General features: G+C 45.0%; 5 protein-coding genes across 6 annotated transcripts; all 5 read left to right on the forward strand.

Moving 5' to 3' along the window:
- Positions 1-26,890: 26,890 nt before the first annotated feature.
- SLC30A5 (solute carrier family 30 member 5) lies at positions 26,891-50,807 on the forward strand. Its single transcript, XM_053298129.1, has 16 exons — positions 26,891-27,161; positions 29,958-30,080; positions 32,638-32,704; positions 33,496-33,581; positions 35,330-35,417; positions 35,838-35,925; positions 36,888-36,964; positions 38,038-38,208; positions 38,764-39,052; positions 39,895-40,103; positions 41,793-41,950; positions 43,367-43,496; positions 46,731-46,962; positions 47,246-47,472; positions 48,795-48,923; positions 49,911-50,807. Exons 1-16 carry the CDS (start codon positions 27,082-27,084, stop codon positions 50,079-50,081), a joined length of 2,325 nt encoding a protein of 774 aa, XP_053154104.1. The 5' UTR covers positions 26,891-27,081; the 3' UTR covers positions 50,082-50,807.
- A 5,645-nt stretch (positions 50,808-56,452) lies between these two features.
- CCNB1 (cyclin B1) lies at positions 56,453-61,961 on the forward strand. The gene is made up of 9 exons (XM_053288226.1): positions 56,453-56,613; positions 57,050-57,205; positions 57,287-57,403; positions 58,324-58,506; positions 58,973-59,131; positions 59,879-60,115; positions 60,510-60,650; positions 61,252-61,362; positions 61,741-61,961. Exons 1-9 carry the CDS (start codon positions 56,593-56,595, stop codon positions 61,849-61,851), a joined length of 1,236 nt encoding a protein of 411 aa, XP_053144201.1. The 5' UTR covers positions 56,453-56,592; the 3' UTR covers positions 61,852-61,961.
- Positions 61,962-72,831: 10,870 nt separating this feature from the next.
- Positions 72,832-89,040, forward strand: CENPH (centromere protein H). 2 transcript variants are annotated; one of them, XM_053303999.1, is made up of 9 exons: positions 72,832-72,852; positions 74,239-74,294; positions 74,616-74,664; positions 77,686-77,760; positions 79,047-79,103; positions 82,006-82,069; positions 82,285-82,336; positions 87,392-87,555; positions 88,444-89,040. In XM_053303999.1, the coding sequence occupies exons 2-9, from the start codon at positions 74,267-74,269 to the stop codon at positions 88,534-88,536; spliced, it is 582 nt and encodes a 193-aa protein (XP_053159974.1). In that variant the 5' UTR covers positions 72,832-72,852; positions 74,239-74,266; the 3' UTR covers positions 88,537-89,040. The 2 variants fall into 2 exon arrangements, with proteins under 2 accessions (XP_053159974.1, XP_053159973.1); XM_053303998.1 differs by lacking the exon at positions 72,832-72,852 and adding an exon at positions 72,859-73,182.
- Positions 89,041-94,625: 5,585 nt separating this feature from the next.
- Positions 94,626-113,199, forward strand: LOC128341520 (uncharacterized). Its single transcript, XM_053287745.1, has 2 exons — positions 94,626-95,114; positions 112,091-113,199. Exons 1-2 carry the CDS (start codon positions 94,631-94,633, stop codon positions 112,399-112,401), a joined length of 795 nt encoding a protein of 264 aa, XP_053143720.1. The 5' UTR covers positions 94,626-94,630; the 3' UTR covers positions 112,402-113,199.
- A 215-nt stretch (positions 113,200-113,414) lies between these two features.
- On the forward strand, positions 113,415-121,530 carry MRPS36 (mitochondrial ribosomal protein S36). Its single transcript, XM_053302850.1, has 4 exons — positions 113,415-113,622; positions 115,991-116,054; positions 116,823-117,025; positions 121,269-121,530. Exons 1-4 carry the CDS (start codon positions 113,584-113,586, stop codon positions 121,284-121,286), a joined length of 324 nt encoding a protein of 107 aa, XP_053158825.1. The 5' UTR covers positions 113,415-113,583; the 3' UTR covers positions 121,287-121,530.
- The last annotated feature ends 366 nt before the right edge of the window (positions 121,531-121,896 follow it).

Genomic DNA, 121,896 nt, shown 5'->3' on the forward strand with positions numbered 1-121,896 from the left:
AATATATGGCAGCTTCCTATGTTCCTATGAATATGGCAGCATTCATTTGAAGGGGGTAAGGGGTGGGGCCATAGCGCAGAAGTGGAGCATCTGCTTTGCATGCAGAAGGTCCCAGTTTCAATCCCTGACATTTCCAGGCAGGGCTGGGAAAGACTCCTGCCTAGAACCATGGAGAGCCGCTGCCAGTCAGTGTCGACCACACTGAGCTAGATGGACCAAATGGGCTGACTCGGTATAAGGAATCTTCTTGGGTATCCAAATCAGTCCAGCCCTGTGGCCTACCATATCCTTGTGGCTCGATCCTGTGCTGCTGGTACCTTCTTGACTGCATGTACAGTAGGACTGGCATGTCTGTGTGGTGTTTTTGGTTAATCCATTCCCTGATCCAGGCCAGGTTTTGAATGGTGCTTTAGTTACTTGTATTCCAGTCCCGGAGTAGAGGCAGGGCTAACAAACAGCCAGCAGCAAGAGCACTGAGGAGAGACTGCACTTGCCTCTCTGTAAACAATATCTATTCCAATTAACCATTAACATTCCTGATTATTCTACTCCACTGCCTTGTGTTGCATACCACAACTCTTTCCTCTGAATTCTACACTCTGTTCCTGCCAGAGGCTCTGTGCTTTTCTTGAACAGTTGCAAGATTAGCAACATTAACAGGTACAGCTCTCTCTCTGTTGTCCTGTCCTTGCACCTTTATGACAGAGGGGGCATGACATCTGTTATAGTCTGGCATGTGTGTCTGTTGAAAGACCCAGAGCTTCTGATCACGGGGAGAAGATGGCAACCCTGCAGGCCACATCAGCTGTGGAGCCAAACAGAGCCATCTAACCTACATAGCAGAAGCCCACAAGAGAGGGCTTGCTTTTTCAAGTTCCCAGTTTGCCTGCTTTCTGCATATCTGGTCTAGCCAGCTGTGGTTGAGGATCTCTGTGTGTCTGAGGCAAAGCACCAAATACTACCCACCATGTGCATACCTTCCTCCCCATCTTTCCCCTTGTAAAAAAGGGGGGGGAAGGAGGTTATCTTACCTCACTCGTGCACCAATACTCTGCTGCCTCAGGTGACCATCTCACCTTGCCTCATAGAAGGGCTGCTGCTGGGTCTAGCACATCCACCCTGAACAAAGGGCCAGAAGCTGTCATTAGGATGTTCCCTTACAAAAGCCCTCTTCAGACATTATAAAAACTCCCTGCTGCAGAAGTGTACAGCAGCGGGAGGGGGAGGAAGTCTCGCCCCCACCATGTCAAGTCACCCACATGCCCCACTGCTCATGCTTACAGTGGGGCTCGACAGTGATGGCGGGTGCTCCCAGGATTGCAAGATTGGATCGATCCACGTCACATTCACAAGAGGGCCCGCCATCATGGGAAGAGCTCTGCCCTCTTCAGACGAGCCCTGTTGTAAACGTGAGCAGTGGAGTGTGCGGGTGAGTGACATGGCAGGGGCAGGCCTTCCTCTCCCTTCGCCACACTCTACACACCTACCGTGTGGCATTTGTATCATGTCAGAAGCTGCCTAATGTGTCCCAAGATTCCCAGATGTCTGAAGAAGTCACAACATTCTGGCTACACGAACCACCCCATTCCATGCATGTTTCCTTCCTTGGAAGGAAATTCCACTGACTTCAGTGAGACTTACTCCACAGCAAACATTCTGTGGACTTAGCACCTGAAAGTTGAATCAAGATATACAGTTAAATCCCCAGGTTACACAAATCCTGAACTTCCTAATTATACCAGTCCATTCCCTCTCCCCTCTATATATTACCTCATATCAATGGAACCTTCATTACAAATTCCTGTTTATTCAAATTTCCCATTATCCAAATGTTTCAAAAGTCCCTCGAGCATTTCAATAAATTAGATTGTACAGTATTTGAATTTGCACTGGAAATCTACCTTATCTCTGTAGCACAGCCACTTTACATTTTAACCGTATCTCTCTGATCATTACTCCTATTTCCCTTTATGCCCACGATGTGACAAAATCCCCATAATAAGTAAGGTTATTTTGATGTCGTATCAGCCAGCATTATTACAGACTTTTAAGTGATGTGGTTATGATTCACACATCTGTTTTTGAGATAGTGGTCCCCATGCAATGATTTCTACCATCTAATTTTCACGTACAGAGCAAAAGCAAATACCATTTTCTCTGAGGTGATATCTTTCGAAAAGTTCACATGGGCACTATTTCACACAAACAGCTCCCCCACCCCCACCCCCGCCAGTGCATGAAAATGAGCTGCTAAAGGAAGAGCTTACTGCTCCAGTAATAAACTTACAATTTTATTTTTAAAGTTACAAACAGAGGCATACAAATGGGATGATACATTGGACTATAATAATGGCACAGACCTGGTTCACTGAACTTTGGACTGAAGCACACAAACAAGTAACTACATGCTGAGGCGGCCCTTTCAGACGGCAAGGTGAAGCGGTCGCCTCAGGTGGCAGATTATTGGGGTGCCAGAAGGGTAGCAAGATGCCATTGAAGCGGTTCTTCAGGATCTGACCTGACTCTTGCCAACTTTGCAAAGAGTGCAGGATGCACTCCTCTCCTCACACTCCTTGCATGCAAGCACAAGGAGAGACGAGGGGACCGCTGGCAACCTTTCCTCCTCCTTGGCCTCTACACCACTTCTGAAGTTTGCAAGGCTTGGTTCTGAATGGGGGCTGCCCCCACTACACCAGGAGTTTGGGAAAGGCAGCATTTGATGCCTCAAGCACAGCATTACCTTGGGCTGCCCCAACCACGTGCTGGGTATTGGGAAACTGTTTCCATACAGCAGGTGATTTGGCTGGATCATTATGCCACCACATTTCAATGAGGCCCCAGCCGCGGCATGAGGAGACATGAGATGGCCACCTTGAGGAAGCTAAGCAGGTGTGGTTCTGGTCAGTGCCTGGATGGGTGACTGCCTGGGGACCCAGGTAAGCTGCCTTGAATTGTGTAAAATAAAAAAGTTTGTGGTTGCACAATGACAGGAAACTTCTCCATGTGGCAAATTGCTGCACCCCACCAGCTTGCCATATGGAGGAAGTTGCAGTTGGGTGGGAGCCCTTCATGGCAGCCATTTGTGTGTATTGGTTCTGAAGAGTTAGTTGATGCTATTTGCTGACTTCACAAACACAAGCCTTTATTCTGATGGTTATGATTATGACTAGCAGCAGCAACATTAGCATTATTAGCTTATTATTATCATTGGTGGATAATCAGCACATGCTACATAATATTCAGTGTGCTAAATGGGGAAGAGACAATTTTGCCAATCTTCCCACACCTACAGATGGGCTCAGTGGCAGAGCATCTGTTTTGCATGCAGAAGGTCCCAGGTTCGATCCCTGGCATCTCCAGATAGGAATGAGAAAAATTCCTGCCTGAAGCCCTGGAGAACTGCTGCCAGAGTAGACACTACTGAGCTAGATGGGCCAATAGTCTGACTAAGTAGATGGCAGTTCCCTATGTTTCTCAATGCACAGGGCTCTAATCATTACTCCCCACTTCTGTGCAGCTGAATTCTGCTTGGAGAGGGTACAGGGGGGATCTGACCTTCCTCCTCACCACCCTCCAGCATTCCTTTTATGGGTGGGGCTGTAGCTCAGTAGAAGGTCCCAGGTTCAATCCCTGGCATCTCTAGGTAGGGCTGGGAAGGACTCCTGCCTGAAACCTTGGGAGAGCCACTGCCGGTCAGTCAATCAATCCATCTTTATTACGGACATAGACCAGCATAAAGTATAAGGGGTGATTACAGATTACATATGAAAAGTAAAAGTAGATATTAAAAGCCATGGGGTGCACAATATACCAAAAGACTATTATAAAAGACTTTAAAAATCAGAGATGGAAGTAAAATTTAAAATTTAAAATAAAACGATAGCTGTCCAAAACAAAGCAAGACTGCAAACTGAAGGTCTTCTCAAAGACCTGAAAATTGCAGTTGACCATAGGTAAGAATGGTAAAAAATGGGTACAAATGTTTATCAAAAACATTATTTTTTTAAAAAAAAGGCATAAAAAAAGAAAAGCAAGAGTGCATTTAAAAGTTATAAAAGAACATATAAAATCATACCAGGGCAATTATAGACATAATAAGAGTTATATAAATTTAGGGCAAGACAAAAAGCCAAGATGTTGTGGGCCTGTAGAGCTGTAGGAATGCTATGCTGCCATGAAGCGCTCTGAGACAGCAGGCAAAGGTGTGCTTGACCATAAAGTTGAGCACTGGGCACGAGTGAAAGGTCATCATCCGCCGGATTTTAATCACTGCCACACCGAACTTGGCAACATTGTAAGTGGTGGCGGGGTTGGTATCAGATCGCAGTAAAGAGGTGTAAAATTGGTCCATATGATCAGATACTTCTGTATTAACAGTAGAATGAGGGTGGCACGGATGTCCCTGTAGTACAAACACTGAAGGAGGACGTGCCCTATTGTTTCTACTTGCCCTGAGTTGCAGGGGCATTGATGTTCTGAGAGTGGGATCTTCCTATATCGTCCCTCAAGCACAGCTAAGGGAAGAACATGGCAATGGACCAGCATGAAAGCCCTCCTGTGCTTTGGGACTTCCAGTTGTGTTAGGTATGCCACAGGAGAGGTAGTATACCTGAGTCCTTCACTGATGAGGAAGTTCAGGACCTTGCCTATATCAGATTATCACTCTATGTCCATAATATGCTGTTTGATAAGAGCCTTGGCCAAATCGTAGCACACGTTAATTAAGTGGGGTGAGGATAGGCCCAGGAACAATATTTTAGTCATAATTGTTGCCAGCTGGATAGTATAGTAATCCAGACCCTTGCCTCCACTTTCATCAAGCCTGTCTGTCTCCAGTCGCAAGGTGGCATTAGAGACACATCTTGGAACTTAAAGGGCTGCTCTTAGGAACTTTGATTGCACACACTCCAATGGAGCAAAGTTGGGAAAGGGGCCCAGCTGGCCACCATAGAGATGCTGTGCGAGTGGTTGAGCTTCATACAATTTAAGTTTTGCGAGTATATAGTAGCCGCCTCTTGTCCGGAGAAACTTAAGGATAGCAGAGGTACTCCTATGCACTTTTAGTGAAGTATAGTCCCCATGTGTCTTCCTAGTGCGAGTGGAGTGAAGAACTACACCCAGTTATTTAAAACAAGGAAACTGTTCAATCTTGTGCCCTTCTATAGACCAGGTGTGGATCTTAGGCCTTTTAGCAAAGGCCATAATTTTGGTTTTATGATAATTAAGTTCCAGCAGATCTTTCTTGCAATACTGTGCCAATGCACATTTAAGGCCAATGGGCGTCCTTGAGAGTATTGCTGCATCATCTGTGTATAGTAGGGTGGAAATATTGGCTCCTACATGTTTAGCGGGGTGGAAATCTAGGTTCTTGAGTTGGCCCACCATGGTGTTAATGTAAAAGTTCAATAATAGTGGGGCCAGTATGCAGCCTTGCTTTACACCCTTCCGTGTTTCAGTGGCACTTGTGAGATGTCCCTGGGGGTTGCATCTTACTTTGTATGATGTGTGAAGCATACGTATTAGGTATAACAGTCGCCAGTCAATCGAAGAGGCTTCCAGCTTCTCCCATAATTTGACTCACAAAATAGAGTCAAAAGCCGCTTTAAGGTCAATGAAAAAGGAGGTTGTGTTGCAGGAAGAGTATTTTTCATTACAGTGCTGAAGTGCTAGGCACTGGTCAATTGTGGATCAGCCTTCCCTGAAGCCAGCCTGTTCCTCTGCCAGCAGATTTTCCTGGTCCAGCCAGTCCCGTAATTTCCAATGCAGATGTCTCGCATAAAGCTTGCTAATTGTGTTGAGCAGGCTAATGGGTCTGTAATTGGCAGAGTTGTTCTTCTTGCCCTTTTTGAAAATTAGAACTATAATTGCTATTCCCCAGTCCTTGGGGATATGGCCATGTGTATCAATAAAGGTAAATAGTGAGGCCAGAATGGGGGCCCACCAATCCAGGCTGTTTTTAATGGCCTCAGGTGGAATCAGGTCCTCTCCTGGGGCCTTCCTGGTTCTCAGTTGGGCAACAAGGCACTTGATCTCAGATGTTGTCACTGGTGTCCATGCAGTCATGTCTTCTATAGCTTGCCCAGGGCATCCGCCTTCCAGGGACGCATCTTCAAAGAGTTCACAGAGGTATTTTTCCCAAATCCCAAGGGGGATATGGCAATCTAAATTAGTCAAACCATTGCTATGGCTGCACTTGGTGATGCACCAGAACTCAGCTGAATCATTGGTTTGGACTGCCTGGATGAGTCGTGCCCAGTTGTAAGTCCTGCCCAGTTGTCCTTATGTGCCACCAGCTGTTTGTACCTCCTCTTCTGCTGAAAGAGGTCCTTCACAGCCATTAAACCGAGGTATTGAGATCTTTTTTTAGTGTTGAGATCTTTAGTTTTAGTGTTTCCTTATAAAACCAAGGTTTGGAGTGCTGATGACGCTGTTTCACGGGTGCACTATTTTTGAGTTTTAGGTGCTGTTGAAGGCAACACCAAGGCAAGCAGCTCAGTTATCTCTTGATCAAGTTGGGCAGTCCATTTGGCATGGCAAAGGGCTCCCCCTGCTGAGGATACTGGGGTCTGATAGTGGTCCTCAATGCGAGTTGAGTGGGTGAAGTACTTTAATTGAAGGAAGATCGGAAGGTGATCACTGTCAAATTTAGGAACAATCTCTAGGCTCTCAACAAAAGGAAGCAGATCCCTGAAGACAATTGTGTAATCGATAGTGCTCATTCTTGAGCCTGAGAGATAGAAACATTCTCCTGGCTAGTCGCCATTGACAGCACCATTTAGGATGAAGAGGTTAAGTCTGGTAGCTGTTTGTGCCAAGGAGAGTCCTGCAAAATTTGACCTCCGGTCCTTTGAAATTCGATTGGGAAGAAGTCCATCAGTCTCGAAGTTGGGAGGGGGGTATTGATGTTTTGTGCACAGGATGTGATCATCAGGTCCCAACCTAGCATTGAAGTCTCCACCCAGGACCACCATTGTGTTGGGTGAGAAAGACTAAAGTTGGCAGCATAGGTTTCCAGTTCGGCCCAGATGGTTCTAAGCTGGGGTTTCTGCTGTTGTGAAGTGAGACAAGTATTAATTATCAGCAAGGAGCAGCAACTGAGTTGGATTAACACTGCCATAGCATAGTGCTTGAGTGGTGGGAGAGCTCTTGTTGTTGCACGAAGAGTGGTGGAAACTAGCACCCCCAAGCCACCTTTGGATCTTCCACAGCCCTTCCCTGGCTTGGCCTTAACTGAGAATGAGAGAAATCCATTAAGTAAAATTTCCTCCATTGTCCATGATTCCTGTATCAGGATGATGTCATGGCAGGCCAGGTAATCGGTGAACTGGGCATCCCTTTCAGTTGCGGCCCACGCAGCCACATACCAGGAGAGGAGGGCCACCTTATGCTGGTCTTCTGGATGTCATGGGGTTGGACTGTGAATAAATGTCAGAGCAGAGAGACTCCGTGAGGGAGTGGGAGCACTGCCAGTCAGTGTAGACAAATACTGTGCTAGATGGACCAATGGTCTGACTCAGTATGCTTCCTATGTTTCCCTTCCATCTGCAGCCCTCTGTATAAGAACATAAGAACATAAGAACAGCCCTGCTGGATCAGGCCCAAGGCCCATCTAGTCCAGCATCCTGTTTCACACAGTGGCCCACCAGATGCCGCTGGAAGCCACAGGCAGGAGTTGAGGGCGTGCCCTTTCTCCTGCCATTATTCCCCAGCAACTGGGACTCAGAGGCATCCTGCCTTTGAGGCTGGAGGTGGCCCACAGCCCTCTGACTGGTAGCCATTGATAGACCTCTCCTCCATGAAGTCATCCAAACCACTCTTAAAGCCATCCAGGTTGTTGGCTGTCACCACATCCTGTGGCAGAGAGTTCCACAAGTGGATCACGCATTGTGTGAAAAAGTACTTCCGTTTGTTGGTCCTAGACCTCCTGGCAATCAATTTCATGGAGTGACCCCTGGTTCCAGTGTTGTGTGAGAGAGAAAAGAATTTCTCTGTCTCCGCTTTCTCCACCCCATGCATGATTTTATAGACCTCTATCATGTCACCCCGCAGTCATCTTTTTTCTAAACTAAAAAGCCCCAGATGTTGTAGTCTTGCCTCATAAGAAAGGTGCTCTAGGCCCCTGATCATCTTGGTTGCCCTCTTCTGCACCTTTTCCAGTTCTACAATGTCCTTTTTAAGATGTGGTGACCAGAATTGTACGCAGTACTCCAAGTGTGGTCGCACCATAGTTTTGTATAAGGGCATTATAATGTTAGCCATTTTATTTTCAATCCCCTTCCTAATGATCTCTAGCATGGAATTGGCCTTTTTCACAGCTGCTGCACATTGAGTCGACACTTTCAAAAACATGTCCCAGAAGGTCCCAAAGCTCTCACTGACATATTTTCAGGAGGCACAGAGGTCTGTAGAGGGAAAGTGATATCAATGAAAACTGGCCCTCCTCTGCTGCGCATGCAGTATGTTATTCAAAACATGCAATGCAAGTCTGGATGCCAGCCAATATTAAGAATATTTTTATATACCATTTTCCAACAAAAAGTTCACAATGTTGTTTACATAACAAATTACAGGTGAAGGGCTTGGGGGTGGATTAAAAACTGAAAGTAAATCCAGCAAGCCAGAGGCTCGCCTGGTGGGGAGAACGGCAGTAGTTTTTTAGCCTGTTCTTGATAAGGTTGTTATCCCCTTGAATAAGCAGGTTTGCAGCTTGGGAGTGCTCTTGGCCCTGGAATTCCACCTTGGTATCCAGTGGCAGCCATGACCTGGGAGGCTTTTGCCCAGCTTGGGCTGGTATGCCGGCTGTGACCATTCCAGGCCCAGTCAAACCAAGCCATGGCTAAGCAGTTCTGAAGAACTGGAAAACCCTAAAGGCCAGTGGTTAAGTTTGCATTAGGGATGTGCACTGAACCTACTTGTCGTGTGTTGATGCAAATGGCCTCTGCATACGCTTGGAGGTCACAGTAATGGTGGCTGTGCATGCACAGAGGCCCGAAACCAGCCACAATGTTACCAGCCTGTCATTTGGGAGTCTGAGGAGTGTGGAAGGAGCCCCCACCGGTAGCTTGTTTCTAAAGGTAGCTTGTTTCTAACCCCATTTAGCCCTTTACTTAGAAAGGGGATTCTTTTACAAGGGGGATCCTTCCCTTTACAAATATACCTGTTGAGCCCCTCGAGCCAGCTCACTAGGTGGGTTTTTGAGCCAGCCTTGGCTCGACTCAAACTAGGACTGCCTCCTCTCTCTACAGGGCCAGTTCAGTTTGAGCACGAGCCTTTAAGCTGAGCCAGTCCAGCTCGAGCTGACTCGATTCAGAGCTGGCCCACACATCTCTAGTTTGCGTGTCTCTAATGCTTAACAAAAGGTCTGGCCCATCTGCTAAGCAGACCTAGGCAGTTGCCTAGGGCATCAATTTTTGGAGGGCACTGAGCTGATCCCTCAAATAACTGGGCAGTGGTGCAGGATGGAAGCAGTGGTCCTACATCTTTTGAAAGATATGATCTCCTTCCTCCCCACCTCAGCCAGTGCCAGCTGCCAAATATGGCTTTGGTGCCCCCCCCCCAACATTTAGTTAAAATTATATTCTCTATGTTAACAAAATATAATTTTACTGAATGTGGTGGGGGGCACCAAAGTGCCAAAAACCCTAGGGCCTGCCCTGCATGTACTGAAAATATCTCGCTAATCATAAGTTTGCAAAAAAAATAACCCTTCACACAGTGCATGTCTGGTGAACATGAAATCAGTATTATTGGGCTGTTTCAATAACTTTGAGAACGTTCTTTCTTTCTTTCTTTCTTTCTTTCTTTCTTTCTTTCTTTCTTTCTTTCTTTCTTTCTTTCTTTCTTTGCAAAAAATGTATGGCTTGGCTGCAGTAAACAAAACAGTCCCCTTCAAAGTGAGAGGTTTCCTAAGTCTGGTGCCATGGCACAGAGAGATAATTTGGTGTTGTTATGATAAATGTCCTGAGCACTCATATAAAACAGCAAGCGACAGTTTCAAAGGAATGTAAGATTTAGGCAATCATCTGAGGGTCTGTGTTGCAGACCATGTACTGTCTTGTTTTTACCATATTAAGCACACAGAAATGCTTCTGATGTTTATGCATTGTGGAACAGTGGTATTTCTGAGAATTTAAATAGAGAGAGAGAGAAAGACAGAGTGCATGTGCGAGGTTTTCTTCCGAAGACTATTTTTATTCAGGTTGGGGCGGGGAGTGAAATATCTAGCCACTACTGTGGTGGATCCTTTAGTATGCATATGAGTTGGCAAGAATGCATTGCTTTCACAGATCTGGTGCCTGTCTTTCACAGAATTCCACGTAAAGGTGGTTTAACCGTGGGTGGGGTTGTTTGTCTAATACAAGAGCATTCTAGCCTGTCACGACAAAAGGAAGTGAAAACCCTTGTCCCAGCCGCAGTCTATACTGCATATTTTATAAATAAGGCACTCTAACAAGCCCCTAACACACACAGACACACACACACACACAACAATTATGCCTATACGAGAGTGGGGGCGGGGGTAATGGTTAGAGTGTTGATTGAGGACTCAGGAGACCTGAGTTCAACTCCCTGTTGAGCCAGGAAACTCACTGGGAGACTCTTATCTCTTAGCCTAACCTACTTAGCCTAACCTACTACTAGTTAAAGGAGGGTGAGTAATAGGGCTGGGGAAGGTCTGTGCCTGAAATCCTGGAAAGCCACTGCGAGTCAGAGTTAACAACCATGGATGAGATGGACTAATGATATGATTCCACTGGCAGCCTCATATTGTCTTGAATTTAGATAGTTAGCCATTTGGCCATTCTTTTGTGAGTCAATCCCTGGGAAATGGATGAAGAGGCCCAGAGGATGTTTTGCTAATGTCTCTGACTAATCTGAAAAAGTGACACCATGATGGTTCTGGCAAAAAGCATGCAGAACCCACCTGGAAGCCAGGGTTGAAGTCCTATCACTCTGTTCCCCTTCTCCCTTCCCTGGCAGTGTGTGTGTGTGTGTGTGTGTGTGTGTTAAGCTAGTGTAAAAAGGTTCAGCTGAGCTGCTAGTGAAAACTGAAGGAAGAATCTGAGAGAGAGCCTGGAACGGGGCAGCCAAGGTAGGGAGCTACAGCATCTCAAGATTCAGGATTTGGCCTCTCTAATATAAACGCCTGCTAATTTCAAAGAACAATCTATTTTCTTCCCAGCTTCATCAAATGCTCAGAGTGGCCCTTCGGGCGAGGTGTAGTATTGTGTACAGTTCTGGTCACCGTATCTCAAAAAAAGATATTATTAAACTGGAAAAGGTGCAGAAGAGAAAAATCAAAATGATCCGGGGCCTAAATCCTGTTGGAGTTTGTGGTTATCTATCTATCTATCTAAACCACACATTCGTTAGTGCGCGGCCGTGTTCTATCGGGAAATTTCTATTCACTGTTGCCTTTGTAAACCATAAACATTCTATAATAAAAGTCTATCTATCTATCTATCTATCTATCTATCTATCTATCTATCTATCTATCATATTTTTATACCGCCTGATACGTAAATCTCTAGGTGGTGTACAAATCCCAACATTAAAAATCACAGGTTAAAATACACACAACTCGATAAATACAATATAAAACAAATTATTAAAATTATTAAAATTCTAATTAAAAGCTTGCGAGAACAGGAATGTCTTGAGGGTCTTCCTGAAAACAAACAGAGAAGGAGATGCTCTTATTTCAGCAGGGAGCATATTCCAAAGCCCTGGGGCAGCCACAGAGAAAGCTCGGTCCTGGGTCACCACAAAACGGGCTGGTGGCAACTGTAACTGGACCTCTCCAGAAGATCGAAACAGGTGACAGGGTATATTACAAAGAAGGTGCTCTCTTAAATAGCCTGGACTAAAGATGTTAAGGGCTTTATAGGTAATAACCAGCATTTAGTATTTCATGCAGGAAAACATATTGGCAGCCAGTGCAGCTCTTTAAAACCGGTGTTATGTGGTCCCTTCGTGTTCCTGACCAGAACAGGCAGATCTAAACCATTATTTAGAAGAGTGACAAGGAAGCGGCCATTCCAGTTACAGAGTGTGGAGTATAGCTGATGCAGCTATTTAAAGAACACGCATAGAGATCACTGTAGAGTCTAAACTAACTTATTGGTGCAGTACATTGAGATAGGAAGCCACCTAATGGTGCAGCGGGGAAATGACTTGATGTACAAACCAGAGGCTGCTGGTTTGAATCCCCACTGGTATGTTTCTTAGACTATGGGGAACACCTATATCGGGCAGCAGTGATATAGGAAGATGCTGAAAGGCATCGTCTCATACTGTGCGGGAGATGGCAATGGTAAACCCCTCCTGTATTCTACCAAGACAACCACGGGGTTCTGTGGTCACCAGGAGTCGACACTGACTCGACGGCACACTTTACTTTACATTGAGCTAGGAAAGACCTAAAGGCTACATAATGAATAGGTAGGTAGGGGGAGAGAGAGAGGTGTTTCCATCTTCTCTCTCAGAGGAGAGGAAGAGGACTGATTCACTACAGGAAGCACCTGAGGAGTCAAAGCAGGGATCATAAAGTAGAGGAAATCAGGGACAGGTAAGGAGATCCTCACTAACTACCTCTACTCCCAATGCCTCTAGTGGCCATTGGGATAGTCATTGCAAAAGGCAAATGTACTGGAACTTCATCTCCAACAGATTGCCATCCTTATGAGCTAAGGCTGCAACATTTAAGGCTTCTTAGTTTAGAAAAAATGTGACTAAGAGAAGACAAGATAGAGGTTTATAAAATTATGCATGGTGTAGAAAAAGTGGATAGAAAGTAAGACTATCATGTGATAGTCTTACAACACTAGAAGCAGGGATCATCCCATGGAACTGATTCTCAAGAAATGTAGGACTGACAAAAGGAAGGACTTCTTCACACAGAATATAATTAGTTTATGAAATGTGTTGATAGCCATCGGCTTAGATGGCTTTAAAAGGGGCTTAGACAAATTCATGGAGGACACGTCTATCAACGGCTGGTCTATCTCCAGGCTCAGAGGCAGAATTCCTCTGAATACTGGTTGCAGGGGAGTAACAGCAGGGGAGAGGGTATGCCTTCATTTTTGGCTTTGGGACTTCCTAGTAAGGATGTGCACAGACCAAAGTTTGTCGTCCAGTCTGAATTCGGACCAGACCACAAACCTCAGTCCATGCACACCCCTACTTCCTAGGTACAGCTGGTGAGCCATCTTCTGCATCTGCATCCACTGGCAATGGCCATTTGTGACATACCCACACCAGCCCACTCTCCAGCAGATATACCATGAAACGCATGCCCCCACCCCCCACATTTCTCCAGGGACTTCTATTTTTTCCCCATCCCTATCCTATGCATGAGAGTGAGATTACTTAGGATTTGCTCCTGCGATTATTGGTAGTATTGCTCTATTTTTTTTTTTTTTAGTAAGTTGGTAGGGGAAGGGAGGGCCCAGACCCTTCCCCTGGGTGCAAGCATGCTTGGTCTTGGCCAAACTTCATGAGAAGAACCATCCATATAGAGCAGGATTAAATCTCATAAGAGATTCCTCTTATGTGATGAAGACAGATCCTGCTCCAGAGCAGATTTATGAGAGTGCCTGGCCATATAGACATACTTGTAGGGATGTACACTGGACCAATTCCAGAGGTTCGGTTCAAATTCGAGTTGAATTCAAACCAGACCACTGGACCACAAGCCAGTTTCTGTTGAACTGGCCCCCAGTTTGATCTGGGGATGAACCAGGCCGAATCAGTTCAATTCGGCCTGAGGGGTATGCTTGTAAAGAGGACTCCAGTGTGGATTCCCCTTTACAAACAAAGAGGGAGCCCTGCCTGCCTTAAAACAACTCCTAATAAGGGCGGCGAGAGGGCACCTCATAGTCAAAGGCAGCAGTGGTGTGGCAGCAGCAATGCAGCTTCTCCGAAATCTCCAGACATGCAAATAGGGCAAATAAGCAGGGTCCACCCTGGTTGCAAATGAATGGGAGACTACATGTGTGAGCACTGTAAGATGTTCCCCTCAGGTGATGGGGCCACTCTGGGAAAAGCACCTGCTTGCTTGCACGCAGAACGTTCCAAGTTCCCTCTCTGGCATCTCCAAGATAAGGCTGAGATAGACCCCTGCCTGCAACCTTGGAGAAGCCGCTGACAGTCTGTGTAGGCAATACTGAGCTAGATGGACCAATGGTCTGACTCAGTATATGGCAGCTTCCTGTGAGCTGGCAGGATGAGAGAAAAGGACGGGTAGACCACCAGGCCACAGCATCCCGAAGAAGTAGTACAGCCAGATGTTATTACTATGGCTTGCTCTACTTACTGGAGCCTTAGCCTTAACCTTCCTCTCTCCTTTCCCCCCAGCCCATCCCCTGCACTACAATCTCCTTCCCAGTAAGGTGGGGGTTGCTGAGTTGTTGCCATGTAAGTTCCACACAAGCCATGTAGCTGTTAAAAAGGATTCAGGGTTTACTTTTAGACTTCTGTGTGAGTTAATTCCAAATTTGAATGGGTCTATTACATCCCATCCTCTTTCCAAGCCTGCTGAGAGGTGGTTTGTGTTTTTTTTTAAAGGGGGGAGAATTATTTTATTTTTGTTTGAGTGGAGAGGGGGGTTCCTAATAGCATGTGCCAGTCCTCGAATTCTCTGCTGCAGCTGGAGATCCTGTTACCCAATGGAGGTATTAAGAACTGAACCCAGGGCCATGGAATGCAGCCGTCTGCATGCTTCCCTGCCATCCTTTACTCCACTCTGGCGTATTTTTGTACTTTAAAAAAACCACACGTGCAAATTGGCAGTAGCAGCAGAATGAGGAGACCAAAAATACAAAGCAAGGCCTTCGCATATTTCTAGCCTCTTGAGCGAAAACGTGGGGGGAAGAGAGAGAAAAAGAGGCAGACAAACACCCACCCGCTGCATGCCCAGTAATTTTGTTCATCAGCTGTCCTTTCCTTGCTTGGCCTTCCGGTTGCTTGCTGTTGCTCAGTGAACGCGAGGCCATGAAGGTAGGAGAGACAGGCAAACCTAAGCAAAACACTAAACGAATACACTTATTTATTATTCATTACTTATTTATTTAGCACATTTCTATACCGCCCTATAGAAAATCTCAGGGCGGTTTACAATCGCTCAGTTGTAAACAATCGTTTACAACTTGTTGGGCCATTTACCATTTAACAAATTGGTACATATTAAAGCTTTTAAGGAATATTAGGAATAAAACCCAACGCCATTCCTTTCCTTTTAGAAATATTCTATCCAAATGTATCCCCCCGCCCTGTGTTCACATATATGATTTGTTTGTGATGATTAGGTTTATAGCTCTTTTGAAATACTTATGGCATATATCTACTTGGTATCTGTTTTGCTTTCTTCTTTTTCACTCATAATCTCTCTCTCTCTCTCTCTCTCTCTCTCTCTCTCTCTCTGGAAGGGGAACCACCAGAAACACAAACACACACACACTGTGGTAGTAACCCCCCAGAAGCAGTGAGCGTTTTTGTTTTTTGCTTTTTAAATAAACATTAGAACCCCCAGGGTTCAGCTTGACCTCTAGGCGAACCGGGCCCAGTCCAGCAAGCCCTCAAGCCGGACCCGTTCAGTGGTGAGCTGGCTCGAGGTCGAGTTGGTTCACACATCCCTACTGAGGGGAGGGGAGAAGAAAGAATCAACAAAGCCTAAAGGGCTCAGCATGTGAAGATCTAAACATGTGGCTTGATGTATGGTTTTTTTACTGAAGCTTTTATGTAAACCGCTTTTGGAGGTCTGCCTGAAAAGTGGTATATAAATGCCATAAACAAACAAACAATTTCTCCCCTTGCACTAGTGCAACACTTGTCTAGATGCCTGCCACTGAACACACTGCAACTTATTTCTGAGTAAACATGCTTAGAATGGCACTGCAGATCTCTTAAGAATCACACCCACTTATAGTCCCCCATTGTGCAGACAGAACAGGGATATACACCTGTAACAACCAATCCTCATGTCAATTACTGCCAAAGCCCTCCACCCATTGATACATATTGCTGAAGACTGGATTCCACCGGCCATAGTGCCCATTTACAGGCACGTGCACTAGAAACACGAGGCATCCACCCACCTACTTGGAGATTTAATTTCTAGAGCCTCTGAGGAGCGAGATGGATTCTGGAGAACGACCACCCTAGCAACTCACATGGAGTTAAAAATCTGAACATTGCATCCCCAAGAGCAGTGGTGGCCAGTGTGGGAGCCGCCAGAGGGGGTGGCAAGAGGCATCTTGAAGCATAAATTGGTAGGTGCTTACCTCCACTACCGCCACACCAGGAAGCAGCAGCGCAGCGCCCAGCACCCGCTGCAGTGGGGGACTGGCTCTGCCACTCAACTGGCCTCTGCACATGTGTGAAGGCTGCACACACATGGAAGACATTTGCTGACCACGCAAATGGCCTCTGCCAGCTGAGCAGTACTGGGTGGGTGCTGGGCAGCATGCCGCTGGGTGGTGTGCCGCTGCTTGGAGAAGCTTTCAAGTGCAGTGGTAGTGGAAGTAGGCACCTACTAATTTACGCTTAAAGGTGCCTCTCGCCGCCCACCTGGCGGTGCCCGCACTGACCGCCACTGCCCCAAAGGCAAAATTAAGGACAAAGTAGGGGCAATGGCTGACATCCTGACTGAATCTACTCCAGGAAATCCCATTGAAATTAAAAGGATTGATTAGACATACCCAGCGTGTCCTTTTCATTTCAGTAGGACCTCTTCAAGTGCAGGGGTTCCCAACTGGTGGTACTCCAAATGTTGCTGAACAACAACTCCTGGCATCCCCAGTCACAATAAATTGTAGCTGGGGGTGATGGGAGTTGTAGTTTAGCAACATCTGGAGTACCACCAGTTGGGAATCCCTGCTCAAGTAAATGTAGTCAGCATGTCAGCTACTGATTTACCAGGAGCAGAAAATAGGGGCGGTTGGAGCCCATGGGATCCACACGTGCAACCTGGTGCTACATGCCTGGATTCCCTGGCAAGATGCCCACATCCAGCAATTGGGATTGTGCAGATGGTTCCGCATCATGAATTGGGAACCACTTGTGTAGTGCCCAATACATAGTCAGCAGAGACTAGATGTGGACACACAACTGTAGTACAATGCGCAACTGAATACTGATTCCCGTTAGTACTGCACCATCGTCTGAACAGGAATGAGCCTTTCCATCTGCCTTGTGAAGCAAATGGAAATGTGCATCCCAGTCTTCTATCTCACACGTATTTCCAGGTATTAGTAGAGTGAAACAAGATATGAATGCCACTATCTCTGGATCAGGACCATAAGGACCGATCCTGAGAAAATTATCCTGTAATTTTAGTATATCTGTGGAAATACTAATAAAAGAGATGCCTGCCTATCTTCTGAGTTAAAACATAGAAGTACTATGCAAAACAGTCATTATTGTCTCTCAGTACTTCAAGGAAGTGTCTTCTTTAGGTCAAGTCTTCAGAGCAATATCTGCTGCTTGGCAACATCTCCCCCTTCTGGATCTAAAATTTGTGCTATCCACCAGTGGTTAAATACATAATTAGGAGTCGGACGGGTGAAATAGCATCCACAATCTCCCCAAGAAAATTGGGTTCTGATGCTGTTTCTACAAAATGAAATTCTAAAGTTTCATTTTTTAAAATCTAAATTTTGTGGGTTTTTAAAGTTTTTTAAACTGACTTTGAAAAAAAAATTGTTTTGCATTGTATTTTGTAATTTCTTTTACTTTCTTTCTTTTCCACCCCCCCCCCTTTTTTTCTGTGTTGTGATTTCACGTGTTATGTGTTTTTACTCAATGTTTTAATGCTGTGTTGTGAGCCCTCCAGAGCAATTTGTTATGGGGCATCTAACAAATAAAGTTGTTTATTATCATTATTTATTATTATTAATTTGATTTAGTATTATTAAATTATTATTATTGGTGTTGTTGTTATTGATTTGAAGGTGACCAGCTACTGCAGTTTTCTGGCCCATTCATTTCTCAAAAGTAAAGGCCTCTAAATAACAGGACAATGCAACACTGTAAAAAAATGGCTCACCATCTGGCCTTTGCATGGAGGAATTTAAAAATGGACAAGGTCAGCAAATATAGACAACAACTATGCTCTCTTTCTGACCTTTCCTTTGAAACCCTTAGTGATATATTATCAATTGTACAGCCCAAAGGAGCTTAAATCCATGCTGTGAGTCACTGGAAAAATCAATGCCCTAGCCACTACCTCATACTCTTAGTATGATATCAGTCACTTGAAGGAGGTGCATTTGGCAGCTTGCTTGGGGTGGCACAAGCTCCTCCTTAATCCCAAAGAGCAAAGTCTCCGCATGTGCATAATGAGGCAGCATGTCAAGCCATTCTTCTCCCCATCAGGGCAACCTGGGTGAGTGTAAACTTAGGATCTGGGTGGATTACACAGCACTGAAGGCCCCTGTGGAGCAGCTTTTCCTGATCAGCGTTCATGCATAGAACTTCCTTAGATATGTGCACCCAGGCCTGTCACTGGAGCCCAAAATATCATTCAAAAACCTCTTCCTTAGCTGATCTTGTCCATTAAATTAAACTTTAGTTACACATGGATAAGATCTGGGATGACTCCCAAGGGTGGCAAGGGATAACAGGTGCTCTCCAAAATATATTTCCCACTCCCCCATCCACCAGACGGAAACTTTACAGCAAAGTGTCAGACACACTGGTGTAGTCATACTGAGACGGGGTGGGTCACCGACCCGGCAGTTCTCCCACTCCCGGGACGCTGCTGGGTCACACCCCTGCCACCCACACTCTAATGCAAGAGCAACTCACAATTTTGTTAAGGTGCACTGGTGTAGTCGAGCTGGGATGGTGCAATCGCTGACCAGGCTCTTCTCCTGCTCCCAGGAGGCTGCTGGGTCACCCACCCACCCGTGTTCTAATTTTTGTTAAGAATGCGACCGGCTTCCCCAATGGCTGCTGCCTACTACTGCCGCTGCTGCACAGCATGGCACACACCTCAGTTGATCTAGCACGTACGTGCGCCTCAGCCCGGCCTTGGAAAGCCAACATTCCCTGCCGGCTGCCCCGCCCTGAGGGCTCCGATGGCCTCCGCGCATGTGTGGAGTCCACATATGCATGGAGGTCATCTGAGCCCTGGGGGCGCGGGGCAGCCGGCAAGGAACGTGGGCTTTCTGGGGCTGGAGGCTAGGCCGAGGCGTACACCAAGCCGGGTGAGGCATGGGCTGCGCCAGGCAGCAGCAGCGGCCAACGGGGAAGCCAACTACATTCTTAACAAAATTGTGCGCCACTAGTATTGAGGTGGAGAGTTTCAGGAATTGTCATGAAACAAAGGAGGCGCTCTCTTTGCAAAGGAGAAGGCTTGGCTTCCTCCAAGCACAAGGAATGGAGCCAGTTGCCACTGGCCAAGACAGGACCCTCTCTACTTAAATTCCAGATTTGCTCAGACATTGAGTGGGCATTGGAGGTCCTCAGAGACACGTTGAGTACAATCACAGCATTAACAACTATGACAATGGTGACCACAGGAGGAAAGTTAAGTATCTTTGGGGAGAAGAATGGCACACTGGTTAGCAGCCCCCTTATGTCTGTCCCTCCTTTGACCCTCGTCAGTTCCAGCAGGGCCACAAGCTCCTTTCAGCATCTGAATTGTAATCATATCAGGAAAATCTGACAATAGCCGACATGTTTTGGTGATTTTTTTGGCTAGATCTTCCACTGAAGGCATGACTTCAGAAACTCTTCTTCTGGTCTCCAAGCTTCTTGCCTCCATCAGATTTTGTTTACCAGTCATGTTTCTGTCCTAGCCACAACCCTGCTTCCTGCTTTCTCTAGGCACCTGTTCTTCGGGGCAGAGCATTTGGTAATGTGCAGTGAAGCATCCTTTAACCCAGGCCTGCTCAACTTTGGTCCCCCAGCTGTTTTTGGACTCCAGCTCCCATAATCCCCTAGCAATAGTGACCAATAGCCAGGGATTATGGGAGTTGTAGACCAACATATGCAGGAGGTCAGAAGTTGAGCAGGCCTGCTTTAACCCCTGTGGCTCTGCAAGTTCACCCTTTTATGCCCCCAGCTAGCCAGCTTCATTCTACTTGACTTTTTACTTTAGAAGAAAGGTAACTGTGGGGCAGGGAGTGTCAGGAATGACTGAGCTGATGAAATTCTGCATGGTGTGGATAAAATTGACAGAGAGAAGTTTTTCTCCATCTCTCAACACTAAAACAAGGGTCCTCCAGTGAAACTGATTGGTAGGAGATTTGGGACGGAAAAATGGAAGGACATCTTCACATAGTTCTTAATTAAGCTACAGAATTCAGTGTCCCAAGATGTGGTGATAGTGATTAACTTAGAGGGATTTAAAAGGGGATTAGACAAATTTATGGAGGACGGGTCTATGGGGCTGTGAAGGGTGATTGCTGCTTTAGGAATAGCTGGTTTGCAAGGTTACTTGCTGCTTTCGGGTTGGCTGGGCTGGGCACTCTAAATGCTTTGAGAACTGTTGTTGATAAGCAGTATAAATATTTGTAGTGGTAATAATTATTCTGTATTTGGTTTCTGTAATCCATTATGAGCTGGATGGGGTGGTGACCTCTCAGGAGGAGAGCTGGTCTTGTGGAAGTGAGCATGAAATCTCCCTTTGCTAAGTATGTTCCACCTTGGCTTGCATTTGAATGGGAGACTATATGTGAGCTATTCCCCTTAAGGAATGGGGCCATAGCTCGGTGTAAGAGCATCTGCATCCTTGCATGCAGAAGGTCCCAGATTCAATTCCTGGCATCTCCAGGTCGGGCTGGGAAAGACTCCGACCTGAAAACTTGGAGTGCTGCTGCCAGTCAGTGTAGACCAGGGCTACACAACTTTGCCCCTCCTGCTGATGTTGGACTACAGCTCCCATTTTTTCCTGATTGGCTACTGTCGCTGGGGATTATGGCAGCTGTGTGTAGTCTGAAAACAGCAGGGAGGCCAAAGTTGTGCAGCCTTGGACCTGGTGTAAACAATAGTCTTGAGCTAGATAGACCAGTGGTCTGACTCAGTACAAGGCAGAGTGTGAGACTGTTCATACTTGGATCTCGCCTGGCACCTGCTGGAAATTAAATCACTCCCTAATTTCAAGTTACTTGAAAGCGCTGCCTAGGGTGCGGCTGTTGCTGCCAACTGAGTCTGATGCTGCTGCTAGTGTGCCTTGCCTTCACCTGCCAGCCAGGATGCTAGCACACTGCTGCTGGTGTGCCTTCATCCTGCTAGCCAAGAAATTGAAATTAATTCTGTTGGGAATTCTCTCTGGTAAGAGATACCCTTCTATTACAGCAGAGTGCACAGAGGCACAGCACAGCACAGTCTGCCTAGCATACATGCGTGTATGCTGAGAGTAAAAGAAACTTGGAGCCAGTTCATAGTTTCAAATCAAGCCTTTATTGGAGAACTCCATTCTAGATAGGAAAGTGGAGAGATAAGATCTTTAATCTAGCTAGCTAGCTGGAAGCAGAGGGATGGTTTCTGCATCTCTGCACACATGGTGCAGGGAGAAAGGAGCGTGTGTGTTGCAAGGGAGAAGAAAGGGAAGAGGAAGCGGTAGGAAGGAAGGACCTGAGAGTAGCAATCTACATATCAAAGGGATAGTGTCAGAGCAGTAGGGAAGGGATGACCAATGTCTTGACCCCTCTAGCCCTCTGACTCACTAATCTGTCCCCCTCTGTCACTAAGACATGAGACAGCACAGAGTCCTTAACTTCCAACAAATTAAACTTCAGAGGCCCTAGAGTAAAAGAATGTTTTACTAGGGTTGTAGTCCAACATTCCCTGGAGGTCCAAGATCAGGAACTCTTGGCCTAGGAGAAACCCTGCTGTAGGCCTATATAAAGAATCCTTCCAGGGAACTATTCCTCACCCTGTTTCCTAAGTCTGTTTAGTTACCCAACACCTATGGAGCTGTATTATTATCTCTTGTTTACACAGTCAGACAGGTGTTATTGACTGGTTTGTTTTATCCAGACATCGAGTCCTTCCCAAGGACCTGGGATGGCTGAATTTTATTATCAATGTTGTTGCTGTTATAGATATCGTCGCAGAATATAGGTTGTTCCCAGTAAAGCTGCTTTTTGTAATTGGCTGATGGTGATTTCTGTGGTCCCTATGGTGTTGAGGTGCTCTTCAAGGTCTTTTGGAACTGCACCCAGGGCGCCAATTACCACTGGGATTATTTTGGTCTTCTTCTGCCACAGCCTTTCAATTTCAATTTGTAGATCTTTGTATTTGGTGATTATTATTGTATTTGGTTGTTGTTGTTGTTGTTGTTGTTATTATTATTATTATTATTATTATTATTATTATTATTATTATCTCTTGTTTTCAAGGTGCAATCAAGGTTGAGTTGAGTAATCAAGGTGCAACAGATAACACAACTATCAGAGTGTGAGCCTGCCAATATACTTGGGTAGGCAACATCCTATCTCCCTTACTGCACCCCCTGGGACCAGCAACCCAGCCTATGGCTCTCCCCAAACCCTGTCATTTATCTCCTCCTCCTTCAAAAGGAAGATGGAAGAAGCCACTGCTTCTCTTGTCACAAAACTGTAAGCAGAACTGGGCAGGCACTGGCAGAAAGTTTCCCCATCTCCTCTCCCTTTATACTGGTCAATTGTTCAGCAAGAAAAGAAAGAGTCCAGGTAGGAATACCAGCTACTGCTGGCAGGCAGACATTCAACAGGTGCAGCTTTTCCTGCTGAAATGGTAGTGCTCCACTTTCTGCTTGTCAGGCAGCTGTCAAAGCATAGAGTCCAACAGGGAAGAGGGAAGGGGGGTGGAGCTGACAACCCTTCCCTCAGAGATCCCTCTGGACCCCCTGAAGAGATGGCTCTAGGCTTCCTTCCCTGCCCTCTGAAGAAATGTGGCTTAAAGTACACTGAGCGGTAATTAATCTGCATTAAATGATATAAGGTCAGCATATTCTGACACTTCTCTCTAGCCCACATGCTCAAATTAGCTGCCGTGTGGTTTAATCACGTGGCGGAAGCCAGCATTGACACGAGGTGTTGAATGACCACCCTTTGCCCCAGAGGACCAGTGGAATGTATGTCTGCACAAATGGGGTCAGATGTGGCCAGCACCAGTCTTGCCTTTCAGGGCTGCTAGGGTTGCCCAAGAAATTTTCTCTTGCCGAGATGAGTCAGGACTCCCAGCAAAAGGTCCAGCCTGTGTGCACAGGATGGGCAGGAAGACAAGCCAATCCCTGCATGGCCACAACGACCCGGGTCAGGTCAGATCAGATCAGGGGGTGAAGCTGAATGTAATTTCACACGCGAAGGCTCCCAGGCCTGGATTGCGAGGTGTGAAATTACACTCGTTCTTCAGTCTGGAGGGCCTGGAAAGAGGCTGGAGAGCTGAGTTGGAAACTCTTGGCCTGAAGTCCTATATGCATTGATTTGAGAATATAAATGCCACTGAATGTGGAGATCTCACACCAGAGTAAAAATGCATCATTGTGAGCTATTAGGCTGCAATCCTATATGGAGTAATTTTTATTTTCGATAGCTATGTCAGTCTATTGTAGTAAAAACAAGAAGGAAAACTGGTAGCACTATACAGACTGTCAAGACAGTGAAAGGCGATTGAAAGTAAAAATGCTAATACTGTATTATAATGCCCTTAGACAAATCTGTGGTGTGGCCACATTTGGATTACTGCATACAGTTCTAGTCACCATATCTTATTGTAGACAATAGCAGCTAGTGGCACTGGCATGGGGGGTGGGGGGAGGGAGAACCCAACAACTGAGGCAGAAGCCTCCGAGCCTCGTTCCTTTCTCCATGCCAGCTGGCTTGGATATTTACCCATGCCTGCCAGCCTAGAGGAAAACAGAAGGGGGGCAGAAAAGCAGGGGCAAAAGGCAGAAAACAGAAAGGTTTAATGCGGGGGAGTGGAGAAGGCAGAAAGCAGAAAAGCCAGAGCAAAGAAGTGGAGAAAGGAGGAAAGGGGGACAGAAGAGAGAAAGTAGGGAGTTGTATTCCCCCTCTCGCCAAACAAACAAGCCTGTAAAAGATCCCCATTCAGCCATGATACTAGCTGGGTGACTCTGGGCCAGTCACTTCTCTCTCAGCCTAACCTACTTCACAGGGTTGTTGTGAGGAGAAACCTAAGTATGTAGTACACTGCTCCGGGCTCTTTGGAGGAAGAGCAGGATATAAAATGTTAAAAAAAGAAAAAGACCAGACTTACCAGCAGCCAGAGAATCCTCCAGATAGGGATGTGCATGACACTAGAACCAGGGGTCATCCCATGAAACTGAAGGTCGGGAAATTTAGGACTGACAAAAGAAAGTGCTTTTTCACACAACATATAATCAACTTATGGAATAATCTGCCACGGGATGTGGTAGATCTACTGTAACCTGGATGGCTTTAAAAGGGGCTTGGACAAATTTATGAAGGACAGGTCTATCAATGGCTACTAGTCTGGCGACTATAGGCCACCTCCGGCCTCAGAGGCAAGATGCCTCTGAATACCAGTTGCAGGGGAGAAACACCAGGAGAGAGGGTATGGCCTCACCTCTTGCCCCTGGGGTTTCTCAGAGGCATCTGGTGGGCCACTGTGCAAAACAAGATGCTGGACTGTCTCGGGCCTGATCCAGCAGGGCTGTTCTTATGTTCTCATGTTATGTTATATTTTAATAATATATTTGAGCGTGAGCTTTGTGGGTGACAGTCTACTTCAACAGATGCAAAGCAAGGCAGGAGTGCAAACAGAGTGAAAGCTTGAGTATCAACTCCTCACTCAGTTAAATGGGGGGCAGGAAAGACACTTTTGCGGGGAGACCAGTGGCACCCTTTGGACTGGACTTCCAATCCAAAGTTTGGGTCTTCAGCACCTGCAGAGACCCCAAATGTCCCACCAGTGACCTAGGTGATGGCTGTGCTGCCAGCCTGCGTTGCACTGCTGCTACCACCAGCAGGCGCCCCGCAGCAGCCCACCCAACTGCCAATTATGCATGCATGCAGCTAGCTCACCCACCTGATCTCCTGTGGCACGGGGTGGGGTGGGGGCCACTGATGGCCGAGTGCAGCTCTGAGTGAGCAACACTCGCAGCAGCACTTTGTTTGCCACCATGCACACACACACACACACACACACACACACAGAGACCAACAGAGAACCACCACAGTCCATCCAGTCCAAACAACAGCAACAAGTAACAGTGAGTAATTGGGGGAAGGTAGTGCACTCACCTAATTGAAGTGGCAGGATTGTCTATGCAAAATGTGGTTTCTGGAGGTCAGTGGGAAGTATTTTATTCAGAATTTCTTCAAACAGTGCCCCCCCCCCGCAAAAAGTTCCCAGCTTTCTTTGATCATGTTCTGGTGTAAAAAAAATAGTGCATTACAGCTTATCAGGAGGGGGAGGCCTTTAGGTCCAGGGGGAGATATGGGTTATTTGGCTTGATGGGTAATTGTAGGGACTCCTCAAATGCTTGGGGGGATCTGTACCCCTGAGGACCCAGCTTCACAGACCTGAGAGTAACTGTTCTTAAAAAGAGAAGTCCTTGCGGATGCATGGAATGGGACAGAGATGAATTTCATAGAAGTGTTTGACCCTGTCAACGAAGGACTTAATAGGGATTAAGGTTTCCTTTTAGACTTTAAAGATGCCACTTAGTGTATACTAGCTGCGCCAGGCACAGAACATCTACGCCTCCACCAGCCCGCTTCTTCCCCCACAACCCCCTTCTTCCCCCCACCCCCACCCACCCGTGGTTTCTGGCTGGCGGGCCAGCCAGCCCACTTCTTCTCGGGGGCCCTCCCCACTACCCAGCGCTTTCTGGCTGGTGGGCCGGCCAGAAAGCCAGCCCACCACCTCCTCCCGCCCACCCAGCCTGTCGCCACCGCCAGCTCCCACCGGCCGGCCTGCCACTGGCAGGCCCCCTATTTTCTCCCCCCCCCCCCATCGCTAATCAGCAGCTGCTCGTGAACTCTCGTGAGAGCTGCCACACTTAGGAGAAATAGACAGATAGAAGATTATTATTATTACATTTATATCCCGCTCTTCCTCCAAGGAGCCCAGAGCGGTGTACTACATGCTTAAGTTTCTCTTTCACAACAACCCTGTGAAGTAGGCTAGGCTGAGAGAGAGGTGACTGGCCCAGAGTCACCCAGCTAGTTTCATGGCTGAATGGGGATTTGAACTCGGGTCTCCCCGGTCCTAGTCCAGCACTCTAACCACTACACCACGCTGGCTCTCCTTTTACTGCCCTCCTTTTAAGAAGTTTGAAATGCTTTTCACCCGCCTTCAGGGGTGTAGCTATACTAGAGCAGACGGCTTCAAAGAACCCGCTCCCCGCCCACCGCCAGCTCCTGAGGGGCCCCCAGCTCCACTCTTCCCTCTTTTCTTCAATCTCTCTCTCACTCTGAGGGGCCGCCACAGAGAAGGGTGGTCGTGGGCCCCCTCTCCCCTAGCTATGTCCCTGCCCGCTTTTCTACTGTGCCTCAACCAGTTCTTACCCTGCATATAAAGAAGTGGGCTCTTCTCAAATATATAGATCATTAAAATATCTTGACAATTTATTACTCTACCTAATACTACCAGTTTCCCTTTAAAAAAAACCACAACACCTCCTATTTAGGAGTAACACCCACTGGCTCAGTTTATTTACCAGTAAACGCGCCCAGAATCAGGCAGTTAAGCTGCAATCGTATTCCGTTTTTTGAGAGTAACTTAGCTCCCATTGAGAATTGGGCAGGTGACATTTCTGCGCTTCCAGATTTGGGCCGAAGGAGGGCGCCGCCGCGCGCGCGCGCGCGCACACACACACACGGCCCACCCCGGTCCTGTCTGGGCGAATCTATTTACCGAGAAAGGCGGGGGTGGGGGGAAATAGGTCACTTCTCCTTCGGTTCTAGTCCGCGTCTCCCCTCCTGCAATGAGCGGATCCGGCGGCCACAGAGGACGTGGCTCTTGCGGCGCCGCTGCTGGCCCGCCTCTTCCTGTTCCGCTGCGGGCCGGGGCCTGCCCGCCGGCCCGACTCGGTCCTCAACCCGCGGAGGATGAGGAGACCCGGCGGAGGCGGTGGCTGAGGAAAGCCTGGCCGGAGAGCCGGCCATGGAGGAGAAATTCGGCGGGAACGGCGAGGCCCTGGCCGGAGGCGGGCGGCTGGGGCCGGTGGACGTGCCCAGCGCCAGGTAACTTTCCGTGCCTGGGACGCTTTGCGGAGGGAGGCGCGCGGGCAGAGGCTCAGGGCCGGTCATTAGGGTCCCGCCCCCCGTTTTGGGGGGAAGCGGAGCTCCTTGCCCAGCACCGCAGACCCTCCTGGCCGCCCTGCCCCTCCTTTGCGCCCCCACGCCCACCCCTTGCGCACCCCCGTGGCGAGACTTGGCTGGCGGGAGGGGCCAGGCAGGACTCGACACAGTGGTGCGTAGAGGGTGGGGGGCGACCCCCTTCTCGGCTGCTGAGGGCCAGGGGACCGCCTACGGCACACTTTTCCTCCCCCGCCCGGTTAAGAGTAGGACTCCCAGGCAGGAGCGGGGAGCCGTTGCCACGAGCCCCACACAACACGATGCCCCGTCCAAGATAGGGTTCGGTGTCTGAAATGATCAGATCTATACTTTTTATTCAAGGCATTAAAGCTAATCGGTTAAAATATAACCCCAGGATCAAGGGTTATTGCGCTCTTTTGGATTACTACCTTGGCACAGGATGCAGTCATTGGTATACTACGCTGTGTTGCGTGGTGGAACATAATGTTTGGTCTGCTGCACAGATGCAGAAATTGCATGAACGGAGTATATAATGGCTGCACTGTTGTGCAATTCCATTTGTGTGATTTATGTGCAATCGTTGCATGCCACTGCTTGTGTACCATTGTGCAGTAAGACCGAGAGAAAAAGGGGAACTCGAATTAACATTCTACCCCCCCCCCCTCAGAACCTTAAAAGGCCCTGCTGCCAGATAAGGAGGTCAAAGGAGCAGAAAGGCCTCTTGTACCTTTCATGCAGACACATAGAACCTATATTGAATTCCCAAAAAGGAGGGGCATGTTGGTCGCTTGCAGGACAAAGGCTCTGTATTCCTAGGCACTCTACACTTATTCAAGAGTAAATCATATTTTACTTGATGGCATCTTGAAGGTTAACTGATTTCATGTAGCTTACGCTTCTGTGGGCCTGAGTCCTATTGCATTAACCAGCATGGGCACTGGTCTGTGGAAGTATATGACACATTTGTTTTGAAGGTGGTATAGGTCTCTTAGGCTTTTTTCTGCATGAGACTAACACAGCTACCATCATCTGGAATGCATCACTTTAATAGTTACATCAAAAAGGGAAAGTTGGTAGAGGTTGCTTCCCCTCACTCCCTCAGCACTCTGACATGGCAAGCTGTACATGCCAGATTTCCCCCTTCTGTGCAACTAGTTCTACAAAACTAGTATAGGAAACTGCCCTTTCTTTATATCTGGTTGCATATTGACATGTCCAGACTTTGAGCTGGTTCTTGGAAGTGTTGCAGTAGATGGGGGAAATCCCACCACCAACAGTTTCTGAGATCTGTTGTGAAATTTTGCCTTAGAAGAGCTTTTAGGGCAACACCACTGTTCGCTCTAACAGGGATTCCCAGATTTTGTTCACTAAAACTCTCAGCATCCCCAGCTTCAGTGATCTTTGGCTGGGGATTCTGGGAGTTATAGTCAACAGCATCTGGGAATCCCTGTTAGAGGGAACACTGGGCCACAGACATTGCCAAGTTTGAACCTGGAAGTTGTGCGCTTCTGACTGTAGATTGTAGCATGTTATGTTCTTGCAAATGTGTGGTGTTAAGTAATTTGCAAATAGGTAGGATCATTATGCTCAATTATCTATATGCTGTAATCTGGTAAAATGTGAAGCAGAAGGTTCAGAAGACTTCTCAGAGTCTTGTCCAGCCAACCTGCTTAATTCAGTTACAGAAATAGCTGCTGAGTAGTTGTGCTTTAAAGAGAGTTGTTACTAGAGCAACTGTGTTGGTGTGTCAGCACTGTTGAGTTGCGTAGGCATTTGATAGAAGTGGATGTTCTGCAGGGTTGTCCCATTCACCTTAGCTATCTTATCAACTGCTTGCCTTCAAACTCCACAGTATCCCTCATTTTTCAGAACAAAAAAAAATCCCTCAGTTGCATGATGTCATGTAGATTGTACACCTATCTACTGTGTGTCCCTTTGATTTCTTATATATGCATATCAGTCTCGTGTTTATGGACTGTCCGTCCACCACTCACCTAACATGAATAGCAATTCTTTTTGTGCAGAGATGTTTCTGAAGACAAAGCTCAACCTCGGTGTTATGTAGTTTTCATTCAAGTGGGAAGGCTAGCTATCCAAGCGGCTCTACCAAAGCTATCCTAGGATGTTCCTTGTTTTTGAAATATGGCATTTAGATCAGGAGAACTGTATGAGCTGCCTTACACTGAGTCAGACCATTAGTCCATGTAGCTCAGCATTGTCTACACTGACTGGCAGTGGCCTTTCAAGATCTTGGGCAGCTCTTTCCCAGCCCTCCCTGGAAATTCAAGAATTGAACCTGGGATCTACTAGGTGCAAAATGTGTTCCATCACTGAGCTGTGATATATCTTCATAGCCCTTTTGTGCATCAAGTGTAAATGCATATATATCACAATCTTATAGGTCTTGATAGGTGAAATGTGTCCCACCTGGGCATCATCTATTTCAGACTATTCCAACCTAAGAATGCTTTGCAGAATAAGGCAGATCCAAGGGCCACAGTGTTTCAAAGATCATATTATTTACTAACTATTTGGCACCGTATATACCATCTTGGACACTTGTCCATCAGGGGAAAGAAACTGCTATGATCAATAGCCTGAGCCATTGGAAATGTTCTCAGAAGACTGTTCTGAAAGCTGGCTTTCTCAACAATTTATGCGCTATATCCTTTTGTAAAAGCTTACCAGTGTTTCACAATAGCTTTTATTTCTTTTCTGCAGGATGACAAAATATATTGTGTTACTGTGCTTAACAAAGATTTTGAAGGCTTTAGGATTGTTTGAATCCTATGATCTCCTGAAAGTAGTCCACCTTGTACAGTTTATCTTCATAGTAAAGCTTGGGTAAGTTGATTTTTGCTTGAACAGTCAGTGGCATTTTCAGCCCTTTATTCTGAGACTTATTTTGTGTCCAAACATCTTGTTTTTTGTTGATGATTTACTGTTGAGGACATAGACCCCCCCCCCCGCTCGTGTCTCCTTGATTGCCAAATCATGGTTGGTGATTAAGATTGCCTTGAGTTCTCTCCTTTCCTTCATACACATTCTTCCCCTCCCATCACTTTTTAGATATTTCAGACCAACCTTTTTACTAAACATAGTTAGTCCCAAACCAGAATTTGAAACCATGGTCAGAAGTATGGTTTGAGCTAACCATGATTAGTCTTAAAACGTTGGTGCAGACAAAATGCTCACTATAGTTTCCTTGATAAAGTTGGAGGTGGGTGGGAAGGAAGGAAAGAATACATTCCTGATTGCCATTTGGGCAAGATTGTATCTTCACCAAGTAGCAGAATTGGCATTTTATATGGTTCTCTCCCATACAAAAGACTGATAATTTCTTGCTTTATGTTCTAAATGGAGGTCTTTCTATTTAGTCAAATATACAATACAATTTGTGTTACTGTGTTGTGTACTATTTGTGTTACTATTTGTTACACCAACAATGTTAGTGACATAGTTGATCAATACTTTTCATTCAGATGTTTTGCTTTGACATTTGTTTTGACATATAAAATTACTTGGTTCCAGTATAATGAATTCTAAAGGTACTGATTGTAATATTCACTTGTGTTTTGGAAGAGCATGTTTGTGATAGCAAAGCATGCTTCCCCCCCCCCTTTTCTTGCAGAGGTCAGTGACACTGTTTTTTTTAAGCGCTGGGTGGCATATAGAATGCATAATTTCAAGATGTCACAACCTTAAAGGTGGACAGGATGTAAAGTTGTGGGAAATGATGGTGTTAGATAGGTAAGCGGAGGCAGGTGTCAAACTAGTAAAATTCTGTTCAGCCTTCTATCTTACATCATGGCCACTGGTCCCTCTAACAGGGATTCCCAGATGTTGTTGACTAGGGATGCTGGGAGTTGTAGTCAACAACACCTGGAAATCTCAGTTAGAGGGAACACTGATCATGGCCGACTGTACTTTCCACTGGGGAGGAAGATGCTACATGATTGCTGCGCTGCTCCAAAATTGCCACAGGTACTGTAGAGGTAGGCACACCTTTCCCTTCCTTTGTTGGATTGGCACAATCTGCTACAGTTATAACAGGCTTTTACCCTTGGAGGTGAAATAATTGCAATAGTTCATGCCATCTGTCCCATATCTGTAAAAAAACTACTCCTTTCTTACAATGGAAATTACAATCTAGTGTATTGTGGCATTGTTGAAAACATTGCATAATAGATTTTGCAGTCTGTATTGACAGGTAAACAGTTCCTGGAGTATGAAATTACCTGGAAATTTGGTATGAACATTAAGGCTGCAATGTGATGCAGATTTAAGTTCCACCAAACTCAGTAGGAATTACAACCTAGTCCTAGGCATTTTTACTTGGAAATAACTAAGTCTGCAAAATAGCTGGAAATTTTACTTGTGTTCAAATGATATTTTCCTTAGCCATTTCCCACAGTGCACGTTACCTTTAGTGATGGTGAAGTTGAGCAATTTTGTTACTAGTTTGTATGATGTGTCTTTAGTAGTTCAGGCCTTGAGGAAATGGTGATTGTCAGTTCCTGGAGTTCTGCTGTGTTTTCAGAAAACTTTAAGTAATGGCCATCAAGGTTTCTGTACACAAACACGTGCATACACACCCCAACTGTCCTTAAGAAGTTAGGGTACTGGATTGTTTTCCTAATCACTGTTAAGATCTCTATGGTTTCTTTTGCTCTTCAAAGCGTGTACATAAGTAGCTTATTAGCAATTTTAATGTGGTACAGTAAGCTGGGCCTGCAGTTTATCTGATACTGCTATTTGTACACTCTGTACATTGTAGTTGTCTTAATGCCATTGTTCTTGCCTGGTGTTGACCTTACCTCAGTCCGTATTCTGCAAACACATGCACTTTGTCTCTATGAATTTCCTGCTACAAATAATACTGGGTCGTCGGTCACAAATCCTAAACATTCACTTGTGCATGGGTAGATTGAATTTGGTAGCACACTGAGTAGGTATTTTCAGGAAGCATATAAGGACTGTTTCAGTGGTGTGAAAGACACCTCTGTATAGGAATTAATAGACTGTCAGATGTGTTTGTCCGGGTGGACTTTAATGGATGTGTCCATGTACGTGCATACTGTGAATCCTTGGTTAATACTGGATCTCCAGCATGAGCACACAGAGCAGGAGACCTGCATAGATGATCATGCTGTGTGGTTTCACATGAATTCCTGCACAGAGTACTTTCCATGGAAGAAATTTGGTAAATTTTGAAATAGCCCTCACTGTGTTCAAAACCACTAATTGAGGGTTTGTTTGTGGGATAGGGTCCCAAAGTTCTGATTTTATGATATGGGCACTTTAAAACACATAGCCATTGTTGATCTGAACAGGAAAACTATTGAATATCTTGTTTTCATTGTAATTTGACTTGATCTAACATAAATTCCTATTTGCATAGGTCTGCATTTTTTATGATTTTGTTTCAAAGACCATTTTCATCTGGAAAACCTGTAAGCAAACATCAGGTGAGTAGAATGATTATTGTCAGGAAGTGCACATCTAAATACTGTGATTTATATAGACAGCTTGCTATTTAAAATATAAACTTCTTTTCTACAAATGGGAAGCACTGCTAATTTGAGACTACAACCCTATCAAAGAGAATAGCAGTTGTGCATCTTTAAATCTTTAAAATCTTTAAAAAGATTTAGTGCATCTTTGTTTCAAAGGTGCAGTAATTTCCAGTGGATTTTGTGCCTCATAGAGTTGGACCATACCATCTTGGTCAAAGATGGTCTTATGGTAGCAAGCATGACTTGTCCCCTTAGCTAAACAGGGTCTACCCTGTTTGCATTTGAATGGGAGACTACATGTGAGCACTGTAAGATACTCCCCTTAGGGGATGGAGCCGCTCTGGGAAGAGCATCTAGGTTCCAAGTTCCCTCCCTGGCATCTCCGAGATAGGACAAGATTTATTTTTATAGGACAAGATTTATTTTTAATTGAACCCACAAACTACCAAAGCATGGTCTGTGGATAACGAGGGTCCTCTGTAATTTCAATTTATGTCGTTAACAGATCATGTTATTTAAGGGAAAGGGATTTGTCCTCTAGCAAAATACATCTGCTTCCTTTCGGCAGAATTAAATCAATGTACATGTTGCGCAACTTATAAAAATTGTGCAAACACAACATTACTACACTTACATATTCCTGCCAAATACATATCAACCAGTATTTGTTACATAGCCTTTTAAAAATTGATTTGGAATTCAGATAGGATTCCAGCACATTAATGCAATATTTTCTCTTACAGTGGATCAAAATAATTAAACATGCTGTTGTTGGCTGCATAATTTCACTCTTGTGGTTTTTTGGTCTTACCCTCTGTGGACCTCTAAGGTAAAGATGCAACTTTGGAATCGTAGTTTACAGCTAGGTGTGCAACTGTGTAATCCACAGGTTACTGTGGATTAGGGATGTGGACGACTGTTTCAGCAGGACAGGGAGAAGTACTTTTGAGCATGATTAAAGCATGCCCTTAACTGTTCCTCTGCCATTTTTCCAGGTGCGACACTGTGCCGCTCAGAAGTCTATGCGCGACTGTGGGGCTTCACTCAGCAGCCTGCACACGGCCATGTGCATCGTGCTGCCATGCGCAGGCTGCTGGGTGAAGTCCCGCGGCTGCGCACAGACTTCTGAGTGGCATGGCATCACTAGGTGGCACTCTCTCTGACTGATGGCCAGTTCAGTTTGGATTAGGTACTACAAGACATTTTTAGTAGTTTGTGTATTTATAACTTGTGTTCCCAGTAAAGACTTCAATCTGCATCAAGATCAAGTTAAAGGATGATAATATAAGACTGTCAGCAATAGGGTTTAAAAATGAAGCTCATCTCTAGGACAGCAGTTCTCAAGAAGGTATGGTGGGCTTCTCAGGGGAGTCAGCTACAATTCATTCCTCCCCTTTCTCATACAACCTCAAAAAGGCCTTGATTAAATCATAATCAAGTGTATCAGCACAGTACAGTATAGCAGGCCAGGGCCCTCTGTCACCTGCATTGATTAACAGCGCTGGAGAATCCATGAAGCAGTCTTCTGTATTGTGCAAGCATTTTGATTCTTCTCATGAGTCATTTCAGTTGTTTCTCAGGCAGTCCCAAACCCTCTTTCTTTGAAAGAGGATTGAGATTGAGAACTAGGATTTGTCACTTTGGAAGGCAAAGTTTTCTTGTAGAAAAATTCTACATCAAAGGTATGGGAAAGCCACACCTGGATTTTTAACTATTTAGACTGTAAAAGAAGCTTGCCAAGTGTGTGACTGACATAGTGCTCTTCCCCCCGCCCCTTAGTTTATACCCATTGCTATTTCTTTTGAGATATGAACCTGAGTGAAATTGACTCTTCTCTAAGATTGTTACACCCCTGCCATGTAAAAATTGGGGAAACATTGGTGAAATCTACAGTAATCATGTCATTGCACTTCTGTATTGCTACAGTGCAGGATGAAGTTTGTGAGATGAAAGTGAGGGAGATCAGGGAAATTTATTGTTTTAGAAATTAGCTCACTAGTAACTAGAAAACGTTACAAAAGGCTTGGACCTTTACCATAGTAGTAGAAATTTCAGAATGTTTAGAATGACTGTTCTCATTGAGTCCACAATTAACTCCTGAGCTGGATACTGGCAGTAAACTAAACTATATAAAACAGAACTTGTGGTCTGGATCACATTGAGCAGGATTATACCAAGCTATTGTTATAATTGTGTCTAACTAGTAGGGTTTTGTTAATTACTTCAGATGATGATAATGAGAAATCCACAAAAGTCACGTAGTTGTGCAGTAGCAATATCATACCCCTTTCCTCACCCTCGTACCATCTCATTCATTCATTTCCTTTCGACCAAGTTTATAACATAATTGAAATCGCTTGAAGGCAGTAATTTATCAGTTTTCAATAGTACATATGTTTTGGGTTAATTATTGAGTTTATTATCATGGGTAGGTGCTTTGTGGCACAATTCCAATTTAATCTGTGTTATCAAGCCCTTTATGAAATGTTAGCCCAACCCATACCTGTCAAATTATTTCAATTTATTGTTTATAATAAATAGGTGTGCTAAAATGAGATTTGTATCTTTGTTTTGCAGAACGGTTTTGCTTTTTGAGCACAGTGATATTGTTGTAATTTCACTGCTTAGTGTACTGTTCACAAGTTCAGGAGGAGGACCAGCAAAGGTATCTATTTACTTTATGAAAATGTATCACAGGTGATGAAGATCATAAAAGAATATAATACATTTCCAGAATTCATGAGATCATTTACCTAACTAATTTATAAATAATCTTTTCATGGTATATATACTTCAGCTGGATAAACCATATTTACGATTTTATGTTAGAGATATTTTTGGAACTCTTTCACTGTAGGAAGAAGGCATTCTAAGCACAGTAGTCAGCTTACTAAGATGACCCACATAAAGACAAACAACCTTTTCTAAACTCCCCGTCCTGAGTTCTTCTGCCTCCAAATTCAGAAGTACATTGCATTAATTTTATTTTGATTTGGAGTCCTTGGCATGTGTCTCTGTTTTTCTATAATTTCCAATACCTGTGCTTCAAATCAACATTTTTATTGATATGTCTCTTGCTTTTCAGACAAGAGGTGTGGCCTTTTTCATTATTGCTGTGATCTGTTTGTTGCTTTTTGATAATGATGACCTCATGGCTAAAATAGCAGAACATCGTATCCTTTCTGGTTATTGATGGAGGATAACATTCTCTTGTTTCAGTTACCTAATTTAATCTAGATTCTTGTGACTGTTAATGAAGAAATCTTTTGTGATATAATATTTGGGTTCTTATTCAGATCTTGGTCTTATATCACCTCGGGTATAAATTCACTAGATAGGTTTAGGGAAAGCCCACTAGTTTTCACCTTTTAGCTCTTAACCTGCAATGTGGTGGTAATAATTACTGACCTACCTTACAGGTATTATTGTATTGTGTATTTTACAGAGATATGTGCTCTCTCCTTATTGGCCCAATTTTGTTACATTATCCAGGCAGGCCGGACATCTAAATTTTCTCCTTTCTGACTCTGATGCCGAGATTACCTACTGTGTGGCCAAATGTTGTGCCACTGCTTGTAACAGGAAACAAATGGTTAACCCTTATGTAGGTACATGTGTTACTCTGGTGGTAGGTTGGTATTTTAGTATTATTCAGTATTATTCAGTATTTAATATCAGAGCAATTTAAGTTATGTTGCCTGTAACTGTTGATTATTGTAATTGCTGGCTGGTCGTGGACTGTAATAAATGATTTGATTTGATGGCATGTGAAGCAGCTAATAACGGGCCTGTATTTCTGTCACATGAGTTAGACTTCCTGTAAATGTGACAAGTCACTTTAGGGGACCATTCAGTTTTGACTGAAATAGTTTCTTGATCTAAATTCTAGTATATCACTTCTGATACTTAGATGAGTGTTTCCAGTGACATGTGTTCTGTGGTATTAGTTCCAGCCAGCGTAGCCTTTTCAGGTCACGGTCATTCCTTAAACCGTCTATCCTTCCTTTACACCCTTTGTTTAATTTTGTCAAGGAAGCAACACACAGAGATGTGGTGCTGCTGTTCATTCTTGACTGTGATTGGAAGTAGAGATAGAATTCCACCACACTGTTTTCCTGACCTCTGATTTCTTTAGCTGAAGGACACCATGACAGTGCTCTAACCCACATACTTTATACAATCATCGCTTTCTTAGGAGTTGCAGATCACAAGGTAAATGGTTCTTATAATATATGCTGAATTGCGGGGGGAAAGTGCACAGTAGATGATGTTGGGAAGCAGAATGGACTCCTGCTCTTGTCGCATGTGGCAATATTACAGGTTTTTAAATGACCTTTAGTTTTGCTATTCTGACATTTATTTCATCAGCACCTTTCAGATATGCACAGCACTTGCATGCATATGTGTTTTATTTCCTGAGACGGAAAGCCATTGTAATAAAGAGATGCTAATCATACTTGGAAACAATAAAAATAATTAAAAAGCAAATAAATATTAAAATCAGTCAAGTTTCAGATTTGAAATACTCTTAATTATACTGTGATTTTTGTGGCTACTCACGTTCAGTAGTTCACTGGCTGACTTTTCTCTATCCACACATTTTTCTGTAGTTTCGCTTTGATTAATAATTTGCTGATTGATTAAATATAATTTTGTAAGATTTTAAAGGTCCTTTCAGTATGTTAGGTTATATGCATGTTGAACATGCATTTTATAATGTCCCTTCCACTACTGAACTACCTCTTGAGATCTAACCAAGAAGTCATCTTGCCTATTGGAATTTCAGATATAATGATAGGGGGAAAATAAAACAAGCAGAATTGCTATTATTTGATTTTGTTCTTAATTTTTGAAGCAAAGTGTTTCAAAGAAAAAGCTGATAAAAATTGAGAGAAGAAAAGAACAGCATATAAATGCTTAGGGTGATAATCACAATGTTGCACGGTTGTATTATTATCAACCAAATGTATTTTTAATGTAATGATTCTTCTATTTGCAATAATTATTCATATGTTTTTATTATTAGAGGGTTGGGGAGAATAGAACTCAGGTCTACAGAAAATAAGCAGAGATATATCTTCAAGAGCATTAACATATTTCATTAACTAGTGTGTCCAGTTTTCAGGTTGCCAATAGTGAATATGCAGACTGAGAAAGCCATTCCTATTATATTTTTCTGTGAAAATATTAGAAGTGAGAGGGGGTGGAATCAAATCTATTCATTATCTGACTCTTATCCATATTATTTAAAGGAGATGTAAAATGTTTTCTGTATCTCTTTGCAGGGTGGAGTAATTTTGCTTGTATTTGCATTGTGTTGTAAAGTTGGTTTTCACACCGCTTCCCGAAAGCTCTCTGTGGACATTGGTGGGGCCAAACGTCTGCAGGCCTTGTCTCATCTTGTTTCCGTTCTCCTTTTGTGTCCCTGGATGGTTGTCTTGTCTCTGACCACAGAGGTAAATAGCATAACGTGTGCTGAAAAACAAATGTAATTTTCTGGCAACTAAATTTAAGAACTGAATCTAAAAATCTTTTTTTAAATGTATCTCCTTAAGATGGCACTACTTTGTTCATAATAGAAATATATAGATAATTTTAAATATATATTAAAACCAACATAAATATCAAAACAGGAAAAATCATAAATCTGTAAGATGATAAAACACAGCTGGAAGTTTCAGCCATTTCTAAATGCAAATAAGTTTTGACAGCCTACTTAAGATTTTAAGCAAGTGTGCATCCCCAGGATTACTTTGTGCAGATTAGTTATTCCTCAATTGTTAAGAGATTCTGAGTGCATATTCTGGCCTTGTAAATCTAAAATGCATTGGTGGACCATGTGTGTAATTAGTTTTCAAGGAAGAAGAAAAGACCACCCAAGACTCAAGCCAAGTCCATCCCTGTTGTGTAGGATCAGCACTGAATCTTGAACTGAATCTAATAAAAAAAAGTACTGTGAATAGAAACATGTTCTGCTGCCCATGTTAATTGTTTGCATCTTTTGATTGCAGAGTAAAGTAGAATCCTGGTCTTCTCTCATCATGCCCTTCATAACAGTTATCTTTTTTGTTGTGGTTTTGGACTTCTACGTAGAATCTGTATGTTCCATTAAGATGGAGGTCTCCAAGTGTGCCCGCTATGGATCCTTTCTCATTTTCATTAGTGCTCTGCTATTTGGCAATTTTTGGACACATCCAATAACAGACCAGCTTCGAGCAATGAACAAACCAGCACACCAGGAATCCACAGAGCATGTTATTTCTGGAGGCGTGGTAGTCAGTGCCATTTTCTTTATTTTATGTACGTGTTAGCCCTCCTTTTTAAAGAGTGGTGGTATATAGCTTTATCATACATTATACAGCATGTCTTGCTGCAGAATATGTTGGTGCTAGGAGTAGCATTAGCTTACATATGCATATGTAAGATCTTATGGACTTACTTAATTGGAACTGAAAGTCTCATTGAAAATCTTTGGTAAATTGCTTGTGAATAGATAGGGGTGGTGAACTATTGGCTGATGAAACTACATAGTCAGTTTCAATTGGGCTACACCAAAAGTGTGTTGTACTTGTTAATAGACTTGTGTACATTTCTTTGCACACAGCATGCACAGTATTTGCTTATTGAATTGCTCTGGAAAGCATTCATTAGCTACTGAAATGTCAAGCCTTTTCTTGGTAGCTTCAAAGAAAGCAACTTCTGGCTGCACTCCTGTGACCCGCATGCTTGCCCCTGAGAAGCTCTCTGTGCCATCTTTGTTGGAAATTCCAACGCTGTTAATGTGCCCATGGGGTTGAGCACATGGCATTATCAAAATCAAGTTGGCGTAATGGGAATAAATTGATTTTTGCATTGGAATCTAAGGTCCCCCACTTCTGACAAAAAGTATGAAGATAATTGAGCTATAACCATTTAAAATAAAGTGTGGTAGCTAATCTAGCATTCAACACAGAAAGTCTCTTTGGTCTTGAATCATGAAAGAATATAACATATCTTCCTACACAGAATGATAAGATGGTTCAGTGTGATACAGAAACCCAGTCTTTAAGGGAATTACTGGCTGTTCTGAAGGTCTTTGGAAATTTTGTATGAAGAGATTAATCCTAAATGTGAACAATAAATGTTTCATCTGTCTTTTTCAGCTGCCAATATCCTCTCCTCCCCAACACGGAGAGGACAGAAGGGCACTCTTATTGGTTATTCTCCTGAGGGAATACCACTGTACAATTTTATGGGTGATGCTTTGCAACATAGCTCTCAGTCCTTACCTCGGTTTATTAAAGAATCACTGAAACAAATCCTTGAGGAGGCTGACTCAAGGCAGATCTTCTACTTTCTGTGCCTGAATATGGTAAACATGATTTTTTTAAAAAAACAACTTTGATTATATTACGTTCTAGCCATTTTAACATGAACTTTGTCCCAGGATCAAATATGCTTGGTCTAATGTAAAGTCTTATCTGAAAGAACCTCGTGAGTCATCTGGTCGAGTTTTTCAACTCCCAGATAATTCATGACAGGTGCCTGTTCAAACATTTCTTTAAAGTCCTAAAAAGAAGAAGATGATTCCCACAGTTTACATGGAAAGAAGACGTTTAGCCTAGTAAATTTTAAGAGCTGCAGTATATAGTTAGTGCATTCATATACCACCCCATTTTAAAAAAATAATAATAATCCCTGGTTGGTATATAAACTGGAATGAAAATATACCTAGTATATGGGAGAGTTCAACTGTTTCATTGGGTGTGTCTGAAAATACTTCGTAAAATATACTCTTTATATACTTATAGTTCAATTTCTATTCTATACTGCCTTCATAAAACACATCCCAAGGCAGTTTACAAAAATTAAAATACATTAAAGCTCCATTAAAATCACATTAAAATAAGTTAAAACAATTTTTAAAACCCACCAAAAAGCAACAGCCATAAGAAGGACAAAGCAACTGGGTAGCAGAGAAACCTGGCAGCCCATAAAGAGTAAAAGCCTGAACCTATTTTAGCCTCAAGCCTCTTTTATGGACATTAACGAATGCATGTTCACTCTCCAAGAGACCGTAGTGTTCCAGCTACTCAACAGTAATATAAAAGTTCATGGTCAAGATCCAAGCAACTGTTAAGCTAGTTCTGTTTAGCCCAAGAGGGCTTTAGACTTGTTTTTCCCAAATGGTACCCTCCCCCGTGCTACATGGCTGCATGGCAAACTGCTTTTGAAACTGAGGGGAGATTCAAAAGCAGTTCTTGATACAACATGGGAGTCTGCTGCTCAAAGCTATGGGGAGGGAGTCAAGGTTTCTCTGAGCTAGCAACACTTTGCAAGCCACTATTTTCTCTGATTCCCTGGTAATACTGAGAAGCTTCGTCCAAGGTTCTGTTCTTCCCCAAAGTTAGAAATATGTTGACATCCAAAAGGATTATAGTGGCCAAAGCCTAGAGGTAAAAGGATTCTGTCCCAGTTCAATCTTGGGTTAATTACTAAGGGTCAGTAATCCCCTTCTGTCTTCTCACTCCTGAAAATGGAAGTGGCCTCTTGTCAACTTTTCTCTTTTCCAGTCTGGTAAGGCTCTTTGTCTTCCCACCCTACTTCCTTATATTGTACGTTAAAAGATACTACACAAGTTGCTAATAATTATGAAAGAAAAGAACCATAATGGATCATATTTCTTTTATCAGAAACTGGAAATGGGAGCATTCCAAAACAGATTTAGATATAAAGTTATTCATACTGTAATATCAAAAAAATTGAACCAAACTTACCTTTATTCTCATTTCGATAGAAATCCATTCGAAAGCATGATGCTCCTTCCTGGGAGAGTATTCAATGGAGCAGACATTTGTTAACTTATTTGGGATGTAATTTTCTACTGGGTTATGTTATGCTGAGCAGTATGTGAATTATTTTGTTTTTCTCATCATTAGATGGAGCCCTTCTATAAATGTGAAGTGTGAGGGATTCAAAATATGTTGACTCCATGTTTTCATGTGTAATTTTATATTTAATTGTAACAGACAACATCAAAATGTGCTCACTTTTGTTCTAGGCTTTCACTTTTGTAGAACTCTTTTATGGTGTGTGGACCAACAGTCTTGGTTTAATCTCAGATGGATTCCACATGCTTTTTGACTGTTCAGCTTTAGTTATGGGTCTGTTTGCAGCACTGATGACTAGATGGAAAGCTACTCGCATATTTTCCTATGGGTAAGTATGCAGAATTAGTTATAAGGATTGATTAAAGGGATGCTGCTAGTTTTATCACAGCACATGGCATACTAGTCAGACCTGTGTTCCTCTGGTGTTTGACACAGTAAACTTGTCAAGTGCAAAGGAAAGACCAAGTATCTCTAGACACTAAATGGACAATGCACAAAGGAGCTGCAGCCAATCTCAGCTTCCCACTGTGTGTCCCCAAGTGTTCAGGGACACACATCTCTCCTGTCCACTTTATGTGTTTACCAAAGGAAATGCCATTGTGCCCTGACTGCCGCAATGTGTGTGAAATGATTGGTCAAGTCATACATAGCCTAATGTATTTTAAGTGCAGATATGTGGCGTCATTCTTCATGCTGTGTCAGATATTTTACCATTATGAGAGTTTGGGTAAACTGTGGTGGGGAAATTAGCATTTCTTACTGATTTAAACTAGTCAAGTGTGTCTCAGAACAAAATAGTTTTACGGCTAGTATGCTAGTTATTTTTTTGCTTTAGAATGTTAGGAAGAACCTTGGAGGCCTTGCCCAAACACCTTTTCCATACAGGAATCTACTCCTTTGCCCAAGACAGACTGTTCCACTGTCAAACAGTTCTTACAGTTAGAAAGTTCCTCCTAATGTCTAGCCTGAATCTCCTTCCTTATAATTTCAACTCACTGGTTCTAGTCCTGCCCCCAGGAGCAGCAAAAAGCAAATCTGCTGCTCTTCCTATTTGATAGCCCTTCAGTATCTGAAGACAACTATCCTATTTCGCTTTGATCTTTTCTTTTCCAGGCTAAACATACCCAGTTCCTTCAACTGTTCCTCACAGGACTTGGTTTCCAGCTCCCTCACCATCTTTATTGTTTTCCTCTGAACCAATTCCAGTGTATCAATGTCCTTCTGAAAACGTGATGCCCAGAAATTGACATACTAGGCAACATCAAAGTTCGTTAGTCATGACTAAGCATCATTTAAATCCATGAGACAGTCATTACTAAATACCATTAATTTCAATATGATTTAATCCTGTCTAACCTAATCTGGATGTTGCCCAGTATTCCAAGTGGGAATACTGGAATTATTCCCAGTAATCTGTCCTTTAAAATGCTTCTCCCCTTAACTCCATGTGTATGCATGCGGGGACACACACACTCATGCATGTGTGTGTGAACACCTTTTTGTTTGCTCCAGTATTGTTGTTCCCATCAGACACCCCAATCCATCATTTGTGCTCCATCTTCTAAGAAGGTATATAGTAAACCTGAAGATTAAGGCCAAGATCTTTCCATTTGCCTAATTTGCTTCATGTTTCTTGGTTGAATAGTTCTGGGATTTCTGCAAAATCACTGGCAATTTTAGCACCATATAGAAGACCAACAATATCTCTTCAGTATATTTTTATTCTTCACTTTTTAAATTGCAGGTATGGCCGTGTAGAAATCCTCTCCGGGTTCATTAATGGCCTTTTCCTCATGGTAATAGCTTTCTTTGTCTTCATTGAGTCTGTGGCCAGACTGGTTGATCCTCCAGATATTGATACAAATATGTTGACTGTAAGTTTCTGTGTTGTTTTCTTTTTAATAATATTTACTTAAGCCTTCTTTCCTGTGTAATAGAGGCAAGAGCGTTCAATCCCTCAAGGACTGCTAATGCTGCTACTGCTGCTGCATACGCTCTGATCTTTTCAGGGATATTAGCATAGGATGGCATGACGAGAGGCAATACGTACTTTTAAAAAAATCTTTTTTCACTAGGTAAAAGGCTGTCTTATCTTTTAAAATGTATTAAAATAAGATATGGGTTGGTCCTCCTCTGTATGAGGCATGGAGGACCTTTTATATTCTAATTGTACACAGGGCTTAATTTTATTGTCAAATTTAAATGGAGGTGTATTCCTGTGGTGTCATTTGATTTTATCCAGCCCTTTCAAGCTATGGGCATCAAGCTAGTTTTCTTTGGAGGCTCAGCCACAAGCATATCATTCCAGGATAAACTGTAGGTGAGAAACCCACTAGTGTTCCTTAGCCTTAGAGGCTGAGAAATAATCCATGGGAATATGTTGTGCCCCAGGTGTATTTCGGACTCAGAAGAACTTGTCCTGTTTCTGTGTGTGAATTATGTTTAGGCCACTAGGTGTCAGTGATATGCCTAGTTGATCCTACCATAATCAGTAATCAATTTAAAAACCTTCAACTGAAAGTTCCTGCCCAATTGAGCTGTAGTATAAGAGGATCAATTTAAAATATCTAACCCGAAAGATAGATACTTGACCAATATTCCAAAGATTGATTTGAGATCTGTTAGAGCAGAGATAGACCTATCCAGTTCCAGTGTTACAAATTTGAGTTGCTTGCAGGATGACTCCTGAAGACCTGTTCAATTCTCAAAACAAAGTCCTGGGTCTTTAGTCTAGAATCCATACATTATTCCGAGAAAAGGTGCCTCTCAGATGCTGTGTTCTCAGAGTCAAAGGAACTGAACACTATCCCCTGGGAATTCCCTCTGGCTCTTTATTTATTTAGCATATTTGTACAACGCCCACTACCAAAGTCTCTAGGTGGTTTACAACATAACACTAAATTGCAAGATACAGCAATTTTCTTGGCAGAAGACATGAGAACACAGACTAAACTGTCTTTTAAATGTTTACTAACTAATAAAAAGCTTTTACAAAGAAATAAGAGATGGCAAGTGGTGTGTGTGTGTGTGTGTTGCATTAATGATTAGCAATGACTAATAAATAAAAATCACTAATAATATCTGAACCCTATAAGAAAGATAGGAAGTGGGGGTGAAGAGCGGGTGGGGAGAGAGAGATTTGGAATAGTAGAGGGAGTGGAGCTGAGTTTCTCTAGGAAGCATTCATATTACCAGTTTTCAGCAGCTTGAGGCTAGGACACAAAGCTAGTCTAACTGGAAACTGGCCACAGATGTTGAAGAGTATCAGAACCTTTGAGATCATAGGAAACAGAGGATCAAGCATAGGGTAAATCACTACTCTGCCCTTCAGCAGGGATCACAAACAGAGACTCTGTGCTGTCAGTAAGGTCCAGCTCACAACTGTCTTTCTTTTGGATCACATTGCACATTGCCATCCAAAAGAGTCAGAAGGCAAAGCCAAAAAGCCCCCAAAATCTCTGTCTTCCTTTTGAGCCATTTCACTCCAAGTTGTCTCAACTCAAAGCTGCTCCTGCCCCTCCCTTAGGAATAGACCTTTCACACAGAATTCTACCGTCTTATCGCAGCAAAAAGTATCTTTCTGCTGGCCTAATAACAGTCTCCATTGTTCTCTCTGTAGCTGTGATCCTTGAATAGGAGCAGCATGATTTTGCTGTCTCTGAATTTATCTGGGTAGCAAAAGTACCCAAAATGCTTTGGGTTGCAAAAGCATTTTTGCAGCTCCAAAGATCAGAGGAGGGGATAGCACTTAGCAATAGCACTTACATTTATATACCGCTCTATAGCTGGAAGAGCTCTAAGCGGTTTACAATGATTTAGCATATTGCCCCCCAACATTCTGGGTACTCATTTTACCGACCTCGGAAGGATGGAAGGCTGAGTCAACCTTGAGCCCCTGGTCAGGATTGAACTTGTAACCTTCTGGTTACAGGGCGGCAGTTTTACCACTGCGCCACAAGGGATGAGAGCAAGGAAAAGGAAGAGATGCAAAATAACCTTATTGATCCTTATTGGCAATTATCTCTAATATCCCAGTGTTATGTAAACCTTGCCAGCTCAGGTTACATCACAGATGAGCATTAATTGCATCTTGGCCACAGTTTCAAAAGTCTTTGTCAGCATACCTGTGAAAACAAGCACAGGCTCCCAACTCCCAGAACTCAAAAGTTCATAATAGTATCACTCTTAGGTGCGGATCTGATACAGATTTGAGCAGAACCTAATACACACACCAGTGGGGATCAGCGATGGGTAGATTGTGGGCTCTCTTTGATGAGCTTTCTCACCTGTGTCTGTTGAAACAGGAAGAGGAATAGGAGGCATAAGCATGTGAATGAGAAGTGACCACCATCCTTGGTGGTCACTTTGCCATTGCTGCACGACTTTGGGAGGGAAGGCAGATAAAGCCAATTGGGCCAGTGAGAGAACAGACACTACTAGTCTTCCCTTTCAATCTAGTTTTACTAGCAATGTCTTCTGTAGTCTTGACTGGTGCACTGCTAAAATACAAATAGATGTAACTGTATGCTAGTTCACTGAAAACTTGGCATGTTGATATTCTGCAAAGCTGTAAAACTCTTCTTTAATACATGGCCAGTACAGGCATAACACACCTGATCCTCTAACCATATTGAAGGGAGTGGCCTGTGGATTTACTTACAAAATTCTTCCCTCTACCAGTCTTAACCATGGTCATGGGTTAGGTCAGCACAGATCATCCATAATGCTAACCAAGATTTGAAACCAGGGCTAGTTTCAAATCTTGATTAAAACCTAACCAAGGTCAGTGTTAACATAATTAATGGAGGTACAAATGTAACTCTTGACCATGACTATTGCTGCTAGGGAGAGTTCATACACAACACGGAGCATTCAGCCCACTATTTATCCCTTAACAAGTTTACAGAATCAGAGGATTCTTTCTGTAGCTACACATTACTTTGTTCAGAACTAATAAGTAACAGACGGAGCTGTCTACTTATCAGTAAGTGCAGCAGTTATCTGAATATAAATTTCAGTTTTGTAAAAATGTAGCTTGCTATACACACTGTTTTCTTGGGCACAGTTGGGAAACAAGAGTTTAATGATTCTTTTTCTCCCTCATGCAGCCTGTCTCTATTGGAGGATTGATAGTAAACCTTGTTGGTATCTGTGCCTTTAGCCATGCCCACTCCCATGGGTCTTCTCGAGGAGGATGCCATGCACATGATCACAGCCATTCGCACCATGGACATGGACACAGCCACGGGCATGGCCACTCCCACAGTGACTATGGGCACAGTCATAATCATGGGCACTCGCATGGAGCATTAGGAGGTGGCATGAATACGAATATGAGAGGTAAGTGGAGAACAGTGGGTATTTTGTCAGTTCACATGGGGGAAAGTAGTATTAAGAGGGAAAGTACTAGCGTTGTACTAAAGATGCATTTCAAAAGCTTGTGAATAAAGGAACCAAAATTGCTCAGGAAACAAAGCATATTTGTATGTTCGACTGCTTTGTCTTTTCCAGGAACAGTATTTGCTCACTGTTCATATTTGGTTAAGTAACAGTAACTTACTGTTCAGTAACAGTAACAGGTTTGCTAAGTAACAGTAACGATCTGGGAATGTTTTTCTTTCAGGGGTATTTCTACATGTCTTGGCAGACACCCTTGGTAGTGTCGGTGTGATCATATCAACAATACTGATTCAGCAGTTTGGATGGCTGATAGCTGATCCCCTCTGCTCTCTCTTTATTGCTATATTGATTTTTCTCAGCGTTATCCCACTGATAAAAGATGCCTGTCAGGTACTCTTGTTGAGGCTGCCACTAGAGCATGAGAAAGATGTGCACATGGCTTTAGAAAAGGTGAGAATTTATCTGCCTCTTTCTGAGTTTTTCTTCACATTTTGCCATGTATGGTCAGATTTGTACAGGATATTTAAGTCCTTGTTTTATTATCTTAGTACTATCATCACCATCAGCCGCAGTGTTGGTAAATAAAATCAATTCAGAAAGTTCCATGAAGATGCATTTGAACTTGTTCATTTAAAATCAGGGACCATTGCAGAACTGGATGTAGACGATTTTTGCTACGTTGGTTTTGGAGAAAGAGAGATGGTGAATTGATTCCGTTTGATACAGTTTGTCAGATACTTCATCTCCAGGCCAAGAATCTCGTAGAGTCAAATGGGACATTACATCAAATGCATTGATTGACTTTACATTTTTCTATATAATATTGGCGGAAGCACACAAACTGGATAGAAACCCTGTGGTGGGGTCAGGGCATTTAACATTTTGTCCTCGTCACAGACCTGATCCAGATCATCTGCCTGGCATGTTTTATTTCCCTTGGAGAAGAAGCTTCCATTGGTGCCAGTAGAAGCTTTTTTCTCAAGGCAGAGGGCATATGCAGGCATGCACCCTCTGGACTGGGGCTACAGCACAGGCATGGGGTTAAAACTTCATGGCAGCGGCTGTTGCCACAATTCTAATCCGGTTCATTTATTCCTGTGCGTGCTGCTTACAGGAGGAAAAAAGGGAGAAATGTGAAATTTTAGGCATTTAAAATAATACCTAATTTGACCATTTTAAAAGATGCTAAAGGAATAATTTACAAATCAAAAAGCATACAATGTAAAACATTAGAATCTGTTTTAAACAAGGTGTACATTTGTAGGAATAGGGATTTGTAGGAATACAAATGTACCCATAGGAACATAGGCAGCTGTCATATACTGAGTCAGAGCATAGGTCCATATAGCTCAGTATTATCTACACAGACTGGCAGCGGCGGCGGCTTCTCCAAGGTCACAAGCAGGAAGCTCTCTCAGCCCTTTCTTGGAGATGCCAGGGAGGGAACTTGGAACCTAGATGCTCTTCCCAGAGCAGCTCCTTCCCCTGAGAGGAGAATATCTTACAGTGCTCACACATCAAGTCTCCCATTCATATGCAACCAGGGTAGACCCTGCTTAGCTAAGGGGACAAGTCATGCTTGCTACCACAAGACCAGCTCTCCTCTATTTCCTATTTACCCTATTTCCGTACATTTCTAATGTCATTACTTTTTACTATATACTCTTCTCTGTAATTTATTAAAAACTTAACAGTCCAAAGAGACACAAAATTGAACAATCTTGCCGAATATTATTGCAAGTGATACTTATATATGTATGTTTTATTTACAGATCCATAAAATTGATGGGGTCATCTCCTACAGAGATCCCCATTTTTGGTGTCACTCTGCTAATGTTGTGGCAGGCACTATACATGTACAAGTGATGTCAGATGTGATGGAACAGAGAATTATACAGCAGGTAAATTAACGTAGTCATACTTTATGCACCTAATGACTCCCATAGAACAGGTCATGCTGCTAAATTTCTTCCAATAAACTATGCATGAACAATGTACATAACAGCGTGGTGGGGGGAGTGTAAACAAGATAGTATACACACAGTGAGCTGACATCCTTTTCTGACCACAGTTGTTGGATGCTGCTCATTAGATTCAATTTATAAAAGTCTTACACTACAATTTTTACAGTTCATAAAAGGTACTAGAAATTGATTTATGTTGTAGTGAAAAGTAATAGTACTTTTTGAAGTAGTGGAATTAGATGTTTTAGTGGGGAAATATGCTATGCATTAGGTCCACCATACTGTGAAGACCACCTCCTCCTCCCATCTGCAGCCCCATCAAGGTCTCTCAGGCCCACTGAAATGCTCTCTTAAGTACATGCCATCAGTTTCAGGCAGGAAAGACATGTAAGGGAGCATTCTTGGTGGCAGATCCCCCTCCTGTTACCGAATTGCCAAAGTCTGGACCCGTTCAAAAGCACAATAAGGCCTTCCTGTTTGGGTGGCCTTGGGTCTCAGGGTTAAGTCAGGAAAGGTTGAGGACTTTTGAAATTTTGTTCTGCTTTGCTTAGAGGAAGAGGTTACTGTGATACAGTCCTGAGCTTTCTGGATAGGCAATTGATAACATTTATTTTTCACTCATGTGTTTTCTGCTCATATTGTACCAATGCAGAAGGTGTAGAGTGTTGACATTGCATATCCTCTGTCCTTCTCCCTCATGTTATCTTTACTGCCCATATTTGGCCTTGTGCTTCTCTAGCAAAGCACAGCTTCTAGTTTGCCACGAGTGCAATCCAGCTCTTTATGGATCAAATTATGACTTGACCCAACAGCAGAATAATGCCTTTTGTCCAAACCATGTTTTGCAACAAAATTGTCTTGCTTACAGCGTCAAAGAAACACTTGCCAAAGACTTAATGCCTATATTTTTTTAATTCTGTTCAGGTTTCAGCAGTACTTAAAGATGCTGGAGTTAACAATTTGACTGTTCAAGTGGAAAAAGAAGCTTATTTTCAGCATATGTCTGGTCTCAGTACAGGATTTCAAGATGTCCTTGCTATGACAAAACAAATGGAATCTATGAAATACTACAAAGATGGCACTTACGTTATGTGATTTTGAAATTGCATCTCGAGGGGGTCAATATTTATATTTTGTCAGGGGGATTTGCACATAACTGTACAGAGACAAATGTACTATATATTTGGATTTTTGGAAAACATTACATACGTTTAAAACCAGATCAAGAGGTTTAAAAAGAGCTGGGACTAGTAGAACATAGGTTGTATATGTGGAAATAATGGCAATGTAAGATACTGTATTTGGTGTCTATTAAACAGTTTTGCTACATGAGTGTTGATGAGCACAAATGTATTGCAAACTCCCCCAAAGAGGAATATCAGGCATTTCTCTTCCTTCTCTAACCTAAAGAAAATCAGTTTAGGTTGCAACAGAAACCAATACACTCCAAAAACTATTTTTTAAAAATTACTTTGAAGTCTTGCTGGTATGTGTGTGTGTATACACATTAAACAGTGCAAATATGTTTTTTGAAGTACATGAAATACAAATGAATACAGTATGTACAATTTTATATGTTTTCAGTTTCTGTATATAATCCTATTTTCTAAGTTTTGTAAAATAATGAGGGGAAATAGATTCTATCATTTAAAAATAGTTGAACTTATTTTTAAAGAAAAAAACTGGTAGCCATGTTACCAAGAAGTCAGGGAAAAACCAAACTACATATTTAGTTCTTGCACTCCCATGTTCCTGTTAGTAGGAAAACTGAAAAACCCATTGAACCACTATGTAAAATAAACATTTACAATTTTTTATACATTTCTAGTGACATATTATTGCTTAAACTTACAACCCTAAAAGCTAACCACTCTGACCCATCCCATACTTTCCATCTCACAGTGATGGACTATTTCACCTTCTGGTAGGCTGCTACAGAAGTCTTCTTCCTGACCAACTAATCAAACTTGAACTGCCAGAGTGATGACACTTTTACAGAATCATGAAAAACTGTCCTCGATAATGCCCACAAGAGGGATTTTAGTGGAGTTTAGTACTAGGCACAGCACTAGACTATGCCTGTTAGATACTTCACACATCAAAATGTTCACACAAAAGTTGACAAACTTGGAAAGAGGGGCAAGGGGAGCAGATTGTAAGAAACTGGGAGAGTGCACAGAGAAATGGTGGAATCCCCCCTGCCCCTTCCTCTTCCTCAAGGTTTGGTAAGAACTTCGTCCATGGTCCAAGAGAAGACAAGCCCCATGCTGCTTTCCCCAGTCCTAGATTTGTTTGAAGTAATGGTGGTGTGGGGGTTCTTCTATATACAAGAATGTTGAATTCTCTTTGTCCTGCATATGAATCCTACCCCTGTTCCTTCTGATTGGATAGTACAAATCTCTCCAGCCTTTATCACTGTAGTTTATGCATTTGGTACTGTTATTCTTTGGAGATGTTTGTGGTAGTGATAATAGGTCTAGAGCTAAAAAGGACTGAACTATATTGGTAGGAAAGCTCTTAAGCAAGCATCACCTTTAATAGAAGTCCGTCACTAGCATATTTCTTCCTGACATCCAGCAAATAGAGCATTCACTGCCAGTGTTTCTAGCTCTTTGGGGCCGGCTGTTCCCCGCTCCCTCCTGCCCCACTCTCCCTCCCTTCTGCCCCACACTCTTGCCCCTCTTTCCCTCCCACCCCTCTCATCCTCCTGCCCCAGTCTCTCCTGCCCTTCACCTCTCCCCCCTGCCCCTCTCTCTCGCCCTCCTCCCCATTTTACTCTCCTTGGCGGGTGGCCAAAAAAGGCCCCGCAGCCGCTCCTCCTCCCAGGTGGCGAACAGGGAAGTCCTCCCGCCCGGTTCCCTCCCACCTCAGCCTCCCACAGGCACCTGGCCTTGGCAGCCGGTCCCACTGCTGCCTGGCTGAGAGCCGCCTCTGCAGCCTTGCCAGCTGCCGGGCCGAGTGCTGCCTTTGCAGACAGGCCCGCTGCGCCAAGTGCCACCTCTGTGATCCGCCGGGCCCACTGCTGCCGCTTTCCAGCCTCTGCGGCCAGCCTCTTCGGGGCCAGCTACCTCACCCCCACCCCTAACTTCTGCCCCAGTATCCAGGCGGGGACAGGCCCAGGCTGCCAGGCCGAGTGCCGCCTCCGCGGCCAGGCTCGCCTCTGCGGCCGGGCCGGACCCACTGTCGCCGTGGTCTGGCCCGCCCCAGCCAATTCTCCTGGGTGCACCAGCCAATCAGGCGCCTCTGTTGCCCAGCCAATCAGGCTGGATGCCAGGACACACATTCGAAGGCACACCCAGGAGAAATAATAATATAGATGACTTCCTTCCCCACAATTACATCAGTAAATATTGCCACTTGACAAAAAGAAGGGGTGTAACAGTGGGAACTTTTGCTCTCCAGATTAGCATGACTCTCATTTTTCAAAATGCTTAAAGCAACTCTCTGAACTGTTGATGACTAATAATACTGCACAGTTTGTGAGGATTCAATCAGTGAAAGTAGCCATCATTTGAAGTCTTAATAAATACTAGCTGACCCCACGCAGAGCATCTGTGCACTCTTTGGGGTCGGCAGTTACCTCTCCCCCTTTCTGCCTCAGCTTCCAGGCCCAGCCACCTCTCCACCTCACCGCCCCTTTCTTCCCCCCCATCTCCTGGGCCTTGCCTCCGCGGCCGGGCTGGGCCCGCTGCCTCTGGCCTCCATGGCGGCAACCAATCCTCCTGGGTGTGCCTCAGCCAATCAGATGCGTCCACTGCCCAGCCATTCAGCTGGGCGCTGGGATGCACATTCCAAGGCACACCTAGGAGAATGATAGATAGATAGATAGATAGATAGATAGATAGATAGATAGATAGATAGATAGATAGATAGATAGATAGATAGATAGATATACTAGCAGACCCGGTGCATAGCTTCTGTACCGATAGTTTGTCACCGCGCTTTTCTTCTCTTGCCGGCACCCACCTCCTCACAACTTTCCCTCCTCGCCCGCCAGGAGCGCTTTCCTTCCCCACCGGGCACCCAGCCAGGCTCCTCTCAGTGGCGTGGCTCTTGTTCTCCCCTTTCCCTCCCCGCCCGCCAGCCCAGCAGCGCCTTCCTTCCTTGCCAGGCGCAGCTCCACTGCCTGCCCGGACGGGCTCCTCTCAGCCACGGCTCCACCACCTGCCTCCTCTCAACTTTCCGTCCCCACCCACCAGCAGCACTTTCGTTCCCCACACCACCACCACTTTCTCCTCCCAGCGGCCAGGCAAGGGCCACCCTCCTCCTCAGCCCAATGGCCACTTCGCCCATCGGCCATCCGCTTCCTCCTAACCCTCGCTACCTGCCCTAACCTTAACCCCCTTGGCACCCACCCTGCAACCTTCTGGGCCAGTTTGCTTCTCCCTCTGCCTCTTCGGGAGAGTTTCTTGCGAGAGTTTGGCAGCTCTCACGAGTTTTCCCCAACACATTCCCCTTCATCCACGCATGGACCGTCTTAGTGAAATGAAGGTGTGGTGGTGGCGGTGGTGACGACGACATGGCTCCTGTTGCATCATTGCTGGGTTAGGATGTCAGCCATTATAATCATACATAACACAAGCAAAGGCATGAAAATGTGTCCCTGAAGGTTGCATGACTCAGGGACATACTTTTGGGAGGCACAGTGGGCTTCAGAGGTAAAAGGTGAGAAATGAAAATGGGTACAGGCCAGGGGCGGAGCCACATTGGGCAAATAGCCCAATAACCAAATAACCCAGGCCACGCCCAATCAGGGGCTAAGCCTCGCAGCCCCAATACACACACTGTGTCTGACGTCAGACGTGGATCTGCTGGTTTAGCTCCTGCGCAGGGGCTACACAGCCCACATTTGGGAGTTAAATGGCTACTGTGTTCATGGCCGGGAAGAGCTACCCCTGTTTGCAGAGCAGCCTCTTTGTGAGTTAAATGATTTGTAGCACTGACCAGACCCCAACTCCGGCACGGAGCCATGTGGCTCTGTTCGGGAGCCAGAGCACACACCCCGAGTCTGACGTCAGATGTGGGGGGCGAGATGAGCTGGGCCGCAGCCGCACACGGACCGCTGGCCGTCAGGCATTGCACCTGGTGCAGGTATTCATTCTCTCTTCCCCCTCCACACACACACACCCTCTTGCCTTGCCTTGCCTTGCCAGTGGAGCTGCTGCCAGTGGGTGGCACAGACACCGGGGTCCCATCCAGGCACAGACACAGGGTCCCATCCAGCAAGTGAGCACTTTCTTTGCCAACCCGCAGCTGGGTGCTTCTTTCTTTTCCGATGCCCCCTGTGTCAGCATGCTGATGCAGGCAGAAGGGGTGTCGCCTGTCTCCAGAGGGTAGTGTGCAGGGCATGCAGCAGAACCAGGGGCCGCGGGGGATTGGCACAACACCCATCCTCACATCCCATCCCAGGGCCACCACCAACCTTCCTACACCCCTGCTCACGCCCCAGCCTTCCAATCACAAAAACAAGCTCCATCATGCTTACAGGCTTTGCCTCTTCAAACACCCTACATGTGGAGAGGATGGCAGTGTGAGGCTTCTCGGCACATCAGTACTAGGTTAGGGCTTGCCAGCATGCTCATGGAATACTGTGCACAAGTACTACACACACCCACATTTTCTAAAATATCTGAACCTGAGTCTTCATCATGTGGAAGGAAGAGAGGTGAAAGGTGGCAATACTATGACCAGCATATAAATGGAGTTCTAAGTGAGTCAATGTAGTACAGTAAACTGAATGTTGGGTTTGGCCTGGGGAGACCTAGGTCAAAATCCTCATTAGCCATGAAGTTCTCTGGGTGACCTTGAGCCAATCACTAGTATTGCCTAACCTATCTCCCAAGGCTGTTGTGAAGATAAAATTGAATAATTACTTTGATCTTGAAGGAAGAGTAGGATAGAAATGTGATAAATAATGGAGAGGCGAGCTGGTCTTGTGGTAGTAAGCATGACTTGTCTCCTTAGCTAAGCAGGGTCTGCATTTGAATGGGAGACTTGATGTGTGAGCACTGCAAGATATTCCCGTCAGGGCATGGAGCTGCTGCTCTGGGAAGAGGAAAAGGTTCCAAGTTCCCACCCTGGCAGCATCTCCAAGATAGGACAAGATTTATTTATTTTTTAATAGGACAAGATTTTTTTATTGAACCAACAAACTACCAAAGCATACAGTATGTTAACAAAGCACAATTATATACAAAGTGGTTGTTTGTACATCATATATCTACAAAGATTTACACACAAGGATTTGGAAACCCACAAGATTATGAAGTATATGCAGCTAGTACTGTAACTCTGGGGGTGGGGGATTTCAAGGCACACCAGGTAATGGGGGGGGGGTTACGTCCAACATCCAGATAGGGGTGAGAGAGAGTGATGCCTGCAACCTTGGAGAAGCTGCTGCCAGTCTGTGTATACTGAGCTAGATGGACCAATGATCTGACTCAGTATATGGCAGCTTCCTATGTTCCTAACTATAATGTAGTCAGGAATCAGTAAGTATATGTTTAGGTGCAATACCAACACCTATACACAAGGTCCCCTGATGATGTTGGACTACAACTCCCATCATCCCCAACCAGTGCCATCTGACCGTTGCTGGGATGATGGGAGTTGTAGTCCAACATAATCGGGACCCAAGTTTGTTATATATAATATAGATGGAACCCATATAAAACACCAGGTGAAGGCTATGCAGTTATTAGGAGAAACACGGTTTCAATAAACTCTCAAGACTAAACAAAATATCGTGGGGTTTTTGTTTTAAATTTCCCTACTATTGCGCTGCCTTGTGCTTAGGATTCTTACCCTTTCTTCGCTTTTCATATACTTAAAAAAAAAAAACTGCGTGGCAGGTAAAAACTAATCGGTGGAACCTTTCCAGCATGAGTATGCAGTGATAGAGAAATCCAGCTTGAACGGTTGACTCTCTACCTAGTGGGAAGTCACAGGAGCCCATCCCAAGGCAAAACAGTATGAAAAGAACTCCAACAACGTTCAAGATATGTGGACACGTAAATTTTAAAATGTAATGCATGTAAGGAAACACGCGGCGGGGGTGGGAACAAGAAACTCAACCTAAACCCCTTTACCCATCCCGCAAGGAGAACTGAGCCGTGATTTGTTTTCCCCCCTTGCAGGTATTTATAGCAGTCCTAAATGATTTATTCTGAAGGAAGCGAGTCGCGACCGCACACAACCAATACACGCACTTTTCAAGAGCCCACTTCCCTCCCAGCCCAGGAAACAACCTCTACCTCTCAGCTGAGCTCGCCTCGCAAGATAACAAGGCTTCACGAGACCAAAGCGGTCACGCCCCACTCTTAGCCACGCCTCCCTTTTCGAACGCTCGGAGGAATCAGGCCCCCGTACCCATAGAAACGCATTTAGGTTGGAACGCTGCGGGGCCAATGGGAAGCGACGGAAGTCAAAGAGGCAGCCAATCAGCGCGGCGACTACGAGTTTTAAACTTGCATCGGCAGGCAGGGCATTTCGGGCTCGCGTGCGCAGCAGTAATCGACCGTCTTTGGGGCTTGGGCGAGAGGGGCGCTGCTCGGAGCGGAGAAGGCCGGTTGTGAGAAGCTAGTGCTGTAGGGATCGAGGTTGAGCCATGGCTTTGCGCGTCACCAGGGTATGGAGGCGCTTCTTAGTGGGGTCTTTGGTTCGCGGTGGTTGGTCTTCTCCTTTGCTAGGAGCCGTGGGCAGTTGCGGCGGCGTGTGCTTCCCAGAAGCATAGGAGGCGCTTGGGAGGGAGTTGTGCTAATAACTTCCTTACAGATTAAAAAGACTTGTGGTAATACTAAACATATATTGTGCCTGCTCTTGAACTTTCTACCTAATTCTCCTTTCCATGCTGGCAAAGGGAAGGAATTCATAGTTAAATGGATGGGGAAGGGGGGTGCTCCTGGTTCATTCAGCTTCCGGTAACCCACTATCTTTCTCCCAGTCTCCCTACAAATGCCAATGGAGAAGGACTCTCCAGGTGGGAGAGAGCTTTGAGCTCTACAGCCCCTCCATGTCCCCATCCTCCTTCCATTTTGATGTCTTAAAGGGGCTCTTCTTTGCAGAACACAAAAGTCAACATGGAGAACAAAACCAAGCCTGTGGTGCCAGCCGGCAAGCGAGGGGTGGTTGCTGTCAAGCCAAGCTTGAGGCCTCGGACTGCCTTGGGAGACATTGGCAACAAGGCGTGTGAACCAAAGCCCAAGGAGCTCCTGAAAAAGGTAAGCCTCCCCTCTCTTTGAAGCTGAACTTAGCCCTGGGTACCTGTAGGGTGACTGCATTGATTTCTCTTCTCTGCTTAGGAAACGACCAAGCCTGCAGCTGTGGGGAAAATCTCCATGAAGAAAGCGACACGAGCCACCACCGACAAGGCAACTGTGCCTGTGAAGGAAGAGAACCCAGTCCCAGAACCTGTTAAGGTATGGAATGGCTTCCAGATGAGAGTCCTTAAAAAGCCTAAGTGTCTGGGTTCAAGACTGGGAGGGACTGATACTTGCTGTGTGTAATCCTGTCTCTTGCTACAAGAAAAGTTCCTGTTATGAGAGGAGTTCTTGCTAATTCCTCCAGTCCTAGGTGAAGTACATGAAAGGGAATTGAATCCCTGGTGGGCTGCATTCAGGCAGGCCTGTTGAATTTAAGCTTTTGGTTCACTACTCAAGCAGTTATCAACTTTCTGCCAAGACTCTTAAAGCCAATGGGGTTTGTTTTCACTTAACAAAAGAGTAAAACTTCTTAGACCTCCCCCCCCCGCCCCAATCCCAATGACTAGGCTGTTTCCTATTCTTAGATCTAGCTGGATCAATCTAAGGGATGAAAACCTTTCTGAAACAAATTCTATGACCTCTAAACTTTAAGGTTTTAATTTGTAGGTGATTTTTAAATTGTACTAAGTTTTTGTATATGTTTTACTGTTTGATGCTATTGTTAACAGCCCAGAGATGAAAGTTTGGGGTGGTGTACAAATTTGATAGATAAATAAATAGAGATTTTGATCTATTGCTAATATCTCTGTATAGCAGCTTCCTTAAACAGTTCTAGCATCACTGATTTGTCTCATCAGTGGCTGTAGAGGTGCTTAAACTCCCTTGTCCCAGATTCAACAATGCTCAAAGCCCATAAGCAAAGCAGCATACAATGGAAAGAGCTCACTTAAGCAGCCTTTGATATAATAAAGGAAAAATATAACTGAAAATGCTCTACAGCTGCTTAGTAAGACTTTCTTGGCAGACTTGTAATGGAACTAGCATACAGGAACCATATGGGCAGTCCTTGCATACCTTGTGTACTGCTAACTTGAGTGTTCCCTGTACTAAAACAAATGGATGCTTCTCTTCTACAGTTGGAGTCTTCATCCCCAAGTCCAATGGAGACTTCTGGTTGTGCACCAGCAGAGGAAATACTGTGCCAGGCTTTCTCAGATGTTCTGCTTGAAGTGAAAGATGTAGATACAGAAGATGCTTTTGACCCAAATCTCTGCAGTGAATACGTGAAGGACATCTACAGCTATCTTAGAGTTCTTGAGGTTGGCTCAAATATCTGTGGGCCTGACCGATTGGCCAGGGACAAATGACTTTGGCCACCAAAGCCAGCCAAACACTTGTGGCCACAGGTTCATCCTTTCAAGTAGCAGGGTCATGCCACATCCTGAATGCAGGGCAAGATCAAGGATCATACCCAGTTTCAGGGGCATTGTTCCTACTGCCCTTGTTGGCTTGGCTAGGGATTTGCACAGAACTGGTTTGCCCAGTTCCAGCCGAGCCTGGCAAGTTCTGTGCAATTTGAGCCGGGCCCCAGTCCTTGGATATTGATACTCCAAGTTTGCATCAGTAAGTAGGCAGGAGCAATTGGCTACATGGTGTTTGCCTTTTCCAAAACTAGAGAGGACCTATAGCATAGTGGAATTGGATGGTGGTAGTACATGCTTTAGCTGGAAGAGGGCTTTACTATGTGAAGTGTTAACATGATTTAAATATCCTTGTTCTTTCTAGGGGCAGCAGTCAGTAAGACCAAACTACTTGGCAGGCCAGGAAATTAATGGAAACATGAGAGCAATTCTGATTGACTGGCTTGTGCAGGTTCAAATGAAATTCAAACTCCTGCCAGAGACTATGTATATGACTGTTGCCATTATTGACCGCTTTTTGCAGGTAAGAAGAGCTGGCCAAAAGCAAACTTATTTTGAGGTTTATTCCAATCCAAAAGAAGAGCAGGCTCCAATAGCCTCCTTACTGAGCCTCCATATATATTTAGGCAACATTTCTTGCTTCTGTAACAAAAGATGCATGCTAAATAACTTGCCTGAGCCTCTTGCATTTGGATGGGTTACCACATATGAGCACTGTCTGCTGTAAAACTGTCTCCTTTGGAGGATGGGGCCATAGTAGAACATCTGCTTGCCTGCAGAAGGTCCCAGGTTCAATTCCTAGGATCTCCAGGTAAGGCTGGGAAAGATTGGTACTGACCTAGATGGACCAATGGTCTGAGTTGGTATAAGGCAGCTTCCTATGTTGACAGGTGCAGTTGTCAGTTTGCTTCCGGAGAAGCCTGAGCAACTAGGACTATATAGACTGGTCAGCACCTGCCAACTGGAGAGATGCACCATTTTTAAAGTGTTGGTTGTCTTTATTTAGCGGGGGAGAGTAACTGGTCCTATCGACCCCCAGCATAGTACTTACAGTGACTGTTGCTGGTGTCTGTCTTATGTTTCTTTTTAGATTGTGAGCCCTTTGGGGACAGGGATCCATCTTTATTTATTTTTCTATGTAAACCGCTTTGGAAACTCTTGTTGAAAAGCAATACATAAATACTTGTTAAGTTTAGGGCAGTTTTTTGAAAAACCACTACATCCAGAGTAGTGACTGCAATGGTCTGAACAGCCACACTCTCTATTGCAGAACAACAAAGTCACTAAGAAGCTGCTGCAGCTGGTTGGTATAACAGCTATGTTTATTGCCAGCAAATATGAAGAAATGTTTCCTCCAGAAATTGGTGACTTTGCATTTGTGACAGACCATACATACACTAATCTCCAAATCCGACAAATGGAGATGAAGATCCTGAGATCTCTGGACTTCAACCTTGGCCGTCCTCTTCCACTACACTTCCTAAGGAGGGCATCAAAAATTGGAGAGGTAATGCTCCTAATTCACTGCAGATCCCTTGCACTAGCTTTGTAGAATGGCATTAATTAGTCCATGTCTCACAAATAAAAGCTGGAAGAACTAAATCTGGGAGTCGTTGGATATCTCCCCTAGAAAAAGGAGAGCAGTGGTGAAGTCAGTCATAAGTAGATTGTTGTATTTCTAAATGGGGTCTGCAGTAATCTGGCTGAGGGGTTAACTGGCTGTAAGACTAGCTTCCCCTCTTACAGAGCTGTGAAATCCTAACAGCTTCCACAGCCCCACATGTATAGTAAAACTACATCTAGCATGCCACTCTGGAGTTGGCCTAAAGAATAATGCAAGGCATGGAATGGCTGCCTTGACTTGCAGGTAAGAATAACACAACCTTATTCTGCTATTCCAGGCAGATGTACAGCAACACACACTTGCAAAGTATCTGATGGAACTCGCACTGGTGGACTATGAAATGGTGCACTATCCTCCCTCTCAAATTGCTGCTGCTGCCTATTGCTTATCTACTAAAGTTCTTGATGAGGGAGAATGGGTAAGTAACTGAGCTGGAACAGGACCCTGACTGCAGGGGATGGAGGTGGAAAGTACCGTATTTTACGGACTATAAGACGCTACGGACTATAAGACGCACCTTAATTTTAATCCAGTTTTTCAGAGTTTTAACACAGTAAACTGTTAAAACATATAAGACGCTCCTGAATTTTGGCGGATATTTTTCGAGGAAAAAAGTGAGTCTTATAGTCCATAAAATACGGTATCCCTTGGTTAACAGGGTAAATGATTTGCCTGAACAGTGGAGGAATGGAAGTACAATTGCTAAAAAGCTGCAAGTCCCTGCTTAGCTTGCCTCTAAGAACTTGCTAGGATTCCTGGGGGAGCGGGGCAACGTAGGACAGAATTTTTATTTTAAAATAACATACTAAAACCTTGGGCTGAGAAAAGGAGATTAAGGCAAGCCACTATCTGTTAACAGAGGATGATTCTCAACTGCCTTAAGTTACAGAGCTTTAAAGATATCTGAGAATGAAGTACTTGCCCAAAGTCTGTGTTTGAAGGTACATGGAGCAGTGTGAGCTTGCAAAGACACAATACTTTCAAGTTCCTCTAGTTGACCTCTTCCTCCTTGCTCTTAGACACCAACTCTACAACACTACATGGACTATGCAGAGAGTGAACTCCTTCCTGTTATGCAGCATATGGCAAAGAATGTCCTACTGGTGAACAGAAGCCTTACAAAGCATATGGTAGGCAAACCTGCACAGAAGTATGATGCACTTCTGCTTCTATTTGTAAGCCATGGGATGGAGAGAAACACTGTTCTAGCAAGTTGCTGTAATAAAGCACCTTGATACTTGATTTGTGGAGAAACCTGCAGAAAGTGTTCCTCCACATTGCACTCTAAAGCTGCTAATATTGAAAAGTGAAGGTCATGAGTCTTGGAGAAACTCAAATCAATTGGTATGGCTTTTGCAGAAATACCAACAGACTTGGGCTAGGGGCATGCATATCTGGACCAAATCTCCTACTACTGCACTTTAAGTATAGATGTATATTACCTTCTGGCTGTGAAGAACAGTTGAAATGTTAAAGTACAACCAACTTACTAAGGTCTCTCTTTTCAGACTATTAAGAACAAATATGCCAGCAGCAAGCTTGGTAAGATCAGCACCCTTCCAGCACTGAACTCTGCAATCATACAGGATCTGGCTAAACCGCTGTTAAATAAATGCTAATTTAATGCTAATTGTTTGACAAAGTTGACACAATGTGCCACTGTTTGTGTATATATAAATATATTGTCACTCTAAATTTTTAAATAAACTTCTTTCCTTTTTTACTTCAACATGTTACAGATAATTAACCTTAATAAAAGCCTCATGGATATAGTCCTAACAGTTGAGTAAACCATGTACCTAAGCTAGCTACCATAAAATGGAGCTCCTAACTAGGGCCACTGAACAGCGCTGGGGGCTTGGTTAAACCTATTGTGTTAAAATATGGTGGCGTTAGATGAACCTTCCTAAAATGTTGCTAAAGCATAGAAAAGGCAACTTCCAATGGCTGCCTCAGTGCTCTGGAGAGCAATTGGCTTACTGTGGTTAAGTACTACCCTTTTGGCTGACTAAAGAGAGGAGAGCTGATTTTGTAGTAGCAAGCATGACTTGTCCCCATAGCTAAGCAGGGTCTACCCTGGTTACATATGAATGGGAGACTTGATGTGTGAGCACTGTCAGATATTCCACTCAGGGGATGAAGCCACTCTGGGAAGAGCAGAAGGTTTCAAGTTGCCTCCCTGGCTTCTCCAAGATAGGGCTGAGAGAGAGTCCTGCCTGCAACCTTGGAGAAGCCGCTGCCAGTCTGTGAAGACAACCCTGAGCTAGATAGACCAATGGTCTGACTCAGGATATGGCAGTTTCCTATGTTCCTAAAGGTAAAGTGTGCCATTGAGTTGGTGTCAACTCCTGGCAACCACAGAGCGCTGTGGTTGTCCTTGGTAGAATACAGGAGGGATTTATCACTGCCTCCTCCCACACAGTATGAGACAATGCCTTTCAGCATCTTCCTATATTGCTGCTGCCTGAAACAGATGTTTCACATAGTTTAGGGAACATACCAGCAGGGATTCAAACCAGCAACCTCTAACTTGCTAGTCAAGTCATTTCTCATTGCACCATTAGGTGGCTAAGAGATGATGAGGAAGCTCTGAAGAGCCAATAGGATCCCTTTGTCACTGGTCTAGAGAAAAGGCTAGCATGGGGGGGGGGGGAGGATCTTCCAATGGTAATATCACACAAGTATTTTTATTTATTTATTTATTTATTGCATTTATATACCGCCTTTCGTTAAAAGACAACCCCAAGACGGTTTACAAAAGTTAAAACACAATAAAAAAACAATAAAAACATCAAGCTAAAAAGTATAAAAAACATATAAAAACAATACAACAGATAAAAACACACAGAAGCAGCAGTAAAAACGATTATGTAAAAGCCTGGGTAAAATGCCAAGTCTTTACAAGCTTTCTAAAAGCCGTGATGGAGTCCGAGGAACGAATGGCCACTGGGAGAGCATTCCAGAGTCTAGGAGCAGCAACAGAGAAGACCCTGGCCCGAGTGCACGACAATCAGGCCTCTCTCATTGTCGGCACCCGGAGCAGGGCCCCCCCAGATGTCCTCGTCAAGCGGGCAGCAACCCTTGGGAGCAGGCGGTCCCTCAAATACCTCAGGCCCAAACCAACCGTTAAGGGCTTTAAAGGTCAAAACCAGCACCTTGAATTGGACCCGGAAACAAACCGGCAGCCAGTGCAGCTCTTTCAAAATGGGGGTGATGTGTTCCCAACGGGCAGCTCCGGATAAAACCGTTGCTGCCACGTTTTGCACTAGCTGCAGTTTCTGGATATTCTTCAAGGGCAGCCCCACGTAGAGCGCGTTACAGTAATCCAACCACGATGTGACTAAGGCATCGGTAACCGTGGCCAGATCTGCCTTCTCGAGAAAGGGACGCAGCTGGCGCACTAGCCGAAGCCGTGCAAAGGCACCCCTGGCCACCGCCTCCACCTGAGCTTCCAAAAGCAGAGCCGGGTTCAGTAGTACCCCCAAGCTGCGTACTTGCTCCTTCAAGGGGAGTGCAACCCCATCCAGAACTGGTAAACTCTCCTCATCCCGATTGGCTCTCCTACTGACCAACAGTACCTCCGTCTTATCCGGATTCAATTTCAATTTGTCAACCCACATCCAACCCATCACGGCCTCCAGCCCCCGATTCAGGACATCCACCACCTCCCTAGGATCAGATGACAAGGAGATATAGAGCTGAGTGTCATCCGCATATTGCTGACAACTCAGTCCAAATCCCCAGATGACCTCTCCCAGCGGCTTCATGTAGATGTTAAACAGCATGGGGGACAAGACCGATCCCTGCGGGACCCCACAGGCCAACAGCCACGGGGCCGAGCAGTAGTCCCCCAGCACCACATTCTGGACCCTCCCCCCAAGAAAGGACCGGAACCACTGCAACGCAGAGCCTCCGATTCCCATACTCGAGAGGCGGCCCAGAAGGATACCATGGTCGATGGTATCGCACGCCGCCGAGAGGTCCAGCAGAACCAACAGGGACGCACTCCCCCTGTCTAGTTCCCGGTGTAGGTCATCCACTAGAGCGACCAAGGCAGTCTCAGTCCCATACCCGGGGCGGAAGCCAGATTGAAAAGGGTCCAGATAATCCGTATCATCCAAGACCCTCTGCAGCTGGGACACCACCACACGCTCCATCACCTTGCCCAAAAAGGGAAAGTTAGACACAGGTCTATAATTATCCAGGCTGGAGGGATCAAGGGATGGCTTTTTTAATAGTGGTCTTACCACCGCCTCCTTGAGGCACGATGGCATCCTGCCCTCCCTTAATGAAGCATTAACGATCACCTCCATCCATCTGCCTGTCCCCTCCCTGGCAGCTTTTATTAGCCATGAAGGGCAAGGGTCAAGAGCGCACGAAGTCGCCCGCACACTGCCCAGGATCTTGTCCACATCCTCAGGCCGCACCAACTGAAAAGAATCCAACACAACAGGACCAGATGGTACCAAAGGCATGTCTGCCGGAACTGCTAAAACTCTGGAGTCCAGGTCAGCACAGATGTGAGTGACTTTATCTGCAAAGTGACAGGCAAACTGATCACAAAGAGCTGTAGATGACTCCTCCCCCATTGTCTGGGGGGATGTGTGGAGCAAGGTTTTTACCACACGAAACAGCTCTGTTTGTCTGCACTGAGCAGACGCAATGGAGGCGGAGAAAAAGCATTTCTTCGCCGCCCCCACCGCCACGGAGTAGTCCCTAAAATGGGCTCTAGCCTGTGTTCAGTCAGATTCGAGACGACTCTTCCTCCAGCGTCGTTCCAGCCATCGCCTGAGTTGCTTCATCGCCCTAAGCTCTGAGGAAAACCAAGGAACAGATCGGGCTCCACCAAGCCGGAGAGGGCGTTTAGGAGCAACCGTGTCAACAGCCTGGGCCATCTCTCCATTCCAGAGATCAACCAGGGCCTCATATTAAAAAGAGAACACCCGGACTACTTGAGAGATTTGTTATTCACACTTTAAAAATGGAAGGTTGAACCGGATCTATTTAAAGGATCCTCCTCAGTTAAGCAGCTAAGGAAAACAATTTATGGAGAGATTCTAGAAGTGGGTTTTTTAAAACCCTGATTTAGAACGTAAACACTACAAACACCACACTTCACAGTACTTGTTGCAACCCGATCACGCTATCACTCTCTTTAAGGAGAAAAAGGTCCCTTTCCATTTATGGGAAATGAGGTGGCGTTTATACCACCAAGTACTACTGCTTAATGCGGCTAAGCCATGGCTCCCAGAGGACCAGCAAGAGTGTCCTAAAATCACCTGCAAACAGAAAGCTAGTGAGCTAGGCAAAACATTCAGGGAAACCCATTCACATTTCTTAAAAGAGTGTGTGGTAGCCAAAAGAGTGTGGCAGGGAGTAAGCAAGCTGTTAGAGTGGCCTGATTTGGAAAAACAGACTTGGGAAGAACTAACCTTGGGTTTGAGTGATAGAACCTCCTTTCGAGGTCCCAGAAAGAAACCTTCAAGGAAACGGGACGGAACGGGTGCCCTCATACTAGGGAATTGGAACGTTCCCCTTCTCGTAATCAGGTTAGTAAACCTGTATGTCATTTATGCAATGCTCCTGCATAGGAATAGGGAGGGAAGACGTGACCAAGAGGTTCACGTGGATGAGACAGTAAATCTCTTCTGGAAAGGTTTGTATGGTTATGTGCAAAAAGACAAGTGTATCTCTTCTAAACAGCAATGGGGCAAATTATGGAAATGGACATTGGATGTACACACACACACCCGCTCCCCCCGATTACCTGATGTGCCTTGTAATCCTCCATCCCTGAGTTACAGTACTACTACTGACTACATATACTTTATAACCTTGTGGGTTTCCAAATCCTTGTGTGTAAATCTTTGTAGATATATCATGTACAAACAACCACTTTGTATATAATTGTGCTTTGGCAACGTACTGTATGCTTTGGTAGTTTGTTGGTTCAATTAAAAAAAATCTTGTCTATAAATTAAAAAATAAATAAATCTTGTCCTATTTTGGAGAAGCCAGGGAGGGAACTTGAAACCTTCTGCTCTTCCCAGAGCGGCTCCATCCCCTGAGGAGAATATCTTATAGTGCTCACACTTCTAGTCTCACTTTCATATGTAACCAAGGCAGACCCTGCTTAGCTAAGGGGACAAGTCCTTGCTACCACAAGACCAACTCTCCTCTCTAGGTTTTGTTTGTTTATTTACATTTTAGTCCTGTTCTATCTGCCCAAGTGTGATGATTTGACAGGACTCAAGGTATCACCTGGAGAAGCTACTCCTCATGCTCAAACAAGCTGGGACAGATGTGTTACTAAGCTTGGCAGCACTCCTGTACTCCCATATTACTCTTTGCTCTTGGCACTAGAATCTGCCTCCTAGTTAGTGGGATGCAATTAGTCAACATGATTAGGGTGCATTCCTGATTTCTTGAATAACAATAGATTCAAAGTTGGCCAGGAAGGAAATATTTTGGATGGGGTGGCTTAAACAAAATGCTGGAAATTCATTAGATAAAACATCAAGACAAACTACTCATCACCTTCAAAGCTTAAATGAGCAGGTACCTAAAACACCAAGAGCTGTTCAAGCTTGTTGAGCTCTTCTTGATAAGTTCCAGCTGTGCTTGAGAAACTGCCCCATTAGCACAAAGCACCCTGCAGAAAGATATCTGCACCTCCTTTGTCTCTTGGGATGTCCGACTAGGGTAATAATCAGGATTCAAGAGTCAGATCTTTTTGTTCAAAGCTGGGATGAACTTAGACCCAGCCATCCCCCAAAGTCAAATTTTTACTGTATCTTGCTCTTTGCAACTAGTGTGTGGCTTCAGAGAAATCCTGAGTTTTGTGTGTGCTGCTCCAGAGAAACCCCTAGTTTTCTCCATGTGCTATAGCGTCAGGTATCCCTTTCGCGTTGTACATGCATTATTTATTTATTTGTATTTGTATTTAACCTATATTTATACAGCCCAAAACGTGTGTTGCTGGGCAGTTTCTTGCACAGGGTGACTTGCAACAGCTTTCCCCAAACTCTCTAGAATCTCTGCACACTCCCAAGTTAGTAGACTTGGCAGCCATAGCCTTGTGACATGCTGCTTGCCCTGTGCTAGAAACCTTGCTGACTTGGTCCATCTGGGCAACACTTTGAGAGGAGAGCTGGTCTTGTGGTAGCAAGCTTGACTTGTCCCCTTACCTAAGCAGGGTCTGCCCTGGTTGCATATGAATGGGAGACTTGATGTGTGAGCACTGCAAGATATTCCCCTCAGGGGATGAAGCCACTCTGGGAAGAGCATCTAGGTTCCAAGTTGCCTCCCTGACTTCTCCAAGATAGGGCTGAGAGAAATTCCTGCCTGCAAACTTGGAGAAGGCACTGCCAGTCTGTGAAGACAATACTGAGCTAGATAGACCAATGGTCTGACTCAGTGTATGGCAGCTTCCTATGTAAGGCCTACTACATTCCTTCTCTTCCAAAGGATATCAGCAACTTCACTGTCCTCAATTCTACAGCCTCACAGACCAGCATAAAGGTACACATATCCCTTTCTCCATCTCATTCCTGATCTCCCCATTATTATTCTTCGATCAAAAAGCTCATACCTATTGGACTTTGTTACTACTAAGGACCAGCATCCTGTTGTCAAGATCTGTCTTGGTCCTCTGGAAGAGATCCAACTACTGATCTTGCCTTGTAAATTCAAGTCTTCGAATAAACCTTGTATCTGTTTTTCAAAGAACTTTTCTTGACTCTTGCTCCATGGCCATTTTTCTGGCTACCCTAGAACATAGCTGCATATTTATTTATTTATTTATTTATTTATTTAAATAAACTTCTATACCGCCCAAACTTTCATTTCTGGGCAGTTAACATACAACAATTAAAACACATATAAAAAGTTCAAACAATGCAACAATTTAAAATCAGCCATAAAATTAAAATACACTTTTCAAAAGCTGGGAGAGCTTAGGTGAAAAGATGGGTTTTCAGATGTTTTTAAAAAATTGCCAGAGATGGGGAGGATCCTATCTCAACAGGGAGTGCATTCCACAATCTCAAGGCAGCAACACAGAAGGCCCATCTCTGCATACACATTTGCACCCAGTTAATCTGAGAGCCAGTGTGGTGTAGTGGTTAGAGTGCTGGACTAGGACCGGGGAGACCCGAGTTCAAATCCCCATTCAGCCATGAAACTAGCTGGGTGACTCTGGGCCAGTCACTTCTCTCTCAGCCTAACCTACTTCACAGGGTTGTTGTGAAAGAGAAACTCAAGTATGTAGTACACCGCTCTGGGCTCCTTGGAGGAAGAGCGGGATATAAATGTAATAATAATAATAATAATCTCCCCACTTAAGTTACAGCCTAGTCACAAAGCATGGTAATTGTGCATCAGAGCAAACATGATAAAGTGGGCTTATTCCCAAAAACATTGGAAGAAGACTCCTCCTTTTTGCCCCAGCTACTTCTTTGCTAGAAGAGGTTTCAGTCTTCTTTTAAAAACATGTCTAATTGTGGAAGCTTCCCCTGCTATCACAAAACTGCCTCTTTATTTCTATCCTACATAATATGGGTAGTACATAGCTAGGTCTCTAGTTTAGATCACTTAAACTACCTGTAAACTGACTGTGCTTTTACTCTTTTACCACAATTGGACTATAATTTGGAAGTTATTTTGACATTCAAACCCTATCCTTGTTAGTGCTGGTACCATGTTTTTGAGTCTGCCAAAACCTTACAGAGTACTGTCTGCTCTGGCATGAGATCGTAGCTGACTGAGGTACAGACACACCATTTTGGACAGTGGCTAGAGATCATAATTTATGATCAAATGCTGGCAGCCTCATCCATAATGACATAGTGGCCAAAATATGCAGGCAGGACACCTGCTGTTCTTCTGAGCAACAGACTATTGGAAATGGACTCTGAGCTACCTGGCTGACAAAATCCAGCTATCTCTAAAACTCCCAATATTGCACTGTGTGCTCTTGTGTTGTAAACTTAAGCTTATGGAAAGGTAGAATACTTAACATGCTTTCATTTGGTCTGTAATCCTATGAAGTGTTTATTGGAGCAAGCTGTTTCCAAGTTAGTGTTAGTGGCATTAAGTTGCACTGGATAGCTCCAACAAGCTCACATGGCTTCTAGTGGCATTTGTTCCTCCAGAACAGAAGTGACACAAAATCTCCAACACTGACTTCAATTCTAGTCTACCAATGTGACAAATATTTATATACCACTTTTCAACAAAAGTTCCCAAAGTAATTTACATAGCTATAAATAAATAAAATGGCTCCCTGTCCCCAAAGGGCTCACAATCTAAAAAGGAAACATAGGATAGACACCAGCAACAGCTCCTGGAGGAATGCTATACTGGGGATGGTGTTACAGAGATAGGGCCAGTTGCTCTCCCCCAGATAAATAAAATCACAACTTTTAAAAGGCACCTCTTTGCTCAGTAATCTACCTTCTTGAATTTAATCGAATATTGGTATTAAACAGCATCAAGAACCATCACATGCCACTCCAGACAATTATCAATCCAGATAATTGAGGCCAATTATCTCATGTCTAAAAGTTAGATGTAGCCAGGCCCATCCTAAAGGGAACTGCAACAGGTCACCACAGGAAAAAGCCTAGTACCTAGAATGGAAATTCCATTGGTAAGTGACGGATTTGGAGTTATTTTGTACTGTTAACGAAATAGAATATATATATATATATATATATATATATATATATATATATATATATATATCTTGAGTAGTTGTAGTTAGCCTAAGTGGCACCATTTTAGATTCTGTATTAGCACCAGGAGCTTTGTGTCTCCACTTTCCTAGTTTGCCTGCTAACTTGTTTACAGACTGCTGACGCTGCCTAAATTGCTTTCCCACTGCATATCTTCACACTCTCAGTGTTACTTCCATATATATTGTAACAATCAAAGAAAACACTGAACCTTCCTTCAGGAGCCCAGTGATTGGAGCAGGAATAGCTATTGGAGCCCAGTAATTGGAGCAGGAATGGCTGTTGAAGCCCAGTGATTGGGCAGGAATGGCTATTCTAGAGATAAGAGATTAGGTCAGTAGGAAGTTTTGCATGCAGATGTTACTACGAAGACTCTTTTGTAATACTGAAAGAATGCTATTGTAAAGGGGTGCTGGACAACCCAGCAAGGCTGATGCTTTTACTTGGGGGTGCCATTTTGTATCTGGTCTGTATATAAACCCTGTATAAATGCCATTTTGGGCTGCCCTGTTTTTCTTGGAAACCTATTTTCCCAGGGACCAGTGCTTTTTCCTTGCTTTGCAAAGCAAATAAAGCTTTTACCTGTCTCCTCTGGTGTGGAGTGAATTGGGCAGTTTTGCGCCAGGTATACTCAGGACTTCACCAATAACAGTGCTATAACTGCATGCAGTGCGATAACTGCATGCAGTTAGGAGAGTATCTATGGTAGGGCAGGCAGGGCACATGCCCCGGGCGCCACCGGAAGGGGGGGTGCTATTTTTAAAAATTATTATTTTTAAATGGCCAACAAAAACAAAATGGCTGCCATGCATGTTCAAATGGCCTCTGTGAGGACCTAGGTCATGCCAGGCATTGCAGAGGCCATTTGAGCATGCACTGTGGCCATTTTGTTTTCAGTGGCCATTTTTTTAAAAAAAAGATTATTTTAAAAAATGGCCACCGCACATGCTCAAATGGTACCTGCAAAGCCCTAGAGGCCAGCGAGGGGAGGGGGAACCTTTGCAACTGCCCCCACAGCCTTTAGGAAGACCCCCAAAGGGGCTACAGGTAAAAAAAATTAAAAAGACAAGACACTGTACACATATTCAGATTGGCACTATGTACAGAGAATCAGGGCTTGTGAATACTGAACTGAATCTTATGAGCTAGGATTGTATTTATTTGCTCTTACTTTGCTTCTTGTGATAAGTGAGTTAAATGTGATGTCTTAATAATATGGCTATTAATGGTGAGTTTGTCTTTGAATCAGTGTGAAATCCTTAGTATTAAGGCCCACTGGGAGTTTCTTGCTCTCTTTCTCTCATTTTAACTGTATTTCTGAAATACTAGAATATATTCTAAGCAGTGACACAGTTTGCTCTGCATATCATTTAATTATTTTCAGAGTATCTGGGAAAAGCCAAATACTCCATTGATTTTTAAAACTTATGTAATAGTGATGCTACAATGCATAGTAGAGAATTCGACAGGCACTTCTGTTTAGTTTTCCAAGTACACCTCCACATAGTATTTGGGTATTTCATGAGCCCCAGAATACTGAAATGTGTAGTTTTCCAGCATTTTTTGGTCTGGCTACGTCCACTGCTAAATAGTTTTTGAAATATTAAAAAATTAATGGGCTTGTCTTGTATTTTTGAGCTGATGCTATGGTAAAGTTATCTGAAAGATGAATGTCAGATGTTTGGACAGGGGGCGCAATTTCAGTGCTTGCCCTAGGCGCTATTTCCCCTAGATACGCCTCTGCATGCAGTAACACCATGAAGAAGAAAGTTTGGTTTGTTTCCACTGTATTTAATAATAGAATGGAAAACAGCTTCCCTAGTGGTGTTTTACTGCTGCAGTGTTCTGTATCTATTAACATACTGTTTTTCTAGTTGGTCAGCACAAAAAAAGAATTAAGATTTCTACCAGGCGAAGTGCTCTTCAGGTTCTCCTGCTGATTTTCACAGCAGCCTGCAAATCCTATACTCATAAAACAAATTACTGATACCTTCCAAAAAAGCACATTCTGTGGAGAGATTGCTAAATGTAATTAGTCTAATCCCTTATCTTGCTGCTACTTTATTTAGGTGCTCCTGGCTTTTGATTCTTTTTTCAGTCTGTGGGTGGTTTCTGAGGCTTTCCTCCACTTTTGTAATCAACTATAACTTGTATTTTGGAAGCACAAGGTTACAGAGCCCAGCCTGCTGTCAGTGACAAAGAGGCAAAAATAAGGAGCATGCACGTGGGTCGGGAATATAAAAGTAAGCGGTGGGGGTTGAGTTGTAGGAAACCCAGCTTCACCCCATCCCACCCGAGTCCCCTGGAATAGGTTAAAGACCTATTTCTAGATAGAAAACGTGCAAAACGAGTATCAAGGCAAATAAGGTTGTTGAGGGAATCTGGGTTTTTTCGTACTATTGCTGAGGCTTTAGGATGGATCCCAAAGGAGTAATGTACAGCATAATATGAAAAATTGGAGTGCGTTGTGGGGAAGCATGATTTATTGGAACGTACGTGGAGTCCGAGGGCCATTAGACAAGCTCCTAGTGCAGGGATAGCCAGCCTGAAGCTTTCTAGCTGTCAGACTACAACTCCCATCATTCCCCTGCAGCACAATAACAACTGAAGAGCTGCTGCTCCTGTTAGTTCTATGCCCGCCCCCCCCCCTTTGAGGGAGGGAGGGAGTCAATGTGAGGGCACAGTGATAGAGAAGCACCGTTATGAAAACGAGCCTCTCGCTCTGCCCTGTTGGGGGCGGGCATCGCAGCGGCTTCTATGTACGGTGACTATTGGTTGGCTCCTTGAGCCTTCAATCGACTCTGGCAGGCGCGACAGAGAGAGAGCGATGCGTCCCACCCACAAGGCCTGTGTGTGAAGAACGCCGTGACTTTCGTTTCGTTTCAGGCAAGAGGAAGGGCTAAAACTCGAAACCCGCACAGGCAGGAGTAATCGATCGCCGTTGTTCTGCTCGCCTCCTGCCGTGGTGGCGGGCCATTTGAAAGAGCGGCCGGGAGAGTCCGACTGAGGTGCCCAGCGGGCTGCAGGTGGTGCCGCTGCCGGCATGGAGGAGTCGCGAGAGGGAACGAGGGGGAAGGGTGCGGCTCGTTCCCTAGGAATAGGGGCAACGGCGGCCACGCTGCAGGGCTTCTCTGAAGAAGCAGTGGGAGGATCGGCCTCCACCCAGAGGCTCTTCAACGAGGAAGCGGGAAAGCCGGACTTGGTCACTCTCCTTCGGTCAGTTTCCAATTCCCCGGTGTTGGGGTGTCTTTCATTCTCTCCAGAATTGCCTTGCAGCGCCATCCTTTGCATGCTTACTCGCAGTCAGTATTGCTTAGGGAGGCTTACTCCCAAGTAAGCATGCCTAGCTTTGTACTTTGAAAACAACAGTGCTTAAGGGAAAGAGGAGAAGATGGGGACTTGCATGGGGACAGGGACAGGGCCTATTTTTTTGCTAATGCCCGGGGTTAAAATTGTGGGTCCCTTTAGGGAGGAAAAGATCTTCTGGTAGGATAAGACTTGTTTGCGTCCGCTGTGAAAGTGCCAAGGAAGCCAGCAAGCTTTTGAGTTCATCAAAACTCTTTGTCCTTCGCTCCGCTAATTAAGTAAGATGACAAGCCGGCATTCTTTTGTGAATTAGTGGTATCTGCTTTTCTCTGTTAGAGAGAACACTGCAAGGGTGACTTGAATTTCTGAAGTGGAGGTTGTAAAAAATAAATGAATAAATAACTTGTTATAAGCAAACTTTTAAATCATGAGCAAACTTTCTAGAGAGAGAGAATAATGATTGATTGATTGATTAATCAATGTATTTGATTTCTATACTGCCCTTCCAAAAATGGCTCAGGGCAGTTTACACAGAGAAATAATAAATAAATAAAATGGATCCCTGTCCCCAGAGGCCTCACAATCTAAAAAGAAACGTCAGATTGCCATCAGCAACAGTCACTGGAAGTACTGTGCTGGGGGTGGACAGGGCCAGTTACTCTCCCCCTGCTCAATAAAGAGAATCACCACGTTAAAAGGTGCCTCTTTGCCAAGTTAGCAGGGGTGAAGTGATGATGGCTTTTTGGTTTTATGTTGAAACAGACATCAAACATACAATATTTAGGTATTATATCCAGAGAAGTTGCCCAGCTCCTGTTTGAATGCTCAGCTGATCATAGACCTCACATTTCCAAAGCTTCCTTACCTTAACACAGTAATTGGAATGAATTCATATAGGAACAGGATGAATTTGCTGTACACTTCAACATGACTCTTCTTCTTGATGACTTTGTTTTCTTATTGTAGAGTAAAGGAACAAATAAAACAACATCTTATGGAATATAATACAACAATTAATGCAGGTGAGTATGTGCCATTGTTTAAAAAAAGTGTTGCAAACTTTCTCATGTTCTGTGTTGCTAAAGTAACAACATTCAATAAAACATTACAATAGAAATGTACAATAGATATTATTTGATAAGCATGACCTTGTTTACTATTTGATTAAATAAATAATGCTGATACTGAAGTCTTTGGTCCATGCTGTTTCTCTGTATAACATTATTGTCTGATGAAAGTGATGTTTTAAATTAAGCATCTTTTCCATCTAGGATGTTGAAATGGGGTAGGGAAAGTCTTCTCTTTTCCCAAGTATTTTAACATGCATAACTCTTATTTAACAGGTGAAGAAAGCTTTTCAGATCTAGCAGCAGATGAAAAGATTATTGAGGGGTATGTTCTGGTAATTTAAGAAAACTTCCTAAAGCTTACTAAAAACACTAGGATCTGTTCCTGTTTGTTTGTTGGTTGGTTGTGTTCATTGTGAAAATCCAGGAGGTAGATGGGGCCATAGCTCAGTGATCGAGCATTTGCTTGCATGCAGAAGGTCCCAGGTTCAATTCCTAGCATCTCCAGGTAGGACTGGGAGAGACTCCTGCTTGAAACCTTGGATGGACCAATGGTCTCACTCAGTATAAGGCAGCTTACTATATTCTCAAATGTATACTTAGCACCAGTAACAGGGATATCCAGATGTTGTTGACTACCATTCCTAGAATCCTTGGCCAAAGGCCATTGCAGCTGGGGATTCTGGGAGCTGGAGTCAACAACATCTGGAAATTCCTTCCCTGTTACAGGGAACACTGCTTAGCACCTATGCTTTGGGGTAGAGAGCCAATCTTGTAGGTAGTGAGCCTGAATTGTTCCCTTTGCTAAGCAGGGTTCACCTTGGTTTGCATTTAGATGGGTGGCTACATGTAAGCACTGTCTGTTATCAGATATTCCCCTTAGGGGATGGGGCCACAGGTTAGTAGAAGAGCATCTGCATAAAAGTTCAATCCCTAACATCTCCAGGTAAGGCTGGGAAAGACTCCTGCCTGAAACCTTGGAGAGCCTGTGCCAGTCAGTGTAGACAATACTGAGCTAGATGGACCAATGGTTTGACTCGGTATAAGGCAGCTTCTGATATTCCTATGAATCGTGTGACTGTTGTGCTCTTAAATACAGAAGAGAGATCATAAATAATGTAGGTGTGCAAGGAGGGGAAAAAAGGAACAAAGCATTAATGTGTAGCTTAAATATATATTATGGATTCTATTTCTCTTTACAGAAGAGGTTGTGAGTTAATCACAACTCAGAAGTGTCATGTAGCACCTTTTTAAAGCATGAGGCTTGAAGTACACATTAGGAGCTTTTACACACTTTTCTTTGTATTTGCTGTGGATTTAAATGGTATATAGCATTTTATTATGTGATCCTAAACACATATTGAAAGTAAACCCCACTGGAATTTATGCAAGATGCATTAAGATCACCATTCTGTGTGTCCAGACCAGAAACAGCCATTTTCTTAGCCTGTTTGAAAGAGAAGCTGTAGCCTGCTGCTTTCCCTAGTATTTTAAGGCTAACATAGCTGTTTACTGGTTTGCACTAATTGGAAGCTAATTTCCCCCACTTTTAAGAAAATCATAGTCATGAAGGGTGGTAGTTATCACATTTTGGAGCAACCCTGGTAATATATATGCAAGCAAGTCTGTTTGAGAGAAATGCAAGTTGGGCTAACTTATTGTTTTGGCTTTCGTTCATTGTTCCCAGACATTCCCTGTATTTTTTTTTTAAAAATGCAGCACCCAGGAAAGTTGGATTCTGTGCCCTGTGTACATTAAGAAAATGGGGGATATTTGCATATTTTGAATCATCTAGTCATGGGGAGGAGCAATAAGCAATCAACAGCAATGACACCACTATTCCCTCTAAGGTGCGTGTGTGTGCACAACCTCCCCAGGCACCTGCACAGCAGTTTCTGGCAGGCGCACAGTCTCTGTTGCGCCCACTGCCACTGCCCAGCACCCCGTTTCTTCCTCTCCCCGGCCCTGCCACCTCTGCCTCATCTTCGCACCACTCCCAACTCCTTACTGTGCAGTCAGCTGCTGCGCTGGTGCCTGGTGGTGGTGAAGTTGGTGGAAAGGAAACATCTTTAGGGCACGCTCCACCACGAGCAAGAAACAGCAATTGTCTAATGTGTGTGTGGTTTGTGGGGGAATGCAAATGTTATGTCCAGCGATCTAGAACTTGTGGCTAAAAATAGTAATCACAAGGTCAGAGAAGTAGTTTATAGCTCTGTCTAGCCTTTGGAAAGGCTAAGTCAGACAAAGTTGGCTCCCCTCCCCGGATGTGACTATGAAGCTGCCTAGCTAAGGCAGCAATTGTAAGAGCGTTTACCTCTTGGGAGTAAGTCTCATTGAACTCAGTAAGCTTTACTTCTGAGTAGATGTGTCTTGTCCTAGAGCTGATGCTAGTAAGAGGAATGACAGGAATGCAACTTCCTATAGAACTCTGAAAAGTTCTTAGAAATAGTGTGCGCGTGTGTGCCCATGTGTGCATAGGCATTTAGCAAGTAAACTAGCTGGCATTTAAACATCACAAAATCTGTGCAGAAGACTACCAAGCAATACACTGCTATAGCCTCATTAATTCTGAGCCAGCCAGTGCCATTGCTGTAGCTAATATGCCACTAACACAGCAAGTCTCTCCTAATAATGGTTGGGGGAAGGGGTCTCACCCCTCCTCCCCGTTGGATATATAGGCATCAAATGATTTCCTCTTTAAAATCTGCAAATTAAAAATCAATGTCCATAGAACATAATTTTTTTTGGCATTAATTCTTTCTGTGTGTGAGTGTTAGTTATATGCACACACTGCCTTGATACTGCCACTCAGAACAAAACTCTCCACTTACTGATGATAAAAATGAGAGGGAACACTGATTGACATTCCTGTGAATAGCCTACTCAGTCCCACCACCAGTATTGGCCATTATTTCAAGAATATATTTGTAGTATTGTGGTGGTTTGTTCTTTTGCTTTTAAAAGGAAGTTGAGATCCTCAGAATGGTGTACTCTATATGAACTTATTTCCTTGTGCAGTATGGTATTGGAATAAAAAAAAATCTAACTTGAGATAGAAGTTGCATTAAAAGGTGGGGAAGGGATTCTGAAACTGAATGTATTGATCTGAAGAACTTTAATACCTTATTTCTGCTGCAATTCACAATTTTAAGTGCTACTTGCATAAATAGCCAGGGCTGGTATCAAAGTGAATCCATATATCTATTCTGAAAACATTGGTGGGGAATGTTCTACACATTGTTCTAGCATTTATAAGAGTTTGGTAGTAAAAGCTATTTCATGGAAGGAAAATACCTTTTAGATCTTGTGGTCCTTACTGACTGTATTTCCCCCCCAATTGTATTAGTTCCATAGAAGACTTGGAAAGAGAAATGGAGGAAATGAAGGTCTCTTACCAAAACAAAACACTAGCACTACAAAGGTAAAAGAGGTTTCTTCTTTGTTGTTAAACACTTCAGAGCAATGTATGGCAGAAATAAAGATTAAACTAGAAATAGTGTCGTCATAGAATTGTTTCTGATCAGACATTCACCACAAAAGGAAATCTAATCTAAATCCAAGCCACAGTCCTGCAGGTGTTACATGGGCTTCAAGCCCAATGGAATCAATGGGTTTAAGCACTGCTTGAAATGCACAAGCTTAAGTACTCCTAATGGTTATTGTGTTCATGCTGCAGTCAATTGAAATTACTTAATGTCATGAGAAATTGTTTAAACTTTTCAAGTTGTCTAAAGTAAAGGTGTGCAAAAAGAATATTAGATTATGTAGTTAATGTCTGATTTCTTCCCAATAAGTTAGTTTAAAGAAGTGGAAGATGTGCAAAGAAAATGTATCAAAACAAACAATAGCACCTTTTTGGAGTACTGGGGCTCAAACAAAAGTAGAAGCATTTAAAAAACCATTTTTACTATACAAAGCTTGATGTTGTAGATAAATTTTTTAGTGTTCAGTCACATGCATTTTGAGTGACAAAAACCCTGTAATGTAGTTATTACCTCCATATTGGGGCTGAAGTTGAGAAACATGGTTTGCCTAAGGCAGGGCAAACTTATCTCTCCAGATCAGGGCTGCTCAGCTTCAGCCCTCCTGCAGATGTTGGCCTACAACTCCCATAATTCCTGTCTGTTGGCCACTGTGGCTGGGGATTATGGGAGTTGTAGTTCAAAAACAGATGGGGGGGGCTAAGTTGAGCAGGTCTGCTCCAGATGTAGGCCACCTAGTGAACTGATGGCAGAGGAGAAATTTGAACCTGGGGGTTCTCAAGTCATAACTCAGTCTCTTCACTGTCTTAATCCCTTAGTGCAGGGATTCTCAACGTGTGCGTCCCCAGATGTAACTGGACTTCAACTCCCATAATTCCCAACCAAAGGCCACTGGGGCTGGGGATTATGGGAGTTGAAGTCCAATAACATCTGGGGACCCACACATTGAGAAACCCTGCCTTAGTAGGACACAAGAGTCTAGCCACACATGTCTTAATAGTTGCTACCTTTCATAAGCTATGTGGTCTCAATCTCTGAAATATTTTGCCATTTAGCTGTTTAAAACCATTGCTAGTTTATGCTGTGTGAGTTGTGTATGGAAATGTACAGATGAGAGGAGGAATGTGTACTCTGAATCCAGTTCTTGTTTCTTGTGTAAGCACCCTACATGTATTTCTACATCTCCTCAAACTGAACTACGTTGTTGTTTCACGGTGTTGTGTAGGATCCAAGTAGCTGATGCACTTAGAAGCAAACTGATGGACAATGATGACAACTCCAAGTAAGAGGATCTGAAAGTCTAAAGCAAGGAGTTCTTTTTAATCTCCTTTCTGATATGCCTCCCCCTAAAGCATTTGCTTGCCTGCGGATGGTTGCAGTATAGTGTGGACATGCAAATACCAGGTTGTGTGGATAAAGGAGGACTGTATCCAGAGCAGCATGAGTAGAAGTCTGCTTTTGCAATGGAGCCTTTCTGCCCCTCCTCCCCACAGCAGCATCAAGCACCTCCAAAAGTTTCTCCTGAAGGTCAGGAGTCCCTTCAAAAGAGGTTGAGATGGGGCACAGGGGACTTCAACGGGAGGGAAGATTCACCAAAACCTAGGCACAATTACTTTCTGCTACTGGATGGCCTTGAGGATTTTTCTAGTAGCGGCTGGGGACAGCCCCCCTCCCATGAGTCCTGCATATAAAGGGCGTTTAGATTGCCACTTTCCTCTGCTGATATTATAGGCAAGGTACAGTAGCTGCAGTAACAGTTATAAAATATCCATTATGTAGTGTTCAGTGGTCTAGGATTGGTTGCTGCTGAGATGTCAGTTGTTACCCTCAAAATTAAGGCTTCTGGGGGCTAGTATCCTGAGCTCATGGCTCCAAAGGTTATCTCCCTTCTCATCTTGCTGCATTTGATGGCATCTCTATTGCAGTAATTGACAAGTGAGTTTGTGTTTGGTGTTAAAATGTTTGGCTACTTGTTCAATCTTTTTCATAATGTTAATGAAACTGTTCTGGGGTGCTGGTTAAACACGCCAATTGAGCTTTTGGACTAACATAGGGTATCGGTGTGACTATATGGAACAGTTCATTACAGGGTCAATTTGTGCGAAGTTTTGTACTGGAACTGAGGAGACAGAAACATGGCACAATCAGATTTATTTAGGGAAAATCGGAGTACAGGAAAATAAGATTGGTAATAATAAAAGGAAATAAAATCTTAACTAAGTATTAACTAGAGTTTCATGCAAAAGCGTTTTAGCTTAAGGTCTGAATTGTCAATAAATTACCTTAAAGCTTTACTTGATAAAGGACCAAGATGTAGACTTTAAAAGGAGAGAGAAGGGAGTGAGGAAATTTAGAAGGGATAGATGGTTATTATTACCAAATCACCAATCCATTGGTGCATTGGGCGTACGTGCAGGTTGGAGAATGCAGGTAAATTTCCTTGTGGGGCAAAGTAGAAAGGCCATAAAGAGAAGAAGCAAGTGCTGCAGTGTAACAACTTGCAGGCCAAGGAACCAGCATGGTGTAGGTTCGTGTAAGTGTGGAAATAGGATCCTTTCTCCTTGGATCCGGGGTAGGTTTGTTCAATTTTTATGCTGCCTTTCATAAGGCATCCCAAGGTGTTTTACAAAAGTTAAAATACAATACACCATAATCATATTTTAAAACCTTAAAATCAGTTAAACAGTAAAGCTAATCCCATTGCGAAGGGAGTTAGCGGTTTCTCTTGCGATGGTCTCTTTGATCCAGGTCTGCTTGCTAGCTTCCTCCCTTCTTGCAAGAGCGGCCATGGGTGTCTCCCTACAGTCGTTTGTTATCCTGCCTTTGGACAGTGTTGCCCCATGTTTGCTTGTGCCAAGCGACCAAATTGCATAGTTTGTTGAATATGGGCATGTGCAGAGTTCACGATCACGTGAGCTAAGGTATCCAAGATGGAGGTTGCAAGCCAGTCTCCAACCTTCCATGGTTGGGCAAGGTGATTGAGAAGGTGGTGGCCTCCCAGCTCCAGGCGATCTTGGAGGAAACTGATTATCTAGACCCATTTCAAACTGGCTTTCGGAAAGTCTATGGGGTGGAGACTGCCTTGGTCGGCCTGATGGATGATCTCCAATTGGGAATTGATAGATGGATTGTGACTCTGTTGGTCCTTTTGGATCTCTCAGTGGTTTTTGATACTATTGACCATAGTATCCTTCTGGAACGTCTGAGGGGATTGCGGGTGGGAGGCACTGCTTTGCAGTGGTTCCACTCCTACCTCTCGGGCAGATTCCAGATGGTGTCCCTTGGAGACTGTTGTTCAAAATTTGAACTTTCCTATGGTGTTCCTCAGGGCTCCGTATTGTCTCCAATGTTGTTTAACATCTACATGAAACCGCTGGGAGAGATCATCAGGGGATTTGGTGCAGGGTGTTATCAATATGCTGATGACACCCAAATCAATTTCTTCATGTCAGCATCATCAAGAGAAGGCATAACCTCCCTAAATGCCTGCCTGGAGGCAATAAATAAATAAATGAATGGGCTGGATGAGGGATAACAAACCGGCTGAATCCAGATAAGAACATAAGAACAGCCCTGCTGGATCAGGCCCAAGGCCCATCTAGTCCAGCATCCTGTTTTGCACAGTGGCCCCCCAGATGCCACTGGAAGCCACAGGCAGGAGTTGAGGGCATGCCCTCTCTCCTGCTGTTACTCCCCTGCAACTGGTACTCAGAGGCATCCTGCCTCTGAGGCTGGAGGTGGCCTTTAGCCCTCCAATTAGTAGCTGATGATAGACCTCTCCTCCATGAAGTTATCCAAACCCCTCTTAAAGCCGGAGGTACTTATTGTGTGAGGTCGGAACTTGGGCAATTAGTTTGATCTGCCGGTTTTGGATGGAGTCACACTCTCCCCGCAGGCGTGTCAGCAACTTCCGGTCATATTTGGAAGAGGAGGGCAACTGGGCGGCAGGGAGGTATGCTGCTGCCCCGATGGGCTGCTAAAAAAAATGATGCTGGTGGGGGGGAAAGTGGCGTGATGGGTAAGTGCACCCTCCTCCCATTCTTAAAGGGAGACCCCCGCCACCTTTGAACCGGCAGAACCATTGGTTCTTTGAACTGGTTCAGAAGCCCATAAAGGGCCTCCGAACCACTTCTGTGCAAATCCTTACTTGTGAATCCTACTAATTTCTATATATGCTTTTTTAGGGTGATATGGGATACCATGAAGCGCATAATGAAGCTTAGTACTGCAATACTTAAATCTCAGCAAGTAAGTATATTAATCTTTAAGTATATTAATCCTTTTAATATTATCAGTGAAAAGAATATTTGAAACTAGTTGAGCATAGCTTTACTATTGCAATAATTAATCTTATTGATCATTGTATGTATATGGAACCATTTTGTTTCATTCTGTTCTCCTGTTCTGACAACATAGGCAGATATGCATACAAATATATATTGATCAACTACTTGTTTATACAGGAATCTCGTGAATTGGAAGAGAAATTGAATGAGGTTAAGCAGAGCAGACTAGGTAAGTTTTAAATGTAGTAAAATTCCAGTTACAGAAGGTAGCAATATAGTACTATGCATCTTATAAAAGAACAAATTATATCATTCAAATGTGTAGCTTCATAAATGTATAAGACTTACCAAGAAAATGTATTAGAAAGAAACATTCATGCTTGCTTGTGCAATTATTGTAATAATGATGGACACAGACATCATGAATTCTTGTCTTCAGTACCAGGGGAGACGGGAGATTACAAGGAAGGACCAAAGCTCAGTGGAAGAGCATCTGCTTTGCTTGCAGTAGGTCCCAGGTCCAATCTCTGGCATCTCCAAGTAGGACTAGGAAATACCCATCTGATACCCCAGAAAGCTGTTGCCAGTCAGTGTAGACAGTACTGAGCTAGATGGACCAAGGGTCTGAGTTGGTGTAAGGCAGCATTTTATGTAACACATGAATTTGCCCTTACACTTGACAACATAACATGATGGTATCTTAATCCAGGAATATCTTTGTCGGAGAGAGCATTCAGAAGCCCATTATAAATTATCGTAACATCATTCTTGGGTGGTTTTTTTTGTCTGACTATTCAACTGAATTTGGTACTTTGACAAATAGTCTTGATATAATATAATACTTATTTTAGTCTGGGTTTTTCCTGCTTAAAGGAGTTATTTCAAATATTTATATCCAGCCCTTCCAGTACAATACTGCTCGGGGTGGCTCACAACAGTAAAACAATAATAGTAATAGTTAAGAATGTAATACAAAGGGCTATAGGTGTGTAATCTAGTAAAAACATTGTGACAACTAGGGAAAAGGCTGAAGAGCTGATTCAAGTTAATGTTTATAAACTTCTACTATGTAGGAGTAGAGGGATAAAGTTTGTGAAAGGATGGCCAGCTTTAAAAATACTTCTTGTAAAAGACTTGTATGGCAGGTACAGAGAACTTTGAGTAGACATGGAGTTATGGCTAATGTTGTTTGTACAGCACCTAAAACTTTAAAACATTTAGTTAAATTCTGGTTGTATGATAACAGAGGTGAAGGGAGGGATTATTCTGTCAGTGAGGAGGATGAAAGGGAAAGGGGAAGTGTATAAAATTGAATATGTGGCTTGTGCAGCATTCTATGTTAGACAAACAGGAAGCCCACTAATGTAAAGACATAAAGAACATCTGGCTGATCTGCAGCATAATAAAAGCGAACAAAACCTTGGGCGATACATATGAAAGAAGAACACAATGGAAAAGTGACCAAAACAAAAGTATCAATATTGGTTGTTGAACATTTAATAACACTTAAAATCTGTTTCAGAATGTGAGCGGTCTGCATGGTTTTCAGAACAAATACCAGTGCAAGGTTTAAGACCACTTTACTTGTGAAACAAATGCTTAGAGGTCAGTACAGAACTTGCTGACTTGCACAGGAACAGGAAGGAGAATAGAAACTCCTAGTGAGCCCAACCAGTACTGAGGAAGCTACAGTGCCCCCTCTGGCTTCATACCAGATTACATACAAACTGTACACATTAAGTTAGGCTGCAGCTGTTGCATATCCCAACAAAATCAAGGAAGCAATATTCATAGAACAATTGAAACCTAATACTAATGTATTAGGATGAGATGAAAGAAGCCATGTGATACATTGGTCACTAAAAGTGTTTAAAAGGTGCTCTTTCCTCCCTCAGATGTTCTCTGTTTGCTTCTTTCAGTTATCGGCTTCTTTAAGTTCATTCAGCTGGCATGGAGCACTGGGGATGTTGTATTACACTGAAAAGTTTGCTTGGTTTTGTTTTAGCTTACATGTGTTGTGGAAAAATCTCCAAGTTATTTTAATATCTTTATTCCTTAAAGAGGTTATTTGAAGCTTCTTTGGAACAGTGCAGTGTGTATTTCATTGCTAATATTTAGTCTTAAATAAAAGTGATATAAAACTTAACACTAACACAAATAAAACACAATGTAGATTTAAAACAATTAAAAGAAACCCAGTTAAAATTAAAAGCCCACCAGGCTTTAGTAAAACACATTAGAAAGCCTCTCTAAACAAGTACTGTAATTTTGGGTAGAAACGCCACAGCGGGTATGTTTTTTAAAAATTGTGTTTTACCACCTGCGGCCTTTATGCTAGAATTCAGGATCAAGCTTAGTAAAATTTTAAGCATTGAACACAACCGGATATATAATGCATGTTGTCACCTTCTAACTGTGGCTTTTACAGCAATGCAGACTTTCTGCCAAAAGTTACAGTATGTCTCTTTCTATCTATCCTAAAGGAGGGAGCATGGCAAAGCTCTTCTGGGAGGGTATTCCAGAGCAGATGACCTATAACTGAAGAAGCCTTGTCTCTTGTCCCCACCAACTGAATCTCAGTCAATGGTGGGGCCATGAGCAGCTATTCTAGCTATTCAGGACTTGGTGTGTAAGGAAGGGGAGATTCCTTGGTGTGTGAAAAATAAAATTGTCCTTCCCCCAAACTGAACAAATTGCAAACAATAATAGAATCGTTTGTATATAAAGGTAGGGAAACCCCATTTATTAAAAAAAAGATGATTTGTAGGGAAAGTTGGGCTTGAAGTTCTGCTTTTAACAAGAATCCTATGATGCTTACCAGCTTAGGCAATGGATCAATGCAATTCAAGAGGATAATTCCCAGCAGTGGGTGGAAACAGAAACATATCTTGGCCACCTTCAGATGCAACGCAGAACTGTGGGTCCAGTGGACCCGCAGTTCCATGCCCCCCAGTCTCCCCTCCTCATTTGGACAAAACTGAGAGCTGCCTCTCTGCAGTCTCGCTGACTGCGGCGAGGAGGAGAACCGGCTGCCAGGGCTTCTTTCTTTCATGAAGGACAACCTTGACAGCCACAGTGAGGGAGGAGCTTCCTCCCTCAACTCCTGTGGCATGAGGAGGAAACTGCAGTGTCAGCTTTTGGACATAACGCTGACACCATGCAACGGGAGTTCAGTAGCGAAACTTAGAGATAACTGAAGATATAAATTGGAGCCCAGGGAGGGAAACCATGGGTCCTTTTCTTTCTTTCTTTCTTTCTTTCTTTCTTTCTTCCTTCCTTCCTTCCTTCCTTCCTTTTTGGCTAAACGGCGATTGCTTGCATTCAGGTGTACAGTTAATGAAACTGGAGGTGAAGGAATCTCTGGTTTCATGTTATGTACTAATGAGACCAATGCCATCATTTGAATTAAAGTTAACAAGGAAATAGCCAATTCTTATTTTAAAGTAACAGTACTTGAATGCAGAAGATGGCTTTAAAAGCTAGTGTCACCTTTATCACCCTTGACATCTTTCTTGGATTACCCAGTGTTGCATGATTCTCCCCGCCTCCCCAAATCAGTCAGTTTAAAGGATGGAAAAACCAGGCTTTTTTAGAATCGGAGCTCTCTGTAATGGAAGACAAAGGTGAAGTTATTCACAGCTGAAAGATAAATTGGATTATGTTGAAATTGAACTGACTTCCCCTCTTTCAAATTTGCCAGTTTAGCTCTAATTAGTCTGTAAGATCACAAGCACTCAGGCCACCGACTGAATTTGAACACTTGATCCTCCAGAGCACACAACACCAAGAAGATGATACCTAAGATTTATGCTTTACTTACAGTTGATTTAAATGCTCCTTTAATTGGGCTGAAAGTTGTATGGGAATCAGACTTTTAAAAAAATCCCTCAGGGTCTCTGGTTCAAAACGTGGAACAATTTTGCCATACATATAGGTCCCTTCAACGATGAGAAGTACTCTAAAAGTTGTAGTTGGTAGAATAAACTTCAATTCATCTCCTAGATGTTGGAGAAAATGTGGCAATGTGGTGACATTCTTCCACATCTGGTAAACTTGTGATCTTGACATTCTTTCACATCTTGTAAACTTGCAGGGGGTGGGGGGGCGTACAGTCTCTGCAGAAATAACAGCAATACTGGGATACAACTTGCAGTCAGTTCCCAACTAACTTTATTGGGGATGCAGTCAGAAGATGAAGCAATTAATTATAAAGACTTCTTGGCCTATAGCTTAATGGCAGCCAGAATGGAAACTGCATATCACTGGAAAGATCTAGTATTGCCCTCTCATAAAGCGATGGTATGTATGTCTATGGAATATTGCATGGATGGACAAATTAATTCAATAACAGCAGTACTATTATTGAAAATTCTCAAGGGGTTCCATCTCAGATTGTGTATGCTATAAGAAGATATCAGTGGATAATAAAACAATCATCCATATATTTCATGGTTCTAGTAGACATTTTACATTTTGGAAAAATGTTCGTTCTTTCTGAAATAAGAATCTATTTTTCTTTTTCTGATTGTCTTGTACCTGATAGATACCCCCTGTCATGTTAACATCTTACTGCCTTATTGCTGTTTTTGTCTGTGCAGCTGGTGGGTGTGTGGGTGGGTGTGTGAGAGAGAAGGAATGACTCTTATGTTTTGTAAATTATTTTCTTTGCATTGGTTTGTTCTATGTTCCCTCTGGTTCTGTAAACCTCTGCAGGTTGCAGTCACGGGTTAGCAGTGAGGGAGCTGGGCCTATTGGAACCTGCTAGGCCTTAACTTAGAAGGCTAGCAAGCTTGTCTGACCAATTGTTTTAAATTATACTCTTGCCTAACTGATTTCCCCTATATACTGGGTGGTTTTTTTTTCTATAATGGGTGTTTTTGGTTGTTAAAGATTTTTATTACAGTGAACCTGGTCTTCATTATTTTACCATTGTTTCTGTCTGTTTTGTTCCCACCTCATGCCTACTTGCACTATTTATTTACCACACGACTGGGTTTTTGTTGTTTTTGAGAGACAGAGGTTTCAGTGACTGGGTAGAACCAGTTAAAAAAAAGCTAAAAATCCTAAAGTGATGGCAGTGGGTGTTTAGACTGAGGCCAAGCTCTCACAGTGTATCTCCCACCCCCTTTCTTTAAAAAGATATGGAAAACTGATTGATAAAAATTAAATTAAACTTGAATCTTCAGTATAAAATGAGGAATTGCACAAGGATCATTCTTGCAATTGGTTTTTGGGAATTAACATGTTAATACTTCCCACCCACCCCACCCCCTTCACTAAATAGCATTAAAGCGAGCTGGGGAATGCAAACTGACACAGATTCTTGAAATGAAGAGAAAACGAAAAGAGGAACTGGAAAATATGGAAGTGAGTGACATGTTGAAGAAGGCTCGCAGAAATCTGCAACAGGAAATACAGATGACTACACTGCTTCAAAACATCTTCCAGGTAAACTGTATCTTAGAAAATGGACAAAATAATCAAGATGAGCTAAGTTGTGGTGCCCTCTAAAAAATAAAACACACCGTACTGGTGGGAAACTGCTTACTGGAGGGTTTTTGGACTACTGACAGATAAATATCTATATAATTAATTCTCTTAGCTGGTATGCGTGTCCAGGATTTGGTGGCGGAACTCTTGCGACGAGTTGCGAGAGTTCCGGCAAGAGGCCCGGCCAAGGGAGGAGGAGAGGGAGAAGAAAGTGGCGGGGGGGGGGAGAGAAAAGCGGCAGACGGGTGGGAGGGGAGAGAAAAGTGGTGGGCAGGTGGGAGAGAAAAGTGGCGGCAGATCGGGGGGGGAGAAAAGCCATGGTGGATGGGGGGAGGGGAGAGAAAAGCCACGGCAGGTGAATAGGAAGGAGGAAAAAACGGCGGTGGGTGGGCAGCGGGGCCCTTCTTGGCCACCCGTTGAAGCTCGGGGGGGGACAGGAGGGGGGAGTGCTAGAGAACGCGGGGATGAAGAGAGAAGAGACGGGGCAAAAAGGAGAGGGAGGGGGAAACAGCCGGCCCCAAAGTGCCACACAGATGCTCTGTGCGTGGTCGGCTAGTTGTACTTAAATGATTAATCATAGACAGAAAATGACCAAATATATACCGGTATTACTCAGAACTTGGTACTAATGCAGTACCATTTCTGTAATTGTCTATTTCACACTTTGGAGCCTTTTTGACTAGAGTGCCATATAACATCTCATGCAAAAGCAGATTTTTCCAAATTGCATATAAAGTGATACATGCAGCCTAGCACAACAATCAAATCAGGTAACAGTACTGTCACAAATGGAGCAGTAAGTGAGTATCCTTTTGAAAGGAAAGCTAAACAACTGATTTATTTCAGGGTCTTATTATTGGAAGTGGAGTCAATTGGGCTAAGGATCCAGCTTTGAAGGCAGTTGTTCTGCAACTGGAGAAAAATATGACTGACATCTGAAGCAGCAGCAACATTTTAATATTGTATGCTAATAGTTTGTTAATTTAGTAGAGAAGAAGTAGTCTGACAGGTTTATTATAGGACTCCTATACAAGAACATTTATTGTAATGATGTATGTAAATAACTTTAAGGAAAGTTCTTGATGTAAAGGCTAGATAATTAGTTCTGATGTGTTAAATTTGGAAGCCCTTACAAGCAGCTTTTGGAAAGAATTGTGACGGAAGACTCATTTTTCTCTTCCTCTTCAGTTTCCAATTCTTGCCTCAGGATGAACAATATGTTAGCTTCACATTTCTTGCTGGAAAGGCACAATTGTCCAGAAATGCAATCTGGCTTGCATTTCCAGTCATGGTTATAAGTTATATCTTCTATGTATTATGTGTTTTCAAAGCACCAGTGAGAAATAACAAAAACACTAAGTTAAGCTTTTGGGGATCTAATTTCAATGGTTTTCTAAAGCCATATTCAATAAAATACTACTCACATTTTTGCATTCAAAATAACAGATTGTTGTTAACAGTTTCATTATTATTATTGCTTCTTTTGCAACATGACACCTTTACAAATTAAACTGGGAAACAGATCCCTGACCTCAAGCAGCTTATAATCTAAAATCAGTCAGTGAAGAACACGTGGAAGAGGATACAGGATAAGAAATTATTACTGCAGAATTGTTGTAGAGTGGATTTCTTCTGTCATTGGCATATACAGATGAGAGAAAGGAAAAAACAGACATTTAAGACCCCTTCACTCTGAGGAACTCTAGATCAATAGCACAATTATGGGAGCAACTACTTGAATAATCAAATGCATTCAAACTTCTTGAATTATAAACATAAACAGCTTATCTGTTAACAAGACAGACCAACTTATGTTCAGTGGCATAGGGAGAACATATGTGGCTTGTGTTCAGGCTACCCAGTACTTGCCCACCTTCCTGGTGGTGGTGGTGGCTTCAGTGGCCTCTCTTGACGGAGCCCAGGGTAGATGGCTATCTAGGTCCCTCCTTGATGCCCCTCTCAATTCCAGGGAGGTGATTTGTTTTTATTCTATGTTTAGTCTCCAGGTTCTGGGAATTCATTCAGCTTTTACTTTCTTTCGCTGCCAACATATAAATGCTTGTCACCCTGCGCTCAGTACTTGGCATCTTTGGCTGTGTAGCCTCCAGAGTGCAGGATAGGCGTATATGTTCAAGATATAAAATGAAACAAAACTTGAGGTATAAAATGAAAACAAGAGTAGGTTTATTATTTCCTGATTAGAATAAAGATCTCTGCCAAAGCAGGGCACACAAACTTCTCTACCAAGTTACTAGGTACAGCCGCTGTTCAGCTTTCTGAGTGTTTCTTTTCATCTGGATAAGATGTAACATATAGTGGGGGTGAGAGAACTGGGGCAAAGGTAATATAAATGGGTTTGTAAACTTAGTGAATTCTTCCAGACTGTCTTGTCGGTTACTAGGAGCTGCCCAGAACACTGCTGGTTCCACAGTCCCTATACTGTACATTCATCCTTCAAGTTCCACACAACCCCCTCTGAACACTCTCTCCTTTTCAGAACACACAAACCAATTTCTCAACCCTGCCTCAGCCCAAAACACATCCTACTCCCCCACAACTGAATCCAACTCTGTCTCAACGGCCTTTATTCTAAATCTCTCCCCTTCTGAACCTTCAGTGCCTGGTTACTAGGGTAACTCTCACACACCCACCAGTGCCCATATCCATCACAATGGCCTTGTCCCTGCTGCTCAGTTGGCCACTGCACCAAGTGGGCAGGGCAGCATACCCTGGCTCCATCGGGGAGGCCATGGCTGTGTGTTGGGGGGGGGTGCCCCCCCCGCTGTGCCATTTCTATCCTGCTGTGCATGGAGGCAGGCTCCCTGGTGAAACCCTGCCCTGCCCCCATTGCTCAGTGTGGTGGTGGGGCAGGGCAGCTTACCCTAGGCTGCTTTGTTAGGGAGGCCACTGCTGTCACTTGGGGGGGGGAGTGGCACCATGAGGTGCCTGTTGTGGTGGGCATAGCAGCCCTAGAAAGAACTCGGCTCCTCTGGCAGCAGCTGTGCATGGTTTCTTTGGACCCGTGTGCACAATTGCAGCTCTGCCCTTTCTTGGGTTACAGCTCTTTGTGTAGGCTTCTGGTTGTGCAGCTCCAGTGAGATCCAGTTTCAGTTTGCAAAGTTGGCATGTTCATAAAAATGGGCAAGTTTATAAACTGAAGTGAGCCCAAGATCATTGCAGACACAGACCAAAAGAAATCCTAAATCAAAACTCTTGGGCAGGTTCCAGATGGTGTCCCTTGGAGACTGTTGTTCAAAATCTGAACTTTTGTATGGTGTCACTCAGGGCTCCGTATTGTCTCCGATGTTGTTTAATATCTACATGAAACCGCTGAGAGAGATCATCAGGAGATTTGGTGCAGGGTGCTATCAGTATGCTGATGATACCCAAATCTATTTCTCCATGTCGGCATCAGCAGGAGAGGGCATAACCTCCCTAAATGCCTGTCTGGAGACGGTAATGGATTGGATGAGGGATAACAAACAGACTGAATCCAGATAAGATGGAGGTACTCATTGTGCGGGATTGGAACTCGAGAGACGGTTTTGATCTGCCTGTTCTGGATGGAGTCACACTTCTCTAGAAGGAGCAGGTACACAGTCTAGGGGTGCTTCTGCACCCAAGTCTCTCTCTGGTGTCCCAGGTTGAGGCAGTGGCCAGAAGCGCCTTCTATCGGCTTTGGCTGATACACCAGCTGCACCCGTTTCTTGAGATAGACGACCTCAAAACTGGTACATTTGCTGGTAACCTCCAGACTGGGTTACTGTAATGCGCTCTATGTGGGGCCACCCTTGTACGTAGTCCGGAAACTACAGTTGGTCCAGAATGCGGCAGCCAGGCTTGTGGCTGAGCTGCGAATGCAGTGCCGGCCATGTAATTCCCAAAGGGGCCATTCAGGTGGAGGCATTGGCCAGGGGTGCCTTTTCATGCCTTCAGCGAGTTTGCCAGCTGCGTCCCTTTATCGAGAAGGCAGATCTGGTCACTTAAGCCTTAGTCATATCATGGCTGGATTACTATAATGTGCTCTACGTGGGGCTGCCCCTGACAAATATATTGAAATTGCAGCTAGTGCAAAATGTGGTAGCTAGGACATTATCTGGAGCTGCCTGCTGGGATCATATTACCCCTATTTTGAAAGAGCTACATTGGCTGCCAATCTGTTTACGTGTCCAATTCAAGGTGCTGGTTTTGACCTTTAAAGCCCTAAACTGTTTGGTCCCTGGATACTCGAGGGACTGCCTGTTCCCAAGGGTTTCTGCCCGCTCCTCATCAGGGGAGTGCTGCTCCATGTGCCAACAATAAGGGACATAAGAACAGCCCTGATGGATCAGGCCCAAGGCCCATCTAGTCCAGCATCTTGTTTCTCACAGTGGTCCACCAGATGCTGCTGGAAGCCACAGGCAGGAGTTGAGGGCGTGCCCTCTCCTGCCATTACTCCCCTGCAACTGGTACTCAAAGGCATCCTGCCTTTGAGAGAGGATGCCTGTTGTGCACACAGGAGAGGGCCTTCTCAGTCATTTCCCCCACATTTTGGAATTCTTTCCCAGTGGGCATCTGCTCCCCAGTCTCCGTCACAGTTTTTACAAAGCAAGTAAAATCTTGGCTTTTTACCCAGGCTTTTAAATGATTTGTTTGTTTGCTGCTGCTTTCTGTACTATGGTCATATTGTACATGTTTTTTAAACTTTTAATTCAATTTGTATTTTTATATTCCAATTTAATTTTTATTGTGCAGTTTTTATGTTTTTATATTGTTTTTAAAGTTTTTGTAAACTGCCTTGAAATTATTTTAATGAAAGGTGATATTAAAATTAAAAGGTGATATTAAAATAAATTAAATAATAATTTAAAAATAAAATACTGTTAGGATCTACTGATACTGATGATAACTACAAGGTGTGGGGTTTTAGGTGGTGTCCAATTTTTTTTGTTTATCTTGGTATAATAATTTCTAAGAATCCTTCCCAATTAGGGTAGACTGGGGGATAAGCGACTGACACAAAGCCACTCATTGCAGATGCCAGAAAGGCTGAGGGAGGGTGGAGCAGAAAACCCTCCAGATCCAGACCATCCAAATAGAATTTTACACTACTACAATAATTACTGAGAGTGATAATAGGGCAGCTGCTACACCCCCAAACCTCATGTTTTGCTCATTGCCAATATGGAAAGGTGGAGAATTGGGGTCTGCAAGATACAGAAAGACACTTTCCAGAGAAACCCTCGATGTGGCATTGCATTATTATTAAAGTAACGGCCTTCTCTTGATTTATTATTCTCCATAGTTAGCAACCCCCTGCGCCTGCTACTGATGGGAGATTTCTCACGAACCGTATTAAAGCTAGTTTGTGTCCGTGTGATGGTGATTTAATGTTTAAAGTGAGGTCCCCCACATGTGCCGGAAGGATCTTGGAGGGTGGCAGAGGGGGAGATATGACACCTCTTCTTTCCAAGGCTGATTCTTTCCCTACCGCTTAAAGGAAGAAGGAAGGAAGGAAGAATCCTGCCCCTCTCAAACCCCCCACCCCCGCATGATGCACACGGACCCCTCCACCACCTTGAGCTCCGGGTCAGAGCTAGGCACAACCCTCCTTGCAGCTGCTGCAGATCTGTTGGGCTGGGAGCTGCTCTGGGAGATGGAGGCTCAACTTTCCCCTATGCTACCTGGGAAGAGAGACAGGACCTGAGCCGACCCCTGGGGAGCGACAGCAGCCTGATGAAGAGCAGCGGCCAAGCCTTGCAGAAGTGGCCTGTGTTCACGCCCCGCCCGCCGGCCCGCCCCTTCTGCCTCCATCTGCTTGACAGCCCTTCCTGCTTTCCCTTTCAGCCCGTCCCTTCACAGCCCCCGAGTTGCTCCTCTGCTGTTGTGAGCATGGAGAAGAAGGCGTGGAGAACAGGGGAGAGCCAGCCAGTAGTGAAATACAAATTTGCATTGCCCTCAAAGCCTTTTGGGAAGAAGGGTCTTTGGCGGGGAGACGCTGTTGATGTTATTTGGGTTGACAGTCACCTACTTCTCCAGTGTTTTTCTTTGTAGTAGTAGTAGTAGTAGTCATAACCTCAGTTCGAATAACTAAACAGTTTCTCACCATAAGCTTACAAACTAGCATCTTAGCTAACCCTCTCAACAGAAAGCTATCGGGAATATGTCGGAAAAGGTTGAGTTTAACCTGTTTATCGTGATATTTGTATAGATTAGCTTTACCTAGTCCCCAGCAGAAAACTATTGAGGGTATATCGGTAAAGGTATTGAATGCGCACTTATCGGTGACGTTTGTAAAGGCTAACCTTAGCTAACTTACCCCGGTAGAAAACTGTCTACCTATCTTCTATATATGTATATATCTATCTATATATATAATTCTCCTGGGTGTGCCCAGGAGAAATGCATCCCGGCAGCCCAGCTGATTGGTTGGGCTGCAGGGGGCGCCCGATTGGTTGGCAGCACACCCAGGAGAATTTGCTTGCTGGGTGGCTGCGGAGGCAAGGCGGCGGGCCCAGGGCTGCAGCGGAGACAGGGGGCGGGAGGAGAGAGAGAGGTAGCCGGGCCGGGCCCGGCCGCGGAAGCGAGGCGGTGGGACTGGCCAGGCCGCGGAGGCGAGGCGGCGGGACTGGCCGGGCCAGGCCGCGGAGGCGAGGCGGTGGCGGCTGCACTCGGCCCCCGCAGGGCGGCGGCGGCCGCACGGGTCAGCTAGTATATATAATTCTCCTGGGTGTGCCTAGGAAAAATGCGTCCTGGCAGCCCAGCTGATTGGCTGGCGCACCCAGGAGAATGGTGGCGGCCAGGAGAATGGCGGCGGTCATGGCCGAGGAGCCAGGCGGGTCGACCGCGGAGGTGAAGCGGAGGCTGGCGGGTCGACCGCACTCGCAGCGGCTCAGCTGAATATGCCGGCAAAACTATTGATGAACAGCAAGCTGATTGGCTCCTCCACGGTCACCTGACCTCCCCCTCCCCCCAGCAAACTCATATAAAACTCAGAATCATAATCGCACCAAAGCAAACTTCCTGAACACCCGAATATAGACTATTCCTGACGATGACGATGACGTTGAACCACACTCCGTCCCCCGCCTTCGGGAAGTACCGAAACATAAAGCGCCGCAAGAGGCGTATCCAGCAAGTTGCGCCGTACCCTGTGACCGGAAGTTCCGCTTGGCTCCTACCCAGTAGGTGGGTGGAGCATGAAGAAGAACAAGCCGCGGTCCTAGTCAAGGGTTTCTTCCCTTGGCGGGACAGCTCCGCTTCTGTGCCCGCTGCGGATCAAGAACGGATGGAAACAAAAGACACTGGCTCTGATCACGAGGAACCAATGGAGGTGGAGCCTGGACTTGATCAGAAGTTCTCTGTAGTTTCCAAACGCCTCTGGTTAAATGTTGGCGTTTCTGTTTCCTGCTGTGAGGATGAGCAAATGCGTGATTATGTGGCTGCCACACCAGGAGGCGATGCAGCGATTCTGGCAATCCGGAACTTGATCAACGTTTTGTGTTCCTCGGCTGGGGGACACACAAATCTGGAAATCTGTGTGTTCTTCACTTAACCTGTACTCATTATAGGTTAACTAGTATTTTTAAGCCCGTTATGATAACGGGCGCTAGCTTTCTATCCCGTCTTTTCTGTCTCTCTCTCTCTCTTTCTGTCTATTTTTTCCCCCCTTGTCCCCTCTCTCTTTTTGTTTTTTGTTTTGTTGTTGTCTCTGTTTTTGTTCTTCCTTATTTTGCTTTTACTTTTTTGGGGGGGGTGGATGAATAACGGCCAAAATGGCCCATGAGAAGGTGGCCGCCCCCGCCTATCGCCCTCCCGCGCACCCAGCTGCCGGAGCCCACCTTACCCGCTCCAGCCCGAAGGAGAAGAGAGGAACTCAGGAACAGAGCTACTCTCTGTGTTAAGCTGCTGCCCACACTGTCGCAATGGACGCAATAGGCGTCTTTGCGTCCATAGCGGCAGTTTGAGCAGTGACTTAGCACAGAGAGGAGCTCTGCTCTTTTCCCTCGGGCTGGAGCGGGTAAGGTGGTCTTCGACAGCTGGGAGGGCGATAGGCGGGGGCGGCAACCTTCTCATGGGCCATTTTGGCCCTTAATCTTTTTTGGGGGGGAGCGGGGAAGGTGATTTTGGGCAGCTGGGAGGGCGGGTGAGCAGGCGGCGGCGGCTGTGAGCGGGCGGGGGCCTCGTTGGCGGCTTCGCCGCCACCTCGCCAAGCTTCATTTTGGGCAGCTGGGAGGGCGGGTGAGCAGGCGGGGGCGACGGCTGTGAGCGGGCGGGGGCCTCGTTGGCGGCTTCGCCGCCACCTCGCCCAGCTTCCCTGTCCCCCATCTTGGTCTTCCCCCATCGCCATTGCCCTCGCCTTTTTCAGGGCGGCTGCTTCTGGTTGCCTCGGCCTCCTCTTGCCGTGCCTCAGCTCATGGCCGAGGCGGCGGCCCCGCCGCCGCCTTGGCCACTTTCCCCCGCCGCCACACACCGGCTAATGGCCGCCCGTGGCTGTGGGACACTGGTGTCTGAGGTCCTGTGTCCCTTGGGCTCTTCTGGGCCTGCGCTTTGCGCAGGCCCAGAACAACCCAGGGAGGCAGGGACGCAGATCCCCAACATTCCAAAGCCACGGCCACTCACTTAGCCTTTTATTATATAGGACTAGTATTTTTAAGCCCGTTATAATAACGGGCGCTAGCCTTTTTACCTCCCTTTATGTGTTCTTCATCTTTTTTTCCGTGTGTGTGTGTGTGTTTGTTTGTCTCTCCTGTCCCTCCCACCCTCCCTCCTGCCCCACACTCTGGCCTCTCTTCCTCCCCCTCCCACCCCGCTCGCACCCTCCCCTTCCTGTCAGCCTCCTGCCCCAGTCCCTCCTGCCACCCCACTCCCTCTTGCCCTTCCCTTCCCCCTCCCCCTGCCTAACTCCCTCTTGCCCTTTCCCCTCCTCCTGCCCCACTCCCTTTTGCCCTCCCCCCTCCCCCCTGACCCACTCCCTCTTGCCCTTCCTCCTCCCCCCTGCCCCACTCCCTCTTGCCCTCTCCCCTCCACCCTGCCCCACTCCCTCTTGCCCCTCCACCCTGCCCCACTCCCTCTTGGCCCTCCCTCTTCCCCCCTGCCCCACTCCTTCTTGCCCTCCCCCTGCCCTACTCCCTCTTGTCCTCCCCCTCCCCCACTCCCTATTGCCCTCCTCCCTACCCCATTCCTTCTTGCCCTCTTGCCCTCCCCCTCCCCCCTGCCCCACTCCCTCTTGGCCCACTCCCTCCTGCCCTCCCCCACTCCCTCTTGCCCCTCCACCCTGACCCACTCCCTCTTGGCCCTCCCTCCTCCTCCCTGCCCCACTCCCTCTTGCCCTCCCCCCCACTCCCTATTGCCCTCCTCCCTGCCCCAGTCCCTCTTGCCTTCCCCCCTCCAACCCTCCCTCTTGCCCTCCCCCCACTTGCCCTCCCCCCTTCCCCCCCTCCCCTGCCCAGAAGAGTCTTGCGCTCCCCCCCATCCGGCAACTTTACTCACTGTTTTGAATGCGACGGAGAAAGAAGCTCGCAAGCAGAGCTCATTTCTCGGCCAAGCCTCTTCCCGGACTGTTGCATTGGGCGTAAAGGACGCCCAGCGGCAGTCTGGGCAGTGTCTTTGCTGAGAGAGGAGCTCTTTTCGTGAGCTCCTTTTTCCTCGGTCGTCGGGGTTGGTTCTTCTTTGGGTAAGGAGATCTCGGGCAGCTGGGTGGGCGGTTGGCGGCGGCGGCTGCGGAGGCATTTTCCTGGGCCATGTTGGCCCTTGTTCATGTGTGGGGGAGCGGGGAAGGCGGGATCGGGCTCCTGGGAGGGCGGTTGGCGGCGGCAGCCGCGGAGGCATTTTCCTGGGCCATGTTGGCCCTTGTTCATGTGGGGGGGTGTGCGGGGATGTCGGGCTCTAGTGCGGGGAAGTCGGGCCCCAAAGTTCCCCCCCACCCGGCTTTAGCGGCGACGCCAGGCCTCGGCGGCGGCTCCGCCGCCACCTCGGCCGGCTTCCCCCGCCGCCTCTTTCCCCTCCGCCTCTTTCCTATCTTCACGGCGGCCGCTTCTGGCCCCGCCATTTCCCTCACCGCCTCTTCCCGGCTTCTTGTCCAACATGGCTGCCGGGTGCTGGTGGTCGTGCCTTCCTCGGCGTGTTCTGGGCATGTGCTCCGCGCATGCCCAGAACCGCCGAGGAAGGCACGAACACACGCTTGGTGTCCGTCCACGGACAGACACCAAGCGTTTTATTAGAGAGGATTACAATTTGATTATTACAGATTACTAAAGGTACTCGACAGGCTGTCCTTTAGCTCCTTTGCTTCTTAAAATTTGGCTAAGGAGGCATTGGTGTTTTGTGTACCGATAATCAAATGTATGGGATACAAATGGGAGATAAGAATTGGTTTGGGAACGATATGATCTTAACTCTTTCAAATTTCTGGATGTTCAGCTAAATATATTGAGGAGTTATAAGATTTTGCAGAGGTATCGGGATTAACTGCAGTCGTTAGAGTGCTGGACCCCATTCAGCCATGAAACTTAGGAACATAGGAAACTGCCATATACTGAGTCAGATCTTTGGTCTATCTGGCTCAGTATTGTCTTCACAGACTGGCAGCGGCTTCTCCAAGGTTGCAGGCAGCAATCTCTCTCAGCCCTATCTTGGAGAAGCCAGGGAGGGGAACTGGAACCTTCTGCTCTTCCCAGAGCGGCTTCATCCCGAGGGGAATATCTTGCAGTGCTCACACATAAAGTCTCCCATTCATATGCAACCAGGGCAGACCCTGCTTAGCTAAGGAGACAAGTCATGTTTGCTACCACAAGACCAGCTCTCCTCTCCTCTACTTGCTGGGTGACTCTGGGCCAGTCACTTCTCTCTCAGCCTAACCTCCTTCACAGGGTTATTGTGAGGAGAAACTGAAGTATGTAGTACACCGCTCTGGGCTCCTTGGAGGAAGAGTGGGATATTAAATATAAATAAACTAGCTGAACCCGCACAGAGCTTCTGTGTGGTAGTTTATTTACTTTTTGGAGTTGTGTTGTGAGAATTTGGCTGGTTGTTCAGTTGTGTCTTTATTTCCCCATGTGTCCTCGTTGTCTTTTTGCAGTTCTTTCTGAGCATCAGTGCACTTTGTTCTTGGATTCTTTGGGGGAGGTTGGTGTTTCAAGTATTTGCTTAGGGTTTTTTTCTTGTCCCTGCTGTTTTGTGGGGTTTTTTTCTCCCCCTCTTAGCAGGGTCAGGTAGTAGCTAGATATTATTTGTTTTTGTGGGGAGTGTGGCTACTGTAGACCCTCTAATTTTAATTTTTTATTATTTTTAATTGTGGTGGTAAGACTGGTTACCCTTGTCCCTCACAGTCCAGTGTTTTGGTTTCCATCCACCTCTCCTCTTGCCCCACTGTTGTCCTTAAAAGCCCGCCCCCCGTTTGTCTTTTTTTTGTCTCGCCTTCCATCCACCCGCCTTCTGCCCCCACTCTCTCGCCTGCCATCTCCCCGCCTTCTGCCCCACTCTCTCGCCTGCCATCTCCCCCGCCTTCTGCCCCACTCTCTCGCCTGCCATCTCCCCGCCTTCTGCCCTACTCTCTCGCCTGCCATCTCCCTCACCTCTTTCCCCAGTGTTGTCTCTAAAAGCCCCCTGGTTTCTGTGTTTGTTTCTTTGAATGTTTTTATGGAATCACACAGAACATCTTTCTCCTCTCTAGCTCTTACCCCAGTGTTTGTCCTAGAAGTCCTTTGGGGTTTTGTTTTTGTTTTTAGTGTTGAGTGTGGCTACTGTTGGACCGATGTCTTTCAAGGTAGTACTTTAGCGGGGGGGGGGGGGGAGATCCGGGGGGAGATCTGTTTCTCCTCACAGTCTGGCTCTCCGTAGCTTCCCCCCCCAGCCCGTCAGTTTTCTCCCCCGCCGATACAGTGTGGGAGACTAAGCTGAATCTCGCCTGTCAACCGTCTCCTCTGTCACGAGTCCCCGCTTGCCCCTACAGCCGGGCCCCCTGCAATCTTTGGCCTCCCAGACATGCCCACGGATGCTGCCTCCACGGCCGCCAGGTCCTCCGCCGCCACTTGCCCTCAGGCCGCGCCTCTTGCAATCTTTGGCCATCCCCCCCAATGCTGCCTCTTGTTTGCTCGGCTGCCGGCCAGGCCTGCCACCGCCGCTTGGCTCCACGGCCTGCTGGGCCCGCATGCCACCTCTGGCTTCCTCGGCCATGCCTGTGGGGCCACCAGCCAGGCCCACTGCTGCCGCCGCCGCTTTTCTGCGTGGCTGCTGAGCCCTCCGCCGCTGCTTGCCCCCGTGTCCGGGCCCACCTGCTGCTTGTCTCCCCGGCCATGGCCGCCTCTCCTGTGCACGGCCGCCGCCTTACCTCCATAGCCACCCAGCCAGGCAATTCTCCTGGGTGCGCCAGGACCAATCAGGCGCCCCCTGCAGCCCAGCCAATCAGCTGGGCTTCCGGGACGCATTTTCCATGGGCACACCCAGGAGAATTATATATATAGATACAAAAAAATCTCAATTGATGTTTTTTCATACTCCTATCCCAGTCTTGGAAAAAACTACGTAAAGAGATGAAATGTTGAGGGAAATCTATATAATTAATTCTCTTAGCCGGTGCGTGTCCTGAATTTGGCAGTGGAACTCTCACGACACATTGCGAGAGTTCCTGGGCCCAGCGAGAGTTGAGGGGAAAGAAAAAATTGCGGTGGTGGGGACAGGCCGCCAAACGGCCAGAGCAGAAGGCCTCGGCTGGCTGCTGGGAGGCAGTGGGATGGCCTGTCCTGTCCAGGCCAGGCCGTCCCAGGTATGGAAGAAACAGTGGCGGCAGCCCAACCTGGCAGGAGGGGGTGGAGCGGCCTGGCCTAGCCAGCCCGTCCCAAGTATGAGAGGCGGCGGCAGTGGCAGCCTGACCAAACGGGAGGCGGAGGTGGCAGGACGGCCTGGCCAGGCCTGGCCGTCCCAGTTATGAGAGGCGGTGGTTGCCCGACCAAGCGGGAGGCGGTGAGATGGCCTGGCCTGGCCATCCCAGATATGGAAGAGGTGGCAGCCGGGCCTGGCCGCCGGAGACAGGAGGCATCAGAGGCTGGGATGGGAAGGAAAATTTTCGGCCCGCCGCCACCCCCCCAGTAAGAAGAACCTGGCTGTGGTGGGAGTGGGAGATGGGGCAAGAGAGGGGGAGGGGGCAAGAGAGAGTGGGGGAGGGGCAAGAGAGAGTGGGGCATGAGGGTGGGGGGAGGGGGCAAGGGAGAGTGGGGCATGGGGGGGGGGGGACAGCAGGCCCCCAAAGAGCGCACAGATGCTCTGTGCAGGTCAGCTAGTAAACATATTAATCTATTAAGACAGATTGCAACTGTAAAAATGATGGTTCTTTTGAGATTTAATTTTTTGCTTCAATCGCTCCCAGTGGAAATTCCTGATAGAATATTATCACTATGGCAGAGGAAAATTGATGTTTTAGCTCTAAGAAACTGCAGATTAATAGGAAGAATGTATATAGAGCACAGAAGGAGGATGGGGAATTCCTAATTTAAGATTATACTAGTGGGCCCGGGCGCAGAACATCTGCATCTCTAATTGGGCCGCCGCCGCACAGCCGGCCGAGAGTGCCGCCGTCGCTGTGGGCGGGCGGGCGGAGAGTGCCCCGTCGCCGCGGGCGGGCAGGTGGGCCGAGAGTGCCGCCGCCGCTGGCGGGCGGGCCAAGAGTGCCGAGGGCGGGTGGGCGGGCAGGCCGAGAGTGCTGCCGCCGTTGTGGCCGGGCGGAGAGTGCCGCGGCCGGGCGGCCAGGCGGAGAGTGCCGCCACCGCCATGGGCAGGCCGAGAGTGCCGCCGGCCTCCGCGGCCGGGCCGGGCCTGCCGCCACCGGCCTCCCCGCCACCGGCCTCCACGGCCGGGCCCGCCACCACCGCCTGTGGCCTACACAGCTGGGCCGGGCCCGCCAGCCTCACGTCACCGCCGGTCTCCCTGGCCGGGCCAGGGCCCCCGCTACCACTGGCCTCCCCGGCTGGGCTAGGCCTGCCGCCACCCTGGTCTCCATGGCCCAGCCATGGCTGCTGCCGCTGTTCTCCAAGACGTGCCTCAGCCAATAAGGCACCCCCTGCAGCCCAGCCAATCAGCTGGGCTGCCGGGATGCATCCCCACAGAGGCACGTCTTGGAGAATTAAATATAAAGATTATCAAGCTGCACACCTTGGACATATGATTTCATTTATACTAGAAGACTCAATTAAACAGTGGGCCCAAATAGAGAATGTACAAGAGACATGAAACATGAATGTACAAGAGACATGAATGTACAAGAGACAAGACAAGAACTGGTACGCCAGCTGCAACCCGACCTCAGTCACTCATGCGTTGATAACATCCAGATTGGACTACTGCAATGCGCTCTATGTGGGGCTGCCCTTGACGTCTGTTTGGACACTTCAGCTGGTCCAGAATGCTGCTGTAAGGATGTTCGTGGGTGCAAGTCGTTTCATGAATATCACACCCATCCTGCAGTAGCTTCATTGGTTACCAGTCTGCTTCCGGACTAGATTCAAGGTTCCGGTCTTGAACTTTAAAGCTCTACACGGCTTGGGGCCGGGGTACCTTTCATACCGCATTCACTCATATGAATCTGCCAGGGCCGTCCGTTCATCGTCTCAGGCCCTGCGCATGACTCAGCCACTAACAGAGATCTGGTTGGCAGGGACCAGAGACAGAGGCCTTTTCGGTTGTGGCCCCTCAACTTTGGAAAGCCCTCCCTGAAGAGCTTTGCCATGCTCCCTCCCTCAGTGTTTTTAAAAAAACTAAAAACACACCTTTTTAAGGAAGCTTTTTAGTGCTCCATCTTTGGTTATATTTGGTAGGTGTTTTAGTTTAAACAATTCTCAGTTTATAGCTTTTAGAATAACTTTTAATTTGAACTTGATACTGATTGTGATTTTAACCTGACTTTTTTCCGAGGCATGGGGAGGGCATCCTCACGTGACAGGTTGTCATCCTCCTCATGCTTTGGAACAGGGCCAATCAGATTTAATCTCTGCATATACTCTGCTGCCCAGCCACGCCTAACCCAGTTCTGGTCCTGTCTTGCTTTGCAAGACCAGGAGGTGGGGGGGTGTTCCCAGTCTTCCTGCAAACTGTTCCAGGCGCCCTTATTCATCTTCACCGGATTCTAGCCCTATTAGAAGGGATATTCCCTTCAGTGAACACTGTCAGTTCTCTTCCTAGGAGACGAGTTCGATGGAAAAGGAGATTAGAGATATCTTCCTCAGATGAGGGAGGACAGATTCTTAAGCGCCCATTGGTGGTTCCAGTTGCAGCAGCAACTTCGTCTATGACCAGTGTAGTGGCACCTGCTAAACCTAGAGCGCCTACTTCCTCTGACTCGCAGGATTCTGGGTCATAGAAGGAGGAAGGAGAGTTGTCTGTTGAGCAGACGGAAGTCTCAGAGAAACCCAGCTCCTCTCATTTGTTCTCCTTAACGGAGTTTGAGATTTTACTGGCCAAGGCCAAACGGGTCATTAATGATGTGTCCCTGAAGTCTGGGACCCCACTACTTCCAGACTAGCACAGGAGGTTTTCCCCTCTACTTCTGTCTCCGCAGCAACAGTACCCATTCCGTCTTTATTCAAGGATGTAATGTTAGCAGAATGGGGTGTGCCAGTGTCCACCAAACCTGTCTTAACCTTTCCTAAGAAATTATATACCTTTCCTCCTGACATTATGTCTTTGTTAGCTACTCCCATTGCAGATGCTTCTGTGGCCCAATTGGTGTTGGATGCTCTGCTGAATAAGGAAGGTGAAGAATTTCTGAAGTCACCTGAGGAGAAGAAAGCGGATCATCTGCTGCGGAAAGGTCCTGAGGCTTCGTCCACGGTTATTAGGGCAGAAGCTACTAATTCAATTTTTGCCAGAGCTTCCATCCTATGGGCAAAGGAGTTAGTCAGGTTGGTGCCCCCAGATAATATTAAGCTTCGCCAAGGACTTTATAAGTTAGCCAGGGCTTCTGCTCTTATGATGGACTCAAGTCTAGATTGTCTTCAGCACGCCTCTCGCACTATGGCGGCTGGGGTGGCTGTTAGGAGGGGCCTGTGGCTACGACATTGGAAGGTTGACTCTAAATCTAAGGTCGCCTTGGCTGGTACTCCCTTCTTAGGGGGGAAGCTGTTTGGGGAGTCTTTGGGCTCGGTACTTGTCAAAACCTGTGACAAGAAGAAGGCTATGCCCACGGGAAGAGGGGAATTTTGCAAAGGGTTTCGGGGCAATTCCTCATTCCAGAATTCCTTTCATTCCTACAGGGCTCACCACATAGGGGATATGCCAGTTTCAGGGGACTACAACTGGGACAGAGACAACTGAGGCTTCAGAGGTTCCTGGAGACCTTCATGGTCCAACAAGAACAAGGGAGCGAATAGAAACTGTCCAGGGTCTTTTGGTACTGCTGCTGAAATGAGAATTTGTAAGCAATGACTCTGTCCAGGTGTGGGGACGATTGTTAAATTTTGCAGGAACCTGGGTGCGCCACACCACGGATCAATGGGTGATTCGCACAATCACTCAAGGCTATTCCATAGATTTTGTTTCCATTCCCCCCGATTTTCTTTTTGTGACTCCTGTGCCCAAACAGAGTGTAAAGAGGCTGTTGATGGGTCAGGCCATTCTTCATTTATTGGAGATTTGGGCCATAGAACCGGTTCTGTCGACAGAATCATGGCTTGCTCTTATTGGTTCCCAAGAAGGACGACTTGAAGCACCTGAACTGCTTTGTGTGAAAGTGAACCTTCTGAATGGAGTCATTGAAGTCCATCAAAACGTCGGTCCATCCAGGGAATTGGCTTTCGTCAATAGACTTATCAGAAGCCTATCTTCATGTTCCTATTCATCCGGGTTCTCATCTGTTCCTGAGGTTCGCCTACAATCAACAGCAGTATCAGTACCGGGCTCTTCCTTTTGGGCTCTCGTCAGCGCCACGGGTGTTTACAAAGCTAATGATAGCCGTCATCGCGCACGTCCGCCAGCAGGGAATTCACGCCTATTCATACTTGGACGATGTGTTAGTCAAGTCCGTTTCTCAGCACTAAGCAGTCCTCGATGATACCAGGACAGTTCGGATCATCGAGAAGCACGGGTTTGTGATCAACCGTGTGAAGAGCCACCTCCAGCCCTCCCAAATCTTACAGCATCTGGGGGTCTTATTCAATATGGAATCCGCTGTTGTGTCTCTACCATTGGATCACCAGACCAAGCTCAGGGAGGCAGTTTCTCCATGGATGTACGAGAGGAAGGGAGACCTCATGGTTCTCGCCCAGATTATGGGGTCAGATGGTGGCCTGTCTGGACTGTGTTCTGTGGTCAAGGTGGCACTCGAGGCTGCTTCAATGGTTCCTCCTTGCCTACCAACTTGCCATCATGGAAAGGGAGCATGTGCGAGTATCTCTCCCATGCCAAGTGAAGAAGTCTTTTCTATAATGGCTCTCGCTGGCCTTGCAATGGGGTGTTCCCCTCGATGTTCCTCAAAGGATGGTGGTTACGACAGATGCCAGTTTGTCCGGTTGGGGAGCACATTGCCTCGGGCATCATGCCCAGGGACAGTGGCGACAGGAAGACCAGAGTCACAATATCAACTGCCTGGAACTGAAGGCCATTTGCCTGGTTCTGTTGCAGTTTCAAGATCTTATTCGGGTTTGTCACATTTTGATCAGAATAAACAACATGACAGCCAAAGCTCATGTGAACCATCAAGGGGGAACGCAATCCAGGGCATTGATGCACGAAATGGATCGCCTTATGGCATGGGCGGAGGTTCATCTTCAATCCATCTCGGCAGAACACCTGAGCTGTCAAGAGAACCTCTAAGCAGATTGGTTGAGCCATCAACAGATAGACCTGGCAGAGTGGTCTCTACTTCCACTGGTGTTTGACCAGATAAGCAAGTTCGGTCTCCCACAACTGGACCTCTTTGCGACTGCTCGCAATACCAAACTACCGAGTTTTTTTTGCCAGGCATCTCTGCAGTCAGGTGGAGTAGATAGATGCTCTGGTGTCTCTATGGCCTCCAGGCTTGCTGTACGCCTTTCCTCCAATGCCGATCCTAGGTCTGGTGGTATGAAAGATTGTACTGGAAGGAGCAGAAGTTGTTCTAATTGCTCCATATTGGCCACGCAGACCTTGGTTCTCGGATCTGGTGGCCATGTCAGTGCAACCGCCGTGGGCCCTTCCTCTCAGGAGGGATCTACTGTCACAAGGGCCTCTTCTACACCCAGACTTGCCCTGGTTGCGGCTTCACACCTGGAGGTTCAGTGTGAGATCTTAAAGGAAAGAGGCTACTCTTCACGGGTACAAGACACTATCCTGGCATCCGGACGGGCTTCTACTTCCCACATATATCAATTCACCTGGTCGACCTTCTGCTCGTAGGCAGCCTCGAGCGGAGTGGTTCCAACTGCAACCAGAGTTGCAGATATTTTGGCCTTTCTGCAAAAGGGGGCTGGAGAAAGGTTTTCAACCAAATACGTTAAAGCGTCAGGTCTCGGCTCTGTCTTCTGTTTTGGACTTGAGGGAGTCTGGTTCTCGTTCGTTGCACTCTCATGCTTCTTGTTTTTTGAAAGGCGTGAGTAATCTTGCTCCTCCACCAGTCAATCAGTCTTTATTGTTACGGTCACCAACCAGAACTCCTCCACCAGTTCGTCGGTTTCCTACTTGGGATTTGAACAAGGTTTTGAATGCCCTGACTAAGGCTCCCTTTGAGCCCTTGCATACTGTTTCATTGTGTCTACTGTCCTTCAAGGTTTTGTTTTTAGTAGCAATTACATTGTCCAGAAGGGTTTCAGAGTTGGGAGCCCTCTCTGGGCGGGATTGTCAAGGTTTGGCCAACTGCCAGGGAAGGTCACGGGACAAAACGGAGCTTCTGCAACTGGATACGACTCGGAAAATTCGTCTTGACCAGACATGGCTGCACACTGTCGTCACGGAAGTTGACGAATGTTGCTTTTCAGCAGTGAGTAGAAAGTTGTTGACGTGATTTATAGTGCAAGCCGAGAGCTCCCAGCTGGCAGGAATTCAAGGCTTATTGGCCCTCTGCAAGAGGTGTTTGCTCCTCCTAATAGTCTCTAATTGCGTCCTGCATCTCGTAATACGCCGCTGTTGTTGAGTCAGTGGGGGTTGATTGCATAGCTCCTCTTCGGATTGGTCCTTCACGATTTCTGCTGTCTCAGGTTGTTGTGCCTGCTCTGAATCATTAGCTGGATCTACCACAGCCGTTTCATGAACACTGACAGCCAGGCTCTGCCACTCAGACACTCCTGAATCGGCTGGAAAGTTGACAGCTTCCCCTTCCTCCTTGCTGTCGGAGATCGACGGCGTGACAGGGATGAGTTGTGTATTTTGCAGAAGGAAGTTGTTGTCTTAAAATTGAATCCTACCTTCCTGCCAAAGGTGAATTCTATTTTCCATAGGAGTCTGGAAGTGGTCCTACCTTCCTTTTGTCCTAAGCCCACACATCCCAAAGAGCGCGTGTGGCACAAGTTAGATGTCAGAAGAGCTTTAAAAATGTATATCAATCGAACTAGTTCCTTTCAGAAAACAGATTCTCTTTTCATTTCATTCCAGCTGGGTTCTCTGGGTTCCAAAGCCGCCAGATTATCCTTGGGTCGCTGGATTAGGTCGACAATAGCTCTGGCCTATGAGTCGCTGCTTTTGCCTGATCCAAAAAGCTATCACAGCACATTCTGCTAGGAGTGCTGCTGCTTCAGTGGCTTTTTCTGCAAGAGTTTCCTTGGAGGAAATCTGCAAAGCGGGCACTTGGAGTTCTATTTCTCCCTTTGTGAAACATTATAAAATTCCGTCCTCCTATGAGTCACAGGCTGCAGTTGGGTGGACAATTCTTCAACAAGTGGTATAAGCATCCACTTCCCGACCAGATGATCTTATCTTGGGTACGTCCCATCACGTGAGGATGCCCTCCCCATGCCTCGGAAAAAGAAACATTGGTAGACTTACCATGAATTGTTCTTTTTCAATGTATGGGGGAGGGCATCCCCGCCCCCGCACAGATGCGCCCACGGGGAATGTGTCGGTGAGTTTCTTGGGCGGTGGGGCAAGAAATCCTAGATTTGGTATCCCTTTCTTTCAGTTATCTTCGCTGACTTCCTGGTATTTATTTGTCATATCTTCTCTAATTTGTTCCTGGTATTTACCTGTTATCTGAGTTTCATGCCTAGTTGTGTTTGTAATTCAGAATGGGGCTACAGGTTATTTGTTACAGTCCCGGAACTGGGTTATGTGTGGCTGGGCAGCAGAGTATATGCAGAGATTAAATCTGATTGGCCCTGTCTCAAAGCATGAGGAGGATGACAACCCGTCACATGAGGATGCCCTCCCCATACCTCAAAAAAGAACAATTCATGGTAAGTCCACCACTGTTTCTTTTTGTTAATCATTGTGATACTAATTTTAACCTGACTTTTAGCTTGTTCACTTAATGTTATTACTTTTTACTTTGATTGTATATTGTATCTATCTTACTGTTGCGTGCTGCCCCGAGCAGTAGTGCACTGGAGGGGCAGGGCATAAATATTTTAAATAAATAAATGAGACAGATTTTTTTTTAAGACAAGTTCTTTTTTATTCAATCCCCCACTGCTGCAAAAAAATAGCCAAGGTTAACCATTTATTTACTAAAGCCATGTTCCAGATATGGAAGAAAAGATATAAGGAGTTGATGGGGATTATCTCCACATTAACACTTTTAAAGATGTATTTTGAACCTCGTAATAAATATGTTTTGGTTCAGCTGGATTTATTCAGAAAATATGAGTTATATAGAGTCAAAGATTTTTTTAATGGGTAGGGGTTATGTAATAGGAAACAGATTGAACATAGGATTGGTTATCAATAACCATGGTTATTTTGGTTTCAAATTAAATCTATTTTGAGTAAGAAAGAGATAGTACAGTCAGTAACATGATCACTTATGTGTTTTGAAAAATTAATTCTGTCTTATCAGGATCAGCCAAAGGGGATAGTTTCCAAAATTTATATACTACTGTTACAATTGGTAATAGGGGATTGCCGGCAAGTGAGGGGGACTGCCTGTCAGTAAGGCGATCACCTTGGGCAAGGGAGTATTGGGGTGCTGCTGGATACCCCCTGGCCCCTGCTGCTGCCCCCTCTGACCTAAGAGAAATTGTAGGGCTGTTTATAAGTGGCTGAAAGAAAACCAAAAATGGGAGCAACAAGCCTCTTTGCAGCAAAGCGGGTGGAAGCCGCAGTGGAAAAACCTGAGCATGAGCCCTTTTGGAGCACCGATGTTCTGATTAAAACCAGCATGCATAGAAGTCCATGTGCAGCAATCACCCCCACTCCTAATTGTGGACTATATACAGGCATCATTCATCACTGAAGTGTTTCTGCCTTTAAGCACACTCACAGAGGCTTTGTTCTCCGGACATGCAGAAGGTCCTAAGTCTTGAAGTGTGTTCACTGAAGTTTAAAATTCCACAGCAAACCTTGGAGGGATTTAGTGTTGGCTCTGCTGGTGATCCTGATGATGACCTGGTGGAGAATTGGAACAGCAAACTCACGGGGGCAGTAGACATGATTGCTCCTAAGCGTCCTCTCCGACCCTCTTCAAAATTGGCCCCTTGGTATATGGAAGAACTACGGGGGCTGAAGCGGTGAGGTAGACGACTGGAGCACAAGTGGAGAAAGACTCGGATTGAATCCGACAGATTGCAACATAGAGCTCATTTGAAGACCTATGCTCAGGTGATACGTGCAGCAAAGAAGTGATTCTTTTCTGCCTGTATTGCATCTGCAAGTTCACATCCGGCGGAGTTGTTCAGGGTTGTGAGAGGGCTAGTGAGTGCCCCTCCTGCCTTGAATCAGAATCTGGAACCATCGATTACCCACTGTGTTGTGTTTAATGAATTCTTTGTGGGGAAAATCTCTTGTATTCGGGCCAGCTTAGACTCCGTCTCCACAATTACTTCAGTGTCTGATGTGGAGGTGTCCAGCAACTCCTCTTGTGTGATTAGGTTGGATCAGTTCCAGTTTGTGACTCCTGAGGATGTGGACAAGCTGATTGGAACGGTGTGGCCAACCACCTGTTCTCTTGACCCTTGTCCGACATGGCTTATATTATCTGGCAGGGGGGTTGTTGTAGAAGGCCTGATAGAGATTATAAATGCGTCTCTGAGGGAGGGTAGGATGCCTCCTGGTCTTAAAGAGGCAATTATTAGACCGCTTCTGAAGAAGCCTACCCTGGATCCCTCGGACTTGAACAACTACAGGCCTGTCTCCAACCTTCCGTGGCTGGGCATGGTAATTGAAAGGGTGGTGGCCTCGCAGCTCCAGAGTCTTGGATGAAACTGATTATGATTCTTGACCCATTTCAAACTGGCTTTCAGGCTGGTTATGGGGTGGAGACTGCCTGATGGATGATCTCCAATTGGGAATGGACAGAGGAAGTGTGACTCTGTTGGTCCTTCTGGACCTCTTGGCGGCTTCCGATACTATCGACCATAGTATCCTTCTGGAGTGTCTGAGGGGGTTGGGAGTTGGAGGCACTGCTTTGCGGTGGTTCTGCTTCTACCTCTTGGGCAGGTTCCAGATGATGTCTCTTGGAGACTGCTGTTCTTCAAAATCTGAACTCTTTTATGGTGTGCCCCAGGGCTCCATATTGTCTCCAATGTTGTTTAATATCTACATGAAACCGCTGGGAGAGATCATCAGGAGATTTGGTGCAGGGTGTATCAGTATGCTGATGACACCCAAATCTATTTCTCCATGTCAGCATCATCGGGAGAGGGCATAACCTCCCTAAATGCCTGCCTGGAGTCGGTGATGGGCTGGATGAGGGATAACAAACTGAGACTGAATCCAGCTAAGATGGAGGTACTCATTGTGCGGGGTCGGAACTCGAGAGATGATTTTGAACTGCCTGTTCTGGACGGGGTCACACTATCCCAGAAGGAACAGGTATGCAGTCTAGGGGTGCTTCTGGATCCGAGCCTCTCCCTGGTCTCCCAGGTTGAGATGGTGGCCAGATGTGCCTTCTATCAGCTTCAGCTGATACGCCAGCTGCGTCCATTTCTTGAGGTGAACGACCTCAAAAAAGTGGTACATGTGCTGGTAACCTCCAGACTGTATTACTGTAATGCGCTCTATGTAGGTCTGCCCTTGTACGTAGTCCGGAAACTACAGTTGGTCCAGAATGTGGCAGCCAGGCTGGTCTCTGGGTCATCTCGGAGAGACCATATAACTCCTGTATTGAAGGAGCTACACCGCCTGCCGATATGTTTCCGGGCAAAATACAAGGTGCTGGTTATAACCTATAAAGCCCTAAACAGTTTGGGCCCTGGGTATTTAAGTGAACACCTTTTTCGGCATGAACCCCACCGCCCACTGAGATCTGCTGGAGAGGTCCGTCTGCAGCTGCCACCGGCTCGTCTAGTGGCCACTCAGGGACGGGCCTTCTCCTCTGCTGCCCCAAGGCTTTGGAATGCGCTCCCTAGTGAAATAAGAGCCTCTCTATCTCTGACAGCTTTTTTAAAGTCTTTAAAAACACATCTCTTCACCCAGGCATTTAATTAATATTGTTTTAATACTTTTAATGTGGTTTTGAAATATTCTTTTAAAAAGTTTAAATTGTTGTAATGTGTTAATTTTTATTTCTCCCCCCTCATTTTTGTCTTAACAAATGTTTTACTTTGTTTTTATTCTGTTTTAAACAGTCCAAAGACGTAAGTTTTGGGCATTATACAAATGTTTTAATAAATAAAATAATAAATAAATAAATAAAACATTGACAACCCCCCACCTAATATAATAAATATAAAGGGAAATGATTCTTTATACAACTTCAATTGAATAGCATTGCAAACAAGGCAGCGGTAGGATAGCTTTGCAAATATAAGTAGGAGGAGCTAGAATTTTAGAAGGACAAGAGTTCTCCCAGTTGTCTCTTCAAGGTAAGGGCACTGGCTACATTTGGAGGGAATGAGCATGATCTTTTCTTGCCAGCTCTCCAGGAATTTCAGAGCATATTATTATTATTATTATTATTATTATTATTATTATTATTACATTTATATCCCACTCTTCCTCCAAGGAGCCCAGAGCGGTGTACTACATACTTAGGTTTCTCCTCACAACAGCCCTGTGAAGTAGGTTAGGCTGAGAGAGAAGTGACTGGCCCAGAGTCACCCAGCTAGTTTCATGAGTGGGGATTTGAACTCGGGTCTCCCCAGTCCTAGTCCAGCACTCTAACCATTACACCATGCGGGCTCCCATATTAGCCCATAATGGGGATAATATTTGTTATTAATTGTTTATTATTTCTCTTTGTAAACGACCCTGAGCCATTTTTGGAAGGGCAGTATAGGAGAGTTAGAAAAATCCTCAAGTCCAAACTCAATGGCGGGAACACCATACAAGCCATAAACACCCGGGCTATACCTGTTATCAGATACACTGCAGGAATAATAGACTGGACCCAGGCAGAGCTAGAGACGCTAGATCGTAAGACCAGGAAAATCATGACCATTAATCATGCTCTGCACCCCCACAGTGATGTCGATAGGCTATACCTCCATCGCAGCTCAGGTGGAAGAGGAATGCTGCAAGTCCATCAAACAGCAGAGGAGGAGAAAAGAGGCCTTGCAGAATATATCAAGGACAGTGAAGAAGATGCACTTCAAATGGTCAATAATGCGAAATTATTCAACACCAATGAAACAAAGCAGGCCTACAAGAAAGAACAAGTCAAGAACTGAGCAGAAAAATGGAGAAATAAGCCACTGCATGGTCAATATTTGCACAATAAAAGTGGAAAATGAGACATCACCAAGACCTGGCAATGGCTTAAGAATGGCAACTTGAAGAAAGAAACAGAGGGTTTAATACTGGCTGCACAAGAACAGGCACTAAGAACAAATGCAATAAGAGCAAAAGTCAAAAAATCAATCACAAACAGCAAGTGCCGCCTTTGTAAAGAAGCAGATGATACCGTGGACCACCTAATCAGCTGTTGTCAAAAGATTGCACAGACTGACTAAAAACAAAGGCATGACAAAGTAGCAGAGATGATACACTGGAACATCTGCAAAAAATACAAGCTACCTGTAGCCAAAAATTGGTGGGACCATAAAATTGAAAAAGTTGAAGAAAATGAAGATGTAAAAATATTATGGGACTTCCGACTACAAACAGACAAACATCTGCCACACAATACACCAGATATAATTGTAGTCGAGAAGAAAGAAAAACAAGTTAAAATAATCGACATAGCAATACCAGGGGATAGCAGAACAGAAGAAAAAGAAATAGAAAAAATTACCAAATACAAAGATCTACAACTTGAAATTGAAAGGCTGTGGCAGAAAAAGACCAAAATAATCCCAGTGGTAATTGGTGCCCTAGGTGCAGTTCCAAAAGACCTTGAAGAGCACCTCGACACCATAGGGGCCACAGAAATCACCATCAGCCAGTTACAAAAAGCAGCTTTACTGGGAACAGCCTATATTCTGCAACGATATCTATAACAATTGACAATAAAATTCTGGCATCCCAGGTCCTTGGGAAGGACTCGATGTCTGGATAAAACAAACCAGTCAATAACACCTGTCTGACTGTGTAAACAAGAGATAATAATAAACACCATTAGATTCCTTCCTTCAATGCATTTCAGAGTTATTTGGGTTCGAAATAAAACAAGCAATAAAACTGGATGCTGTTCTGAGAAACTGGGATATGTTTTCTTCTCAGTTTGTAGGGAGGGGGTGGAATCCCGCAAGGGTTGTGGGCAGAAAATAGGAAGCGGCTTCATTGGATGATACTGAGCATGCTCTTGCTCCACGGCATTTGAGCATGCTCAGTAGCACAGAAAAGGGAATTTCGGAAGCCAAGGTTCCATCTTCCCTCGTCGGCGAGTTATCCATAAGGGCGAAGCCACGCCTGTTATGGGGCGTTGCCACCCAAGACCCCGCCTCTCGCTCTTGCAGAGGCCAGTCCTCCAGACGCGTCCTTTCCCCTGCCCAAGAGGGGTGGGGAGGGGGGATCACCATGGGCAGCAAGATGGCGGCTGCCAGTCGGGTCGTTCAGGTAAGTCACTCAAGCCGCGTCCCTTGCTGGAGATCGCAGTGTGCACCTTAGTGTCCGGCCGGGGCCTGCCGGTGTGGGCCCGGCTTCGAAGTGCGGGGGTTAGGAAGACAGTAGCGGCAGGGTGGGGGAAGCTGAGGCCGGGTGGTGCCCTTGGGTGGGAAGGGGAAAGGGGCAGGAGGAGCTGCTCTGCCTTGCAAAGGAAGACTTGCTCAAGGAGGTCAACTGTGCACAGGTGCTGGGCTGAGACTTTGCCCGGGGGCGGGTGCTGCTTGGCTCTTGCTGTTCGCCTGAAAGAGGCTAAAGCTTCGTTGGGAGAGTCGTTCCGCGCTCCCTTCTGCAGCCACCTCAGTCTAGCTGCTACTCTAGATGCTTGCTGGAGAATGAGCTCCACTGAATACTGTGGGTGTTCTGAGTTAAACGTAAAGGAAAAGTGTGCCGTGGAGTGGGTGTCGACTCCTGGCCCCCACAGAGCCCTGTGGTTTCCTTTGGTAGAATGCAGGAGGGGTTTGCCATTGCCATCTCCCAGCCCGGTCTGAGATGATGCCTTTCAGCATCTTCCTATGTTGCTGCTGCTTGATACAGGTGTTTCCCATTGTCTAGGGAACATACAAGTGAGGATTTGAACTGGCAGCCTCTGGCTTGCTAGTCAAGTCATTTCCCCACTGTGCCATTAGGTGGCAAGTTAAACATATAGGCTTCTAATTATTCCTCTTTCCTCCAGCCCCATAATATGCAATGTCTTGTGGGGCTGGGGGGAACAAGGCATATTTGGAAATAAACATAGGTTAACGGACAACAGTTTCTCCTGCTTTCCCTCTCTGGAAAAGGATCAGTAGTCGCTGCAAAGCAATTGTTTGTGTGTTTACTTGGAATTAGATCCTGCTTATTCAGTGAGGTTTACTCTAGAGCAAGACTGCAGAGCACAGCATGGTAGTCCCCGAATTGCTGATAAGCCGGGTTCTCAAAGGAGCTGTGATGCTTGTGCAGAACAAGGGCACCTGGAGTTCTGCTGGGCAAAGGGAACTTGTCCATCCAGGACAGCTCCTAATTTGTTCCTTTTAAAAACCCCTTTGAGGCAATTCAAGTGAAGGAAGGGGGAGGGTGCCCTTTTAGGTATTTGATGGGCAAGTCTTGCTGACTAGCAATTTTAAGAAAATTTAGGTTTAACTTTTAAAATAAGTACAACAAAACGGTTCAGGGTGGGATGCCCTAAAAGAACATGCATTGTTGGTTTTGTGAGGCTTAATACAAGAGATAGGAGAAGAGACTTTCATATGTTTTGTTGTCTATGACTCCCTATGACCAAATAATAAAATATTGACAGTCTGTCATTCTTTAATAGTACCACAAATCTGCTGCCTGGCGCAGGCTGCTGTACCCTGCCAAGTAGCAGGAAAGGTCCAAGGGGGAGGGTAAGAGATAGGATATTTCTTCCTGGTTCTTGTTGCCCCTTTTCTTATTATGCCTTCACTTTGAATGTAATTGCAGGTACATAGGAAGCTGCTGTATACCGAGTCAGACCTTTGGTCCATTAGCTCAGTATTGTCTCCACTGTCTGGCAGTAGCTCTCTGAGGTTTCAGGCAGGAGTCTTTCCCAGCTCTACCTAAAAATGCCAGAGATAGCACCTGGGACCTTCTGCATGCAAAGCAGACGCTCTACCACTGAGCCTCAGGCCCATCCCCTGGCGTATGTGCTGTAATCTAAAATAAACTGATTTCCTTTCTTCCAGTACAGTGTTTTCCTGTATAGCATAACAAATGAACCATGTTTTGGGACAACACAGGAGCTGTAGACTATCATTTCCCGAGTATTTGGATAGCTAATCCTGCAGCATTAGTTAAGGAAAAGGAGTTATATGCCCTGTGATCATTCCATAGATGAATGGTAAATAGCCTAACGCCCTTCTTTTTCCCTGAAAAAAACATGGTACTGATGAAAAAACCTTTGGAAAAAGCTGTACAAATAATTCAGTAGAACATTGGACTTAATGCTTGTGAACCATCCATGCAGATAATCCTGCCTCCTTGACTACAACAACTGGCCAGCAACTACAGCTGTATTATTAGAGTGTGAATAAATCAGTCATATCTCTAGAATTGGTGTGATATCACTGGAACAATGTCTGTATTTTTTGCTCAGTTGAAGATTTAACAAATCTTTCAACCCACATAGGCTAATTTTGCAGAAATAGTTACTTTCAGGCACATTCTACAAAAAACTTGCTGTTTGCAGTCTTTAATTGTAGCACAACAGGATTTGATGCTTGCACCCTTTCATGGCATCTCTGTCTCAAATATATCCGTGTCTGCACTGATTTGTCTTCCTAGTATATCTTCCATTTCCTACCACAAATCTGTTCTTCTTTAGGTAGTCAAGCCACATATGCCCTTAATTAAGTTTCCAGACAGAAAAAGTACTCCCAAACCTACAAGTAAGTATTTATTTTGTAAAAAGTGCACTCATTTTAGATGGCTTTTTCTGTATTAACTCAATATTGACACTTAGAAAAGGTTCTTCAGTCACCCTATTTTTGTCTGGTTTGGACTGGAGATCAATTTGAGCTAATATTTGTTGTTCCTTTCAAGACTGCATTCTAAAATACCCTTTAGCACTATGGAAAATATTTCAAAAATATTCTCATGACAACAGATCACTTACTTGTTTCTTGGAAATTGCTATATCAGTTCAAATATTTCCTCTAATAAACTGCAAGAGGTATTGGGTATTTTAATCATTGAAGAATGCTGTCCGGGCATTCTGTTCAGGACAGTGGACAGAGATTTAGTCAAAGCCATGGCTAACACTATGGCATGCAGTTCTCAAACGCCTTCCAGTGTGTCTACTTGCACTACTTAAAAATCATCATCATCATATCCTGAGCTGTTCACATACCTCTAACAATGTATCCCCCAGGCTCTAACCTAAGCTGCAGAGGAGGAGCTGCTGTTGTCATCCTCAGCAAATTGTTCCATGCTGCTGCTGTTTGCTGCTGTAGACTAACACAAATACCCCTCTAGAAGTGAATCTCATACCCTTGGATCTCAAACCCCCAATCCTTTCAAGGATCATCTCTGTGCTTTTGTCAGCATTTCATTCATATTTACTGATTACATTCTGGACAATAAATAATTGCATGATCAGCCTAATCCAGCATACTTCTTTTAATGTATGTTTCTGAATCTGAATCTTATTTCTTCAGTGCAGGAGCCTCTACAGTCAAGAGTGCCTCCACTCCATCCTTCCACTTCACAACTGTCTGTAGGGGCTGGGCCACCATCCAGTCAACGTATTTCATCCACTAGTAGAGTACAAGGCACACCAGACACTTCAGAATTAGTAAGAACTTTACCTCAGAAATACCGGAGGAAACCAATGTCAGTTGAAGAGATGGAGTACATCCAAGTAAGTTCCATGACACTTGCCACCACTTATTTATGAAAACATTTGGAAGCTGTCTTTCTCTATCAAATGATAACACAAAGCAACTAGTAATCATTAAAGCAAAATTAAAGCTATCACATTATAAACTGACCAGGTGGCAGTCCAGCAGATACAAATGTCAAAATAGCACTAAATTGTATAGAAAAGCAAATGTAAACAGGATTTATTTTGCCTGGTGTCTAAAAGAAAATAAAGTTTCCGATGGATCCTTTGAGGAACGAAGCTCCACAGAAGGGCACAATGACAGAAAAGGCCTCTCTGCTCAACCACTCACCTAAGAGCTATTGGTCGAACCCCCCGGAAAAGGGACTGGAGTGATTCTCAGTTGCTGGGCAGGTTCACGTGGAAGCAAGTGGTTCTGTAGGGACCCTGGTCCCAGATCATATAATGCTTTAAAGGTTAAAACCAACACTTCTTGATTTTAGAAATATGGACATAAATATATACATGGATATAAGTATAAATATACACAGTCAGGTGGCCTACGTTGCCTGAATATTTTGTATATATAACTGCAGTTTTACATATCAGCAGACGGGTCTTAGAGATCCAGTTGTTTTATTTGCCTATTCGTAGTTTTGAGTGGCCAGAAATGACCTAGAAATGACTTCCAAGTGTCATTTCTGGCTGCCATTTTACAGTGCAGAGCCATTTCATGGCTCTTATACATACATATACATATTTCCATGGTTTTTTGTGAAGAATCAGAGGAATTGGGGTTTGGGGTGTCATTGCTGGAGACCTGGAAAGCAAGGTACAGTACTTTATTTCTCTTACTTCTGCCTCCTCCCCTCGTGTGTGTGTTTAAGAACCTAACCCCTGGATTCCCATAGGGGTAAGACTTTATTATTTGAGATTTCTGTATTCTCATTTCCTATAGGTGAGAATGGAACCCCCACAAATAACAAGGGCCACCTGTATACATAAATTTAAATATAGATATCAGTATACATGTAATGGCTCTGTGGTCACCAAGAGTCAACACCGACTTGAGGGCACAAATTTACATTATACATGTAGGCACCAATATGGACATAGGCATAAATACCATCTCAAAATTCTTAAGGCAAAAATATGAGAACACATCTATAATTCTCCATCTGATCGATGCAATTCATACTATATTGAAAGACTCCTTGTTTCTCTCTTCAGCCAGTCCAGGATACAACAGCAAGATTGCTGACCACGGCTTTCTGGTGTGTGCACATTACACCTATTCTCAAAGATCCACAGTGGCTTTTAGTCTGTTTCCAGGCATGACTGAAGTGTTGGTTTTAACTTTTACACTTAAAACCAGCACTTGAATTGGGCCTGGAAAAAGCCATTGTGGATCTTTGAGAACAGGTGTTAGTGATTTGCACGGACCAGTCCGGAGGCCATTCTACAGGCCTCCAGACCGGTCCGGACATGGGCAGTTCGGGGTTCGTCCAGACTGGGGTGGGGGTTCATTAAGGGTGGGGGGAGGGTGTACTTACCCCTCCCGTCGCTTTTCCCCCTCCGCGTGCCTTTTTTAGTTAGCAATTGGGGCGGCAGGATTCCTCCCTGCTGCCCCTTCCCCCTCTCGGCTGCAAAAGGCTTCAGGAAGCCTTTTGCTTCCTGAAGCCTATGATGATGATGATGATGATGATTTATTTGTTCGATTTTTAGACTTCCCTTACAAAATAGCTCAGGGCAGTTCACAAACATTATAAAACAGTTAAAAAATAAAACAAATCAAAACCTTATAAAAACCCGATACATTAAAGACCCTTTAAAACAATTTAAGAGCACTGGAAGGCCAGGCTGAACAGGTAGGTTTTGCAGCCGAGCGGGGGAAGGGGTGGCAGGGAGGAATCCTGCCGCCCCAATTGCTAACTAAAAAAGGTGCGCCAGAGGGGGAAAAGCAGTGGGAGGGGTAAGTACACCCTCCACCCACCCTTAAAGTCAGCAATCTTGCTGCTGTTCTCGGGTTCCTAGTAGCTCCATGTATAGCACACTACTGAAATCAAGCTTGGGTGACACTAAGCATGGGAAACTGGCAAGCTGATACCTGCCCACAAGGAGGCACAACTGGCATTAAAACCAAAGTTGGAGAAAGGCACTTTGGGTTATGGATGCCATGTGAGGCTCCAGCATCCTCAAACTGTGCACCTGATCTTTCAGTGGGAATGCAACCTGTCCAGTACAGGTTTAATACTATTTCCAAGGGCAGTTCCATCTACCAACAATACTTCATCTTGTCAAGATTTGGCTTCAGCCCTCATGCCTCCCACTACTGCTGTGATCTTAACTGTTTTGCAAGCAGGGGCCACTTTGGCAAAAAAAAACCCTTCAGTGTGGGAGGTGTTTCCCACTGTACCAACCGCCACACAGTACTGTGCTTTTCTCAGTGTTGAGGAGGGCTCCCTTTCCTTTAAAGGAGCCCCACCTGCTCTGTGCAAAATGTAGCACTGTGCAGTGGGAATGGTTGTCTCCACATGGTGCTTGGGAGACTGTGCGGTGGCTTCAGCCGAAGCTTCACACAAGCCCAATAAACAATTAGTAAGGGAGCCACACTTAGGGTTGATGGGAGACACCGCTGGCCCTGAGCTTTACAATGAGGAATACTGCATTACTGGTACCAGTTCGGGCTATCACTGCCTCACCTGGATTGGATGAAAAAAAGTAGAGATCAATATGTCATCCACTTTTTGATGGCATTTCATTCCAAACTCCCCATACAAGCTCTCCCAGCAATTTAATGTAGCGCCGTCGATTCAGGAAGTGGCAACAAGCGGTGGAGGAACAGGTATGCACCTGCTCTCCTCTGTTTTAAAGAGGCCGGGGATGTGTTCCGAATCGCGTGATGAATGGCAATTTGTGCACATCCTTTTGTCAGAGAAGTGGGATGCATGAAGGTAAATGGGCAAAGGAAATGGAATGTTTAAAAATAAAATCTTTCAATCCAGTGTTTAAAAAACCCCTACAGAAGTGCAGTACCTCCCACATCCAGGTGAGGAAAACTGCAAGACTTTGGATGGGAGAAATGCCTTTGGTGACCCTAATGGGCTTCAACTGAGGCACCATAATAAAAACTGCAATTTGGCTCTGCTAAGAAACGTGTTTGTTCCCTTTAAACTACCTAATAATAATAGTTAATAATAAAACTTTATTAGCTGCCCCATAACAAATTGTTCTCTGGGCGGCTCACAGCACATCATTAAAACACGAAATAAAAACACATAACACATTAAATCATAACAGACCAAAGTGCGGGGGCGGGGGGAGGATTTGAAAATCAAAATTTAAAAGGCCTGAGTAACAAAAGGTCTTTACCTGGCATCTAAAAGAACAAAGTGATGAAGCCATGCAAACCTCACAGGGGAGGCTATTCCATAAATGGGCTGCAACCCCTTAGAAAGCTCCTTCTGGTGTCACTGAATTCAGTAATCCTTCTGATGTCAATTGGCTGGACCAGTTCCAGTTCCGAAGGGTGTCTCAGCATGTGAGCATCTTCAGTCCCCTACTCTGTTGGGGCTTTTTACCTTGGTGGGAGGGACTCCTCTCACTCTCTCTATCTACAGATGAGGAGATAACTCAGTGGCAGTAGTTCCTCCTCCTTCCCCTCCCTTTCCCATTTATAAATTGGGGAAATTTTTCATTGTTGGCAGTAGCAGCTCCACCCAGAAATACTTGGTGCATGGTTTGCTCTGATTCTATATCCCTCTAAAGCAGGCGTAGGCAACCTTGGCTGGCATCCACTCATCAGCCTCCATCGCAGTTTTTAAAATACAAGTTAAAACGTAGCTCTTCACCCAGGCTTTTATAGGAGAGTGCAGTTTTTGCTGCTGCTGTTTTGTTTGTTGCTGTTTTATATAGGTTTTTAAACTTTTAAATAAAAAAAATTATTTTTTAAGTTTAATATTTGTACTTTTAATTTCTGTTTTAATTGTACATTGTTTTAATTATATTGTAAACCGCTCTGGGGTTATTTTAATGAAAAGCAGTATATGGAACAATTAAATAAATAAACTACAACTCCCATCATCCCAGCCACAGTGGCTGGGAATGATGGAAGTTCTAGTTCAACAACAGCTGAAGAGCCAAGGTTGCCTACCCTTGCTTTAAAGTATGGTACCAGTGGCTTGTCAAATGCAAAGGGAATCTGAATGATCAGTGACAATGCAAGAGCCAATACTTATTCTTCTGCTGCTGAAAGTTAAATAACTGATATTTTCTCTTATAGCGTGGAGGTCCAGAGTAACACAGAAGATGGTGATGTTAGCTACTGCTCAACAGCAAATTATTGTATTCACAATAAAGGCCTTCTTCTCTGAATGTTATAATTGTCAATAGACAAATCGCTTTATTAAAGGCCAAGCACAAGGAATGAGAAGGTAAATGCTTCAGAAAATGGCTGTGTCTCAGAATAGAAGACAATTCTGTTGAAGTAACTATTTGACTTCACTTTATATAAATTACACTATTAAATTTTTTTTCATTCTACAGCCTTCAGTTTTCAATGTCTCTTTTGTAGATGCACTAAGCAAAATCCACAGATTTCTAACAGTTTGTTGTCTATCAGCAGATTGGCAGTCTTAATGTTTCCACTTTTTGTTTAATGCCGGCATGCCTGTCAACAAAAAGCCATACTTCTTACTTTGGTTCAGCAGAAAAGTAGCTGATGAAACAGCATTAAAACAGAACTAGTTGGTGGATTAACTGGATTTATTAACAAGTTATTACAATGCCATCTGCATGCTCTTATGGAAAGAAAAATAGCTGAAATATTTGGAGGTCTGTTCTATTTGAGCATAGGTACAATACCACATGCACCACACAAGACTCAATACAGCCTTGTTTCCTTTGTCCTC

The sequence above is a fragment of the Hemicordylus capensis genome, chromosome 2 (genome assembly GCF_027244095.1).
Source record: "Hemicordylus capensis ecotype Gifberg chromosome 2, rHemCap1.1.pri, whole genome shotgun sequence".
Taxonomy (NCBI): domain Eukaryota; kingdom Metazoa; phylum Chordata; class Lepidosauria; order Squamata; family Cordylidae; genus Hemicordylus; species Hemicordylus capensis.

Coding starts and splice junctions, on each gene's coding strand:
- SLC30A5 (XM_053298129.1), top strand. CDS start 27,082: ATGGAGGAGAAATTCGGCGGGAACGGCGAGGCCCTGGCCGGAGGCGGG. Junction 30,081..32,637: donor ATCTTCATAGTAAAGCTTGG/GTAAGTTGATTT, acceptor CTATTTGCATAG/GTCTGCATTTTTTATGATTT. Junction 40,104..41,792: donor ACTTTCTGTGCCTGAATATG/GTAAACATGATT, acceptor CTTTTGTTCTAG/GCTTTCACTTTTGTAGAACT.
- CCNB1 (XM_053288226.1), top strand. CDS start 56,593: ATGGCTTTGCGCGTCACCAGG. Junction 57,206..57,286: donor CCAAGGAGCTCCTGAAAAAG/GTAAGCCTCCCC, acceptor TTCTCTGCTTAG/GAAACGACCAAGCCTGCAGC. Junction 60,651..61,251: donor TTCTTGATGAGGGAGAATGG/GTAAGTAACTGA, acceptor CCTTGCTCTTAG/ACACCAACTCTACAACACTA.
- CENPH (XM_053303998.1), top strand. CDS start 73,010: ATGGAGGAGTCGCGAGAGGGAACGAGGGGGAAGGGTGCGGCTCGTTCC. Junction 77,761..79,046: donor AAAACACTAGCACTACAAAG/GTAAAAGAGGTT, acceptor GGTGTTGTGTAG/GATCCAAGTAGCTGATGCAC. Junction 82,070..82,284: donor CAATACTTAAATCTCAGCAA/GTAAGTATATTA, acceptor TTGTTTATACAG/GAATCTCGTGAATTGGAAGA.
- LOC128341520 (XM_053287745.1), top strand. CDS start 94,631: ATGACGATGACGTTGAACCACACTCCGTCCCCCGCCTTCGGGAAGTAC. Junction 95,115..112,090: donor ACACACAAATCTGGAAATCT/GTGTGTTCTTCA, acceptor GCACCCCCACAG/TGATGTCGATAGGCTATACC.
- MRPS36 (XM_053302850.1), top strand. CDS start 113,584: ATGGGCAGCAAGATGGCGGCTGCCAGTCGGGTCGTTCAG. Junction 113,623..115,990: donor CTGCCAGTCGGGTCGTTCAG/GTAAGTCACTCA, acceptor GTTCTTCTTTAG/GTAGTCAAGCCACATATGCC. Junction 116,055..116,822: donor AAGTACTCCCAAACCTACAA/GTAAGTATTTAT, acceptor TTATTTCTTCAG/TGCAGGAGCCTCTACAGTCA.